At 42.8% G+C, this 144,179-nt stretch overlaps 2 long non-coding RNA genes and 1 pseudogene across 6 annotated transcripts; 2 read left to right on the top strand and 1 right to left on the bottom strand.

Moving 5' to 3' along the window:
* Positions 1–27,326: 27,326 nt before the first annotated feature.
* Positions 27,327–31,627, bottom strand: Gm52495 (annotated as a pseudogene).
* A 6,186-nt stretch (positions 31,628–37,813) lies between these two features.
* Gm39920 lies at positions 37,814–101,393 on the top strand. 2 transcript variants are annotated; one of them, XR_003953898.1, is made up of 3 exons: positions 37,814–38,037; positions 52,739–52,888; positions 101,049–101,393. It is a non-coding gene; the product is annotated as a predicted gene, 39920 (long non-coding RNA). The 2 variants fall into 2 exon arrangements; XR_866694.2 differs by lacking the exon at positions 37,814–38,037 and adding an exon at positions 43,283–43,417.
* A 9,417-nt stretch (positions 101,394–110,810) lies between these two features.
* On the top strand, positions 110,811–125,929 carry Gm34484. Of its 4 annotated transcripts, XR_003953897.1 has the most exons (5): positions 110,811–110,915; positions 119,657–119,817; positions 120,652–120,766; positions 122,683–122,953; positions 125,001–125,929. It is a non-coding gene; the product is annotated as a predicted gene, 34484 (long non-coding RNA). The 4 variants fall into 4 exon arrangements; XR_374939.2 differs by having other exon boundaries at positions 110,817–110,915; positions 122,683–125,929; XR_374940.3 differs by lacking the exons at positions 110,811–110,915; positions 119,657–119,817 and having other exon boundaries at positions 120,264–120,766.
* The last annotated feature ends 18,250 nt before the right edge of the window (positions 125,930–144,179 follow it).

Below are 144,179 nucleotides of genomic sequence, written 5' to 3'. Positions count from 1 at the left end.
AGGTGCAATGTATGCTTTGAGCTTTACTAAAGTGTCTCTAATGAATGTGGCTGCCCTTGCATTTGGTGCGTAGATATTCAGAATTGAGAGTTCCTCTTGGAGGATTTTACCTTTGATGAGTATGAAGTGTCCCTCCATGTCTTTTTTGATAACTTTGGGTTGGAAGTCGATTTTATCCGATATTAAAATGGCTACTCCAGCTTGTTTCTTCATACCATTTGCTTGGAAAATTGTTTTCCAGCCTTTCACTCTGAGGTAGTGTCTGTCTTTTTCCCTGAGATGGGTTTCCTGTAAGCAGCAGAATGTTGGGTCCTGTTTGTGTAGCCAGTCTGTTAGTCTATGTCTTTTTATTGGGGAATTGAGTCCATTGATATTAAGAGATATTAAGGAAAAGTAATTGTTGCTCCCTTTTATTTTTGTTGTTAGAGTTGGCATTCTGTTCTTGTGGCTGTCTTCTTTTTGGTTTGTTGAATGATTACTTTCTTGGTTGTTCTAGGGCGTGATTTCCGTCCTTGTATTGCTTCTTTTCTGTTATTATCCTTTGAAGGGCTGGATTCGTGGAAAGATATTGTGTGAATTTGGTTTTGTCGTGGAATACTTTGGTTTCTCCATCTATGGTAATTGAGAGTTTGGCCGGGTATAGTAGCCTGGGCTGGCATTTGTGTTCTCTTAGTGTCTGTATAACATCTGTCCAGGCTCTTCTGGCTTTCATAGTCTCTGGTGAAAAGTCTGGTGTAATTCTGATAGGCCTTCCTTTATATGTTACTTGACCTTTCTTGTTGGGAGCCGCCCCCACATTCGCCGTCACAAGATGGCGCTGACAGCTGTGTTCTAAGTGGTAAACAAATAATCTGCGCATGTGCCGAGGGTGGTTCTTCACTCCATGTGCTCTGCCTTCCCCGTGACGTCAACTCGGCCGATGGGCTGCAGCCAATCAGGGAGTGACACGTCCTAGGCGAAGGATAATTCTCCTTAATAGGGACGGGGTTTCGTTTTCTCTCTCTCTTGCTTCTTGCACTCTGGCTCCTGAAGATGTAAGCAATAAAGCTTTGCCGCAGAAGATTCTGGTCTGTTGCGTCTTTCCTGGCCGGTCGTGAGAACGCGTCTAATAACAATTGGTGCCGAATTCCGGGACGAGAAAAAACTCGGGACTGGCGCAAGGAAGATCCCTCATTCCAGAACCAGAACTGCGGGTCGCGGTAATAAAGGTTCCCGTAAAGCAGACTGTTAAGAAGGATTCAACTGTATGAATTCAGAACTTTTCAGCTGGGGAACGAGAGTACCAGTGAGTACAGCTTTACGAGGTAAGCCTGGCCTTGAACTTTCTAAGGAAATTCAAGACAGTCTATCAGAAGTAAAGTGGAAAATGTTTGGCCTTGAATTTTTTCTAGTGTTAGAAGCCCTTTTGTTCCTTTTCACATGTTATCAAGTGGTTAAGGCAGGGCGGATTCTGGATGAAATTCAGGACAAGCTATCAAAAGTAAAGTGGGGAGAGAGAGTAGGAGCAAAGAGAAAATATGGTACACAAAATAAGTATACAGGCCTTTCCAAGGGTCTTGAACCCGAGGAAAAGTTTAGGTCAGGTAAGAATACCTGGGGAGAGATTAGAAGGAAGGAAAAGAAAAAAGAAAAGAAAAAAGATCGATTAGCGGAGGTCTCTAGGAGATACTCGTCACTAGATGAGCTCAGGAAGCCAGCTCTTAGTAGTTCTGAAGCAGATGAAGAATTCTCCTCTGAGGAAACAGACTGGGAGGAAGAAGCAGCCCATTACCAGCCAGCTAATTGGTCAAGAAAAAAGCCAAAAGCGGCTGGCGAAAGCCAGCGTACTGTTCAACCTCCCGGCAGTCGGTTTCAAGGTCCGCCCTATGCGGAGCCCCCGCCCTGCGTAGTGCGTCAGCAATGCGCAGAGAGGCAATGCGCAGAGAGATGCGCAGAGAGGCAATGTGCAGAGAGATGCGCAGAGAGGCAATGCGCAGAGAGATGCGCAGAGAGGCAGTGCGCAGAGAGATGCGCAGAGAGGCAGTGCGCAGAGAGGCAGTGCGCAGAGAGGCAGTGCGCAGACTCATTCATTCCCAGAGAGGAACAAAGGAAAATACAACAGGCATTTCCGGTCTTTGAAGGAGCCGAGGGTGGGCGTGTCCACGCTCTGGTAGAATACTTACAGATTAAAGAGCTTGCCGAGTCGGTCCGTAAATATGGAACCAATGCTAATTTTACCTTGGTGCAGTTAGACAGGCTCGCCGGCATGGCACTAACTCCTGCTGACTGGCAAACGGTTGTAAAAGCCGCTCTCCCTAGTATGGGCAAATATATGGAATGGAGAGCTCTTTGGCATGAAACTGCACAAGCGCAGGCCCGAGCAAACGCAGCTGCTTTGACTCCAGAGCAGAGAGATTGGACTTTTGACTTGTTAACGGGTCAGGGAGCTTATTCTGCTGATCAAACAAACTACCATTGGGGAGCTTATGCCCAAGTTTCTTCCACGGCTATTAGGGCCTGGAAGGCGCTCTCTCGAGCAGGTGAAACCACTGGGCAGTTAACAAAGATAATCCAGGGACCTCAGGAATCCTTCTCAGATTTTGTGGCCAGAATGACAGAGGCAGCAGAGCGTATTTTTGGAGAGTCAGAGCAAGCTGCGCCTCTGATAGAACAGCTAATCTATGAGCAAGCCACAAAGGAGTGCCGAGCGGCCATAGCCCCAAGAAAGAACAAAGGCTTACAAGACTGGCTCAGGGTCTGTCGAGAGCTTGGGGGACCTCTCAGCAATGCAGGTTTAGCGGCTGCCATCCTTCAATCCCAAAACCGCTCCATGGGCAGAAATAATCAGAGGACATGTTTTAACTGCGGAAAGCCTGGGCATTTTAAGAAAGATTGCAGAGCTCCAGATAAACAGGGAGGGACTCTCACTCTTTGCTCTAAGTGTGGCAAGGGTTATCATAGAGCTGACCAGTGTCGCTCTGTGAGGGATATAAAGGGCAGAGTCCTTCCCCCACCTGATAGTCAATCAGCTTATGTGCCAAAAAACGGGTCATCGGGCCCTCGGTCCCAGGGCCCTCAAAGATATGGGAACCGGTTTGTCAGGACCCAGGAAGCAGTCAGAGAGGCGACCCAGGAAGACCCACAAGGGTGGACCTGCGTGCCGCCTCCGACTTCCTATTAATGCCTCAAATGAGTATTCAGCCGGTGCCAGTGGAGCCTATACCATCCTTGCCCCTGGGAACCATGGGCCTTATTCTCGGCCGGGGTTCACTCACCTTGCAGGGCTTAGTAGTCCACCCTGGAGTTATGGATTGTCAACATTCCCCTGAAATACAGGTCCTGTGCTCAAGCCCTAAAGGCGTTTTTTCTATTAGTAAAGGAGATAGGATAGCTCAGCTGCTGCTCCTCCCTGATAATACCAGGGAAAAATCTGCAGGACCTGAGATAAAGAAAATGGGCTCCTCAGGAAATGATTCTGCCTATTTGGTTGTATCTTTAAATGATAGACCTAAGCTCCGCCTTAAGATCAACGGAAAAGAGTTTGAAGGCATCCTTGATACCGGAGCAGATAAAAGTATAATTTCTACACATTGGTGGCCCAAAGCATGGCCCACCACAGAGTCATCTCATTCATTACAGGGCCTAGGTTATCAATCATGTCCCACTATAAGCTCCATTGCCTTGACGTGGGAATCCTCTGAAGGACAGCAAGGGAAATTCATACCTTATGTGCTCCCACTCCCGGTTAACCTCTGGGGAAGGGATATTATGCAGCATTTGGGCCTTATTTTGTCCAATGAGAGAGCAGCGTTGGGGGATAATGTCGATATTTCCACTCCCAATGACGGTGATGTATAATGCTCAAGTATTCTCTTGCTTTTTTACCACTAACTAGGAACTGGGTTTAGCCTTGATTCAGACAGCCTTGGCTCTGTCTGGACAGGTCCAGACGACTGACACCATTAACACTTTGTCAGCCTCAGTGACTACAGTCATAGATAAACAGGCCTCAGCTAATGTCAAGATACAGAGAGGTCTCATGCTGGTTAATCAACTCATAGATCTTGTCCAGATACAACTAGATGTATTATGACAAATAACTCAGCAGGGTTGTGAACAAAAGTTTCCGGGATTGTGTGTTATTTCCATTCAGTATGAGAAATTTACTAGGGCAGCTAATTTGTCAAAAAGTCTTTTTCAGTATATGTTACAGAATTGGACGGCTGAATTTGAACAGATCCTTCGGGAATTGAGACTTCAGGTCAACTCCACGCGCTTGGACCTGTCCCTGACCAAAGGATTACCCAATTGGATCTCCTCAGCATTTTCTTTCTTTAAAAAATGGGTGGGATTAATATTATTTGGAGATACACTTTGCTGTGGATTAGTGTTGCTTCTTTGATTGGTCTGTAAGCTTAAGGCCCAAACTAGGAGAGACAAGGTGGTTATTGCCCAGGCGCTTGCAGGACTAGAACATGGAGCTTCCCCTGATATATCTATGCTTAGGCAATAGGTCGCTGGCCACTCAGCTCTTATATCCCATGAGGCTAGACTCATTGCACGGGATAGAGTGAGTGTGCTTCAGCAGCCCGAGAGAGTTGCACGGCTAAGCACTGCAATGGAAAGGCTCTGCGGCATATATGAGCCTATTCTAGGGAGACATGTCATCTTTCAAGAAGGTTGAGTGTCCAAGTGTCCTTCTCTCCAGGCAAAACGACACGGGAGCAGGTCAGGGTTGCTCTGGGTAAAAGCCTGTGAGCCTAAGAGCTAATCCTGTACATGGCTCCTTTACCTACACACTGGGGATTTGACCTCTATCTCCACTCTCATTAATATGGGTGGCCTATTTGCTCTTATTAAAAGGAAAGGGGGAGATGTTGGGAGCCGCCCCCACATTCGCCGTCACAAGATGGCGCTGACAGCTGTGTTCTAAGTGGTAAACAAATAATCTGCGCATGTGCCGAGGGTGGTTCTTCACTCCATGTGCTCTGCCTTCCCCGTGACGTCAACTCGGCCGATGGGCTGCAGCCAATCAGGGAGTGACACGTCCTAGGCGAAGGATAATTCTCCTTAATAGGGACGGGGTTTCGTTTTCTCTCTCTCTTGCTTCTTGCACTCTGGCTCCTGAAGATGTAAGCAATAAAGCTTTGCCGCAGAAGATTCTGGTCTGTTGCGTCTTTCCTGGCCGGTCGTGAGAACGCGTCTAATAACACTTTCTCCCTTACTGCTTTTAATATTCTATCTTTATTTAGTGCATTTGTTGTTCTGATTATTATGTGTCGGGAGGAATTTCTTTTCTGGTCCAGTCTATTTGGAGTTCTGTAGGCTTCTTGTATGATCATGGGCATCTCTTTTTTTATGTTTGGGAAGTTTTCTTCTATTATTTTGTTGAAGATATTAGCTGGCCCTTTAAGTTGAAAATCTTCATTCTCATCAATTCCTATTATCCGTAGGTTTGGTCTTCTCATTGTGTCCTGGATTACCTGGATGTTTTGAGTTAGGATCCTTTTGCATTTTGTATTTTCTTTGACTGTTGTGTCGATGTTCTCTATGGAATCTTCTGCACCTGAGATTCTCTCTTCCATTTCTTGTATTCTGTTGCTGATGCTCGCATCTATGGTTCCAGATCTCTTTCCTAGGGTTTCTATCTCCAGCGTTGCCTCGCTTTGGGTTTTCTTTATTGTGTCTACTTCCCCTTTTAGTTCTAGTATGGTTTTGTTCATTTCCATCACCTGTTTGGATGTGTTTTCCTGTTTTTCTTTAATGATTTCTACCTGTTTGGCTGTGTTTTCCTGCTTTTCTTTAAGGGCCTGTAACTCTTTAGCAGTGCTCTCCTGTAATTCTTTAAGTGACTTATGAAAGTCCTTCTTGATGTCCTCTATCATCATCATGAGAAATGTTTTTAAATCTGGGTCTAGATTTTCGGTTGTGTTGGGGTGCCCAGGACTAGGTGGGGTGGGAGTGCTGCGTTCTGATGATGGTGAGTGGTCTTGATTTCTGTTAGTAGGATTCTTATTTTTGCCTTTCGCCATCTGGTAATCTCTGAAGCTAGCTGTTTTAGTTGTCACTGTTAAGAGCTTGTTCTTCAGGTGACTCTGTTAGCCTCTATGAGCAGACCTTGAGGGTAGCACTCTCCTTAGTTTCTGTGGGCAGAGTATTCTCTGCAGGCAAGCTCTCTTCTTGCAAGGCAGGTACCCAGATATCTGGTGTTCGAACCAGACTCCTGGCAGAAGTTGTGTTCCACTCACTAGAGGTCTTAGGATCACGTGTGGAATCCTGTGTGGGCCCTTGCGGGTGTCAGGCGACTCAGCTGGCAAGGTAGCCCGGGGCTCGAGTGGAGTGGAAGGGGTTTGTGCCCCAGATCAAGCCCGGGTAGCCTGCTTCCCTATGTACCGCAGTCTCAAGTTCCGCGCGATTGGATTGGGGCAGGCGCTGTGTTCCACTCACCAGAGGTCTTAGGGTCCCGTGGGGAGTCCCGTGTGGGCCCTTGCGGGTGTTGGGCAAGACTCTGCTGGCAAGGTAGCCCGGGGCTCGAGTCTCGAGTCGAGCGGAAGGGACTTGTGCCCCAGATCAAGCCTGGGTAGCCTGCTTCCCTATGTTCCGCAGTCTCAGGTTCCTCGCGATTGGATTGGGGCAGGCGCTGTGTTCCACTCACCAGAGGTCTTAGGATCCCGTGGGGAGTCCCGTGTGGGCCCTTGCGGGTGTTGGGCAAGACTCTGCTGGCAAGGAAGCCCAGGGCTCGAGTCTATATGTTATATTATTTGTGGCTATTGTAAAGGATATTATCTCCCTAATTTCTTTCTCACCCTATTCATAAAGGAGGGCTATTAATTATTTTTTAGTTAATTTCATATCTAGCTACTTTGCTGAATGTGTTTATTATTAGATGTAGGAGTTCTCTGGTAGAATTTTTGGGTGACTTATGTATACTATTTTATCATCTACAAATAGCGATACTTCCTTCCTTCCCAATTTGTATCCCCTTGATCTCCTTTAGTTATCTTATGCTTTAGCTAGAACTTCAAGTAGTATAATAGAAGAGATAGAAAGAGAGTGGACAGCCTTGTCTTGTCCCTGATTTTAGTGGAATTGCTTTTAATTTCGTTCCATTTAATTTGATGGTGGCTACTGGCTTGCTGTCTATTGCCTTTATTGTGTTTAGGTATGTGCCTTGTATCCCTGATTGTTCCAAAACTTTTAACATGAAGAGATATTGGATTTTGTCAAAGGCTTTTTTCAGCATCTAATCAGATTATCATGGTTTTTTTCCTTTCAATTTGTTTATGTGGGGGATTATGTTGATGGATTTTCATAGATTGAACCACCCCTGAAGGTAAAGATGGTTTATCATTGTTGCCAGTTGAGTGATGCATTTTAGCTAAGTGACTTAATGAACAATGGAGCAACTCGGAGACTCATCTTGGGAAGCAGTAACAAAAAAAGCAAGGCTCAGGTGGGAAATCCTTCCCCCAGTCAAGGAAGAGGTGGTACCCACTTCTGGAATTTGGCTTCTGTGAAGCATCTGTACATTCAGGGTCTGTGCTGAGTGATAGAAAGTGAGGATCACAAGACAGCCATGCTTCATTAGACTGCTTGTTGCAGGCAGGAGCTGTGCACATCCCTCCAGCAGACTCTCATCTCACACTCACACTGCTCCATTTCATTGTCAGCCACTTTTAAAAGCACATTGATTAGGGCATAATTCACATACCACAAAATTACCTCTTTAAACTATGCCACTGAGTGTCTTTTCAGTGTGTCTGTGGAGCTGTGCCATATAGTGCAGCCATCACCACAGTCTACTTAGAACACTTTCAAGATTCTGACAGAATGCCTTTGCACGAATGCAGTCCTTCTCCAATCTCCTCCCCACTCCATCCAAGCCCCCCCCCCCACTGCAATCACTAACACTTTTTGTCCTTTAGCATATGCTTTATCAAACTCCAAGACTCACCCTTGTCATAGCATGTGTCAACACATCATTCCTTATCATGGGCAAATAACATTCCATTCTGTGGATGTACTATGCTGCTATTTGAGTGCTTCTCCCCAAAATCATGTACTAGAGACCTAAGTCCTGATCTACAGCATTGGGAGATGAAACCTTGAGAGGCAATTAGGCCATGTGTATTCAGTCCTTGTCAACAGATTTATGTCACTATCATGAAGTAGGCTTGTTAAGGTAATGAGTGTCTAATGAAAGGATATGTCCAGCCCCTTTCCATTCTCTTGCTTCTTTGCTTCTGAAACAAGATGATGGGGCCAGAAGACATCATTTATGGTGATATCTGGCCCTGAACTTCCCATTTTTGGAATCATTTCTTTTAATTTTAAATTCCACAGCTTTATGCATCCTATTAGAGCAGCACAAAGTGGGCTAAGACATACCACATTTTATTGATCTATTCATTTTAAGTTATTTTCAATATGGGCTACTATGAGTAATGAAGATGCATATGAAAGGTCCCATGTGACCAAGTATGCTATGGTTTGGATACGAGGTCTCCTACAAAATGTTCACATACTGAAGGCTTGTCTCCCAGTGTGGTAGTGTTGAGAGCTGGGGTCATGGGGAAAGTGAAAGGATTCCGAGGGCTTAGATTTTGTCAAGGGCCTACCTTTGATGAGTTCTTAGAAAGCACAAGGGAGGCCTAGCTGAAGGTCACCGAAGACATAGCGTAGAGATATACCATCCCGTAGACTCATCCTCCATGCTACTGGGCTTCCGAAAGGTGAGAACTTTCTCCCACATGATGCCACTACCAGGATCCCCTACCTCGCCTGCTACCCAAAGTAAATAGGCCAAGCCCACCTTGGCTGAACTCTTTAAAACCATGAACCAACGTAAGGAATTTTTTCTTCTTTTAAACAATTTCTCTCAGATATTTCTCAAAGTGATAGAACCTGGTTACTTTTTTCTTGCTGTAATAAAACACCATAACCCCAAACAACTTTAGAAGGAAAGCGTTCATTCTGACTTACCATTCTAGGTGAATAGAGTCCATAATGGCGAGAGTCCTGGTTTGATCTTCTGTAATAAAACACTCACCAAAAGCAACTTGGGGAAAAGGGGTTTATTTTATCATGGAGAGCAGTCAAATCAGAAACTTGAGGTAGAAACTGATGCAAGGTCCACAGAGGAACACTGTTCACTAACTTGCTCATTGGTGGCTTGTTCAGCCCCTCATGGCTTGTTCAGCTTGCTTTCTTATACCATCCCAGGACCACTTGCCAAAGGGTGGCACTACTCACAGAGGTCTTGACCCACATCAATCATCAATTAGGAAAATCTCTATAGACATGCCTAGAGGCCAATCTGATGGAAGCACTTTTCCAGGTGAGGTTCCTTCTTCCCAGATGACTCTAGCTTCTGTCAAGTTGACAAAACAAACAAACAAACAAACAAACAAACAAAAAACAAGACAAAAATCCCAAATAAAACAAAACAGAAAAACTAGCTAGCAAAGCAGGCAGACATGGTAGCAGGAACAGAAAGCTGGCTGACTATGAAGGGTAGGTGTGGGGAGAGAGAGAGAGAGAGAGAGAGAGAGAGAGAGAGAGAGAGAGAGAGAGAGAGAGAAGAGAGAGAAGAGAGAAGAGAGAAGAGAGAGAGGAGAGGGGGAAAGAAGGAGAGGGGAGAGAGAGTTCACAGGACTGGGGCAAGGCTATATAACCTCAAAGACTGCCCTCTGACCTACCTGTACCCCTGTGCCCTTCATCCACCAGCAAAGCTTTAACGCCCAATGGTTTCGTAATCTTCCTGAATAGAATCACCAACCTGGGACCAAGTGTTTAAGTGCATGAGCCTCTGGGGCACATTTCTCATCAAAACCATCACATATTGTGTACTTACCTTTTTCTTGGGCATATTCCAGGAGTGAAACTGCCTAGTCAGATTATATGCCAAATACTTGTCTATATATCGGGGCCAAAAAGATCCTTTCAGTATCACTAGATTGAAACTGTATATGGAATACAGTGATTCCTGTGGTTGCAAATTAGATAGTAAGGGGATCTTTCATATTTAGTTTCAGAACTTGAAATCAGATGTACTGGAATAGCCATAGCATAAAATAGTTCATAATTAAGTAAATAAATCCAAGAATAGGTTTCATTCCCTGCCTCAGAGCACTGCTAGAGTGGATAATCCAGGATTTCTTCTACTGCTGCCAAAAACTGCATTTGGCATTTGCTCAGAATCGTACTCTCTCCTGTGGCACTTTGGAAGGGTTGGCCTGGGTGATAGTTGTAAGAATACATATTCAAATTTACTGGGTCATTTTGTGTGCCTAGGGGCAGAGATAGAGGGAGCAGCTGTGTGAGATGAGACCCGCTAAGGCTAAGAGGTCAACAGAGAAGCTTGGGCAATGCTGAGTGATGTTTTCGAATTTTAACGTCCACACACATGCTCAGAACTCCCAAGTCTGTGAAGGAGGCTAAGATCCTGATCTCCGTCACGGTCCTGGTTTCCACTAGCATCAGTCCTAGGGCAGCGGCCCCTACAGGACCTCTCTGTAGTTATTACTGCTTTTAAAAATTCTGAGCAGTTCAAGGACCCAAATTTGTCTCATCTTAGCTTCTCTAGGAGAAATAAAGCTTATAAAAGCCTAAGGTCCCACACCCACTGAACTGGGAAGAACAAGGGAAAGAGGCGCGTGCTCTGAGCCCCATTTTTCTCTTGCATAATCAGCAGATCTCATCTGGTCTTTCAATTCAATTAAGTTCCACAAGCTTAATTAACTGGCGCCTATTTGAAAGTTGGGCCGCTTCATGGTAGAGTGGAAAGGCAGCTTCACACCAGAAATCAAGAATGATTGAAGGTTAAGATGTAAAGTCTACTGGATTGACGGCGTGCTTGGCAAGCTCAGAACCCGTGAACCACTCTCAAAACACATCAAAGGAGGAGCCAGGTGTGAAGTGGCGGAAGGAAGCATCATCATGCTACCTGGCCAGCCCGAGTCTCAGTCTCCTGCCCACCACACAATGGCCTTAAGATTGTCTTTGTTCTGGTGTTTTGTCTTGCCCATAAAGACTCCCCAAACCCTTTCCTCTGGGTAAGATTTTAATTGGGTAGACACTGCTTCGCAGACTTGAAAGCACGCATGCGTCACCTGAGGTCTTGTTGAAACATGGATTCTGACTCAGCACATCGGGAGCAGCCCGCAAACCTGCTTATGCACCAAGGATGTGGGTGACAGCATTGCATGCCCTATGCTCCTGGGGACGGGTGGATTATTTAATGACTTCAGTCTCTGCTTCTCAGTTCTCTCCTTAGTAGAAAGAGCATCATGGTGCCGGGCCCTAGAGCAAGCATTCCTAGGCTGAAGAACTCCTTTTCCAAGGAGGACGATACAAGGGAGAAGTCCACCAGGCCTCTGTGACTCTGTCACGATGCACTGAGAAACAGCCTTCTTCTATTCCATAACAGAACACAGAATCACAGTGGCATGGTTTCTAAACAGAGAAACTTTTAATAAGCAAGGCGCGCAGACATTACACATTCTCATTCCGCCTTGCATTTTGTCATCTATCTTCTGGGAAAGAGGCTTAGAGATCATGGTGTAACTCACTTAGAACAACAGACAATTGTCACAGCCTGTTAATTCCATCTGCTTCTGACGGGAGGGGAAAAATGGTTCCACGGTGAAGTCAGAGGGGCTCAGACACAGACAGGGATTTTCCTGAGGGTCCCACAGTGAGAGCTGATGTATAATTAGAAGAATGAAGGAAAGAAGAGAGACTGTGCCAGGCAGGGTCTGGCTAATCAAGGCCTCTGCCTGCCAATCACGGTTTCTGACATTTGAGCGTTCTCTCTGGTGTATAAAAAGGAGGCGGGTGAGGCTGGGAGGTGCAGTGTAGATTTCCAGTAGGAGAGGAGTAGGGTGAAGAGGACCTTTGCTCCAGTCACAGTGACATGTTGTGTCTACATGTGGACTAGGGCTCACCGATTATTAAGGGCTTCTGAAACCAGAAAGGACACTGCTTTAAGTATTCCATGGCCTCTTCTGCTTAGATTTATTTTTTCTTCTTTTTAAATTAAAACTTTATTTTAAAAACCTTATAAATAAAACAGTATGCACCCAAGTTAATCAGGCTCAAAACCTATACATCTCAGTGCATAGGCTTCTACACAGTTAGAACAGCCATTATGAAGCTATAGAGACTTAAATTGGATTTCACATTAATTTTTATGACTAAAGTTATTGGTTTTACTGTGTAAAACGTGCATAATTTTAGGATCACTTAAACGTCTCACTTATTGGATCATTCCCAGGAACACCATTGCTGGGAGCTAGGATTCCTGCCATCCAACTTGAGGTTTCTGTAATCTTGGGTAAGCAGTTAAACTTTTTCGGTTTCCATCCATGAGCTCATAGGTCAGTCTCTTGGTCTTTTCCAAGTGTGTGCTGTGTAGAATAAATATTGGATAAAAATACTATATGTTGATCAAGCAAACATGGTTAATGAGAGGCTGGGGTTTATTTCTTTGTGGCAGGACTCCTGAGACTCCTTAATATGCTAATCTACACTAGAGACCCCTGATAGAGGCTAACATTTGCAGTGTCTTGAGGACATTATCATCTCATGTTTTGTCACAAAGCCTATCTCCATTCTTTCCTGTCCTTTCACTCTCTGCGTTAGAGCCCTTCTCTTTCCCATTACCCATCCTTTTCCCTCTGAGTGGGAGACCCTTCCCTCTTTCTTCTTCCTTGTACCCTACCTTCTGAGAGTCAGAGTCCCTCTCCCCACTCTCTCATCTTCTTTCCCTCATTCTCTGAACTGGAGGATCCTCCCTCTTTCTCATTCCTTGTCTCCTAACCTCTGAGCTTTAGCAATATGTCTTATGACCTGATGATTTGAAAACAGCTGGGAAAAGATCAAAATATAATACCTGAATCCTAAATAATTTTGCGTAGTTAGTAATTATTTGTAAATGGTAGTGGCTCCCATTTCTCAGGTAGCCATGCAATGATTTTACAGAGCTTTCCTGCAAACATTGAGAAGTTTCTTTCCTGGGAAAACTCCTCCATTGCTGGTGGGAGTGCAAACTTTTATGACCACTTTGGAAATCAATTTTGTGGTTTCTCAGAAAACTGGGGATAGTTCTAACTCAAAACCTAGTTGTACCAATCCTGGGCATATACCCAAAGATGCTCCACCATCCCACAAAAACACTTGCTCAATTATGTTCATAGCAGTTTATTTATTTATTTTTGTAGTAGCCAGAAACTGGAAACAGCCTAGATGTCCCTCAATTAAAGAATTGGGTAAAGAAAATATGATACAGCTACACAATGGAATACTATTCAGCTATGAAAAACAAAGACACCATGAATTTTGCAGGCAAATGGATGGATCTTGAGAATATCATCACAATTGAGGTAACTCAGTTCCAAAAGTACATGCATGGTAGGTACTCACTGACAAGTGGATAATAGTCTTAAAATACAGGATACCCCTGTTACATTCCACAGACAAAAAGAAGCTAAAGAAAAAGGAAGGTATAAGCAAGAATCTTGGAATCTCACTTAGAAGGGAGAATAAAATAGCCATAGGAGGCAGATGGAGTGGTGGAACTGGGTAGGAGAGGGAATGGAGAGGGGAATGGGGATAGCTCAGGAGATCAGCTGTGGGGAGGGATAAGAAAGAGGGCCAGATGGCCATAAGAATGAATGGAAATCTACAACTGACTTGGGTGGGGAAGTGGGGGGGGAACATCTCCAGGACGTGACAGAGACGTGGGATAAGGGAGGTGCTCAAGAATCAATGGGGGTGACCTTAGCAGTGATTCTCAGTGGTGGGGATATGGAACCTGAAGAGGCCACAATGGAGCTTGGGGACTCTTATGGAAGAATTGGGGGAAGGATTGAAGCCCTTAAATGGATAGGAACTCCATAGAAGACTAACAGAATGAACTAACCTGGACCCTTGGGGCTCTCAAAGTCTGAACCACTCACCAAAGAACATAAAAAGGCTGGACCTAGGCCACCCAACATGTATGTAGCAGATGTACAGCTTGGTTTTCATATGGGTCCTGAACAACTGGAGCTATCCCAATAGCTGTTGCCTGTCTGCAGAATGTGTTCTTTTCTCTGGACTGCCTTGTTGGGCCACAGTGGGGGAGGATGCACCTAGCCCTGCAGAGACTTGATGTGCCAGTTGGGAGAAACCCAAAGGGGGACCACCCTCTTAGAGGCAAAGGGGGTGGGGGAGGGGTGGCCAGAAGGGCAGCAGTGAGTGGGATATAACGTGAATAAAAGAAAGAAAGGAAGGAAGAAAAAGTCCCCTCTTTTCAGCCTCATTGTTGACATACGAATTTGATGTCAATTATGAAAGCTTGAGTGAATTCAATATTTTCATACATTGCAAGTAAAAGTTGTGTGCATCTGAAACTAATTATTTAGGCTCTCGAGATTGCTCTTTAATTACTTGACCAGGGAATGTTTATGTGACTTAAACATTAGCTTCAATATTCTTGATCAAACGTTTTAGGCTGTTGGAAGAGCACATCACATTGATTTTATGGTCAAACAAATGGTTGAGAAGTTCCTTTGAAAGTGGTCCAGAAAAGGAAAATAGACTTCATACTGGTTGATTCAAGGGAAGGATCATGTACAGGGAATGCTAAGGTCCATTATCAACTAGCATCTTGGTGGGATACAGAGCCCCAGAGGGTCCTCTAGGGGTACTTTCTAGAAGGAGAAATTATGAGTTATCAATTTCCTTTAGTACTTGAGATCCATCCTTGGGGGGTACCATTGTTAGTACAGGAGACCCAGTAGCAAACAGGCTATTACAGTAACCCACACGGCGGTGACTAGCCATCTATTCATTTTAATTTCTTGGGTAATTGGTTTCATCTATTAGCAGTCAGCCTCATATCTAAGCCACAAATGACTTTTCTCCATTAAAAAAAAAAGTCTTTCCTCTTGGGTGTGATGGTCAACTAAGCCAATAAGCCTGGTGGATTTTGCTAGCTTCTTATATCAGTGACTTCAGACACTGCAGGGATTGCTAAATACGGTCTACCCATGGACTCACCTTTTTTTTTTTTTTTTTTTGATAAAACTGTCCCAGAATGCTGTGCATTTCACCATTAGTTTTCCTTCATTATACAGCACAGATTTATAAAATTTACTTAGCGGAATTCGTGATCTCCTCACAACACTGCAGGAAGCAGTTTAATATGTCATTTTCGAAGGGCTGCAGGAGCCGAATCGCTTTTACAGTCTACAGTAAAAGCAGCCCTTCTCGAGAGGCAGTGCAGTGATTTTTATGCGTCTTTTTGAGTCTCAAACATGGATTTACCTGTACTACAAAATATTTACACTTTTTACAACCAACAAGTTGTTGACTTTACAGAGGAAATGTAAAGAGACTTCCGTGCCACATTCACTGTGACACCTCCCAAACCGCCTGCTTTGGCTTCAGCTATCACCATGTCTATTAACATACACCTGGGAAAACAAGCCAGTGAGGCCCATTTGAAGCTGAAGCTAAAATGTGCCGCCTTGTTATTATGAGGAGAATGGTGTAATTTATATTATTCTTGAAAGGATGACAGAAATCTGTTCCGAACAGACAAGAGTCATCATTTGTAGTTTCCTGTTACTGGAATTCTGACATTTATTGGGGTGTGCGGGGAGGGGGGAGGTCAGGGGAGGGGGGTGATTTATGCAAAGCTCACTTCCTGGGTACCAGCACTTGTCTCCAGAGGTCTCCTCTTTAATTGTGAAGCATAGTCAAAGGAAGAAAAGGGGAAGGATTTATTACTTGTAAGGTTAGAGCAAGAGAGGAAAATATTCTCTCTCTGAAGCTTCATTTGGTTCAGTGGAGCTAGTTGGCTTATGAAATTTTTTTCTATTCTTTTTTCTGTTTTCTTTTTTAGTGTTTAGAAATTTTATTATGAGACATTTGAAACTCAGAAGATAATAATGTGATATCTACTCAAATTTACAGTCAACAGCTTTTGTGAGCGACTTTCAGATATGCTTTCCTCTCTTTCATTCTTTTTGAATTTTGGATTCTGAGACAGAATCATACTGTGTAATCCAAGTTGACCAAGAACGTTTTAGGTAGGCCAGGATGGACTCAAAGACAGCTATCTTCCTGCCTTTGCTATCTGATATTAAAGCACACTGCCTTTTCCTGACATAACTTTGTAAAATCAGTATTATGCTAAAGTTATACTCAAACACTTTTCCCCATGGGCTTTGTCTAAATGCACTTTGATGCACATGTACATGACCATAGCACATGTGTGTCTTGAGAAACATCCTGACATCCTACCCACAATCATGTATAATCCAGCTACTTAGGAGCCATTTTGTGGCTTTTATTATATCCATACATAATTAAAACCATTGCACCCTTAATTCTATAGATTCATAATTATCTTAGAAGGAAATTTTGTGCCCTTTATTCAGCCCTTTATTATTCAATCCTGGTCCTAAACCTGGTTGATAATTTATTTTCTGTTCCTAGATATGCCTCTGGAAATCTCATATTCACAAAATGATGAAAGGTGTGTGTGTGTGTGTGTGTGTGTGTGTGTGTGTGTGTTATATTCTCTCTCTGAGCACAGTAGTTTTGGTCTTTATGTTGTAACGCTGCAGCATCTAGTGCTTTTGCCACAATCTGTTCATCTGTTTGCCAGCTGATGATATGCAGCTTATTTCTGTCTTTTGGCTCTTACGAATGATGTCACTATTAACATTTGCATCCACGCTGTTGTTTCTTTGGGGTTACACTAATGATCAAATGCTGGGTTGTTTTTTTGTTTTTTGTTTTTTTTTGTAAGTGTAGATAATCCAGTTCATTGTAACATGTAATTGCCATAAGGAGCTTTGTTGTTTTAATAAATCTAATGTGTTTCTCTTTTCTCTTGGTATTTGCTTTCTTTGTCTTTGGTTCTCAGTGATGTCATCATGTGTCTGTGCATGCTGGGTGTCTTCCTCCCATAGAGATGACCACAGAGTGGACTTCTCTACAAACTGTACATTTTCCTCCAGCATTCCAGCATCTTCCTCCACAAACACATTTCCCTTGGCACAGAAACATCTTCCTTCTTCACATTTCTCCAAATTCATTGTGTCTGTCTTTCTGTCTCCTCCCTCCCTCCCTCCCTCCCTCCCTCCCTTCCTTCCTTCCTTCCTTTTGCTTACATGGTACTCATCACTGCTTTAATCTCTCTTTCCAGACACTAGTGAGGTTGAGTCTAGTGCCATGTGCTTGTTGATTGCTCCTTTCCTCTGCAGGCTTCCATAGTTACTGAACACAGCTTTCTGTTGAGTTATAGTATTTTTGTATCAATCTGTAATATTTCTTATAGATGATTGTATCTCTGTTAAAATAGATTGCAAATATCTTCTCCTGGCCTTACTCATGAGCCTCAAATGTTATTATTATGTTATATAATGTGTATGTGTGTACATGGCATGTGTGGATTAGGGGTGCCGTGTGTGCTCACCATGGTATATGTGGAGGTCAGAAGGTAACTTCGTGGAGACCTTTCTCTTCTTTCATGTTTATGTGGGATGGAGAAACCAAGCTGAGGTTGCCCGGCTTGTGCCGAAAGCATTTTACCTGCTGAGCTATCTCACTGGCTCCCATTTCCCTCACTAGTTTTTTCTTGAGATAGGAACTCACTGAGTCTGAGCTTCCTAAGTGCTGAGACTAAGTGCGTACCACCATGCTCGGCTTCCATATTACTAATTTTTTAAAAAGAAATATAACTTTTCTGGATAAGTCAGAATATATCTATAATTCCCAAATTCTGGAGGCAGGTGGATAATGATTATGAAGCCAGCTTAGGTTACATAGCCAGACTCTGTCCAGATTAAGTAATAAACAATTAAATACAATGGCTTTAATTTTTTTAAATACAAATTTGTCAGTGATGTCCTTTGTAACACACACATATATATAGCCAGCTCTTAAAATTACTTCCGATGGGCTGAAGAGATAACTTAGTTGGTAAGGAGCTTGGTATGGAAGAATGAGAGCTTCAGTCTGATCCCCGGAGTTGAAGGAGTAGTGCTGGCCAGGTGGAGGTGGACAGAGTCTGGGGTCCTACCAAGAGGCTCCATCTGAAGCACAGCAAGGGTGGATGGTTCCTAAACTGTCCCCGAGGTTGCCATTGGCTCCCACAAGCACAGACATTACACTACAACTGTGCCCACCCCTGTGCTCACAATAGACATGCTCCCTCACTGTGCGCCACACAATTCTTTCCAGTGACAATGTTATTCGTTTTTTTTTTTTTCTGAAGTGCTTAGTGTGGGGAGTTTTCATATTAAATCTTAGTTCATTTGGAATTCTGCATGTGTATGTTTTCATGGAGTTAATAAAAAATCTAATTTTACCTCTTAAAATTAATTATCTATTTAGGTACCTAATTGTCCTAGCATTATATAACACCAGGTTGCTGAGAAATAGAGTCTCATGCACTCAGCAGCTTCTGGACATTGGTCAGTGTGAAGACGGCCATTGTTGGAGTACCAAAACCATATGGAGGAAGCCAACCTAATAAATCCCACTTTAAAATATGCTCATTTTATCACTTCTGTTCCTACAGAGAACCCTGACACATACGAGAGCATATCTCTGGTATCTCTCACTCCAGAGAATGAACTCACTAAGCAAGAACCCAACTGCAGTGCTCTGAATCTACATATTCCACCAATGGGAGGCTGTTTACAAGGCACATCATGTGGCAGGAATCCACCAGATCCAGTAGTGTCTAATGTGTTTGGTATGGTAGTACCTCATACGTTCAAGAGTCAGGGACAGGGGATCTCAAGTTAAGGACAGACTGGGCTACCTCAAAAACAAAGTCAACTTTTTCATGTATCCCTTTGAAGGCATAGATTGCCCAAGTTTACATACTAATTTTGTTTTTAAGGAAAAATTCAACTGAATGAAACTGCTATGCAAAAGTAGATTTTAAAGAATAAGTATTGTTAAATTAACAATAAAAGGGAATATTTACCAGGCTTAAGTATAGCAATTGTTAATCAGGAATCTCAATACATTTACAAGAGAGGTTTGAAGAGATTGCTTGTTGGGTAAACGTACCTGCTGCCACACCTGATGACCTGAGTTCTGTTCTCATGACCCACACGGTCAAGAAAGAAAAGGTGACTGCAGATGGCCTCCAACCTCCACATGAACACTCTGGCGAGTATGTGTCTGTGCTTCTGTCTAAGTAAGTAAATTTCCATGAACGTTTACAAATAAAAAGTTACAAGAGAAAGTAGCAAACACATAGTCATATTGATTTCCTTTCAAATTTCCTCACACTGTTATTGAATTCTTAGCTTTCCTCGGCATATATACACATGCACACATGCACACAAACGTAGTCTTAGTTTTCTCTGCTGGCTCCCACACATGATGGTGTGTGTCCTTCAGCTCATTGCTTTCCTTGTGGACTCGTCTCCTGGCCACTCATCCTTTCCCCTATGGCTTGGGCTGTGAGACTGAGCTGGTCTGAATTAGCCTCTGTGGAGTATAAAGGGACACCCCCCACACACACCCAGCCCAAATCATGAAGCTTTCGTAGAGTGGGCAGTACCTGAAGCGGGACAGTGCTCACTGAGACTCCCAGATGTCTTCAGGTAAAAAATGAGCTGCAGCTTCTTCTGACTAAAACCAGGCAGATCCTCAGGATCTCACTGACTTCCAGTCCACATGCATGACCCTGCTCGCCAGTTTGTTTTCCCGCGTGAAGAATTATATTGTCACTCAAATCGCAAGTGGAAACAGATAACTTCTATAGCATGCTGCTGACCAAGTGATGTTTTCAAATCCACCCTTCCAGGGAGACACCATCATTTTTAGATGAGTCAGCTGTTTGGGGACCCTGTTCCCCACGCCCAGTGCAGTGTTCTACAGACCATGTCCTTCCCCTCTGCACACTGTGCCAGTCCCTCTGGCTCTGGTGACACGGCTTCATATGCATCCAACTCTTCTTATTGTTTGTTTTGGCATTGTGAGTTTTCACCTCTTGTTTTGATTGCACGTTTGTTTCTGGCACCTTGGGTGTTCCTTCCCCCGTGAATGAGCTGTGCTTCTAAGCATGTTGTTGTGTTTTTACATCACTTTCTAACTTTGCATTTAAAGGATCTTAATTTCTCTTTCTCGGCCGGCTTGTTCAGAAAGACACTCCCCCTGCAGTAAGTTGTTAGCAGCTTGCAGGCTGTGGAGCAAGAAGGCCTAGGAAATGCAGCAAGCTGTAAATTATTCACGATGATGAGAACACAGGTTTGCCCAACAGCAGACACCCTGATTTGCTATTTTTATAAATAATCTCTAAAACTGTGATGTTCACTAGAAAATACAATTGGTGTTTAGTGAAACAGATTTGAGAAACTCTTTATGTCCTCTGTACTGAAGAAAAACAATCTACGTGGCTTGGGAGAGGACAGATAAGCCCTGGGATGTGAGTGCTGGGATCTGAGATACTGATCAGTGTGTTTTTGTCCAAGAAGAGGCTGTTGCTCATGATTGACCGTCTGTTTGTAGCTACACTTGTCTGGATCCACAGACTCTAGAGAACAATGCGTCTGTACAGGGCAGAGAAGGTAAGCCTTCTGTGGCTTGGAATAACCACAGATTCCTAGCTGTTCTATCCACTCAGCCATCAAGGAAAAATGAGACCACATTACTTTTCTAGAGACATTGAAGAAAGGAAAATAAGCATTGAAAACAAGATGCCATGCCAGTGCAATAGGTAGGAAATGGACAGTTTGGGCTTGAGGAAGCAGTGGCTTTGGGGGAGGTTTGGGGCTCTCTGCTTTTCTTCTCATCACCCATACATATCTCGAACTTGTGAAGACATAATCATGATTTTGGAAGGAAAAACTGTAGTTCTAGACAATTCCATGGTCTCTAGATTCTTTGACTCTTGAAGCTGGGGCATGTTTGATTCCCATGTCCCAGCTGTTTCCTGTTTCACCAGCTTTCAGGATTTCCTCAGGTGACCTGGTAGAGTCCCGACTCTCCTCAGTTAATGGCAGCCATTCATTTTGCTTTAGAATCTGAGTCTGATGGCAATCCTGGGGAGGATGTCTGGTGAGTGATGGGACAGTACAGTGAGCCTCATACTCAGAAACCAAGGTGAGACTGTCCTGAGACAAACTTGGGCTACACAGTGAACCCCTATTTCCAATGAGCAAAACCCACAAATAAGTAAATAAACAATCCTGTTATCTGACTGGATACTGCTGTTTGTCTCTGATTGTAGAGGCTATCTTGTGAGACTCAAAGACACCCTCTCAAGATGAGGCCAGTATGCTGATATTATACTGTGGGCTAGCTAGCTTTTGTGTTAACTTGACACAAGCTAGAATCATTTGCCCAAGTTGGGAAAATGCTGTCAGATTGGCTTGTGGGCAAGACTGTGGTGTTTTTTTCTTAATTAGTGATTTATTAGGGATGGCTTAGCCCAGTGTGGGTCATGCCATCACTGGGAATTTGGTCCTGGGGTTTATAAGAAGTCAAACTGAGCAAGTCATAAGGAGCAAGCTAGTAAGCAGCATTCCTCCATGCCTCTGCATCAGTTTCTGCCTTCAGGTTCTTGGCTTGAATTCTTGCTCTGACCTCCCATCATGATGGACATGATCAGGACATGTAATGTAAAACAAAACTTTTCCTCCCCAAGTTCCTTTTAATCACAGTGATAGAAACCCTAACTGAAACATAGTGGAAAGAGGGAACCATCATCCTAATGCCCCTGGGTGGCTTTGTGGAGCTGCTTTGTTATAGACAATCACACAAGTTCTTATGTTTAAGCAGATGAGTAGAGGCATTTTCTTACTTACAGAGCCAGGCTTCCTAACTGATATATAGAAAAGTTTGATGGTTTTGGTTTACTCATCACCCCACTGGCCATTGTGAGAAACAATGGAGTATCGGGCTTCCCAGATTATCTCATGGTGGTAGTGGTAGAGGTGAGATGAGAAGGCTACAGGGTTTGACACTAGGATATTTCTTAGGTCTATCTGGTGTACAAAACTCCATTACTGATTTCAACTGAACCTTCCAATGGTGCTGGTGGTACACTATAGCAGATGATCTGATGTCCCAGCTGGGGTGGTTCAATTAGTGATGGGGTACTTCAGAAGTACAAAGATGTTAGCTCTAGAAAATTTTCTTTCAAGAAATAAACACCGTCCAAGATGCTTACCTCTGCAGAGAGGAAAGTGTGTTTGGCACCTTAGTCCCACAGCAATATAGAAGTCTACAAGCTTGAGCTGTTTGTGTACAGACTTAAAAGGGCAGCATATTCTACCACATTCCTAAGTGAACAGAGTAGTTCTGAGCAGCAAACTGAGCTGCCAAGTAAACAAGCCAGTCACTCATCTTGGTTTATTCATTGGTTATTTTCTCTTCAAAACTGCTAGCTGTTGGTGCCCATGCATATCAGGCTTCCAACTGTGAACCATCAGGGACAGTATGATACAGGTCTCTGGGGTTGTCTCAGTGCGGCAGGGAAGATGTCTGTGTGATACTGAAAGATTTGCTCTTTCCTAGAAACCCCAGGCTCTGATAGTTGGTGCCAAAGAAGAATAGACATCCAGCCTTCAGACCAGCTTCTTTGATCCAACTAACCCAGGTACAAACACAGAATTGAGGTTCACTGGGAACTGTATTTCCCATCCTTATCCCAACTCTACTACATCACACTTTACAGACATGCCTTCGTTTGGAGGTGGGAGAGGAATAATATCAAATTGGAAAGTCTCAGGGTACTGCAAAGAGAAAGGAGGACAAGAGAGGACTTGGTGTCTCATCAGCTATTATTTATCTCTTTCTCTGACTTGGGGGTGGTTCTTAAGGGAGGGAAGCATTAAGGCGTCTCTCTGTTTCTTACTCTGTTTCTCTTTCTATCATCATCTGCCTTGGGCTTCTGTCTCAGTGAGCTGGAGTCCAACAAAATACAGTGGATTTAGAATTCAAACAAGATAATAATCTCTGAGAAATCAGATTAAAATCTGAGTGACTAAAGTCACTTTAAATTTTTTTTAATTATTATTATTTTTTAGAGAAATAAAAACGCTAAGAAGCCTTTTTCTTCTCACAAATAGACTTGGGGCTGTTCATCCCAGGGTCTGGGAAACCTACGGTGTGTGTAGAACCAGGCTATTTTTTACTTGTGTTGAAAGCCCTTCCAATTGCTCAGGAGATATGGGCAAGTCCTCACTGATCTGATAGGAAGAATTGATGCTTATCTTGTTAATTGTTAAAGCTCAAGATGTTACAGACCCATCCTTGGTTAGGTCCCAAATGCTGTCCCCCACACCAAAGAAATGAGAAGTCACTTTTTATATAAATGGTCCAGCACAGGCAAAAATTACAATGCACATCACATTGTCATTGTACAAAGTGATTTATTAACAAACAAACAAACAAACAGAAAAACTACAGAGATACATCGGTGCCTCAACATGGAGCAATAAAGCTGTGTTAGAACATTTGCCCTAGCCAGGTGTGGTGGCACACACCTTTAATCCCAGCACTTGGGAGGCAGAGGCAGGCGGATTTCTGAGTTCGAGGCCAGCCTGGTCTACAGAGTGACTTCTAGGACAGCCAAGGCTACACAGAGAAACCCTGTCTTGAACCTCCCCTCCAGCCCTCCCCAAAAAGAACACTCACCATTAGCAGCCATCTGCTGTCAGCCATTGGCAGTAATCTCTATGTCCTCTTGATGGTTTTGTCTCATGCCATGGCCCCTCAAAGAAGCATCTCTATTGAAGATGAGACATTTAGGAACCCACCCTTGGCTCTGTGCTGCTCTGAGTTCTAAGTCAGATGACCAACATTCATTTGCTGATCAGAGTTTTCACACTGAATCAGAGAAAATTTGCACCCAGTGTTTTCTTGCAACTTCTTACAATGCCCTTCTCCTGTCAGCCTTTTCTGTACAGATCACTGATAAGGAAGGCTGGCTGCCTTTGATAAATCTTCTCATTGAAGGAAATAGGAAACCGGCTTTCTTCCTCTGGTCTGGAAGATGAGAAGTGTTAGCCGTTAGAAGATCAGCTTTCCCCTACTTCTCTGAAGTTTTCTAACTTATGCCTTTAGATTATTAATAATTATAATCCTTATTCACACCAAAGGCAGTACTGTTTTCCGCTTCTAGTGTTGTGGATTAAGAAATCTTAAAACACAGAAGCCAAATAGAGACGTTCACTTATTTTCAGACAACATGGCAAAGAATTCTCAAGGCAAATAGAGGTACAGAACAGGGAAAGGAATTCTACTGACACTATGAATCACATCGTTGTTGTTGTTTTGTTTTTTGCTTTTAATTCAATCTCACTGCAAAGGAAAAATGTGGCCAGAGGAGGGAGTATAGGGAGAGGTGGTTAACATTTTTTGTTGTCTTTTATACTTTCCCAATGAGCTTTGCTATAACTGAACCAATAGAAGGCACTTGGAATTTTCTAGGACAATCTTCTAGTACTCAGACAATACAGTCTTTTCTGAGATCAAGTTTCTGCCTGTCTTTCATGAAACTGCTTGAACCAATAAGAAACATTCAGTAAGAAAGAATGAGCCACTGTGAACTACAATAACACCCAGTCTGGCAAGACATGCCCAACAGTGTAATAATGGCACAGATATTTGGGGGTGAAGAGCAGATGTCTAATTCAATTTAAGGCTCATTAATAGGAGGGTGACCATACTATAAGTCTGCCTAAGAATCCATGACTTGAGAGGTTGTAGAGGCTAAGGGAGAATCTCTCACTACCATCTTTAATTAATTGACATGTATTCAACTGCCTTCTAAATACGTAGTCTTGTAACCATAGATGAGTGTGACTCTCAACCTTGGTCAAAGAAACTTCCTTTTTGCAGTACATGGTGGTTAATGTAGAACTCACTTATAACAAGTCAATATGCAGAGAATAAATGACCATAGAGTGCTCATACCCAACTAAGCCATTCACACAACACTGTTGGTCCTTAAAGCTCAGGGTAGATCACTCAAGAGGGAATGAAAAGAGTTTAAGAGCCAGGAAACCAGGAAAACTCCTGTGAAATATCTTCAGGATAGGCCATGGATATTGTACCTACGAACACTCTTCAGCTGTGGCTACCTTCACAAGACCTACAAAAGACCATATCTGCCGATATGAAAGCAAAGATGAAGGATGGGTTCTGAAGGCTCCACTCTTAGCTGTGGAGCCATAGGTAGTTAATGGCTGCTTTGGGGAAGGTAACCAGTTTTCTTCGGGGACATGATCCCTGATCCAAAAATCAAGAGGTGCTACATCCATGTGTATATGTACAAAGCTAATTGGACTCAGTGGGCTATATATGCTGTGGATGAAACTCCTGAAAGAAGTTGTGATGCAGAAACCACTGATTGACTGATTAGAGTTTAATGCTGTGGGGAGATTGGAATGTCACATGTCCAGAGGCTAATTTCCTAATCTTGGACTAATTAGCTCTCTGGAACAACCATTTCTTGCCCACCTCTGTGTCTGAGCTAACGTCTTGTGACTATTAAAAAATTTCTTGGAATCTACTAACTTAGCAGACCACAAGCTTCCACCAATCTGAAAACCAAGGATGTCATCAGATAGCATCTTGTTCCTATAGACAGGTTTCCCCATCTTTCTGTAACTGCCTCTCTAGGGTACCAACCAATGTATTTTAAAGTTGCCTTGATTTTTGACTTTCTTTGTTTTGTAAAACAATAAAAACTGTTATTAGACGCGTTCTCACGACCGGCCAGGAAGAACACCACAGACCAGAATCTTCTGCGGCAAAGCTTTATTTCTTACATCTTCAGGAGCCAGGGTGCAGGAAGCAAGAGAGCAAGAAGCAAGAGAGCAAGAAGCAAGAGCGCAAGAAGCAAGAGAGAGAGAAGCAAGAGAGAGAGAAAACGAAACCCCGTCCCTCTTAAGGAGCATTCTCCTTCGCCTCGGACGTGTCACTCCCTGATTGGCTGCAGCCCATCGGCCGAGTTGACGTCACGGGGAAGGCAGAGCACATGGAGTGGAGAATCACCCTCGGCACATGCGCAGATTATTTGTTTACCACTTAGAACACAGCTGTCAGCGCCATCTTGTAACGGCGAATGTGGGCGCGGCTCCCAACATCTCCCCCTATCCTTTTAATAAGAGCAAATAGGCCACCCATATTAATGAGAGTGGAGATAGAGGTCAAATCCCCAGTGTGTAGGTAAAGGAGCCATGTACAGGATTAGCTCTTAGGCTTACAGGCTTTTACCCAGAGCAACCCTGACCTGCTCCCGTGTCGTTTTGCCTGGGGGAAGGGAACTAGGACACTGAACCTTCATGAAAGATGACATGTCTCCCTAGAATAGGCTCATATATGCCGCAGAGCCTTTCCATTGCAGTGCTTAGCCTTGCAACTCTCTCGGGCTGCTGAAGCACACTCATTCTATCCCGTGCAATGAGTCTAGCCTCATGGGATATAAGAGCTGAGTGGCCAGCGACCTATTGCCTAAGCATAGATATATCAGGGGAAGCTCCATGTTCTAGTCCTGCAAGCGCCTGGGCAATAACCACCTTGTCTCTCCTAGTTTGGGCCTTAAGCTTACAGACCAATCAAAGAAGCAACACTAATCCACAGCAAAGTGTATCTCCAAATAATATTAATCCCACCCATTTTTTAAAGAAAGAAAATGCTGAGGAGATCCAATTGGGTAATCCTTTGGTCAGCGACAGGTCCAAGCGCGTGGAGTTGACCTGAAGTCTCAATTCCCGAAGGATCTGTTCAAATTCAGCCATCCAATTCTGTAACATATACTGAAAAAGACTTTTTGACAATTTAGCTGCCCTAGTAAATTTAACATACTGAATGGAAATAACACACAATCCCGGAAACTTTTGTTTACATCCCAGCTGAGTTATTTGTCATAATACATCTAGTTGTATCTGGACAAGATCTATGAGTTGATTAACCAGCATGAGACCTCTCTGTATCTTGACATTAGCTGAGGCCTGTTCATCTATGACTGTAGTCACTGAGGCTGACAAAGTGTTAATGGTGTCAGTCATCTGGACCTGTCCAGACAGAGCCAAGGCTGTCTGAATCAAGGCTAAACCCAGTTCCTAGTTAGTGGTAAAAAAGCAGGAGAATACTTGAGCATTATACATCACCGTCATTGGGAGTGGAAATGTCGACATTATCCCCCAACGCTGCTCTCTCTTTATTATTGACGCCCTGGACATCACCAAGACGAGGGACATCAGTATTCCCTTGGTCAGTCTGGATTTTTCGGGTGAGTCTTTCTGGTACCCAAAATGGGTTGTCTTCATTCTGTGGGAAAACACAGATAGCTCCCCTGGATCTTATCAAAATAGGATCCGGGCCATACCATTTATTATCAAGGACATTTTTCCATTTAACCATCTCATTGGGCCTATCTGGCTCTGAACAATGACGTTCAGCCGCAGTATGGCCATGAACATCAATATTTAAAAAATTGAGTGTAAAGAGTGCCAAAGACACCGACACTCTTGGTGCTCGGGGTAAAATCTCTTCAATTCCCCTCTTCTGTTTTATAAGATAGGCTTTGAGGGTGCGATGCGCACGCTCAACAATACCCTGTCCTTGAGGGTTGTATGGAAGTCCAGTCAGGTGGGTTACGTCCATCTGACGGCAGAACTGCTGAAATTTTTGAGACGTATAAGCTGGTCCATTATCAGTCTTAAGGAGTCTGGGTTTCCCCCAAGCACTCCATGCCTCAAGACAATGTTGAATCACATGTGAGGCTTTTTCTCCGGTTAACGGAGAGGCAAACATGATGCCAGAACATGTGTCAATGGACACATGGAGATATTGAAGTTTTCCAAAGGAAGAAACATGTGTAACATCCATTTGCCAGACCTGTAGAGGTCGAATACCGCGTGGGTTAATTCCCACATGAGGAACTGGCAAGAACTCACAGCAGCTTTGACATTGAGTAACAATGTCACGGGCTTCTTTTCTTGTCAAGGAGAAACGACTGCGTAATGTTTCAGCCGTCACATGAAAATTGTTATGAAAATTTCTTGCAGCCTCTACCGGGGATGATAGGGCAGCAGCCACCACTTTAGTGGCCTTATCTGCCAAATCATTTCCCAGAGCCATGGGGCCAGGTAGGCCTGAGTGGGCTCTAACATGAGTAATATAAACAGGAGATCTTCTAGATAACAAAACTAATTGTATTTGCTGAAAAATATTGGCAACTCTACTGGAAGGCTTAATCACTCCAGCCACTTCTAAAAGATTTACTGCATTAACCACATAACAGGAATCTGACACAATATTAAGGGGTTCTAAAAAGGTTTTTAAAACTTCTAAGACCACTAAACATTCTACCACTTGAGGTGAAATTTCATTATACTGTTTGGATACCACTTTACCATTAGCCACATAGGCACCTATGCCAGTTTTTGATCCATCAGTATATACCACAATCCCATTTTTAAGTGGGTTTCTTACTGTTATTTGTGGAAACACAACAGATTGATTTTGGGCAAACTGTAAGATTGGATGCTTTGGATAATGGTTATCTATTTTTCCTGAAAAGGAGGTAACTAAAACTGCCCAATCATTAGATGTGGCTGCCAAGGTTTGAACCTGTGCAGCGGTATAAGGTACAATTAAAAGATATGGACTTTGCCCAAAGTGGGTGATTGCTGCTTTTAGGCCTTTAAGGGCAAGCTGTGCAATTGCATCAGGATACCAATCTATTATTTTAGCTGGGGATACGTTTGGATGGATCCACAACAATGGCCCATTCTGCCACAAAACTGCAGTTGGCAATTGTGCTGTCTTAAAGACACACAAACTGAAAGGTTGCGAATCCTCAATACGTTGTAATTGTGCATTCTGTAAGGCTTTTTCCACTTTTTGTAAGGCCTGGTTAGCAGCTAGAGTAAGAGTCCTAGGGGAGGAGATATGAGGATCTCCTTCTAAAATACTAAACAAAGGCCTTAACTCAGCGGAAGGAATCTTTAAAAAAGGTCTAAGCCAATTAATATCTCCCAACAGCTTTTGAAAATCATTTAAGGTATGGAGGTGATCTCTTCTTATCTCTACCTTTTGGGGCACAATCTTATCTGGGGACACCACAGAGCCCAAGAATTGTCCTGTATCAGAAATTTGGACCTTTTCTGTGGCTATCTGTAAACCCCACTGACTTAAAGTTTTAAGTAGAAAAGGATATGCCTTTTGTAGCATGGTAAGGTCTTTATGGCACAGGAGGATGTCATCCATGTAAAGGAGCAAAATTAAAGAGGGGAATTGTTCCCTCACTGGCAAAAGAGCTTCTTGCACATAAAGTTGACACATAGTAGGACTATTGGACATTCCCTGTGGTAAGACCTTCCATTGATACCTCTTATCAGGTTCCATGTGATTAATAGAGGGGATGGTAAAGGCAAATCTGGGCCTATCTCTTGGACACAAAGGTATAGAAAAGAAACAATCTTTAATATCTATAATAATTAAATTCCAGCCACGTGGTAAGGCGGAAAGTACAGGGAGACCCCTCTGTACTGGGCCAAATAAGTTCATTTGCTCATTAATGGCTCTGAGGTCATGGAGCAGTCTCCACTTTCCTGACTTTTTCTTAATTACAAAAATTGGAGTATTCCAAGGTGAGGTAGAGGGTTCAATATGGCCTAATTTTAATTGTTCCTCTACCAGTTGAATCACAGCTTCTAGTTTTTCAGAGGATAGGTGCCATTGAGGAACCCACACTGGGTCCCCTGTTTTCCATGGTATGGGTCGTGCTGCCCCAATGGCCGCTAAGGAAAACCCAGACCCTGTCTGTCTTGGTTTCCATTAGGTGAGATGGGCTCTATCCTTCCCTGTTCTTGATGTCCTAACCCTTTTCCTTCTTTATAACCCATCTTTGCCATGATATTTTTTGCTTTAGTTGAATACCCTCCCGATGGGGCGTTTTCATTGGACAAAATAAGGCCCAAATGCTGCATAATATCCCTTCCCCAGAGGTTAACCGGGAGTGGGAGCACATAAGGTATGAATTTCCCTTGCTGTCCTTCAGAGGATTCCCACGTCAAGGCAATGGAGCTTATAGTGGGACATGATTGATATCCTAGGCCCTGTAATGAATGAGATGACTCTGTGGTGGGCCATGCTTTGGGCCACCAATGTGTAGAGATTATACTTTTATCTGCTCCGGTATCAAGGATGCCTTCAAACTCTTTTCCGTTGATCTTAAGGCGGAGCTTAGGTCTATCATTTAAAGATACAACCAAATAGGCAGAATCATTTCCTGAGGAGCCCATTTTCTTTATCTCAGGTCCTGCAGATTTCTCCCTGGTATTATCAGGGAGGAGCAGCAGCTGAGCTATCCTATCTCCTTTACTAATAGAAAAAACGCCTTTAGGGCTTGAGCACAGGACCTGTATTTCAGGGGAATGTTGACAATCCATAACTCCAGGGTGGACTACTAAGCCCTGCAAGGTGAGTGAACCCCGGCCGAGAATAAGGCCCATGGTTCCCGGGGGCAAGGATGGTATAGGCTCCACTGGCACCGGCTGAATACTCATTTGAGGCATTAATAGGAAGTCGGAGGCGGCACGCAGGTCCACCCTTGTGGGTCTTCCTGGGTCGCCTCTCTGACTGCTTCCTGGGTCCTGACAAACCGGTTCCCATATCTTTGAGGGCCCTGGGACCGAGGGCCCGATGACCCGTTTTTTGGCACATCAGTTGATTGACTATCAGGTGGGGGAAGGACTCTGCCCTTTATATCCCTCACAGAGCGACACTGGTCAGCTCTATGATAACCCTTGCCACACTTAGAGCAAAGAGTGAGAGTCCCTCCCTGTTTATCTGGAGCTCTGCAATCTTTCTTAAAATGCCCAGGCTTTCCGCAGTTAAAACATGTCCTCTGATTATTTCTGCCCATGGAGCGGTTCTGAGATTGGAGGATGGCGGCCGCTAAGCCTGCATTGGTGAGAGGTCCCCCAAGCTCTCGACAGACCCTGAGCCAGTCTTGTAAGCCTTTGTTCTTTCTTGGGGCTATGGCCGCTCGGCACTCCTTTGTGGCTTGCTCATAGATTAGCTGTTCTATTAGAGGCGCAGCTTGCTCTGACTCTCCAAAAATACGCTCTGCTGCCTCTGTCATTCTGGCCACAAAATCTGAGAAGGATTCCTGAGGTCCCTGGATTATCTTTGTTAACTGACCAGTGGTTTCACCTGCTCGAGAGAGCGCCTTCCAGGCCCTAATAGCCGTGGAAGAAATCTGGGCATAAGCTCCCCAATGGTAGTTTGTCTGATCAGCAGAATAAGCTCCCTGACCCGTTAACAAGTCAAAAGTCCAATCTCTCTGCTCTGGAGTCAAAGCAGCTGCGTTTGCTCGGGCCTGCGCTTGTGCAGCTTCGTGCCAAAGCGCTCTCCATTCCATATATTTGCCCATACTAGGGAGAGCGGCTTTTACAACCGTTTGCCAGTCAGCAGGAGTTAGTGCCATGCCAGCGAGCCTGTCTAACTGCACCAAGGTAAAATTAGCATTGGTTCCGTATTTACGAACCGACTCGGCAATTTCTTTAATTTGTAAGTATTCTACCGGAGCGTGGACACGCCCACCCTCGGCTCCTTCAAAGACCGGAAATGCCTGTTGTATTTTCCTTTGTTCCTCTCTGGGAATGAATGAGTCTGCGCACTGCCTCTCTGCGCACTGCCTCTCTGCGCATTGCTGACGCACTACGCAGGGCGGGGACTCCGCATAGGGCGGACCTTGAAGCCGACTGCCCTGAGGCCAATCAGCAAACTGGCCTTCGCCAGCCGCTTTTGGCTTTTTTCTTGACCAATTAGCTGGCTGGTAATGGGCTGCTTCTTCCTCCCAGTCTGTTTCCTCAGAGGAGGATTCTTCATCTGCTTCAGAACTACTAAGAGCTGGCTTCCCGAGCCCATCTAGCGATGAGCACAGGCTCCTTTTCCTAGAGACCTCCGCTAATTGATCTTTCTTCTTTTCCCTTTTTCCTCTTTTTCTTCTAATCTCTCTCCAGGTATTCCTACCTAACCTTAACTTTTCCTCGGGTTCAAGACCCTTGGAAAGGCCTGTATACTTATTTTGTGTACCATATTTTCTCTTTGCTCCTACTCTCTCTCCCCGCTTTACTTCTGATAGCTTGTCCTGAATTTCATCTAGAATCCTCCCTATCTTAACCACTTGATAACATGTGAAAAGGAACAAAAGGGCTCCTAACACCAGAAAAAATTCAAGGCCAAACATATTCCACTTTACTTCTGATAGACTGTCTTGAATTTCGTTAGAAAGTTCAAGATCAGACTTACCTCGTAAAGCTGTACTCACTGGTACTCTCGTTCCCCAGCTGAAAAGTTCTGAATTCATACAGTTGAATCCTTCTTAACAGTCTGCTTTACGGGAACCTTTATTACCGCGACCCGCAGTTCTGGTTCTGGAATGAGGGATCTTCCTTGCGCCAGTCCCGAGTTTTTTCTCGTCCCGGAATTCGGCACCAATTGTTATTAGACGCGTTCTCACGACCGGCCAGGAAGAACACCACAGACCAGAATCTTCTGCGGCAAAGCTTTATTTCTTACATCTTCAGGAGCCAGGGTGCAGGAAGCAAGAGAGCAAGAAGCAAGAGAGCAAGAAGCAAGAGCGCAAGAAGCAAGAGAGAGAGAAGCAAGAGAGAGAGAAAACGAAACCCCGTCCCTCTTAAGGAGCATTCTCCTTCGCCTCGGACGTGTCACTCCCTGATTGGCTGCAGCCCATCGGCCGAGTTGACGTCACGGGGAAGGCAGAGCACAAGTAGTCATAAGATACCCTTGGCACATGCGCAGATTATTTGTTTACCACTTAGAACACAGCTGTCAGCGCCATCTTGTAACGGCGAATGTGGGCGCGGCTCCCAACAAAAAACTTTATGAAACTGCCTCCATGTTGGAACATAGAAAATTTGATTACCTAAATCTATGTCCCAGGGCCAATGGTCGTTAAAAGTAGTTCTAGAACAAACCATTTCTTATTCCTTTTAAAATGAGAGCCGTGATATTTTCAACAACAATGCAAATATATAAAAGGACATGAGATGAAGTTGAAGGGGGGATGTGAGTGGGTGAATATGAATAAAATGTACTGTATTCATGTATGAAATTCACCAAGAATTTTCAAAGAGAAAGAGTAGGCTAAGAAAGTAGATCTTAGTAGTGTTAAGTAAAACATTTGCATAGTGTGACTGGATTTGTGATCAACTTGTATAAAAAGTACAAGCTACTGGATACCCCTGGGAGGGATTTTCTTCATCAGATTATCTGCAACAGGAAGACCTACCGTAAATCTGGAGGAACCTTCTGCTGGCTGTCCAGATAAAAGGACATGAAAACAACTGTTCTTTGTCTGTGTGCCCTCACTCTTGCTAGGAAGTCACTGTAGCTTCCCTTCACTGATATTAGAACTGACTTCTTCAGGCTTCCAACAGAGACCAGTGGCTCTCCTGGAACACTCCTGGCCCTCAGTGCCAGACTAGCATTGTTGAGACTTTCAGCCTCATGGATTGACAACTACTATCTCTCTCTCTCTCTCTCTCTCTCTCTCTCTCTCTCTCTCTCTCTCTCTCCATTCTATTTGCTCCATCCTTTAGAAAACTCTGACTTATATGCATATCACCTGCCTCCCCCAGCATGTATACAGCCATGTCCTATTCTCTACACACAGCCATTGCTGTGTTAGGGTTTCAGTCTTCTCCTCCCAACCGTTTGTGATTTTCAAGTCTTTCATTTCTCCTTCCACACTACTTCTTCTGCTGATCTTGTACTCCTTGGAATGCTGCAGGTTTGGAGACTGGTAGTTCTAGCCCTCTGGAACCTTACAGGAAGGGTAATAAGAACAAAAGTATCATTTTGACTCTGTCTATAGCGCTGCTCTGTTGGGAAGAGCTTTGCAAGCAGAAGATACAATTTCTTTTTTCCCTGTTTTTCTCTTTCCTTGTTCTTCTTTTGTTTAACCATTTTTTTTAATAGTTTAGAAGGGCCATAGGCTTCACCTAAACTAAATGCTATGCTATGTTGGAAGGCATAAGCTAGAAGGTAGTCTAGTCTGTAGGACTCCAGGGACAGTAGCCATTGTCCTGAAGTATGAGAGACACTGCCCTGGGGATTGCTGATTTAGGGGAAGATTCCAATAATAGGCATTTTGCTATAGAGATGATACATCTGTAGTCAGAACTTTCCTTCTGGTTGCTTTATGTTCATGTAGGCAGTGCCAACAGACAAAAACGTTGATAATGGTGTTCACTTTAATCCCTGTAGTGTGTCCGTTTCCTTGTAGGAAAAGTAAATGGTAGCTTGACATTGACATTTGTTTGGAAACTCTCTTAGATTCAAAGAATATGTTATGTGTGTGAATCAATTCTTCTAATTGCCCAGGAGGAATCCATGTCTGATTTAGTTTATACCATTCATTGTGAAATACTGCACCAGCTGAGACATCCATACCAAGACCTGGAGCCTCACTCTAACATCCTATGTATGTAAATCCCACTTAGTTGTGTCAACAATCCCACATCGATCAAATTTTAGTTTCTAGATAAGGAACTTGAGCAGAAAGTTTGAAATATCTACCTGAGACAATAGAGCTAGTACCTGGGGCAGGGGATTACTGACTTCCCTTGGCCAATGTTATTTATTGCTAACACATTTACTTATCCTGCTAGTCATGGCTTATCTGAGATTCCTATTCAGTCAGGTATATGCTTAATATACTAGTGTTACAAAGAGGCCCTAAGGCCCCTTTCTATACTTCTTAAATACCTTTCATTACTGCATGGAGTGAAGGTTCCAAGATCCCCAGGGAAAGATGAGGACTAGGTATCATCAGACTTGGGGACATTTTTTTAATTGATAAAGAGAGAGTATTTCAGTATTTTAATGATGGGAAGTCCCCAGTGTAGGTGTATCATTATGTGACTTGAATGCTTACATGACTCGAATACTTTTAATTTTTCTTAATTGAAAGCCCTTTTGTCTTTAGCTGAGAATAAAGGCACCAGTTACATGATTTCCTCAGCACAATTCAGTATTATGCATTTTTAGAAACAGTATCTACTCGGATTGTATCTTTGGACTCTTTATCTGAAATTAGTTTATGAGTGATTAGCTCAAAAGCAATATTTACATGTATAATCCTTGAAGGTAATTGTAGAACTAGTAAAGAAAGAACGGCCCAAGGATGAGAGAGCACCTTCATTTACATTTATATGTTACAGGTCTCTCTGACTGTGCAGTACAGTTTAGCTATCCTCTAAGGAGCCCAAATGGAATTATAAGAATCAGATATAGAAATCATTCACAAAACATGTTCATTTAACAAGATTAGCTATCCTTGGAAGAGTGAATAAGGAGTGTACAGATGTGGTGCTGAAATCACCATCCAGCACGTTAAACACTTGCATCTATTCAAATATGTTACTGAATGCAGATAACGTGCCCGGGGGTGGGGGTGGGGGAGGTAAGAGCCTTAGCAGTAATGTCTGTGGAAAACAAAGTGCAATCTCAAATCAAGTGCTGCAATCATTGCACACAGGTATGTATTATGAGTAAAGTGTTTTAAAGAATAGAATGAAGAGGCTCTTGGTCAGGATGACTTCAGCACTTTTAGATGCTCCACGAGGAAGACATAAATGGTACTATGAAACCAGAGATGCAACCAGTTGGAAACCAGCAGCTGACCGATAGATACCTAGAAGTTTCCACTCTCGTCTACCAAACATATTTCTGTCTTGTACTCAGTCCACAAATGCACACTAGCCACGCTGAGGGAAGTTCTGTAGATCTCTGGGCCTGAGCATTGCTTGATCCATAAGTGGTCCTTGGCTCAAGTAAATTCTATTAAATTTATATTGTCTAAATGCTTTATCTTAACAGATGAAATTGCTTATTTCCCCTAGGTATAGCTAATGCACCCCCTCAAATAAAACAACTTCTAGTGAGCCGTTGGAGCTTGGATGAGGAAAATTGGCCCTCATTCACTCAGTAACACTGTATTATCATCAGACCCTAGCAGGCCCTAAGGTGATAATCATGCTTTAATAAACAGCAAGCCAGACCCTTAAAGCTACGAGTGTGTTTTCCCTACAGTTGTCACAAAGGATGCTGGGGTCCCAGGTTAGGCAGGATGCTGCTTCCTTCTGAGAGGCTCATCAGTGATTTTCCTAGAGACAGCTGCTAGTCCTGGGGAGGCAAACTCCATCAGTTTGCTGTCACCCCCAAAACTGCTCACCTCAACCTTCTCTGTAATAAGTGAACCAAATAAGAAAACTTAAAATTGCCTTTGTGCTGGGGGGAGGGAACTAAACTCCTGTGTGATAAATGTAGACCATCCTCTTGCAAACATCTCTGGGTTAAAAACATGCAATCCAGAAATTTAGGTTTGTTTGTTGTTTGACTGGCTGGTTCCCAGACCTCCCTGAACTGGTGACAAGCCAGTTATGGAAAGTCACCAGGGAGGAAAGAATTGAACCAGTTGACACACTTTTCTCTTATTCCATGCCTGGGCATTTTTAATGATGTGCTTGAATTATGTGCCCAGAAGGGCTGAGGTCCTCCCACCCGATCATCTGCTACCTTAGACCCGCTCTGAAGGGTGTAAGAATAGCAAAATTTACAATACTGGGAACAAGTCCCCTGTATGGCTCAGTGCTGCACCTACTCAGCTTGAGAGCATTTCCTTCTTGCCAGTCCTTCATAAAACACTCCTCTAGGGGATAGGACTGTGGTCCGACCTGATACTTTAATCCCAGTTACAAGCTGACCGGGACCACTCTGTGATTACAGGGTTCCTGGGCTTCAGGTTAAGATTTACTTCCTTAACTTTGAATGACAGAGGCCACTCTGAAGGGCTGTTTTCTTTTTTTCTTTTTATAGCTCCTTTGTTTTAAGGGGACAGAGCAACACCGTGCAATGACCAACAATAGAGACAAAAAACACCCAGTCATAACTTACAAACCTTTCACTGCCGTCTTTCTGCAACTTGAAATCATTTTCATTCTAGGATGTTAGACACAATTGTTTGCCACAGCCTCGCCAACCATTAGGGCTTCCTTTGACCACACCCTCCTGGACCCATCAAATTACTCGGTATGAGAAGGCAGAAAGCCATGCTGATGGAATATTTGGATTGTATTATATCTAATCATATCAGACTGATATCTGCTGATTCCTGTTGATTCATGAACATGAACTTTAAAAAGTCATCCAGCTTCAACTAACTCATTCCACAGAAGGAGAAAGTAGGACTCCAATCAAAACGGTTTACCTAAGATCCAGTTTCAGGTGGTTGGGAAAGCACTGCCAATGAGGTCTTCACCTTCTGTACTCCATGATGCAATTCACCACGTAACAAAAGCCAAGTGGTAGCAACTTCCAGTCCACTGAACGGTAAGTAACGTGATCCATGAGTGTGCAAGCAAGAGTAAAGAGGAGACTCGGGGAGGGGATTCAGTTTCCAGTACTCTTCCAAACTCCATACCTACCTTTTTCAAGTGGTTTGGTTTTATGCACCAGGAACAGATTTATATCGCACATGAGTCAGGAATAAAGTGTACTTTCAAGTCAAAGCTAGTCCAAGATAAGTCATGATTAGAAATTTATTTGGGAGTGAATTGAAAACATATGCCTGAAGTTAGTAGGAAACTCACTACCCAGTTCAGGTGGCTGCGTACCACTTTTGTTCACCAACCAGAATCTTCCAAGGTATGGTCATAGAACCTCAGTTATAGGTTCAGTCATAGAACCTGGAAGGCATTGGTTGGAGATAAAGGGGTCATAGGTTAATGATAATCTTTCACATTTTTACATTAATTTGAAATTGTCCATGCACTGTGACTAAATTGTGAGTTGTTTAGCCATTCTATCTTTAAGCAATTAACCTAAAGATTTTTCATTGTCTTGAGCTACTTGGAAGAAGCACAGCTCCAGCTGGAGGGAAGGTAGCTGTCCTGTGACGTGAAGACCTGTGTTTGAATCCCAAGAAAGCACGTCAGTCGATCTGTGATCTATAACCTCAACGATCCAATGTCAAGGTGTAAAGAAGAGGTAGGAGAATTCCTGAAGGTTCAGCAGCCAGTTAGCATAGCCTGATGTATGCAATGGTCAACAGAAGACCGTGTCAATCAAGGGGAAGGGGAAGAACAACACTCCTGGTTGTCCTCTGACCACCACACATGCCCAGTGGTACATTAACCAGCATTTACACACATGAAGCCATAGGAAAGAAAAATGAAACTGTTTTCTCAAAGGGAATAAGACATTTTGGAGATGTGATATATTCTCCCAAGGGAACAATACTATCTAAGATTATGTAAATACTCTGTGAAGTCTCTGATGCTGAGGCCGACTCTCCATTTTTGTCTATCTCTTTCTCTTATATTTTTGGTTGTCTCTATCTCTTTCTCTTTTATTTTTGGTTGTGAGCCTAGTCTTTAATGGCTAAGTCATTTCTCCTGTCCTCTCTATCTCTTTCTCAGTCTCTCTCTCTCTTTCCCCAGCTTTTATGTGAGTGCATGCATGCATGCATTCGTGTGTGTGTGAAAGAAACAGATGCAGACAGACAGATAAGATATAGAGACAGAGCTAGAAGAGAGGGAGGGAGGGGGAGGGAGGAAGGAAGGGAGGGAGGGAGGGAAGGAGGGAGGGAAGGGGAGGGAGGAAGGAAGGGAGGGAGGGAGGGAGGGAGAGAGAGAGAGAGAGAGAGAGAGAGAGAGAGAGAGAGAGAGAGAGAGAGAGACTTTCCTCTAAGCCAACAGTTTCCATAAGCTCTTCAGTAGCTGGAACCTGATCCTGGCAGTATGGAGCGTCAACGCTTCATGGCCCCATCAGAATGAATGGCTGAATTACTGTGACATTAGTAAACCAATAATTCGTTTCCTGTGTCATTGTTCCTCACCTAAGCTGGTTAGCCAAGCCTTTTCAAAAGCCTGACTTGCTCGACCCGCTACTGGTTACAGTCCATTTCAAGCTCTTCTGTATAAAACGCAGTCTTGTCAAAGGAGAGACACCTGCTCACAGCAGGGGGGTTTCTCCCTGCCTGCCAAATTCTGTGTTACAGTGTCTAGAAACAAAATGATCTTTCCATCTGGAATGTGTCCGCCATGACTGCCTGCCTCCAGTTGACTGCCAACCTCTGGTGCCAGAATGAGGCAGAGAAACAAGGCAGGAAGGCTCTGGGAAATGAATTTTGATGAGTTCTTGACATTGTGGCTGTAAAGTTAGCTCTCTCTGAAGGAGAGCTGTTTACTTCACCATGACCTCAGCTAAATACGTATGTGTGGCTTCTGATGAGGGTAGAGATTATCCACCTATGGCCCTAATTCCAGTTTATTTTTTGTCACCCATTGTGAATTTTTACAAAACCTATGAATTTTCCCTCTTCTTCAAGCAGACTGACTCCCTGTTCTGTGGGATCACAGCTTCCCTTTGACTTAGGAGAGGCCAGAGGCTTTGCTTATTTCTCCCACCCAGGAAGGCAGCTGCTCACACAGAGATCACTCACCTCCCCCTTTACAGGGTGCTTGTCATCCTGGCCATAATTTTTTAACCTGTCAGTGAAGTCCATTTGATGGGTAATGGATGCATATTATCCCTTTACCTTAGTGAGATGCTATCAGTGTCCCCAGGGTTTCCAGCTGCCTGCTGTTTGGAGCTGTGATGAAGCAGAGAGCATCTGAAAAGTTTTCCTGACTGTTCTCCATTGATAGCTACCGTAGCAGGACTTGGAGGCTTCAGCATGTTCAATGGAGTTGCTAAGGATGGGATGTAGGTTAGACAGCTTGGCATGTTGACATGGGGTATCACAAAGAAAGCTGAAACTGCCTCAAGGCACTCTGTAAATCATAAAACGTTACACAGTTGTTATTTTGGCTGGTTCCAGAAATTAAATGTGCAAAAACTGTCTAAATACTCTGTCTCCAAATTGCATGTAACCCCCCCTCCCAAACAACTACCATACAACCCCCTCTTGTAGAATCTGGCACTAATCTCTTCCCCCAAATTCATTTTCTCTGCAGGTAAGTAACATCCCGTGGGCTCCCTCCTTGCATCCTAGTTAATTAAAACAACAGTAATCAGCATCTCATCGAGCTCTCTCTCAACAAATGATTGTATCCTCATAAGTCTGTTTTGTTTTCTTGTTGTTCCTTGTCCTAGAAGAGAAAAGGATAAGGAAAGGTAGGTATCAGCTTGGAGATATATTCAAGGAAACGACAGTGCCGAGGGAACCAATGACATTTAGCCCCAAACATTTCCTCCCCTGCAAGCTCAGAAAAAGATTTCCAATTATTTGCAAGCAGATAACATTGTATAGTGTCCTACATATTACAGACAAGACAGCAGAAAACAACTAGTTTGACAAAATTGTCCGGTAGCCAATTAGCTCTGCAGTTCTGCTAAATAACTATCAAGTGTGGCCCCTGTGGAATCTGCTAAGGATGCAGAAAGGAAGGAGTTTCCCATCAGCATTCTGAAAGTTTAGAGATCAGAAGCAAGATATGACCCCTCTAATGGATACACCAGCTTTGGAGGACAGTTGTGTGCTTGTGTGTGTGTGTGTGTGTGTGTGTGTGTGTGTGTGTGTGTGTGTGCATGAGAGAGAGAGAAAGAGAGAGACAGAGACAGAGACAGAGGCAGAGAGACAGAGACAGACAGAGAGACAGGGGGAGAGAGAGACACAGAGAGACATACAGAGAGAGACACAGAGACAGAGACATAGAGATGGGGAGAGAGAGACAGAGAGAGAGAGGCAGACAGAGAGAGAGAGAGAAGGGGGAGAGAGAGAGAGAGAGAACATGGATGACACACATATGGTAAAAGTAAGCAAATGTCCCAGGTCTTCTAACTGTAAATGCATATTTTATTATGAGCTCTCCCTGAACAGCTTGGTGATTACTGGCTCCGTAATTTTAGACTGAAAAGTTATTTTTCTTCCCATCTCAATATAAATAAATTCCTATTGTACTATGGTACAACTAGGCAGCAATTCGGCCATGCTAAGACTGAGACGCTAAGACAAGATAAATGACTTTAGTTTAGTGGTGCGTGTTTAACTCCTTCCAAGCAATATTTTGAAAGTTGATTCTTCATCATTTTCACTATCCAAAGTTCTTGTCTTCTCAGATACTGGGAGAAGTAATATGGGCTCGATGCCAAGTAAAAAAAAATTACAGAAAAAGATACAGCTTAAGAATTTGCAATGATATTACCACTTTGAAAATAGAAAATAAAATTTAATACAGTTGGCTATTCCAAACATACTGGAGTTAGAGGCACTAGTTTTAAGTTGAAATTACTAATTATGAGTTCTATGATCTGGTAATGGGACCAAAGATTAAATGAGTGGAGAGTGCCACCTTCTAATCTCCATGGCTCATCTCTGTAATTATATATAAATAAGCTAATAGAAGGGAAGGCCACAATTTTCAGGTAGCCACCGAATGGGGACCCAAAGGTCACTCTCCTCATCGACCCTCAGCTTCTGCATTTGTGCCAGTTCATGATGCTGAGTCAGATCAGTTCTGAGAGTAGGAAGTGATTTGGGAGAAACCAGTGGTTTTCAGCAATGGCTCAAAGTCAATAGTCCACAGATTGGCACCTGCTTCAGACGTATCTGGAATTGTCATCAGAAATCCACATTTGTGGGGTCCCACATAGGTGTTCTACATTGGTCCTTTCGGCTTGGGTCCTGAGGATCTGAATTTATTAATGGTCTGTTCAAATGGAATTGGTGTAGCTGGCCAGAAGTGCTACTATCCTCATACAAATCACAGTGCATAGTCTGGGAAGACACAGGCTGAAACTGCCTCTGAGGAGTGAGACAGAGCCTCAGAGACTCACAGCCAAGAGGAATTCATGGCCACTGTCCTCCTGAACACAAATCCATCTGCCCCACCCTTCTGAACACACCACTCAGGTAGAGAAAGCCCATCTTCACAGTTGCAAAAATGCTTGAGGGCCAAAGAGTGGACCAGACAGAGTCCAGAGGTAACAGAATTAGATTGGCCTGGACTTTTTACAAGGAGATGAGCTCTTGAGATTAAATTGACCTACATTCTCCATTTGTTATAACCAGAGGGCAGAGTTCTCCAGCCATAAGCAACTGTAACATCCTAGGTATGATGATGCCCATTCTTATGCTGTAGACTTTGTATAAATAAGGGGAGTGGAGCAGAAGGATCAATATGCACAAAGTATGAAAATGCCACAGTGAACTCCATTGCTTTGTGTGGTATACTAGTCATTTTTTTCAACTTTACAAGTACTAGAGTCACTTAGTCTTTGAGAACTTCAACTGAAGAACTGCCACCATCAGCTTGGGCATGTCTGTGGAGGTATTTTCTTGGTTGCAGTTGAATATTTGGTCTCCAGTTTGTGGAAATGTTTGAGAAGAACTAGGAGGGCTGCCCTTGTTGAAGTGTTCCACTGGGAACAGCCTTTGAGGTTTCAAAAAGGCTTGTGTAGTTTCGGGTATGCTTCTCTCTGCCTCCAGTTTGTGGATCAAGATGTGAGCTCTCAGCTGTTCCTTCTGCCATGCCATCATGGATTCTAACCTTAAGAACCATAAGCCCAACTAAATTTTATAATTTATCTTGGTCATGGTGTTTTACCACACTAATAGAGAAGAAACCATTTTTATTTTATTAAAAAAATAAAATAAAAATTTAGTTTATATATTTTTTTAAAAAGAGGCAAATGGAAGAAATAGAAATTATGGATTTTAAAAAGGATTTATATATTATTTTCATTTTTATAAATCTATAAATAAAGATTGTAAATACTTAAAAAAAAAGAAAGGAAACTAACACACTGATAGATATGGGAGGGACCAGCCCACTGTAGGTAGTACCGTCCCTAGGCCAATAGACCTGGCTTGTATAAGAAAGGTAGCTGAGCAAGCCAAGAGCTAGCAGAACCTTTGTTTTTCTGGGATAAGACATCTTGGTTGGCTGGGTTGAAAATTCAACTATGATTAATAAAAGACCAGTATTATTGAGGTGAAAGTTTCTGGGAAATATTTACTGAGGCTCAGCACACAGAAGCTGTGGTCCACAAGGTGTGAAGGCAGTATCTCAAGCTGGCAGCTCAATTTGGCAATTCTGGAAGAGTCTCCAACATACACGTGGTCTTGAACACATGAGGGGATCAGAGAGAACAAGTAAGTCTTGGCATTAAACGATAGGGTCAGAGTTTCCCTGAAAAGAAGCCAGGTAGCTGTTTGTGAAGGGGCAGTCTTGGTTATGGTAGAGAATCTAGAATATTGGAGTTGCCAAGGCTATAGAATGACTACCAAGGTAAGTGGTAGCCATGAAGTGGAGCTGGCTGAGCCCACAAGCCATCCTATGTGTGGTGTGGAAGGCAGAGCTGAGAAGTAGCATTACCTAAGCTCTTTGGAGGCCAGAATACAGTGAGTCAGAAACATCAGACGGTGAGCTATTTGCATTGTTGGATTTTGGTTTCCTTTTGATCATATTGTAACTGGGATCTGTTTTGTAGCTGTTGGAATATGAAGTATTTAGCTTACTTCTAATCATAAAGAAGGACACAATTAATACAGTGATATTTTAAAGAGACATCAAACTTTTAAGTGACAGCATTTTAAAAATGATTGTGGGCTTTTAAAAGCTGTATTGTGTTTTACATCATGAGGTTAAAATAAAATCTTGGGGATAAAAAAAAGGGGGAAGGTTATCATTTAATAATGATGTGTTCGTCAAGTTAATAGAGAGTCATTTGTGTTGGTTAGTTTTTTTCAACTTGACTCTAAGTAGAGTTACTTGGGAAGAAGAAACTTCAAATGAGGAATTACCTCCACCAGTGAATTGTGCCACTGGTTCTTGGGCACACTTGTGGGGTATTTTTTAGTAGTAGTTGAGTTGTGAGTACCCAGCTCATTGTTGGGGGTGTGTTAACCACTGGGCAAGTAGCCGTATGGTGGGAGAGGGGCTAGGGAGGGGAGTGGGGGTGGGCTTCTGGATCAAGTGTAGAGAAAGACAGGAGAGAAGGCTAGGGGGCCAGGAGAATGAATGGAAATCTTGAGGTAGTGGTGGAGGAGGTGGGGGCATCAAGGATGTGCTAGAGACCTGGGAGGAGAGGCTTTCCATAAACCAGTTGGGGAGATCTTAGCTGAGATTCACAGTGGTAGAGATATGGAACCTGAAAAGGCCACTTCCTGTAGCCAGGCAGGAACCCCATTGGAGCAATAGGTACATCAACCTACCTACAAAACTTTCAACCCAAAATTTATCCTTTCTCTAAGAAAATGCAGGGACAGGGAATGGAGCAGAGACTGAGGGTTTGGCCAATCACTGATCAGCCCAACTTGAGAAGCATCCCATGGGTAAACACCAATCCCTGACACTATTAATGATACTCTGTTATGCTTATAGATAGGAACCTAGCATAAGTGTCCTCTGAGAGATTCCACCCAGCAGCTGACTAAAACAGATGTAGAAACCCACAGCCAAACATTAAATAGAGCTTTGGACTTTTATGGAAGATTTGGGGGAAAGAATTGAGGGCTCCGAAGGTGATAGGAACTCCACAGGAAGACCAACAGAGTCAACTAACCTGTAGCTCTCAGAGACTGAACCACCAACCAAAGACCACCTAGGAACCCTGCATATATGTAGCAGATGTGTAGCTCAGTCTTCATGTGGATCCCCCAACAACTATAGAAGGGGCTATTCCCTAAAGCTATTGCCTGTCTATCGAATATGCTCCCCTAACTGGGCTGCCCTGCAGAGACTTTATATGTCAGGGTGGGGGGATGGATACACAGGGAGCCCTCCACCCTCTCAGAGGAGAAAGGTAGGTAAAATGGGGTGAAAGACTGTGTGAGGGGGGCTGGGAAGGGGGAGTAATAGGATGCAAAGTGGATAAATAAATAAACAAACTTTTATAAAAGAAGAGTAGCCGAGAGAGCAATGAAGAAAATGTCAATAAATAGCATTTCCCCATGGTCTCTACTTCAGTTCCTTTCTCTAAGTACTCACCCCAAGTTCCTGCTTGGCTTCCCTTGATGATGCTTTGGAATCTCTAAGTAAAATAAATACTTTCTTCCTCACATTGCTTTTGGTCTGTGTTTTAACATAGCAACAGAAAGACAACTAGGACATATAGTATTTAAAAATAATAAAGAATAAATGCCATTCTCAAATGAGAATAAGTGGGCATTGAAGCATGGCATGCATTAGCCACTACACTCAGCAGCAGCAAGTGACAAATATCTAGATGAAGTCATTTGCCAATATATACCTTTTGAATGGAAAATTGTTTCTGTATTGGTGCCCTTAGGATATCAAAGTTTTTTTTAAAGATTTATTTATTTTATGTACTTGACACTTCAGAAAAGGGCATCAGATCCCTTTACAGATGGTTGTGAGCCACCATGTGGTTGCTGGGAATTGAACTCAGGACCTCTGGAAGAGCAGTCAGAGCTCTTAACAGCTGAGCTATCTCTCACATCCAAGCTTTTTAAACCTAGAAAAGCAAGACACTGTTGTGACACTTGGGGATTCTGAAGGTTCTGCCTTACACTGTGAGGGAAGGTTTGGGGAACTGGTTAGTTGTTGCTTATTTACCCAGTTATCCACTGTCCCACTGAAAGTTCTTGAATCCTAACGTGTAAAGTCTTAGGCAATTGTTTCTTGAGCCCAAATCAACTCATTCCTCTGTGTGACAGAGTTGGGATTTCATATTTGATCCACCTCCTTACATTTATGCCACTCTGCATTATGTGTCCCATTTCTGTGTCCCTGTCAATCATGAGCTTCCCGAGAGCAGAGTTTTCTATGTCTCAGAAGCCCGTAGTGACTTGAGGAAAGCAAGAGTTCCTGAAACATCCATTAAGTTTATTGCTGAACAACAAAAGTCCTCCATGACCCCAGATGTGATGGATCCCTATCTTTCAGCACTCTTTCATCTCTTGCCAGTCCTCCCCCTACTGAGCATCCCATCTTTTCCTTGAAGTTGAAACATTGCACTCTTTGTGTATTCCTTCCAGCTCTCTGGGTTCTCTGTGCAAACGGTTACCTCCACCCAATCAGCATTAAAATTCTATAAGACTGGGTCCTGGGTTTTTTTCTCACCCCATTCTATGTATTTTGGCAAAACACACACACACACACACACACACACACACACACACACACACACACACACACACAAACATCACTTTACTAATAATGTCTGTCCTATACTTCAACTTCTACTCCCATTAGAGTGATACTGTCTTAGTCATGGTTTCTATTCCTGCACAAACACCATGACCAAGAACAAGTTGTGGAGAAAAGAGTTTATTCAGCTTACACTTCCACACTGCTGTTCATCACCAAAGGATGTCAGGACTGGAACTCAAGCAGGTCAGGAAGCAGGAGCTGATGCAGAGGCCATGGAAGGATGTTACTTACTGGCTTGCTTCCCCTGGCTTGCTCAGCCTGCTCTCTTATAGAACCCAAGACTACCAGCCCAGGGATGGCACCACCCACAATGGGCCCTCCCTCCCTTGATCACTAATTGAGAAAATGCATTATAGCTGGATCTCATGGAGGCATTTCCTCAAGGGAGGCTCCTTTCCCTGTGCTAACTCCAGCTTGTGTCAAGTTGACACACAAAACCAGCCAGTACAAATAATATCTATATTCACCAGTAATCCCTATCTTATCATGGAACTATTAACTAAACTCTATCTTCTTTAAGATGTCTCTAGGGCATTTGAACAAACTTACCCCCAATACGTTCATACTTCCTCCCAAACTGATCCTCTTTCAGAGGTCTGAAGCTCTGAAAAGCACAGACACCCTCTTTCCTCTAGTCGCCTTTTCACTGATGTGATTGAATATATGATCAGAATCAGCTTAAGGCAGAGGAGATTGGTTTTCGTTCATTGTTTGAAAGTATACACTGCATTAGTTTGGAGAAGGAATGGATGTCACTGGCTCTGCGACAGAGGAAGGAAGCTTCAGCCAATATTCACATCTCAGAGAATAGAACGTCAAGACTGCTCAAGAAAAATGGCTAGGTTGTAAGAAGTCAAGACCCACTTCCTGACACCCGCTTCCTTTGTGAGATTTTGACTCCAAAAGGGTCCATGCCCTCCCCAAATAGCACAGTCATCTGGAGACCAAGTGTTCAGAGACATGAGTCTAGAGAGAACATTTAAAAGATATTCAATTACAGCCCACGGTGGGTTCATGACCAGCTCACATAGCAAAGTACATTGTGACTGACTTCAAAAGTTCCCATAGTCTTATAGTCCCAACCCCTTTTAAAAGGGCAAAGTTCAGAAGCCCTGTTCTGAGACTCCAGATAATCTCTTTTGTGCAGTCTTGTGAAATTAAAAGTCAAATTATAGACATTTAATGTACAATGGCACAGGGTAACCATTCATATTCTCAGAGAGAACATTGGGAGGACAGCAATGAAAACTTGTGCCAAAGGACCAAAGCCTCATAGGACAACCATCAAGTCCTACCACTTGTGGTAGCTCCAGGGCGTCAGAGTAGCCCCGATCCTCCAACTCTGACTCACAGCATGCATGCTATACTGGTTGCTTACATATCAAATTGGCATAAGTTAGATTCATATGGTAATTTGGAACCTCAACTGAGGAAATTCCCCCACCAGATTGGCCTGTGGAGGAGCCTATGTTGCATTTTCTTGATTGATGATTGATGTGAGAATGACCAGTTCACTACAGGCACTGCCATCCCTGGGGTGGCAGTTCTGGGTGCTATAAGAAAGCAGACTGAGCAAGCTATGTTGAGCAAGCCAGTAAACAGCCAACTCCCCATGGCCTCTGCATCAGTTCATGTTTTCAGGTTCCTCTGTTTGAGTGCTTGATTTAAATTCCCTCCGTGATGCACTGTGATGTGTAAATGTTAGTTGACATAAACCCTTTCCTTTCTAAGTTGTTTTTGGTCATGATTTTTATCTTAGCAACATAAAAATCTGTGTCTATTTGGTGCCTACAGCTGTCCACTGAAAATACTCTTTGTGTTGGGTATCTACAATCTTCTAAAGCCTCTTTAATTTAATTTAGGGCTCTATTGTTTCATGCACAACCTTTTCTTTTCTTTTTTCATTAGATATTTTCTTTATTTACATTTCAAATGCTATCCTGAAAGTTCCCTGTACCCTCCCCCCACCCTGCTCCCCTACCCACCCACTCCCACTTCTTGGCCCTGACATTCCCCTGTACTGGGGCATATAAAGTTTGCAATACCAAGGGGCCTCTCTTCCCAATGATGGCCGACTAATCTTCTGCTACTTATGCAGCTAGAGACATGAGCTCTGGGGGTACTGGTTAGTTCATATTGTTGTTCCACCTATAGGGTTGCAGACCCCTTCAGCTCCTTGTGTGTTTTCTCTAGCTTCTCCATTGGGGGCCCTGTGTTCCATCCTATAGATGACTGTGAGCATCCACTTCTGTATTTGCCAAGCACTGGCATAGCCTCATACAAGACAGGGGTCCCTTCAGCAAAATCTGGCTGGCATATGCATTAGTGTCTGGGTTTGGTGGCTGATTATGGGATGGATCCACAGGTGGGGCAGTCTCTGGATGGTCCATCCTTTTGTCTTAGCTCCAGACTTTGTCTCTGTAACTCCTTTCATGAGTGTTTTGTGCCCTATTCTAAGAAGGAATGACAACCTTTTCAAGAACTCTGTGCAGAGAAGCTGACACTGTCACTTGTTTTCTAGTCTCCCTGGCTCTCTGGAACTTTAGCTCAAGCCTCTATAGCTACCTCATTCTTACAGGTCTGCAAAAGAAGCACCATCCGGATGATGCCAAGTTCTGCTGCCTTCTTGAGATACAGCCTGGTTCCTTTGACTGCAACTGCAGTGGCCTCTCTGTGCCTTCACAGCTATTCCTGGGGAAAGTATCTTCCTAGGGATCAGTTTTCCCCAGCACACCCTTGAAGGATCATCTTTTTGGATATTTTCCTTTAAAGTTAATCTGTGTGGTTGCACCATGGGTCTCTGGGTGGACTCTCATCCTCCATGCATCCTTCTTATTGGCTTCACACCAAGTGCACCATTTCTCTATAATGGACTTAGTCTCGAGCTATACATTCCTCTTCTGTCTTCAATGTTAACTGTATTCATGTCCCTTTTCCTCTACCTGTTCATATTTTTCTGCTCTGTCTCATTGGAAATTTGGGTAAATGCAGCAAGCAATACCCATGCCTCAACCTGATGTTATATTGTCTCGACATGTGCTTCACCAAAGAGTTCAGACAGTTACTTTTGAATTTAATACCATTCAAGTTTTCATCGGCAGGATGGTGCCACACACAGCCATAGTCTTTGCCAGAATATAAGGCAAATGGTCTGAGGCTCATTTCCTTGTAGAGTCTTGTCCCCTTCTAAAGCCTCATGGGCACTGTCTTTAATGACCAGATTCCTACTAAATGCCTACCCCCACAGTCCACTAAGTTCTTTTTATGGCTTTCTAGGTTTCTCTTGCTTTGCAGCTCCAAAAGACTTCAGCGTTCCTCTCATAAAACCAGTTCTAAAGAACTATAAACCACACAGTTAGGTTTATCACAGCAGTGGCCCCATTTCTTGGTGCTGATATTCTCTGTGTTAGTTATTTGTGTGTGTGTGATTGTGACAAAATAATGTATAAGAAGATACGTGTAAGCGAGAAGTTTATTGGGGCTCATAGTTGAGGAGAGATAGCCCATCTTGGTAAGGATTACATGCTAGCAAAATACAGTGAGACTGTGTGGAGGTGGATTGGTCATACCTCAGGGGAACAGGCAGCAGAAACTGGATAAGAAATAAGCACTGCTACAAACCCCAAGATCCCCTTCCTCTGGAGTGACTGTGTTTTAAGGGTACAGTACCTTCCCAAAGCATCACCATCAGCTGGGAGTCCAGTATCCGAACTCATGAACCTATGGGGGATGAGTTCCCATTTGAACCACAGCACTGTTTTACAAATGAGCAAATAGCATCATTTCCCTTTGCATATCTCAGGACTTGGTGATATCCTTCAGCAAGCCTAATAGTCACATACCTTCTTGAACCTGTCCCCTAGTCTTCCTCTCTCCCATCCTATTTTGATCCAGGCTACCATTATCTATCACCTGGGTAACTCAGCAGGCTCAATAACTGGCCTCTTCCAGTTCATTTCCTACATAAAGTCAGGGTAATCTAAATGCAAATGTGATCATGCTTAAAGAACCCCTTTAGTGGCTGTTCATTGCTCTTAGAATAAAGAGCAGAATGCTTAAACAAGGTGTGTGATTTGCCCTTCACCCTTTTTAGACCCACTTTCCAATCCTATTCCACTTTTCATTGTGCACTGACTGCATTAGACATCTCTGCATTTCTGAATGCTGTGCTGTATATTCTTCTGAATATATATATATATATATATATATATGTGTGTGTGTGTGTGTGTGTGTGTGTGTGTGTGTGTGTATTTCTAAATCATACCCCTTCAATTAGCTACTTCATTTTTCTTTCAATTGATCTTTTTTTCCCCAAAAGCTCTTGTTTTCCTTCTATTCTAGTTAGCATCTTTGTTGCTGTGATAAGACACTGATGAAAAATACCATGGGAAGGAAAGGATTTATTTCAGCTCACAGGTCCATTACTGAAGGAAGTCAAGGCAGGAACTCTAGGCAGGATCTTGGAGGCAGGAGGTAAAGCAGAGATCATGGATGGCTTGCTCATTTACCTTTCTTATGCATCTCAGGCCCATATGTCTATGTATAGCACTGCCTACAGTGGACTATGCCCTCCTATCTCAATCACTAATCAAGAAAATGCCACGTAGATGTACCCACAGACCACCTTTAAAGGCAGTTCCTCCACTGAGGTTTCCTTCTTGTCAAGAAAATCTAGTATGTGTATAGTTGAAAAAAACTAACCAGCAACACTGACTTCTTATCAACTTAACACACATATCACTTATAAACTATAGTCTTTCCTTTCTTATTTATCCTCATAATCTTGTTTATCTCCATCATCTTATTATTATCACAGTAAAAAAACAGTCCAACTTTTGAGGTTCTATAGTCTTTAATGGTTTTAACATCAGTCCATGATCTCTTTAAAATCCAAAGTCTCTTAACTGATCCAGTTAAACCAAAAATAAATTTAATACTTTCTAATTCTAATAGGAAAAAACCAGGGAGGGCATGGTCATACTCAAATCAAAAAGAAACCATCATCTAACAGTGCAGATATCCCAGTGTCCAATGTCTGGGACTCTTTCATAAACTTCTGGATTCCCAAGGGTTTGGGCAGTTCTACTTCTATGACTCTGCTATCAATAGAATGCATAGGTCATCTTGTGGGATTGGCTGGTTCCACTTAACAGTTAGTTGTGTCCTTTGTTTTCACCTCACAGTCTTAGCATCCAGTATTTTGGAGTCTTTACTGAGGCAGAGGCTACAACTTCACCAATAGCCTCCTGGCCTCTATCCAGGGACTCCCACCCTGCCAAAAGCCTCAGCTTCTCCCCAGGAGCCTATCAATTCTTCATTCTTTACTTCAACTGAAGCTGCACCTTCAGCAACATCTCCTAACCTTGAACAGTACCAACTTTCCGCTGCTCTCCAGGACCCTGTCATGCCTACAAAAACCAGTACCACAGTGGAGAGACTCAAACATTAGCACAAAGTACAGCTTCACACCCCACCCTCACCCTCCACCAGACCATAGCTTATGTGTGCTGATCCTGAGAAAACACTTCCCAGATTTCATCTCAACGATGTTGGTCTCTTAATTGGGTGATTTCTCAGCCCCAGGTAACTAGTATCAATTGTCCCAATAAAGCAACGGTTTTCTTCAATGGTGCTGGACGCACAGCTGAATTGTCAACCCTAGTTGGCCAGACCCACAGATTCTGAATTCAAAATTTCCTAGGAATTGTTAGGTCCAAAGGAATCTCAGGACAAATGGTCAATTTTGGTAACTCTTAGCATCCCAACAACCCATGCTGGTGGTGGCTCAATCAGTACCTGTGGTCCTTCCTAGCTCTTCTCACCCCACCTCCTACTTCTCCAGCTCATAGACTTCCTTTCCCAGCTCCTTACTCCCATAGAGCCCTGCCAGTTCAACCTCGTGCTGTCATTCCCTCCTCTTTCTTGGTCTCCTTGTCAGCATTCTCTTCATCTCTTCCCTCACTTATGGCTGTCCATCATCTCTCTTCTCACGGCCAGGTTCTGATCATATTTAGTCCACTCCTTTCTTTCCCTGCTCTAGAGTTTTCCAGATGCCCAGGGGTGTTCTTTCCCTCACATCCATAATAAAGCCTTCTCCTCAACCATACCTGGGAGTGGTCATGTCCTCCTTTTATAAATCTGGTGTGGAAACCCCAGTTTTTGATGGATTTTTAACCTTCTCTGTGAAACTCCATAGGCCAGGCTTCTATTGCCAGCATGGCTCTTGGAATTATCTTGCACGTTTCTACAGAACAGCTCATTAAGCATTTCCTGCCCCAAGTTCCAAGTGTTTCCATGACCCTCCCGTGAAACACGGTCAGATTCCTCACAGCAATACTCCACTCTTCTGATACTTAGTTTGCTTTATGTTGCTGTGATAAAACACTAATAAGAGCAACTTGGCCAGAAGGGGTTTATTTTATTTTACACTTTATAGTCCTTTGTTGAGACCAGTCAAGGCAGGAGCTCAATCTAGGTGGATGCCTGGAGACTGGAACTGAAATAGTGACTACAGAGGAAAAGTAGAACGTTGCTTACTAACGTGTTCTCTTTGGCTTCTTTGGCTACAGTTCTTATACAGGTCAAAGGTGCCTGCTTTGGACAACTGACAATGGCCTAGCCCGCCTCATGTCAATCAGTAATCAAGAGAATGCCCCACAGACATGCCAACAGACCAACCTGATAGATCTGACTCCTCAGCAGAGGTTCTGTTCTCCAAGGTAACTCAAACTTATGATTCAAGTTAATAAGACTAACCGGCACAATACCTGTAGTATATTATCCCTCTAATGGCTTCAGCTGTATTAGTAATTATAAATTCAGTTTTCAAGCTGATTAGTGTACCTCTCCCAGATTGTTTTGTTTTGTTTTGTTTTTAAATCAGTTTCTTTAAATGCCTCCCTAGTTCCTGTGTAATACAGAGGATAACATTTTATTTTAGGGTAAACTTTTATTTGGTAATTCTGTTTATCAGGGACATCTAAGCTCAGCATAGCCAAACACTATTATACTTCACCAAGTCTCTTCCCAGTTTGAGTACTATCACATCATATAAACTGCCTACAGAGAAAACTACAGAGAAATGCCTTATGGAAAATAAGAACAGATTTCTGTGTATGCGGCTTGATATCATCTCTACTCCTTAAATTAAAAAAAATGTAGCTTCTGAAAACAAATTGTCAAGGATGGATAACTGATGATAGAATATTCAAATCATTTTAGTAAAACCATTACAAGAAAACGGGGAACAATATTTTGAGTGATTTGGCACAACAAACAAACTGCACTGATAAGTTTCTAAATTGCTACTATCTTTTTTTTTAAAAAACAATTTCGCAGTGTAAATCATTTGTCAATCAAGTACTCAATATACTGTGGTATGCTCCAACATGGATTGGCCAGATATGATAATTAGGTGAGCATTGGATCATTACATGAAAATTCAAACAGGACTTCTGCTGAGTGCATGGTTATCTGTGGCCATCCGGGTCTCTGTATGATATAATTATTACTCCCCCTAAAGCACGTAGGCACTAAGAAACTCCTGTTCCACTTCCTGTTATGACGTGGGTTTAGATATTTGAAGAAGAATTCCGAAGACTCATTCTTCAACTTCTAATGAGTGCTTTGCTAATTGAGAAGTTCCTACTTTATAAGTTCAGGATGGGTAGAAGCACTTTTTTCAGGATTCTTATTCAGACAATAACAGGCAGCCTTCAAGGAAGAAAAACAAAACAAAACAAAACATTCACCACTGGAAAAACAAGAGATTCAGAGCAAATATTTAACAGTCAAAAGGGGTTGTGATCTCTGGCTTCTGGAATATTTTTATGTCAAACAGATGGAAAAATACAACTAGAGGAGTATATTTTCCAGGATTTCCTCTTTGGCCTCTGAAATGCCAGTTTTCAGTGACACGGACTCATCTGGATGCAAAGCCATATGTTTAGTAGCCTCATCATTTTGCATCTAGATGTTCCCCACACTGGGAGTGGCCTCAGTGAACACAAAGGAAGACAGTCATTGCTTAAAGCAGGGTGACCATTGGGACCCCCTCTCCACCATTTGTGGTTTGCTTGAGACCAGTGCAATCTGCTGTCAGACACTGAACACAGCCTGCGCTAACTGTGCTTCGGAGCCCTGGGATCATGCAGGCTCTCATGCATTTGATGGCACTCATTTATCTTCCCAAACTGAGTTTGACTAATCATATCCTTCTCCCTTTCCTCCTTGTGACTTTCATTCCTGCTTCCTTTAAGACAGAGCAGAAACAGAATTATACTTTCAACCTTTCCATACAACTAACGTCAGAGAAATAACAGACTCACAGTTGCAGATTACCCAAAAAAAAAATAATCATCCAATTATATACTGAAACTGGGATGAATAATTATGTCACTAAAACCAATTGGCACAAAAAAAAAGCCAGACCCATGAAACCAGGACATTTGGCAGGATGTGAGACTTTGACTGGCAGCAGAATTGCATGGCCCTTTCTGTCTGTCACCTGCTAACACAACTGGACACAGAGACAGTGGTTAATAGAGCCAGAAATATGAATATGAAAGTTGGGGCCAGAGCTCCTTAGGGCCAACTTAATCAGTAGGGCTGAATGCATCTGTGTCTGGGAGAGGAAACACTCGCCCTCCCCATGCAAACCTTGACATGTATACACTAACTTAGCAGCTCCCTGGGCTTTCCTAACATAATTCTTTCCTCTCACAAACAACTTAGAATGGAAAGGAAACACTTTAGCCATTTGACTACATCAGTCTTTGAATACTGTTTTCCAGACATTCAGGAGGAAAGGCTCGATTCACAGCCCTGCATCTTTGCAATGCAGCAGTGAGTCCTCATACTATTGCACCGTACCCCTGATTCCTGAGCTGCCTGAGGCAGATCCTTCTGGATTGTTGAGAGAGACTGAGTTGATCCAGAGTGATGTGTTCTGTTGGCACCAGCTTTGAAAGTCCCAGTTCAAAGACTACACTTGCTATTCGAGTTATGAGTTTGTAAATGTGAACCTACTCAAGAGAACATGAGTTGGTGTGATGTCATCAAAGGACGACAAGTCCAGCTCCCATTGGCTGCTGGGAGCCTGGACAGGGTATATAATAGGCTATGTGCATCTTACAATCATATGTATGTCTGTATTTCTACTTGGAGGAAGTTTGGTGTTTGGAAGGTTAATTAACTATGGCTACTTAGAATAAGATTCCATTCATTATTGCTATGGTGAAGTAATTTTATTAGTGAAAAGGTACAGAGTAGCCATGTTACTTGACCTCTGACATTTCCATCCCCCAACTATGAATCTATTTGTACAACAGGACCAGGGCTTTGTACAGAGCTAAGGCATAAAAGTAGATTTTTTTGAAGACCCAATATCTACGGTAAATTTCTAATAACCCAAAACCAGTTTGGCTGTCGTGCCTGAAAACAACATGAGGTCTTTTTCCAAGTGGGTTTATTACTTTTCCCCTAAGGGACAGAGTGGCACTGGCAATGAATGCCTGTGTCTGTTAGTCCAAAGGAAAAGTGGAAGCAGGATGGCCCTGTTGTGCCATGCCCTTCCATGCCAGATGAAATGCTTCTGCACACTGGCCAGAGAGCCAGCTGTAGGGCAGGAGGACGGGATGAGCAGCCAGGGTCAGCCAAGCTGCCAACTGGACATGAGGAAACTCGCCTTGCCTTGCCATGTGGCAGTCTGATGACCAGGAAGTGTGGCTGGTGCAGAGCCCGAACAGGAAGGGCTTTGAAATTTTGATCTTCATGTTATGTAACAGATTCCTGGCAGCATTCATAAAGCATCAAAGTAAAGAATCAGATCTCTCTCTTCTGAAAGACAAGGGATCTCTATGAATGAATTATAGTTAAAAAAAAAAAACAAAACAAAACCCTGTGAACAACCAGCTTGAACGCCTCGAAGAGCTGCTTGTCAGCTTCCTTTCTGTCTCATTACCACTGGCCTCTGAGTGAAACCACTCTGTAAGTACCAACTCGCCTGCATCAGAGATTTAGAGAACAAAGGTGGCATAAGAGAGCCGACTAAGCCATCTTCTGATTCATATGCAGCTAGAGAGACGAGCTCAAGGGGGGGTACTGGTTAGTTCATAATGTTGTTCCACCTATAGGATTGCAGCTCCCTTTAGCTCCTTGGGTACTTTCTCTAGCTCCTCCATTGGGGGCCCTGCGATCCATCCAATAGCTGACTGTGAGCATCCACTTCTGTGTTTACTAGGCCCGGGCATAGTCTCACAAGAGACAGCTATATCTGGGTCCTTTCAGCAGAATCTTGCTAGTGTATGCAATGGTGTCAGCGTTTGGAAACTGATTATGGGATGGATCCCCATTGGTCGTGCAAACTTTATATGCCTCAGTACAGGGGAACGACAGGGCCAAGAAGTGGGAGTGGGTGGGTGGGGGAGTGGGTGGGGGAGCGTGTGGAGGACTTTTGGGATAGCACTGGAAATGTAAATGAAATAAATACCCAATAAAATAAATTAAAAAAAACAAAAAAAATGTCAAAAAAAAAGAGAGAGAGAGGCGGCTCATCCTTTTTCTGAGGTGTATCCCATACTGACTTGCCATAGAGGGGCTACGGTTAATCTTTTCTTCACTTCTGCGCTGAACTCTGATGGGATAGATGTGGTAGGTAGCTGCAGTTCTCTGCAGGGCAATGTTTAAGAGGCGGTATTAGAGCGAGCTGAACCTCAGCTGCATTGACTGTGCGTGGCCTGCGTACAGGAGGGTTGTCCCTGCAGGGATGCCCGGGGGTGAAGGTCGGTTAAGATACCCACCTCTTAAGCTTCTCAAGCCCTTTCAGTGCCTGGGGCAAAGAGGGATGGACGGGTGAGGGAAATAGTGTCTTCTGCCATTCTATACGTATTTTTAAAACAAGGCAGTAAATATTACTTTTGAGTAGTTTGAAGTTTGCTGAAGAATGAGAAGTTCCTAAAGGTTTGTCTCACATTTCTCCTCCACACCCTGCTCCCATCCTCCTCTTTACCCCTCGTATGAGTGTGGTGTATCTCTTAGAAGCTGACAGACTGATGGTCATTAACTGGCATTCTTAGTCTACAGGAGTTCTCACTCTTTGTGATGCACATTCAACTGGTTTTGACAAATGTTGTATATTTTGACATGTGCCCTGACAAGTGTTTGACACTCTACCATCACTCAGAAAAAAATGTCATTGTCCTAAAAGTACCCCTGGCTTGCGCCACCTGTCCATCCCTCTTCTTCAGTAGCCCCCAGCTAGGACTGGTCTTTCTTTTCTCCATCTCTCTAGCACGACCACTCTTGGAATGTCAAACAGCTAGAACCAGTGGATAGGCAGTACGTGTCGAAAAGGGCTCTAGTAAGCCATCCCAAACACTTCCTGGAAATGCATGACCAGTGAGGGACTTTCTCGGGTAGGCATTCACGCCAAAGCACCCACTCAACTTGAATGTAATGCCATGCTGCTAGCTCTGCCTGGTCATGTAGGCTCCAGAAGTATTTGAGCACATTTACCTGTGTAGCTATTGTCACAAGCCTTGTCAATTTCATGAGCAAAGCACATCTGACAGCTTTTAAAATTGATTTAGTTGGTAATTATTGAGGTGGATGTTTTTATTTCTTCTGTGAGTTATCAATTCAAATATTTTATTTCTCGTAAAGTGTGCTCCTATTTTGATGAAATAGTAAATAATGATGCTGGTCGCCCACCAGAGTGCTAGACTTCTACGATAAACCTTAGGTGATTTGGGTGTGGTGTCTGCTGGGTTTTTCTGTTATGACAATTAATTGGTTTATTTGTTTACATTTTTGTTTTCCACACCATGTTCTGAAATTCTCACAGTGAGGATTAGCCACGCATTTCTCTGTATTTGCATTCATTGCTTTGTTTTGAATTTTGCAATTAAATCTTTAATTATCCTAGAAATTCCCTGTAAAAAGTAAACAATGTGAATGCTTTGGCTGCATTTAAAAAATCATGATAGCTGCTCAGAGAGCCATTTCTCCTGTCCAAAAACAAACCAGGCCAAGTCCTGCTCAGTTTCCAAGAACAGAGGATGTTGGGAGGCCATCAGGACAGTATAGATCCTGAGCGATACTTTTCTCTGTCATCTTGATGTTTGTGCTGAATTTGAAGGTCTCTTGTTGATAACAGAGATCAAGAGAAAAGGAGGTAGAAAGAGAGGGAGGGAGTCAGAAGGAAATTTTCCTTTGTTTTAAAAGTTAAGTAGAAAACTCACTTGACTTTCTCCATCATCAGCAGGTTGAACTAGACATTCTGTGGGGCTTCAATTCAGCTCAGCCTTAGGAGACGGAGAATACAGAGGACGAACCACACTTCTCTGCTCCTCCCGCACGGTCTCTCAGTGCACCCCAAACAGTTAGAAGTCAAAGTTATGACGAAGCTCAGAGAATACTGGAAGCAGCAAGGATCTTGAAGAACTTTGATCTCAAATCACTTTGTTGATAGGAACATCAAGTCCCAGAGTTTGACGGACCCACCCAGAGTCCCAGTGCTGGCTAGCTGCAGAGTCCCAGTGCTGGCTAGCTGCAGAGTCACCCTTGGGCCAGGTGCTCTGGCCTCAGTGTGGCTTCTCCTCCCTCCCATTTCCCCTGCCATCTTCCCTTCCTTTTCTTCTGCTCAAAATTCCTTTCACTGCAACTACGGATTCCCGTCCCCTGGATACAATGCTGTGTGACAGCGAAAGCCCTGGATGAAGGTGGCTTTCAACCAGAAATGCAGTGGCTTGAATTTCTCTCAGGAAATCGACCACTTAAGGCTGCCATGTGTTTTTTGTCCCCTTTGGGCACTAAAATACTGTCCCCCAGGGGGACTAGAGATCTTTTTACTTTTCTTAGGAGAAGATGATTACAGCCAAAGCAATAAAAAATCCTTCCTTTTTTGCCTAAAAGCAGTGAAATGATTACCTATATCTTTAATTTAAATTCCCACTGACAGCTGAGATACCGCTGTAGCTGGAGGGGATGAGACAACCGCATCTATTGTCAGCGCAGAGGCAGAAGGAAATTTTATTGACTAGGGAGGATAATTCGCATTAGGGAAGTCAGCCAGGTCTGCTCTGACCTATTGGAATATAGTGCAGGGTCAAAGGGCAGAGGATCTGAGCTGGAAAGCGTCCTTAGCTTAAATGCCAGTTGTGTCCCTTTGTGCATTCTGCTGTAACACTTACTTGGTCATCTGTACCTCTGGGACTGGCAGGAGAGTTGCTCTCATCTGCTCTTTGCTTCTCCGTGGTGTTGAGAAAGATTGCTGCGAACGCCCTTGGGGCTACTGCTTGAGAAAAGAACAGCAACTGATTGCTACATCGTCAGTCCCAGAAATTCCATCTGCATGCTTTCAGAGCCTTGGTACATCGGGCCACTCCTAAGGGGGATGGTTTACCGTGTTTGCCTTTAAAAAGGAACCCTCAGAAACCACTCCAGGGAATGTCCAACAAGCAAGTCTGCTCTCATGCCCCTCCTCCTTCCTGGCTAAGTGTCTCTGAGAAGGCCCTCTCTAGGGACCTTGTTTCTGGTAATATAAAGTCCCTGTAATGCATGAGACTTCTTGTTTATTTTTTTTTCCTTTCTTTCCATGCATAGGGGGACAGGGACTTGCTCTGAGGTCACTGTAAGTTTGTCCAGTGTCCTGGGAACTGGCTTCAGGCTGCCTTCCCTGTTCGGGTATCAGCCTCTGTGTTAATACTTTATGTGCATTTCTCATTAAGTAGTAGTTAATGCCACTATTCCTATTTGACAAGAGAAGAGACATGACCCAATGTCTTAGTTACTTCTATTGGTATGATAAGACACCATGAGCAAAACAATTTGTAAAAGAAAGCATTTAATTTGGGGCTTCCGTTTTCAAAGGGTTAGAATCCATGACCATCCTTGATGACCATGGTAGCAGACATGGAATAAGAACAGTAACTGAGAGCTTGTGTTCTGAGACACAGCCATAAGGCAGAGAGAGAACCTACTCAAAATGACACAAGGTTTTTGGAACCTTAAATCCTACCTTCAGTGACACATCTTTTCCAACAAAGCCATACCACCTAGTCCTTCCCAGACAATTCTATCAACTGTGGACCAGGTATTCAAATCCATGAACCTATGGGAGTCATTCTCATTTAAACAACCAGACCAAATAAAGTTATAATAAATATTTTCCAAGAAAAATGCAGCCACTGAGGGAGAAGCAGTGATCTGGACCCAGACTCATGAAAATAGCACCTGTTATTTTCTCTGGGGCTTTTTGTCTCCCCCTGCCTTGGGGCTCTTGGTTTCCTGCCCAGAGCCATTGTTGATAGACATTTCATTTCTTACAGACAGTCCATTTCCTACTTAGTGGCAGTGTTGGTTGGGGACAGTTTGTGCCTTTCTTGCCTTCCTGAAAAGTTACATATCTCTCCATTCTAGGATTTGTCAAAGCTACTAACTGATCACCTTGAGGTACAATTTCTGCTGTGGGGGGTCTCTGTGAGGTTGGGCTAAAGCTATACCAACTTGGACCATGTCTTAGTCAGGGTTTCTATTCCTGGACAAAACATCATGACCAAGAACCAAGTTGGGGAGGAAAGGGTTTATTCAGCTTATACTTTCTACATTGCTGTTGATCATCAAAGGATGCAGGACTGGAACTCAGGCAGGTCAGGAAGCAGGAGCTGATGCAGAGGCTATGGAGGGATGTTACTGGCTTGCTTCCCCTGGCTTGCTCAGCCTGCTCTCTTATAGAACCAAGACTACCAGTCCAGAGATGGTCCCACCCACAAGGGGCCTCTCCCCCTTGATCACTAATTGAGAAAATGCCCCACAACGGGATCTCATGGAGACATTTCCCCAACTGAAGCTCCTTATTCTGTAATAACTCCAGCTTGTGTCAACAGAAAACTAGCCAGTACAGACCACATGCTTGCTAAACTTTAATTTCTTCTCCTGCTTTAGTTTCCTAACCACCCATCACACTACTACTACTACTACTACTACTACTACTACTACTACTACTACTACTACCACCACTACTACTATTACTACTCCTGTTCTTTTAAAACCCTCTTCTAAATCTCCTGTAGTGGATTAAACCTTAGGCACCTCCAGAAGTCTTCTCTATGCCTTTTTACATTCTTTTCATACTGACTCTTGCTTTTTCTATGTAACATCACCATGGGCCCACATGGCTCCAGTCATGTTACTCCAAAACAACTTCTTTCTCTACTGGAACTTTAAGAGTTCTTTAAGATCTGTGTGGTCGTCTTGGCCAGTTTGAGCCATGAGGGTTTGATGAAATGAAGGATTGTGATTGACAGTGCAAGAAGGCAGTGGAAGCAGATGGGGGCTGAGGTGCCAGCAGGAGGCGGTTCATGGTGCCATGGAGACTGACAAAGTGATCTGAGATTGCTTACCACTTGCTGGCCTGTCATGGTCATCATAGAACAAAAGAACCTTCAGTCATACATCCTACTGGGACAACTTCAGGAAAATGGCCATCATGAATTGATGGTGTAATTGTCTGTGAACATGAAACCAGGGATCTCCAGGTGAGGAAGTGGTGAAGGGGAAGTTTGGGGAAATAAGGGTGAGAGAGATTCCTGTCATCCACCTGGCTTTGACTCTGTGTAGGTAGAAGGCCAAGTAGATGAAGATGATGGGCTTTGCATCATTCTCTGCCTTGCAGAAGAGTTTGTGACTGGCTAGGGCAGAAGCGCTTTCTTCCCGGTAAACAGGCATGGCTGTGACTTTCCAGCATAAGCCTCAGCTGTTCCAATAGTATTAGCTCCAAGTACAGATGAGGGAAGAGTGCTTCCCAAAATTATACAGCACTATGACACTCAGCCAAGAGGATGACTTCCTGCCGCTGGCTCTCCATGAGTCAGCAGATGGTGCCTTTGTTTGCTGGGCACAAGCAGAGGAGCTTATATGCCAGAGGTGCCAGAAGAGACTTTAAGTCATAAGCAAAGGATTTAGGGCCCAAGCCTCCTCCCTTTTCTTTCTCCAGGGAGCCAGTTTGGGATGTATCTGAGACTACAGATCGCTGATGGCCATTGAGTTGACTCATGGTTGTTGGCAATGTCATGACAATTTTAGTTAGGAGAGATTTGATGTGGAGCCAGAACAAAGGCTTGGCTGGTTTCAGACAGAACAGATTGGGAGGCCAAGACCCTGAGCACGCACACACTGGGGTGCTCAGACAACTCGGACAGGTAGGAAGGAAGTCTAGACAGGCAGGTTGTGCTCAGCAGGAGCAGAGCACAATCACACAGGTGTCCTGTGGAACTTGTGGGAGATAGGTTCTGATTGTTGCCACAGAGTGCATGCAGCAACCCCCACCCCCACCCCCAGCAGATATCAGTGGAACCACTAATCAGGGAACAACAAGTGGCCCAAGGTCTGGATCCAGAATTTTAATTCACCAGAGAGATCAGGAAAAGTCAGGGCAGAGGTTTGTTTGCTGCATCAAAGCCTGGCTTCTTAATGTTGCTGCTGTAACTGTGTCCTGACTAGTTCAGGGTACAGGGAGACTTATCTCCTTAGGTCAGGATGCTGTTTCCAACTCTCTCAGTTAGGACTGCCCTAGTAAAATCCAAACATGTTAACACTTGGGCTTAAAACTTGGTGGCTCTGACCCAGATATGGTGACGAATGCCTGTCACGATGCTTCAAAGTCAGTATGTATGTACATATGTATATATGTGCATCACACACGTGCAATATCTGTAGAGGACAGAAAAGGGGCTCAGATCCTCTGGAACTGGGATTTCAGTCAGTTGTAAACTACAATGTGGATGCTGGGGATCAAACATAGGTCTTCTAGAGGGGCACCCAGTGCTCTTGTCAGCTGAGGCATCTTTCCAGTCTTAGTTCTCTGCTTTTTAGATGGCAACTTCCTGCTGTGTTTTCAGATGGTAAAGACGCAAAGAAATTTCTCTAAAGCCTCTTCATAAGGGAGATAATCCTATTGGTGATGGCTCTTCCCTCATAACCTAATTATTTCTTAATGGCCTCACCTCCCTGTGCTGTTGGCAGTTAGGTTTCTATGTGTGAATTTTAGGAAATTCTCCATATAGAAGAAGGCTTGACTAGTAGGTAAGACTCAAGTGTGCACCTGATGAGTAGGACTATTCTGGAGGGAATTTTTCTTCATGTGCGTGGCTGTTAATTTTGGTTGTCAACAAAATGATGTGTAAGACACTGGATGATGGATCTTGTCAATCTAGAGGACACACACTAGCAGAAGAGTGTGCTCACACGCATGCCACAGACCTTACTCATGGATGGTGCCAAATCCAGACTTGGAAAAAGTCCTTCACATGAAGCACCTGTGTTCCAGAATCAGCTTGAGGAATTTTACCATCATCTTTTCAGGACTCTGACCCTTTCTCATGTCCACTTAGAGATGGTGCAAGATGTGAAGTGGATATGAAAATCATGGCAAACAAGTCAAAGAACGCTATTCATAGAAGGGGTTTCCTATCTAAGTCAGTCATTTCTAACACTTGAAACATGATCTCATCCTCACTCCTCAAAGAAAAATAAGATCAATGCCTAATTAGGTAAAAGTACAAATGATCTAATCAAAGCAGGAACGGGCACCCACACATCTGTCCACTTCACCTCCTTTGGCCAATTGCATGCATCCCTACCGTTGTTTTAATGATGAGGACATTGGATTCTAGGAAATGGGATATCTTCCCCATGGTCATGCAACTGGTATTTATAGAGCTCAGGATGAGAGTCAGGATCCCGATTCTTGGACTAATCTTTACATATGTAAACGACTATTTTTTCATTTAGATCACACAAGTAGCACGCTTACTGTGGGCATATTTTTTTAATATATAGGTACGGGTTAAAAAACTACAAGTGACCACTAATCTTTCCAAGAAATAATAATTTTTTAAACATTGTAATGTATGCTAGTCCAATAATTTATTTTCGCCTATGTATATGTAGGAAGCTACATAAACATTGTTTTGTAACCTGATTCTTTTTCTACATAATCCCATGTATTTCCCATGTCATTAATTTTTATGACATCATTCAATTATACAAAGTTATCACAATATACCTGCTGGGTCTCTTATTAAATTATTGTCCATTTTGTCTCATTTTTGCAGCTACAAACTGAATTGGAATCAACATATTTGAAAAAAAATGCATCTTCATGCACATTTGACTTAATCTGATTACAGTAAATTCCCAGGAGAATATATGGGTGAAATGAACACACATTTATTAGTTTTCTAAAGTAATCTCTGCCAGACTGACTAGAGTTGTTCCTCCATAGCACTGAGGTGTCCTATCCTTCAAGGCCACTTGGCATTGTATGGTACAAATGTGTACCCCTAGGTAGAACAACGTGCAATGTTTTGAGTCTTTTTCACAAGATCAAACCATAGCGGCATGGAGTTAAAGGGAACTTGAGAAGCTTGTTGGTCCATATCTCTCTCTAGGCAAACACCATGTTTACCTTGAGGATGAGAAGGGTCAGGAAAGTTAACAGCAGCAGAATTTCAAAATGCTGCCATGCCAGAGGCATTGGCAAGCCTTATGCAGGTGGCTGTGTTTTAAGACTGGTAGGCTATTCATGTCAGAACTGCCTTAACGAAGAGAAGGAACCAGATTTGCTACAAGGATTTTGGAAAAGATGGAAGATTCCGAACACCACTGTTAAGTCTTAGTTGTGTGTTTCTTATTGCCAATATAACTCATTACTATAAAGTTAGGAGCCCAAAGTGGTAGACATTTATCTTAAATTCCCAAGGTAGCAGCTCTTAAGGTAAAATCAAGATTGGTCAAGGCTGATTCTCATAGTGTACAAGTCATCTCTAGCTTTGGGGCTGCTGGTGCTCTGGCTTTCATACCAATGCCTGCTTCCCATGCTAGTACATTGCTTTCTCTTTAGTAGTTAAGTTGCCTTCTGTCTTCTGTTTACCTGTGGTTCTACTGAGGTCAACCCAAGTAATCTACACCAGTTTTCCTATGTGTGAATCCTTAACTTAATACCGAGAAGGCTGTGTGGCATAAACGACCGTCCTTGCCACACAGATGCGGGGATGGCTGGCACGTGTGGGCGCTCCGCTATGGACACTTCTTCCTGATCTTCTCTCCCTGCACCTCCCCCTATGTAGTCCTCTCCAATTTTTATAAAAAGGTAAAATGACTCTCAGAAAAGGATGCTTTTGGTAGATCTTGCAGATATCACCTCCAACCTCTCTTCTGATCTCTTTTCTTCTCCTATAATCTGGAGCACCAATGTGACCAGCACCAACTATATTTAATATAGTTGACAAGAAAGTTACCCAAATATTTCTACCAAGAGGAAAAGTTGCATATAGGCTTGTGTCTTTGAAGGCTGGAAGAAAATCTCTGCTTTAAACTAGAGGCCAGCCTGGAGGCGTCCTTTCTCCTTGCTTCTGCAGCCCTGATCCTCAGGGCTTTGTCCTCATGTGTGTGTCTCTTCATTTGAACAGAAATGGTTATCATGATCCCAACCTTCATGTTTTGGAAACTCCCAGGAGATCTTTTTGAGGGTGAAGATCTTCTTCAGTGGCTTCAACAGGTATCTATCACTTTACTAGCTCATCCTACATGAGGTCCAGTTTCTGAATGAGCATGTGGTCCTTGAATGGGCTGTGGCTGGTTCCTCCAGGGAAGTATATACAGTCAAACAGTCAAAGAAAAGGTGGCTGAAGGAGCAAGAGCGTCAGCATCAACACTGAGAACCTCGGGGACTCAGGCATGCCTCATGCCTACCCAATCAGAATTCCTTTTATACAGGACCCCAGATGATTCTTCTGTACACTCAAGTTAGGGAGGCACCAACTCACCTGAGAAAGGGGGAAGGAAGCTGGGGAGAAGCAGCCTGCACCTGCTGCACAAATCTCCCTGTGATGCTGTTAAATTGATTTTGACAGCATTTTCATAGAGAAGACTACAAAATGATTTGAATAGTTATCATCTGTCAGTTTAAATGTTTTCAACCACAAGTAAAAAAAAAATCCTCCCAACTCAATGGGCTTATGGACTAAGTAGAAATACTATTTTACAGCACAAAATCTTACCAAGTAGGATAATTCCTGACCTAGTTCACTCCTGTTTAGACTCCCTTCCCTCTGTCAACACAAAGTTTTGTTATGTATCAAGTGTGTTCAAGGGCAGCCTCAAATTCACGATCCTGCTGCCTCAGCCTCCAGAGTGCTGGGATTACAGGTTTGTAACAGATTTGTAACAGAATACCCAGGTTAACTTTTCCCTAAAGACTCCCTGTGGCCTCCTCTCATGGTTCACTGGTGAGGACTGGCGTCCATATTTGCCTCTACCTTGCTTCTACCGAGGCAAAGCATTACCACCACTTTGGCCATTCAGAATGCACCTGTAGCCATGCAAAGAAGAGACACCAGAACCAAGTCAGAACCTCGTCTTCAAGAAGGAAAGGCTATTGGCACCCAGAGGTCAGTCACAGAGGTTATCTACGGAACTTCTACAGTTCATTACTACTTACACTTCCCATTTGTCTCAGAATGGCCAAATTAGTTAGAATCTGGTAGTTCATAGCTCAACTGGAAAATAATTCATTTTCCTTGCTTATCTGTTTGGTATTTTAAAATGAAGCCCATAGATGCTTTAGGAAGAAAAAGAACATAGAGCAAGGACAGTAGGGATGGATGGAATGGATTCTTATATTCGGGCTTCTGATTGAATGTGACAAAGGGCAGAATAAATAAAGAAGGCACTTGACAGAATACTCTAGACGAAAGGACTTATTTTGTTTGTGTTTGGGCAGCAGAGCCTCCTTTTCCCAGGCCTGCCGCTGAGGACCTGGCTGTCTGTATCTACCAGGATCAATACAGTTCTTGGCACCACGCTCCGTTAGCCCTGGGGCACACATTTACATTGTCATAGTTGGTCTGCTTCACAATGACATTCTTCTGCGAGGGAAGCAACAGAGTGTGTGTCTAGTGAGTACTATGGCCAGATACGAGGCCCTCACACAAGAAAGTCACAGGCTTTTTAACACCTAGCCTTGTTTGCCTTCATTAAGATTAAATAATACCAAGTTCACTCTTGGTTTCCTTAGAACAAGACCCAGCAGTGGGTGAATTAGAAGCCTCTTAATTATGCCTCGTGCTGTGTCAATCCCCTGAGGATGTGAGGGCTTGTTAGGGAAGGGTGGACAATCTGAGCTCCCCTCCGACCCCCCTGCAGCCTGTGAATGCATGGGATCTCCCTGGGCTCTGTCTAGAAATAAGGCTTCTCTCCAGTGGCCCTTGGATGCCTGCCTCATGACCTGCCAGGCTGTTGTGGTCAGGGCCGTGGGTGGCTTTGCAATGGCTTTATTTGCTTGCTGAATGGATGGTTTCCTCATGCTTTCCTTTGTTCTCGTTTTATTAGTAATCTCCCTGTGCAGGGGCACTTGCTCAAGTGTGGCCACCTCAGAAAGGAATATTAGGAATTTCACAGAGGGTAGAACAGTCGCTCTGGCACCTCACTCATCTCAGTAGGTTTTATTCTTAAGTCCTTGGTGTTTTGAACATTCTTAGATTTTACAAGACTCAGATAATTTATAATTTAGGGTTGGTACAGCTGTCAAATCCCTTATTAGGTCCCTAATATGTAGCATCCAATTCAATGCTTTAACCACTATGCAATGGACAGTATTATCTTGAGTCTGTGAGCAACTAAAGCCTAGAGAGACTGGAATTTTCTCATGGTCACATGGCAAGAAGCTGGTGGAGTCGAAGGCAGTAAACAAAGTTGACATACATCCACGCGTTGGGCTCTTTACTGCCCAGGGTGACCTGACCGAAAACTTGGCTCCACCCACTCTTTAATTTTATTTATGAAGGAAGGTGGGCAGTGAAGCATGAACGGAGCCCAAGTTCACGTAATTCTTCAGATGGTTTTCTTGGTGGCGAACCAGGAAGACTTCTGTGCTCAGAGACACAGCATGTTAGCCCTGGGGCAGGCTCCTAATTCTCCAAATTACATACTTTTATTTATAAGCAGTTGTAAGCCCAGACCTAAAGGCACCAGATTTAAAGAACCAATAGCATCTAGCCTCTTTCTGTCCCCTTCTCTTTCAGTGTTTTTTGAGGTGGGGGTTTATTTATGCCTGCATGACTAAGTTTCGTATGTAGTTTTGGCTCATAGGTTTACAGAGGCTAAGAAGTCCTAAAATCTCTCCTGCCACGTTGGGGGCTTAAGTTAACAGTTGGAGTGGGCTCGAGGCTCGAGCGTTGGTGGTGTAGCTTCCTGTCTAGTTCTGAAGCCCTGAGAATGAGGAGCAGCATCAACAACAGAAAAGGCCCCAACTAAGGAAGCCAGTCAGAGCAAATGCAACCTGCCTTTGCCTTTTGTCCCATTCATGGATTGCATGATGGCTATCCACTCAGGGAGGAACATCTGAATGTCTCACTCCATCAATTCCACTGTCAATGCTGGCAGTAACAACCTCAGACACACCCCACGTAATATCTTACCAGATATCTGGATATCCCATGGTGCAGTGAAGTTGACACACAGAAGTTACCATGACAAGTACTGACTGAATGAGAGGGGTGTCAGCAAAGGAACAGGTTCTTTTCCTTTTCGTTCTCTTAAAAAAATAAACCAAACTTTTATCTTGTAACTCCAATCTCAAATGATTGCTGTGTAACACTGGGCCAGGCACTAAAAATCTCAGAGAACTGAAGGTAGCATTCACTACGCAGTGTCCTGAGAGGATTAAACAGTTTAGCAAGATGTTTATACGTGGCAAACACTCTCATTGTTATCGTAGTTGTTCACCTCCACTCTAGATAACAATGCCAGGTTTATTTTGAAAGAAGCGAAGCTTTCAGTTATCTAGATACACTATGTTACAGCTCTCAGGAAAGGCGTGGGTCTCTAGATCACTACACTTCAGGGAATGGGCCTGAAATTCTGACCACAGGGATCTGGCCATCTATGGGATGTTACTGTCCACATCGGCTGCCTCTCCAACATCTCTGTTGCATGGGCCAATGGCTCTCCCACTTCTCACCTACTATAGCCATCATCATTTTAGGAAAGAACTGTAAGACTATTCCCCTTCTGAGTAGGTGAGCCTAACTAGCACTTTCCCCAGTGAGTATTTTTAAACTGGAGATTTGTATGGCTCATTCAGAGCCATTTTACCAGAAAAGGCAGCCTCAGGGAAAATGACTTAAAAGGACATGTGAAAGATGGACCCGGCTTGTCTTCGTGGCAACAGAAATATTGCTGTTATTAATATCACGCACTTAGAGAGGTCTGCCTTCCAAAGGAGCTTAAAGCATTGCTCATATATTATCTTATTGTTCCTTGCCATATGCAAGGGACGTAAAAGATAGGAATAGGAAATCTTCAGGAAAAAAGGCACTGTCGCCGAAGTGCACTTGGGTTGAAGCAGACCCAGATGAAATCATCACAGTCTGCTGTGAGTGAGGAGGTAATGAATCACTTTCCTGGAAGCAAATGACTTCCTGGTCCATGTCGCAGAATGGCAGGTATGTAAACATTGCCCTTCCAGGAAGACACTTGCATCCACATCTGGGGAAGAGGTGATGTGCTTTGCATCTCTGGACCTTACAGCACCCTTTAGGTCTTACAGCTGACCTTCCCAGCCATGCAGCCTCTGTCAGAGGCTGATTCTAGTGTCTCTCCCTTACATTTCAGTGGTCTCAACCTTTTGGCTGCTGACCTCATGTCTAAAGGGGATTAGCTCCATGTAGGGTCAGGTAGCAGAGGGTGCCTAGTGTTATGTTCTCCTGTTGTCTAGTGTGGTGGTTTGAATATGCTTGGCCCAAGGAATGGCACGATTAGGAGAAGTGGCTTTGTTGGAATAGGTGTAGTCTTGTTGGAGGGAGAGTGTCACTGTGGGGGTGGGTTTTTAGACACTCCTCCTAGCTGCCTGAGGACATTCTGTTTCTGGTTTTCTTTGGATGAAGATGTAGAACTCTCCCTTCCTCCAGTGCTATGCCTGCCTAGATGTTGCCATGCTTCCTGCTATGAGGAAAATGGACTGATCCTCTGAACCTGTAATGTAGCCCCGATTAAGTGTTGTCCTTTCTAAGAGTTGGCTTGGTCATAGTGTCTGTCCACAACAGTAAAACCCTAACTAAGACAACTGGTGATGGAGGATTCTACACAGTATTCCACACATAAGAAGCTACCTTCAAGTTATGATAGTCATGCCTGTTTCATACCTTCAACCTTAATCTAATATAGAGCTTTCTAGTTCATATCCATAGTCATTCTAACTGATATTTGACTGAGTGCAAAGGGAGCAGCAAAGAGTGACAGGTCCATACCTGCACAAACACCATAGTCTCAGGCTCACTGACAGTATAATGGAGGCTCAATCCATCTTTGCATGTAAGAAGAGCTTTTGTGTTCCTGTGCCAGCTTCTCTTCATATACAACAGACCCTTGCCTGCTCAAGTTGATTTTGGTCATTGCTTTTGTCAAAGCAACAGGAAACAAACTAGGATAATAATCACTTATTGCCACATTGGTTATTAGGGGCAGGGTGGAAGAGACATCAAGGGTTTTATAAACATTATGAGCTGAGCTAAACAACTATTCTTGCCCTCAACTAGAGGTAGCTGCTATATTCATTCCAGTTTTACACTTTAGTTGGTGATGTAAAAGCTCCAGGTAGGTTTAATAGTCTTTCTAACAAAGAGATAAAACAACAAAGAAATGCCTCTCTGAACTGAGGAAGCTTGAGGGAGCTCTGAGGCTTTGCAATTTGAAGCACACCAATTACAGTCCTTTCTATCAGGACTGACTGTTGAGGCAACTGCCTCATTTGTAAAAGGTCAACAGCTCCTGGCACAAGGTCCTGGCACAAGCAAATTCCTGCCATGGCAATAGAATATAGCCAGATAACCCCATGGAAGTTCTCTGTCTTTCCCATCTACCAATGATCTGAGGATCCTTCCAGATCACACTGATTCCACAGATAACTCTCATATACAAGGTGGGTGTTGGAAAAGTCGGCCTTTACTAGGCAAAGTCTTTTGATTAGCGATTTAAAGTTTTCAGAGCAAGTTAGCTGTTGTCCCTAAATGAGTTGTTTCCTAGTATCATGCGGGTTCCCCCCATCTCCCAGTTAAAGAGCGTTATTTAGGATTGTGATGGGATGCACTTAGACACTGAGTTCATCCAGGAAGAAGAATGAGCGAGCATCTGTATGCTGTCAAGTCCCTGTTTGGCAACTTGCACTTTGAAATATCTGCGTTCAAACTTTAAGAAGAAAAATCAAGTCTTTACATGGACTCTCGAATGACATGTGTTCTTTGCTGTGATATTAGTTTTGTTTTTTTTTTGTTTTTTGTTTTGTTTTTTGTTTTTTTTTTGGTGTGGACAATAAGAACCCATGTCTCCAACTTGAACACAGACAAACCGATGGCTATACTCTGAACGTGGTTCCCTACTTTTCCACCAACCAAAAACAGCTTTCTGCCTATTCCAAAGAGGTGTTTATGTGCTCCAAATAGGGAAAGTGGTTTCTTCTCAGACTAGAAGCTTTAGATCAAGTTAAGAACCAACTGGAAATACCGTTTACACAGCTTAGATTTCACTGTCTAAGGAAAGGGGGAGGAATTTTCAACTTTTGATTTCTTACCTCTCTTTCTCTCTCTTTCTTTCTTTCTTCCTTTCTTCTTTCTTTCTTTCTTTCTTTCTTTCTTTCTTTCTTTCTCTCTTCCTCTCTCTCTCTGTCTTTCTTTCTTTCTTTTGTTCTTTCTTCCTTTTATTATAGAATTTTCAATTCTAGCTTGTTAATATTTGTTTTGTAGTATGATGATACATCTCACTGGTAGAGTACTTGTCTTGTATGTGCTATCTTGGACTTTGTTCCCAGTACTTAAGAAAGAAAGGAAGGAAGAAAGGGAGGGAAGAAAGAAGGTTGGCTTTGAGTTTAGGTCTGGGTTCTGTTGAAATATTGCTAGCAGGCTATTTTGCTAAGATGGTGTTTAGACATTGCCTGCTATGTTCTCTATATCTTTAAAAAGCTTGGACCTCACAAAACCCAGGAAAGGATTTCTCAGTTTGAGTTACAATGTCTATGGGTGGCTCACACTCTCCATAATATGTGGAGATTATTTTTAGATATTATTATTTTTGAGAGTGAAAATGAAGCTTTCTTACCCAACTGGCAAAGCAATCTGTAACCTAGATGATATTCAAACTCTCCGTTTACCTCCAGTAGCTTCTGGGTGATTGATGCAGATTAGAGGTCAGCTCAGGAGGGCTTGTCACCAGTAAGGGACATCAATTCTCAGCCCTTGGTGTGAGCAGGACACCCATAGTGCTGGAGCTGCCCAGGTGGAGTTTATTTTGGCATCTGTGCCTGTGTTCTGGCTTCACAATGGACTTGACCTGATTTTCAGCAGTGAGTCTCATACACACATACACACACACATTCCAGAAAGCACCTTGCCTTGATCAAACATTAACTGTAAGTTTACATGCTCCCGATAACCAGCGGGAGAGGAGGCCTGAAGGACTTGAATTGGGTTGTGTTCTGGCAAGCTGAAGTTTTACTTTCACAATATCAAGGGAGCTCAACACTCATTATACAGCTGGTTGTGTTAGTAGTCATGAAAACAGAAAAGCAGAAAACAAAAAAGAATTATGAGACCAAATACACAACAAGAGGCCGCAGAGAAAAGTGAGTAAAAGAGAAATGTTTCAACCGCTCCTAAACAATAAGCTCAGAACGATTAGGAAAACACATCTGGAAGACAGGATTTCAATACCACACAAAGAGGCACTGAGAGAAAGGACAAATAAAGGCTCCTTTTGATTAAAGCAGAATAACCGCATGCCAGATGTGGTGACACACACCTACGATCATCAGCATCAAGAAACAGAAGAAATGGGGTTAATGCCAGTTCAAGACCAGCTTGGCTCACACACTAAGATGCTGTTTTGGAAACCAAAACCAAATAAGAAAAAACTTAAAACAATCGAAAGACTGAAATCTGAACTATTTCTCAGAAAAGAGAATTTAAAAAGATAGGAAAATGCAAGAAAAGATTGTTTAAGTAGGGAAAGGAAGCATCTTAGAAGTGGCCATCAAATCAATAAGCTCTTCAGAATGGAGAGGATTGGGGGGGACAGGAGGTAGGAAGAAAACGAATTGCCCTAGAACCCTAATTCTGGAATCTTCCTATGAAAAGAGAATATAATGACTGACTCCAAAGAATAGAGAGACCCCCTCCTCTGGGCACAGTCTCGAGAGCTGGAGGAGCAGCCTCCAAAATTTTCAGGTTTTTAAGTACTTCAGACTAAACCTTGTGCTGTTAGGGAAATCCTCTAGTACTGACCTCTGGGCCCTGAAGAAATGATGTTTGAAAAACCTGAGAAGAACAATGAACCAATGGAGACCAGCCTTCTCAAAAAGCAGCATTAGATGCCTAGAAACAGTGAAGCAAAAACTTCCAGATTCTGAGTAAGAATAATGTTTGTGTCTATTCAGGGAGTGGGTAAGGAACTTTTTAAAGCATAAACACTTAGGAAGCAATCATGTCTTTACTAGCGACTTGCTAGGCTATGAAACACCTGGGTATCTGCAAAAAAGGCTACAGCTCATACTGATAGGCTTCTGCCACGACCTTCTGGAAGGCTCTTCAGGTAGCTTGTTCCTCTACAGCTGCTGGCATGCACACAGAGAACATTCTTGTGCTGCTGTTGGGGGCCCATGGGTTCTCATTACACTGACTGTTGCCACCATCACCTAGAAGGAACTTTTTATAGTTCTTCCTTCTGTATGTCATTATTTCCCAAACTCAGTTCCTGAGCAGCAAGAGTTGATGGCTGAATCCCGGATAAACTGCTTGTGGTGTAGACCCAAGTCTATATGTCATGGTATAGAGACAAGAGAGATGAAAACAGCAGCCTGGAGACATTGTGTGTTTGCAATGGGAGTAAGTTGGTCTTCTGCTCAGACTTATCCTGTAGGAAGTCCCCATAAATAATAATTAAAAAAAAGAGTTTAGACTCTGACTAGAAATCTATCTATCTATCTATCTATTATCTATCTATCTATCTATCTATCTATCTATCTATCTATCTATCCATCCATCCATCCATCCATCCATCTATCTATCTATCTATCTATCTATCCATCTATCTATATCTTCACAAGATATCTTAGGCATATTTGGTGATGTGTTAAAAGAAAAAATTACAACCTAATGTAGACAAATTAGAAAAACAGATAAGAGAAGGGATATAGTAGTCCAACTCTGAAGCAAAACAGAATTGGATCCATGCTATGGTAATAGAAGCACTGTGAACACAGGCTTTCAGCTTTGTAATAGGTCCGGTTCTGCCACTGACTGGGGATATAAGCAAACCTTGCAAAACAGGGAATGTAACCCCAGCACCCTGTTCCAGATAGCGATGAAGCCATTTACAGAGCTATAATAAGACAGATATATTTTCTGTCTCTATTTCCAGTGTTTCCTATTTGTATAAGTTTGTTCCTTGTGCTTGCAGCATAGAATGTAAGTATCCTCAGCACTGACAGCACACTGTGCAGGGATGAGAGCCTTGTTCATACAGGGCAGGAGACGGGGAGAACAAGCCCTCTTCGTATTACAAGATGGTCATCAACATCAGTGGGTCAAGAAATGGAAAAGCATTTACAGTGACAAAGACTGCTCAGAAGGTGCTTGACTTGAACTGTCACTGCTGGAAGATGAGAAGGGAACAGTGTGATGGTTTGTATATGCTTGGCCCAGGGAAGTGGCACTATTAGGAGGTGTGGCTTTGTTGGAATAGGTGGCCACTGTGGGAGTGGGCTTAAGACCCTCACTCTAGCTGCCTGGAAGTCAGTCTTCTACTAGCAGCCTTCAAGTGAAGATGTAGAACTCTCAGCTCTGCCTGCTCTATGCCTGCCTGGAGGCTGCCATGCTCCTACCTTGATGATAATAGACTGAAACTCTGAACCTGTAAGCCAGCCCCAATTAAATGCTGTCCTTATAAGAGTTGCCTTGATCATGGTGTCTGTTTACAACAGTAAAACCCTAACGAAGACAAACGGTAAAGGAAGTAACATGCCCACGTGTTATATCCGGAAGCTAATAGAAAAGCTTTTGAATTCAGCAAGACATGCTGCAACAACTTTATTTCTAGAGGTACAAGAGCAACTCAGAAAAGTGAATGGACAGCTGTGAGCATTGAGGATGAAGAGGTGAAAGGAAGGAAGCCCTGGCTTTCAGCAAATGCTAAGCCATTGGTGTGTGTATGTATGAACATCTGCCCACCCTCCAACTACAATTTCTGTATCCATAGACTCAACCAACTGTGGATGCCAAATCTTTGGAGAACAAAAAGTGTGTGTGGTGTGCATATATGTACTTTTTTTGTCAATGACCCCAAATAATATAGTAAAACATCTATTTATATACTATTTGCCTTGTAATTTATGTCCTAAGTACAATTTTTAAGGGCACATAAGAGTATGAAGGTCTATTTTATTAAAATTTTGTGTACTTATAAAATGGATTTGTGTGTTTGTTGATCTTGGCATGGACAGAAGCCTCATTGCCTGTAGATATCAAGAAAGGACTGAATAACTCCATAAAGCAAAAAGACACTGCATGTTTTCATGGAAAATAGCCAAAATAATATTCTCTTTCCTTTGTTTCATAGGGAAAAGAAAAAACTATATTTATTTTCATTTGAAACAGATTAGAGAATTATTTTTAAAAGAATGTATAATATTTTGTCTATAGTATTATTATGTTCATGGTTAAAGAACAATGATTTATCTTATTTTGCACTGAAAATTATTCCCAAAACAGATTATTTTCAAACATTTATATGTGAAAAATAAATGAACTCACTATTAAAGAAACACTATGTTTTCTAATCTCTTTCGTCAGATCTAAAATTGTATAGTGTTTTTTGCTGCTTTATTTTGCATTTTGGTGGTATTGCTGCCCGGATTTCAATTTTAAAATATATCAGCAGAGGCCTGAGTAGAAAACTATATTCTTCAGCCAAGCACCTTACTATGATGAAAGTTATTGAGTCCCACAATTAATTCTTCTCTGTAGAACAATGTGTTGCATAAAGATGAATCAACCTTGACAAGATGGAACCAATACGATCATTACGAAACCCTAACAATGGGGAACAACTTACTGAATTTGGGTCAGTTTGTCTGCTTAATGACACTGTTCCTCCTTACTGTTTCAGACTTGACTAATCTCCATTGTGTGCCTGACATGTTTCATAACTGCTTGTAGGCAATTTTAAATCCTCATTTTTGGAAAATTACATATTTATTTAAGACGTGTGGGTGTGCACAGATAGCGTAGGTAACCTGAAGTTTTTACACTGTGAAGAAAAACGGCACAACTCATCTAAAATCTTTGGAAGATATCCATGACTAGGAGGTGGGGTAGGTGGCCAAAGTCTACTAGAATAAAGGATTGTTGAAAACCTGCCCCCAAGATCCACATCCATGGACAGATTTAAAGAAGTATAAAAGTAGAAAGAAACCAAAGTGCTATGCCAAGACAGTGCCAGAGTAGAAGCTTCAGCCTCGACAGTCAATGCAATAGGAACCAAAGGGGACCTTCCTCCTAGGGACTTCTTAAGTTATCTGCAGTCTTCTGTGACCTGCCCTCTGGTTGGCTACTCATGTGGTTTCTTTTACCCTATAGGGCATTTGTTGTCACTAAGAAAGGTATAGCCGGCACGAATGCATTTGATTTCCTTGGAACTTGGTGGTGGTTCCCTCAATCTTCTTTACATTCAACAGCATGAGAGTTAGGAAGGGCTCCAGGTTACTTGGGTGGGATTGTCCTCTACTAGGACACACAAAATAAGCCAGTTTATACCAGTTTCCTAAGAGACTCAGCTGTGCTTTCTAGTGTTTAACTTTGACACAATGTGTACTTTATAATATTAGGCTCACAATTCTTTCTCATCCTTGCAAACATTGGAGAAGGAACATTAGATACAAAAAGAGGTGTTCTGGGTGGCCCCAGGTAGCCTTGACGTTAACTCTGCTTCATTTAGGCAAACACACACAGTTCTACTGAGAACAAAAATTCACTCACTGTGCAGGAAACCAAACAGCAGAACTAATCCAAAATCTTTGGGTGATGCCAATGGCTAAGAAGTGGAAGAGATGGCAATGTCTGCCAGAACATGGGACTGTTGACAACCTACCCGAAACCCATTCACTCTTGGTCTAAGGTCATATGGACTCCCAATGCTTTCTGAGATCCCGCTTCAAACTTTAACTAGACAAGCTTTCTTTTTTCCTACTGTTAATATAGAAGATGCTTAGAAGTTTGCTTCTTTTCCCAGTGAGGAGGACCATGGCTAACATCAGCAGCTTCTCAGAAATCCTTGACCTCAACTCCATTCTCGCCCTTTTACATCATATTCTATATCTCTTGCTAACAACAGAGTTTCTAAATTGATTCTTGATTTTTTTTCTTTCCTCTATTCCATCAATCTGTCTCCTACACAAAAAGAACGTCATTCCCTGCAATGCTGAAGCCTAAGGCCCCTGAAGAGTACTTGATCTTTGTTTACTTGTATACTCTCCACTGAGCTTCCCATCTAGCCCAGGGTCTGTAAGTATTAGCTCCACCCACTCTGTACATCTCTATTTGTAGAGACTCTGCCACCCACACTCTTCGTGTGAATGACAAAAGCCTCAAGAGATTCTCACTTCCTTTATTGGACACTTGCATTCCACGGTGCACACAGCCACTAGACTAACCTTTAAAAACAAATGTCATATGGGATGGATCCCCCTGTAGGGCAGTCTCTGGATGGTTCTTTCTTCCGTCTCAGCTCCAAACTTTGTCTCTGTAACTCCTTCCATGGGTATTTTGTTCCCCATTCTAAGAAGGAACGAAGTATCCACATTTTGGTCTTCCTTCTTCTTGAGTTTCATGTGTTTTGCAAAATGTATCTTGGCTAGCCTATGTATCAGGGTTAATATCCGCTTATCAGTGTGTGCATATCGTGTGTGTTCTTTTGTGATTGGTTTACTCACTCAGGGTGATATCCTTCAGATCCATCCATTTGCCTAGGAATTTCATAAATTCATTGTTTTTAATTGCTGAATAATACTCTATTGTGTAAATGTACCACATTTTCTGTATCCATTCCTCTGTTGAGGGACATCTGGGTTCTTTCCAGCTTCTGGCTATTATAAATAAAGCTGCTATGAACATAGTGGAGCATGTGACTTATTACCAGTTGGAACATCTTCTGGGTATATGCTCAGGAGAGGTATTCCGGGATCCTCAGGTAGTACTATGTCCAATTTTCTGAGGAACCGCCAGACTGATTTTCAGAGTGGTTGTACAAGCTTGCAATCCCATCAACAATGGAGTGTTCCTCTTTCTCCACATCCTCGCCAGCATCTGCTGTCACCTGAATTTTTGATCGTAGCCATTCTAACTGGTGTTAGGTGGAATCTCAGGATTGTTTTAATTTGCATTTCCCTGATGATTAAGGATGTTGAATATTTTTTTAGGTGTTTCTCAGCCATTTGGTATTCTCAGCCATTTGAGAATTCTTTGTTTAGCTCTGTACCTCGTTTTTTAATAGGGTTATTTGATTTTACAGAGTCCATCTTCTCGAGTTCCTCATATACAATCACCAAACACAGACACCATTGCATATGCCAGCAAGATTTTGCTGAAAGGACCCTGATATAGCTGTCTCTTGTGAGGCTATGTCAGTGCCTGGCAAATACAGAAATGGATGCTCACAGTCATCTATTGGATGGAACACAGGGCCCCCAATGAAGGAGCTAGAGAAAGTACCCAAGGAGCTAAAGGGGTCAGCAACCCTATAGGAGAATCAACAATATGAACTAACCAGTACCCCACAAAACTGTGTCTCTAGTTGCATATGTAGCAGAGGATGGTCTAGTCGGCCATCAATGGGAGGAGAGGCCCTTGGTCTTGGGAAGATCATTTGCCCCAATACAGGGGAATGCCAGGGCCAGGAAGTGGGAGTGGGTGGGTTGAGGAGCAGGGCGGGGGAGGGTATAGGGGACATTCGGGATAGCATTTCAACTGTAAATGAAGAAAATATCTAATAAAAAAAACAGAGATAGGTAGTGAATCTGACCTTAAACTTAAGAATTGATATTTAGAATATTTAAGAAAAAAATAACACAAAATATTAAAAAGAACTACAAACAAACAAACAAAAACAAAAACAAAGAAAACAAAATATGAGCCCTAGAAACATACAATGCAATAAATAAAAAATGGAAACCTAAAAAACAAAACAAAACAAAAAACCCAACAACAACAAAAAACAAATGTCATGAGCCACCCACTTCAGTATCTTTGGTATTCTGGTCAGTATCTTTGAAGCCTAAATGTCATGGTATGGTTTACAGGAGTCTGGTGTGGCTGTGGTCCATGCCCACATGTCTCTGAGACTCATCATGGCCTGTTTTCTTTCTATCTCTGTGGCTGTCTTTCACTTGGCTAAACGTGGCTGAATTAATTTTTAACTTTCATACACTTGAAGAGTTCCTTCCCCCAGTCTTTTGTTAGATGACGCCCCAACTTCCTCCCTATTAACCACTCCTTCATTGTCACTTCCTTAAGGTTTTTTGTCTGTGGCTGAAATGTCAACTAGAAACCCCACTAACACAACTGGTACGTGGAATGCATCAGCACTTGAACCACTGTGTGATCGTCTATGTTTGTGAGTGAGTGTGTGTGTGTGTGTGTGTGTGTGTGTGTGTGTGTGTGTGTGTGTGTTTGATACTCAAATATGAGTTCTATGCTGGAAGGAATTGCATCTCACTCATGTTTCTATTCTCAGTACTGAGAACAGCACCTCATAAATAGTAATGTTATGCTTCAAATTTGAAATAACCAGCTATCATGATTTTATGGTTTGAACACTCAGTCCTCACACCAGTCATAGTGCCTGTCTGAAGGCATGGGAACCTGGTTAAAGTGAGCCTGGCCTGCAGTAGCTGCTCCTTAGAGGAGGGTAACACTTGCTTCTATTTCTCTCATCTTCCTGGTCTCCACCATGGCAACAATCGTCACCACAAAGTCCTATGCTCATGCGATGAATCTTTCCCACTGCCATACCTTCCCCATAATGATGGACTGAGAGCCACTGAAACCATAAGTCAGAATGAATCCTTCCTGCCTGCTGCTGCTTCTGTCAGTCATTGACTACAGAAAAACAAAGTGAATGAGAAAACAAAGCAAATGGACGCAGCTGTGCACTATTTCTATGAATGGGGTACAGATAGTGGAGGCCAGTTTATTAGAGTCAGTGAAAACAGTTTTCTGGGTGGTAACTTAAAATATGACACACACAAAAAAAATTAAAGTTTGTTGGTCACTCTTGAAGATAGGCCACACCATGCTGCAAGCACATGGAAGAGAAAGAATTCAAGGTAACAGGATGAAAGAAAGGCAAGAATGGCAAGCTAGCACAGACTCAAGGTGACTCTTGATGTGACAGAGCTTCACATAGCTCCTTGCCCACAGAGCACTATGCTAGGAAAGTTTGAAAGCCACATCATGATTTTATTTTTTCTTTTAAAATTTATTTTTATTTATTTATGTGTATGCATGTATATCTGTGCTCGCGTGTGTGCGTGTGTGTTTGTGTGTGTGTGTGTTTGTGTGTGTGTGTGTGTGTGTGTGTGTGTGTGTGTGTGTGTTTGTGTGTGTGGTGCACATAAGTGCAGGTACCCACAGAGACCAGAAGAGGGCACTGGAAGCCCTGAAGCTAGAGTTACAGAGAGTCTAAATGCCGGGGAGCAAACTCAAATCTGTATAAGAACATCAAGTGCCCCTAACTCCGGAGCCATCTCTCCAGCCACCACATGTATATGAGTTTAGATTGTTTATTAGCTCCATTATAAAGCATAAGAGAAACTGATGACATTAATTTTGATACAGTTTATTTGATTTATCCAACATGTCAGAAATATTACTATTTTAATATGTAGCCAATACAGAAAGTTATGAGACACTTTACCTCATTTTTCAAAGAAACCCTCACAAGTTACTGTGTTATACAGGCAGTAACTCCAAGTTCATGCCACTTACATTTGAATTACCTTATAATCACTAAGGCTGCTAAGTGACTCCATTATTGGAAAGCCTTTCAGATTTCCTGCATTATGTGGTTGGGTGTTTGTAATAAGAAGCCACAGACTAGGGGACCTAAACTACAGATACCTAACTTTCCATACTAGAGTGGCATTATGGCTAGGTTTTTTTTTTTTTTTTTTTTTCTGGCTGCCTTTTAGCCTTGTCTTTAGAGAGCAGAGAGGGCAAGGAAGGGAGAGAGGGCAAGAAGAAAGGGATAGGAGGTGGGGGGGGGGAGCTCTTGTTCCCTTGCTTCACCTTATAAGGCCACTAGTCTTTTTCTTTGGTCCCTGTCCTCACGATATCATTCAAGTCTAATTGCTGTCTAGAGAGCACATCTCTAAACACCCAATGGAAGGCTAAGTTTCTTCTCATATGCGGTTTTTTGGACACACAAGTATCCACTCCCCAGTTGGTTTGCAAAGCTTATCTCTGCAAACCACAAACTTAATTTTCTTATTCTAGGGTACCAGGATGTCAGGTAGGATATGATTCCTTAGATGGGACATCCTTGGAAACTTGCATACCTGGTACTTTTAGGGCCAATGTACAAGAGAGGAAGCATTTGTGTCCCTCCAGAACACAGAACTAGAATGGAATTTCAAGGGGCAGATTGCTTTGAGGACTTTAAACAATAAAGTGCCCTGTTCTGCAGATCTTTTTTTTTTTTTTATGAAAAGAGCCAGGCGGAGGCTGATGCCCACTTGGGCCAGGATTCAATAATTCCCTGAAAGCTACGATCAGATGATCTTTCAAGTGGCTTTGAACCAGGAGATTCTATAATTGAATTAATCTTGCAACATTCTTCCAACAATCAGTATTTTCTTTTGGACTCTCATCTGGCAATAGAAAATGCTCTAGCTGACATTTTATTGTCCTAGCAAATACACTTTTCACTATAACCACACATGCCTGCAGAGAGAATAAAAACAAGGGGCCAGGATTCTCTTTAACCCATTGTTACCTATGAATTTTACCCTCCACAGCATGTTATGTTCATCTATAATATCAATTGACTACACAACACATGTGAGTGACAGTAGCTCTTTTTTGTTTAGTTTTGTTAATGAAATGCTAGCATCATGAAGAAATCATTACTATTTCCAATAAGGAAAAATTCTGCGTTATAAAACTCTGCAAGGCTAGCAAATGATGACTTACCATGGTATCTACTGCTAGCTTGTTAGGTTCTTGCAGGATGCAATGTGCTTGTGATTGCTGTTGGCCACAGCCTTGGTGAAGGCCAGGCCTGTTTGCCGACTTCTTGTCTACACAAAGTTCAGCCCAGCCAGAGATTAATGGCAATAAAGCATTAGTGCTTTTTTAATGTTGAAGAACACATAGACATCCAATGATAAAAAGAAGAGTACAGCAGTGGGCATTTCTTAGTGCTTTGCTGAAGTACTAAAGTTACAGTTGTGTGGTGGTTTATATTCGAAATACCCCCAGAGTCTCATGCACTTAAACACTTGGTCTCCAAGTGATGGCATTGCTTGGTGGTGTTCTAGGTGGTGGAGCCTTGCTGGAGGAAGTCTGTCACCGGGGAAAGGCTGTGCAAACCACATCCAGCTCCCTCTCTCCATGCTTGTGTTAGAAGATGTGAGATCTCAGGTTCCAGCTCCCACTCTTTTTGTGGTTGTTGTTGTTGTTTCTCGAGACAGGGTTTCTCTGTATAGTCCTGGCTGTCCTGGAACTCACTCTGTAGACCAGGCTGGCCTTGAACTCAGAATCCACCTGTGTCTGCCTCCCAAGTGCTGGGATTAAAGGCATGCGCCACCACGCCAGGCTCCAGCTCTCACTCTTATACTTGCAGCTTGTTGCCATGCCTCCTGCTATAGTGGACACTCTCAGCATCCCTCTAGAACCAAAGTTCCAACCCTAAGTCTCTTCCATGAGCTACCTTGCTCATGGTGCTTTATCTTAATGACAGAAAGGTAACTAACACAGGCTATTTCTAGAAATTGGCAAGTTCACTTTTGGCATTTTGGTATGATTATTTTCAATGTCAAGTGCTTTCTCTGTTTGTGGAGAGAGTCTTCCTCTTTCAACTCAGTGGTCCACACTCTTCAGTCATAGACTGCCTCCCTCTCTCTGGCCATACAGTGCCTTCCCACAAGGATGAACACACTCAAACCAGCAAACAACTGCAACGGGATCCTGCTCTACTACAGTAACACTTGTCTTTTTCAAGCCTAGGTAACCTTTGGTTTCTAGCCTAGGTACCTTTGGTTCTCTTAGCTCTTCATAGGCTCTTCCTGGCCTCTCAGCTGCTGGAGAGGACACATTCAAAGACTCATCTCAAGGGCACTAGCTCTGTAGTGTAAATCATAGGAGAAACTGCAGGGTGCTGAATACTATCCTATTAGAAATAATTTCACTTAGGTGAATATACAGCCCCTTTCTCTTTTAGTTTTACTAATTCACTCTTTCATTTGTTCATTTGTAAAACTTTTCCGATCACCCACATTATGCTAGCCACAGCACAGAGAGTAAAATTCATTTCATGTAGGCAGGGACACATTTTTTTTTTAAAACACTGCCCTCACTATAAGATTGTAATTCACAGACTGGATAATGTGTGGTGTCATGTGGTGGGCATGCTGGGGAGGGAGTGAAAGCTCGCGGAGGAGGTGGGCTTTGAGCCAGGCTTTCAGGAATGCTGGGCACTCCTGGCAGTTGGCAGAGGGAGGGTGGGGGCTGTAACACAGGCTGGGAGGATAAGGCAGAAATCGTACTGTATGTAGGGCAACAGGTGATAAAGTAACTGAGCTCTGGAGAGATGGTTTTGAAGCCATGGGTGGCAGATTTTGAGAAGAATAAGGGCCTGGGTATTTTTGTCCTAGGGATTTTCCTGTCTCCCCCTAACCTTTAGAATTAAAACCAAAAATCCGTCTGCAGATGGAGAGACTATAAAGTCTTCTAGAATAAGAAAAACAACTATGTCACATTTTGGTAGTTGTGGGGGCATTTATGGCCTCCTCCTCCCTCTCCTCCACTCCTTTCTCCTCTGTTATAAAATATAAGAATGCTTTTTGTTATGATTTTGCAAACAACAGTGCATAGATTGTCCAAGCATGGTGATATTGGGTGCCACTCAGTACCAGTTTCCTATTCAGAAACAAGACGTAGCTATTTCATACATACCCAAGGTTACTGAGCTGAGCTCTGTATACTGTGTGCCCCATGGGGCAGGATCTGCTGTGGGTGGTGGCTCTGGGCAGTGCTGGGTAGAATGTCCAAATTCAAGTAACTACCTCAAAGCCCTATTGTAGTAAAGTTGCCCTTAGCATGGAGGCAGATGCTCACAGGCAGGCCTGTGGCCACAGAAAAAGAGTTGTCCCATCATCTTGGAAGGGTTCTGTAGGTCTCAGTAGCAGCATGGGTGTGGGTTTATCTCCCGAGTTGGGGTTGTGAATCCCATGGGGAAAATGGAAAACCCAAAGTGAAAACCTGAACCCTGGGCAGCTGTGGTATCCCCAAGCTAGCACGGTAAAAAACGGACTGATTAATTCTATTGATTCTGGAGAGCCACTAATAGGATCTGAAGAGCCAAGACCACGATGGCTCTCCTAAAGGTTAGAATAGTCCAGCGGTCACACTGTATTGTACATGCAGACCCAGCCTGGGTCCCCATGACACATAGTTTCTTGGCCTGACTTTTGATAAAGGGCTGTGTGCTTATACATAGGATTAGCTCTAAATCTTTGCTTCTGACCTAAATGCCACGCTCTTCCAGCCTTCAAAAAACTTAGGCAGGAGGCTTCCAACCTTGCAAGCTCACCACCATAAACACTTTTCTCAGCTCCCATAAACCACCCCAGAAACTTCAGCATGCATTTCACAGAGGCGTAAGGGAGCAGTGAGCCGACCCTTGGCAAGTGTAAGCTCCTTATACTTTAACCAGTTTCTCCAAAGTATGTCTCAGCCTTCCTCATCCATCTGTGACAGCTCCTCATTCGTGAGCACAGCACCTGCTTCTTCCCTTTGAAGCTCTGTCACCCAATCAAGTGTGTCACTTTTATATTTGCTCCCTCTGTCCTTTCCTACAGTAGCCTCCTTTATCTAAATCTTTACCTTTCTTGCCTTTGAGGCCCTGGCTTTTACTTCAAGAAAACACAAATATCCCCTCCCTTTGTTTGTGTTTCCACAGATAGTTTAGGATGATGGTCTTAGGTCATCATTAAATGCTGTGAGGAACATGGTGTAAACATCCCATCATCTAAGATCCTACAACGGCAAGGAGAGAAGATTTAGAAAGACAATTATGCAAAAACAGCTCTGAGAAATGCATCAAATCACACTCGCAGCCCTATGTGTGTGAACCCTAAAAATTCAGAGTGACACTGGGAAACCAAGAGACACCACAAAATGGCTGCCTTTGAGCTTAATATAAATGGCTTTGGATTTTCTATAGTTTTTCACACTTTGATCCTATTTGAGGCATTTAATGACGTAGTGCAGCACTCATAAGCCATATGAGCAGCTTTGTCAACTGTGGCAAGTCTGATGTTGGAAAGAGAGTAAGCACCTCCAGTGTGGGCCCCGCCCTGACATGTTCTCACAGACTGCAGCAGACAGCACATGCTTGGTTCATCCACGTACATCAGAGATCAGGAATATGTCATCGCAAACAGGAATATGATGGGTTTATAATTGCTCCAAGCCACCTGAAGGTTAAGGATGCCTGGCTTCCTTAAAATAGGGTGTTCCAGGCTGGAAAGACAGCTCAGTGGCTAAGAGTGCTTGTGAAAACAGGAGGGCCTGAGGTCAAATCCTTAGTATCACGTGAAAGCTGAGCATGGCAACATATGTCTATAGCCCCAGTGTCATGGGTGGAGACAGGTGGATGCCCAGAGCTCACTGGCTGACCAATCTAGCTGAAATGGCAGCTTCAGATTCAGTGAGAGAGCCAATATATATATATATATATATACACACATACACACACACACAGAGGATATCCAACATTTTCCCCAGGGTTGTGCATGTTCACACATAGACACACACACACAAACATGCACATGTACTTCACCACACACAAATAAAACATGATGCTTTGCACAGAATAATTGCAGTCATTGCAATACATTTCAAATATGACTGTTCTCTCTAAAGCACCTTCTCACCATCTGCCTAGAGTTTCTAGAGATGCTCTGTGGAGCCCTTAGAGATGCTGATATGTCGAGGTCTAAATTTAAATCTGAAGTAACTTGTGGTCTCAGATCAACCTCTTCTAGAACACAGTCGTCTTATGGTCCAGGAAGTGGTGTTTTGACATCAAACAGGCAAGCCCATTTTCTGAGAAAGGTAGGCATCTAATTTATATTTATTCTGTGTTCTTTATATTCAAACATTATGTGTTCTGTTGCATGCTAAGCTCCTTGACTGAAGGTCTTTCCTGGTAGCTACTCTGGCCAGTCTTCTTGTTTGTTGGAATCAACTTGGCAGGATGGGATTAAGCACTCAGAAGCCATTGCTGGCAAGCCTTCTCAGAGGTTCGATGCTTGTGCCCCATCCCCCACTAAAACCTACAAAATCTCTGAATGTCAGACATCAGCACATCCCGATTCTCCAGCTGCTCTCACATACAAGGGGACAGAGCAAGGTCTGACTACTTGAATGTCTCTGTGTCACATTACTGTCAAGACTGAAGCATTCATTGTCACGCAATGGTGCCCTTCGGATCAGAAGAGCCCCCGCTGTCTAAGGACTCGATTTTCTGGACTGCTGGCTTGCGTTTGAGTACGTTTCCCAAGCATGGCACTAAATGGTTCTAGGAAATGCTGATACGACTGTAGCAATTTTCTCCAATTTGTTCCTGACAAAGAATTCTCTTCAAAATTGAGTTGGCTTCTTTTCTTTTGTTCAAAAATGCTGGTAAACACAATTAGCCTCATTAACCTCAGTTTCTATTTCATAACCGAAAATTAGCCTACAATCACTGGTTTGCTGGAAAGCACAGTTGTAATTAGTCTTTAACTGACTGATACAAAAAAATCTGCCTCTTTAAAAATTTTCTCTGACATCTCAGTGTGCATGAAAACAAGTCTGAACCTTTCTACATTAGCACTGGGGAGGGAAGGAAAAACAAATTGGGACTTAAATCAAGGACCTCAAGCTGAGACATGAAAAGTGGTATTCTTGAATGTGGACTCTGGTTTGGGAGCTGGTGGTGTGAAGGTAGATACTATGAAGCCTGTTCTCAACACATCTCATGCCCAAAGCAAGTTACCCATGACACTGAAGGCCATGCTATCTATAGGCAAAAGCAAGTTATCATCTGAAAAAATAATAATAAAAAAGAGACAAATTGGAGAAAAGGGATTTGCTTCCTTGGCACAGTTGAAATGACACTTTCAGTCCGTGAAATCCACATTGTTGGCTAGCTTAGGAACTGACACCTTTTGAGAGAGAGATGCTAAAGTCACATTTCATGAGCTGTCTCCACATTTGATCTTTTCCAGACTACCACTTGAAGACTGGACTACCTATTTTTCTGATCCACAAGTTAGGGTCAGGGGTCCTATCAAGAAGTTGCTTGGCCATTGCCAATAAAGTACTAAAAGTAGATAGATGAAGTAGTTCATTTCTTTCTTTCTTTTTTCAACAGCTAAGCTGGAAAAGAAAGGAAAAGGAAGGAAGGAAGGAAGGAAGGAAGGAAGGAAGGAAGGAAGGAAGGGAGGGAGGGAGGGAGGGAGGGAGGGAGGGAGGGAGGGAGGGAGAGAGAGAGAGAGAGAGAGAGAGAGAGAGAGAGAGAGAGAGAGAGAGAAAGGAAGAAAGGAAGGAAGGAAGGAAGGAAGGAAGGAAAAGAGAAGAAAGAGAGAGAAAAAGAAAGAAGGAAGAAGGAAAGAAGTTTGAAGTAGATCAAATAGGTCTTTGGAAGGGAGTAAATGCATGCATATAGACAAGGGAATCAGGCCACAGCAGGCTTTCATTAGATGGACTTCATAGGTCTGGTTAGTCACTGGCTCGTTTAATCTATTGTGGCTACACAGTAAAGTAGATGGCTTCTAAACAGCAGACACTCATTTCTGATAGATGGATTATGGAGCCAGTTTCAAGGCAGATTCTGTGGTGGGGAATAGCTCAGTTCCTAGTTCGCAGGCTGCCATCTTCTTACCCAGTGGTCACATGGTAGGACAATGGGGCTCTGTGGACACCAATATTGTTCATGAGGGCTTATTCTTCATCACTTAACACGCTCTAAAGGCCTCTTGTTATTATTCCACTGAGCTGGCATGATTTCTGTGTGGGTTTAGGTTGAGCATAAATAGTTAGGTGAGGACCCATGCAGTTAGCGCAGCACAGAGTCCTGGTGTTTGTCATTCTGGGCTTTGGTCTGTGGACAGCATTATAAAAAGAAACACTTCAGTGCTTAGAAACCTGAAACTAGTAGTATGGTGTGTGTGTGTGTGTGTGTGTGTGTGTGTGTGTGTGTCTGTCTGTCTGTCTGTCTGTCTGTCTGTCTGCCTGTCTATGGAAAGTAAAAGAAATTATACTGGTTTGTTGTGGTCAAGTTGGAACAAACTACAGTCATTTTGGAAAAGGAAACTAATTGAGAAGATATCCTCATTAGATTTCCTATAAGAAGGTCTAGGGGATATTGCTTTTATTAGTGATGATGTGGGAGATCCAGGTCACTGTGGTGAGCTGTCACCCCTGGGTGGTATAAGCATACTCGGTGCAAGTCAGTATAGAGCATTACTCTTTGATCTCTACAGGAGTTCCTGCCCAGGTTCCTGCTTGAGTTCCAGCCCTCCTTGAACTTCAGCATCCTTTAGTGATGGGCTGTGATTCTGACAAATAAGGCGAATAAACCCTTTCCTCCCCACGTTGTTTTTGGTCATGGACTGTTCTATCACAATAGAAAGCAAACCAGACAAGTAACTCTGTAGGGCTTAAGCTGAGTTTGAGGTAACTTCAGATAGAATTTTTGGAATAGTGCTCTCTTGAACTTGGAAGATGACAGATCTCTGTGTGGAAAACATCCCTTCTGTGATTGGCTTCAGTTGAGGAGTTCTAGACCTATCTAGCCCTAAAACTCTCTGAGTAGATTACTAAACAAGACCCAAACAAACAAACAACCACTAAGTCCTTAAAAGAGACATGATCCTGTCATTCCCTCCTCCCTCTCCCCTCCATGCACAATTCAGCAAATACATTCTTTTTCCTAGGCCACTGGTTGTCAGCCTGTGGGTCTCCACCCCTTTTGGGGGTCAGAACAATCTTTTCACGTGACTATCAGGTATCCTGCATATCAGACTTTTACATTTTAATTCATAGCTGTAGCAAAATTACAGTTTTGATGTTGCAATGAAAATAATTTTATGGTTGGGGTCCCCACAACATAAGGAATTATAGGGTCACAGCATCAGGAAGGTTAAGAACAACTGGTCTAGACTTAAATGGTGCACCCATTCCAGGACCCTGCGCCATCTCTGTTTATGTAGACACTGACTGGAAGACCGAAAAGGGAGTCTAGGTGTCCAGGCTCAGTGTCCAAATTGCAAATGGGAAGTCTTATAATTCAAATGGAGGTTCCCTTATGTCACTCCCCAGAGCTCTTATCAAGCCCCATAATAGTGAAATGAAAAAAGTCACTGAGTCAGGAAATAATCCAGGGCAGTAAAGTGGATTTCATTAGGGACCTAAGGCATCAGATGCTAATAAAGTAATGAGCAGCAGGGAGATTAGTATTATTTTCTCTGTGGCCATTTGGAGAGAATGGTGTGTGACAGAGGACTGCATGTCAGGAACTCTGAGCATTTTTCTTACTCTCTGCAGCTTGTTTATATAAGAAGCTCTGTTTGCGCGATAGCCAGTGGAAATGATTATATTGCTGGGAAGTGGATATCATCACAAGAACTTTCTGAATAGGAGCATCTCACTTTAACTTGGCTTTAAAATTCTCAGCAACATTGTACCCTACAAGAACTGCCCTCTTCCAAAGAATAACAGAGAGCCTTTACTTTCTGAGACATGGCGTTGCTTGACTGTTTTCAATCCTGAGCATATTCTACCTTCCCTGGTGTCTCAGACATATGCCTTTTCCCATTTTAATCTCCACTTGTTTCAAGCTAATATTGAATATCCTCCAGAAAGAGGAAAGACCCTGGGGGCTGTTATTTTGACAAGCTATTCCGGATAGGAGCCCCTCTCTTTCCCTGACATTCATTTCTTGTTTCTTTTGGGTAATTAAACACAGAAAAGGTCACTTAGCATTCTGGCAATAACAGGACGTGGGGAGGGGAGCAACGGCAAACAATACGAGGAAGGCAGCACTATTTTTATTTTTCTTCCCGTTTCTCTGGTTATTTCTTGATTATTCGTATGCTATCTGCTTCCTCTAAGACTCTCAAGGCAGTGTAATTTGAAAGCACCCCGGAAACACCTGCCTGTTACTAAGTTTAATTTCTTGGCAAAGCACCATTGCCACACCAACATGAAAATTCGATTTGAGTGCTTCTAAGTTTCAGTGGAATGGAAACTTCGTCTCGCCTACAGCAGCTGTACTCGCTCGTATCTGTTCTCTATTCCAACATTCACTCTGGCTAGCCCCAGGGAGGCGTTTCCCATAATGCCTTGCTGGGATTCCCAGCTAAAACGGTGGTCTATCTGATGCTGCTCCTTTCCATTTCAGTGAGAAACATCTATTTCCTCCACGTGGTCTCCTCTTCCCTTAAGTGACTCGGGTTTGGTGTTAGGATACTGTCAGGTTTGTGGGAGAAAGAAAGACAAGAGCAGCCCCTTCAGCCTCAGCTCAGGGTTGGCACATCAGCCCTTCAACTCCATCCTTGTAGTTTCAAAGTTTAGGGAACTGGTTTATAACCCTTGTCACAATTCCCTGGGAGGGAAAGAGAGGAGAGAGTGAGGGAGCTGTGTGCTATCCGTCTGCTCCAAAGCTTTGGGTCACGTGGCTTGAAGAAGGTTTCAACTCTGGTTTATTTCTGTTGGTTTTGAAAGCTATTTCAAAAAGGGTTTATTGACAAATTTATTTTATCTCAATTTTTGACTCCCTCACAGTCAAGAGCTGCTTCTCACTTACTGTTTGGGCCTCCGGTTGCTCAAGCACACTTGCCATATTGTAAAATAGAAGCATCCTAACCCCAAGGCAGAGACATAAAAATAGTATTTTAGGTCAGGCCAGACCTCACGAGATGATCTCTCCAGTTACCTAGGTTGGCAGGACCCTCCACAGGAGTACATGCAACAAACCCCTAGGGCTTGTTGCAGTTCCTTACCCTTCAGCCTTCATATTCTAACTTCTTATCAGAGAACAGACATCTTCCCCTTTCTCCTTTGCTTTCCCTGCCTGCCTTCCCTCACTGAACGGCAACTTCACACTTCCCTGGTAACAAAGGTGACTCTGTCTGTCCTAGTCCTAGAATCCAGAGGCACACAAGGAGATGGCTTCCACCTTAGAGTGGTCTTCTGATCCAGGAGTTTCCAGAAGAATTCTGGCACAGTAGGGGGCATGGTGGCTGCTTGATGTGCTTTCTTGCTTTGCCTTCATCAACCCCCCTAAGGCCTTCAGACATGTTGAATCCCTCTGCCTATCATGCCTGCTCCATCTGTCTGGTGGAGCTATGTTTTGGGACAGCAAAGGCCATCCAGTGAAGGGCAGATTGCTCTGGGGAGGAGAGATATGAAGCCAGCTCTTCATAGAGTTGCTGGTATTGAGAGCTCTCCACTCTGCAGAGTGGAGTTCAGTTCATACTTCAGGTTTGTAATGAATCTCGCTCCCACCATGACCTTTCCTGGCGATATTTGAAGCTTTGGTTTGCAGAACTCTGTATGGAAGCCTTTTTATAATCAGGATACATCTCCGTGGTTCTCTTGATTTGGTTTAATTCTTCAGTCACAAAGCTGAGAAAAAAGAGGCTGTCTTTAGTTCCCTGGAAATTTTTTTTTTTTCAGAAAGTCACACATAGTCCAATTCCGGTCCTCTCTCTGTAGCTTTCATATAATATCTAGCTCTGTCAGCAGTGCAGTGCTTTGCACACTCACCTGGAGCATTGTGACTTTGGGATGATCTAATAGGTCATTCCTCCTGGGCATTCCTTCTTCTCTTTGACGATTTCTCCATCCACAGAGATAACTTGACTGGGGTCCTGCCAAGCCGACGACTGTTCAAGGTGTCTGCTCTCCGTAACTTTCAGGTATCCTTCTTCACAGAATCCCAGTCACCCTTGAAACTTACCTTCTTGTCAGAAAAGAAAAGGCATTTTGTCTCCATTACTTTCCAAAGGGTAATCTCTTACTCTAATGCCAGTTTTATTTTGATTTTTTTCCTTTTTAATCAGGATTAGTTTGAGATTCTTGAGTCAGGTCTTTCTTAAGACTGTCTAGAAATGGTTATTAGATCTGAAAATTTATAAATACAATGTGTTTATATTTTTAGATTATAGAAACCAAAACTCTACACTACTTTGAACAAAATGCAGAATGTATTGATTCATATAAGCCAGGTATAAGTTAGATACAAGAATTTGACATATATCATATATTACATATAATTCATATATAATTTATACACAAATATAACATGTATATGTGAATAAATATATATGTTACACATGTATATTTATATGTGTGTGTGTGTGTGTGTGTGTGTGTGCTGTAAGTGTATTGTGTGTATTGTGTGCGTGTGTGTGTGTGTGTGTGTGTAGTAAAGTTGGAAGCTATTTCACTGTTTTCAGTCACTCCCCTGCAAATCCACTCTATAGTCTTCCCTGCTCAGAGATTTTGTAGCTTTTTTCATATTTAAACAACAACAACAACAACAACAACAACAACAACAAACCCTGGGCTTTGGGGAGAAAATTTCATTGGAAAAGCCTGAGGTTCCAAGTTTGATTTTTAGCATTTACATAAGGTCAGAGTGTAGTGGTACAGGCCTATGACCCCACTGCCCTGGAGGTGGAGGAGTCATGATCCTTGAGGGTGAAGCTCATAAAATCTTGTAAAATTGGTGAACTTCTGCTTCTGCAAGAGACCCTATCTCAAAAACTGAGGTGAGTCACAACTGTCAAAGACACCAAATGCCAACCTTTGCCTTGCACACATTGTGTACAGCCTACTGCCAAACACACACACAGAGAGAGAGAGAGAGAGAGAGAGAGAGAGAGAGAGAGAGAGAGAGAGAGAGAAACTCATAGTTAAAAACAAACAAAATACCTATTGATTTCATCCTTCTAACAGAACATGAAGCCTCAGGACAGAGGGCACAGAGGTTCTACCATCCCTCCTTCTGGTCTTTCTGTCCCTTGATGGCCTGTACCAGAGAAATCTACATGACTGGTGCTGACATTTCCTGGATGTGGAAGAAGCATCTGGTCCTCTCCATGTGAGAAGTTTCTTGAGATTTGTTTCCTAGACTAGGAAATGCTGCTTTTCCTGAACATTTAAGTTTTTAGGAATCCATGTTGTATTCTCCACTATTAATTACGGACAGCTGGGGGGGGGAGTTAGCCCGGAGTCTTACCTAAGTGTTCTCCATCTACAGGCAAGAAGATGACGCAAACGAGGCTGTATGGCACTTCCTTATCCCTGCTAGGTGGCCCCCTGGTACTTCTGGCCTTATTGCCACCCAAAATGTCACTGCCTACCTTTCGATGGCAGAATACTTCTGGAATCCATTCTCTTACACCAAAAGGCAACTATTAATGTGCAAGGGATGGAAGATTGCATACACAATTTAGCTATTCACGGGTATGACTAAAACCCTTCTTACTGAATGATGGAGTCTGGGCAGTGGGAAAGACAGTGTCTTCTACAGGAGAAGATGGAGCCAGAAAGTTGGGTCTCCCCACAAAGCACATTCAGGGGTAGCATTTGGGGATGCCTGACAATTCTAAATTCAAACTGAGATATCAAAGTATCTGTGAAAGCATAGTTGTGAAGTCAAGGTTACAGAGTATGAGCATCAAGTAAACTAGAGTACTTAGATATGTGATAGTGGTACCTGACTTCAGGCAATGTCAGTTAGCTGGGTGCCCTGATCCTTTGTATAGGGTTATGGGGACAGCTCCTGTGAGATGATCTATTCTGGCTTCTCGTTCAGTGCACTGTCCTGCTTTCAGGAGAAGCAGGGCTTTCTCCACTGACTACCTTCCAGCTGCCCACTAAGGCTCTCAGGGTCACCACCTTTGGTCCCCATTTTTCTAGATGTGGACCAAGTGCCATCCTTCAGCCTTCCCACCCTACCCCCTAAAACTATGCCATAAACTGCAAACATAAAATTTGACCCAATTATCATCAAGAAAGACAGTCATCACTAGAGTCAAGACAATTCATATCTCCATCATCCCCTAAATTTTCCCATGCCCTCTGTGGTCCCCTCTTCTCTGATCTTTAGCTTTTGATCTGCTTCCTAAGTTTGTATGTTCCAGATTTCTCTGTAAATGGAGCAAAACTGCCTTTTAATTTTTGTTGGCTTCTTTCACAATCATTTTTAATTTTAAAAATAAAAATTAATTACATCATATTCTGCTTTCCCTTTTCTCCCTCCAACCCTTCCTTTGTACTCCACCCCCACCCCCATCTTTTCTCACAAACTCTTGGTCTCTGGCCTTTTTTGTTACACACACACACACACACACACACACACACACACACATACACACTCACTCACCCACAGACACACTCATACACTCACATAGTCTGTTCAGTTCATATAATGTTACTTGTATGTATATAATTTTAGGCCGACTACTTGGGATTGGATAACCAATTTGGGAGACTCCTCTGGGGAGCAGACTGCATCTCTTGCTCTGAGCATCCTTGGTAGTCTATAGTTCTTTGTCCAGGGTGGGACACCTGTGAGATTGCCACTTCTATGTTAAAATGTATGTTAGTTCAGATATTGTTTAGGCAGCCATGTTGTCCAGACTTCATGGATTACAGCTTCCTGACAGTTCTAGGAGACACAACCTCATGGCAGACAACCCAGTCCTGTGGATCTTACAATTCTTCCCCACCCTTATTCCTTGATGTTCTGTGAACCTTAGCTGAGGGAGTTATGCTATACATGACTCAACTGAGGCTGGCACCATGTACATACTTATCCTATGCATTTTAATTGACTGTGGTTTTCTGTAATGGTCTCTGTCTGTTACAAGGAGAAGTCTCTTTGCTCAGGGTTGAGAGCTACACTTAGCTGTGGGTAGAAAGGTAAATATTTAAGATGTAGTAAGGGATTACGGTGGTTTAGTAAAGTGGTGGTTGTAGGTTCTCCTCCAAGATCCCTCTAGCCCCAGGTAATTGGCTAGATTTCCAATACCAGGTGTGATTTTCCCCTTGCTTAGCAGGTTCTAAGTAGTTTGTGTCTCCTCCAGATTGTTTTTTGGGGATTGAAAAGTTTGTTCTTTTTGATTGCTTAGTCTTTCATTGTATGGATATAGCACTGCCTGCTCCCAAATTAATGGAATATTTAGTTGTTTTCAGTTTGTAGTTATTACATGCAGACATGCAATGGGCACTTGCGCAAGACTGTGAAAGTGTATTTTCAGTTCTCTCTCTTTTTTTTTTAAAGATTTATTTACTTATTATATGTAAGTACACTGTAGCTGTCTTCAGACACTCCAGAAGAGGGAGTCAGATCTCGTTACAGATGGTTGTGAGCCACCATGTGGTTGCTGGGATTTGAACTTCGGACCTTTGGAAGAGCAGTCGGGTGCTCTTACCCACTGAGCCATCTCACCAGCCCATTTTCAGTTCTCTTAATTAAATACCTAGAAATGGATGGTGGATTATGTGATGTCATTACAAGACACCTTGGCATGCAACGTTTCAACTCAAGCGGTGGCACAGTCTGCCCTGGACTTCAGTCAGTCCACTTTGAGGCACCAGAACTGTCAGAACCTTCACTGTGAATCACCATCTTTCCTATGTGACTTAGTCGTGAATTACAAACTAATATTCAATGTCAGCATCATTGAATGAGGACAGGATTCCTGAACACAGGTCTTATTAAACTCTGTAGGGGTTCTGCTGAAAGATAGTAATGTAAATGCCACCTTACTGTAGCTGTCTTCACTACTTTCTTGAGTCCTTCTTTCTTCCTTCCTTCTCTGCCCTTTTTCTTCTATCCTTTCAACTCCCTAGATAAGAGAGAAAAAAAGGATAGAGTGGAAAGGAAAGAAATCCCTTAATAAAATCAATAGTTGAAAAGAGGGAGATGCTCTTGCTCTCTTGCTCCTTTCTTGTTCTTGCTCTTCCTTCCTGCTCCTCTCTCTCCCCCTCCCCCTCCCCCTCCCCCACATGCTCATGGCTGGCCTCTACTTCTCTACTCTCTCTCTCTCTGCCTTTCTCTGCCTCTACTTCCCTCTTGACTCCTCTCCCCATGCCCTTAATAAACTCTATTCTATATTAAAAAGAAAGAAGGAAAGAAAGAAAGAAAGAACGACAGAGAGAGAGAGAGAGAGAGAGAGAGAGAGAGAGAGAGAGAGAGAGAGAGAGAGAAAGGAAAGAGGGAGATGGTATCATTAGACTACTTCCTGCTGATTAGGAGCCTTGAGTTACTTGGGACACATTTGATCTTCACCAACAGGATATCTAATTTCTTCTTGTTGTTTCTTCTTCGTGTACAACTTCTTAATAAACTGCAAACAACCAACAACCAACAACCCACACTGCCTCTCTGGGCCACAGCATTTATATACCCTCTAAAAAATCCCCAGAAATCCAAACATCACACAATCACAAAAACTATCTGCAGCTGGCAAAATCATGCCCCTACTAAAGCAGTAGGCAAATCACAGTCAGCTGCTATGGACAGTCAAAGCAGCCTCATAACCCACACCTGGGATTAAAACAAAAACATATTCTTAAGATTTCTTTGTTTTTTTTTTTTTTTAAGAAACTAAAATTCCAAAATTGTCACTACACCCTATTGCACTCTAGCATGTCGTGGGAGGGAGAGTTCAGTACATAGGAGTGGATACACAGGTCTATCGTGCCCCAGTCAAGTCACAGCCTGAGTTAATCTAAGGAAGACTCAAACAGTGATTGCATGGCAGGGTTAAACATAGATATCAGTTATGTCCTCACACCCCCTCATCCTTGAATAGGTTCTGTGGCAGAATCTGAACACCATTCTTGGTTAAAGTTCTCACCAGAAAAGCTTTGAGTTCTTCTAGATCATTCTTCTGACTACAACCTACTTGTTTCTACATAGCCCTCCTCTCCTATCTTGCTCAGATGTGATCCTGATTTCCATGTTCCTGATTTCTGGACATCTTTTCTCTTATCCTGGTTGTTTCTAGACTCCTGGTTGATGCTTAGCTAATCTATGCCTCATGTTACGTCATCTCCATCATTAAATGTCTTTCTGGATAGGCTTTCATTATGATCCATTGGGCCACTGTACTTCCTATGTATAGCTTCTTTATTGGGGATCAAGAAACAAAATACACAGAATACTGTCTGAACTGGAAATGAAGAAAAGTTCCCTCAACAAATAGAGAAAGTTACATTCTTCAGAAAAGAGCAGCAGACACCACACTGGGGAGTCTGTTAGGTAGGTTCATTTTCTTTTATTATTCAAAATAATTTAAATATGTATATTTAAATATATAATTTACTGAATGAAAAGTAAAATAACATTAATATGTAGAGACTAAATAACTTTAAATTTCAGTGTATAATTGGTTAAAACACCTTTGTAAAAATACAAGTTTTATTTATGTATTTACTATTTATTTATTTATATGAGAGAGACACTTATACACAGAAAAAAGGTACAGGGACTGGGAGAGTGAAATGCCACAGCACATATGTAGAGGTCAGAGGACAATATCTTGCTTTCCACCTTCTTGAACAGGGTCCCCTGATTTTGCTGCTGTAGGTTGGACTGAAGGCTAGTTGGCCTGTGAGCTTCTTCTGTCTCCATAGCCTGCAGCAGTCCTGGGATTTCAGATATGCTTCCATATGGCTTTTTATATGGCTTCCAAAAGTTGAACTCAGGTGGCCAGGTATGTGAGGCTACTCATTTTTATTCACTGAGTCAGGTCCCCAAAATAAAGGCTTTCTAAGCCAATTTCCCATGAACTGGCTTTATCATTGCTCTTAAGAATTCGTCTACTCTGATTTGTGCATTCTCTGTAGACTCTATGAAATACCACTTTCCTTTTACAGTTATATATAGGAGGAGATGAATGTAAATGTCCTAAATTTATTGATGAGAAGAAAGTAATCTATGAGACTGTTCCTATAACTTAAGCCATATATTCTACAGTGACTCCACTATGTGTATATGTGTGTGTACATCAATGGTCAAACTTGGGTGTCATTCCTCAGGACTCTCCCTTATTTATTGAGACAAGGCATTTTACTAGGACCTAGAGCCCAGAGAAATGTTTGGTTTGGCTGGACAGAAAGCCTCAGGAATACATTTGTCTCTACCTCCCCTATGCTGAGATTGCAGGCAAGTACCACCATGTTTGGCTCTTTCCGTGAATTCTGTTAATGAGATTAAGGTCCTCTAATTTGTGTAAAAAGTACTTTACAAACTGAGACATCTCCCCAACTCCTACACAGTCATTTTCCCTGTCATCAAATTAACCACACGGCCAGGCCACAGTGGCTACACACTGCATGCACATGTCCTCTTTTCCTCTCCCTGGGCTTTGTGGTTTAATTCTTTGGTCAAATGAGCTCAACATGAGATCTGTGCACGGAACCTGGTACTTTCCAGGAGCCATTTCCTTAGTTTCTATCTAGCTCTGTTGGTCTATGATCAAATTACCCATCTTCTAACTTTATGATGTACTCCAATCTCACACCATCTCCTTTTATTTTTTTCAACAGATCTCCCCAGCAGCTGGGTAAGTCCTCAGACACAGCTGTTCTTACACTAATTTACCACAATGATAGATATCAGCCCCCATTTTGTCTAACCATTTTGTCTACAATTCTGGGTATTGTACAGCTGGTAGTCAAATCAGGTTCTGAAGTTGGTCATGGCCACAGACACCTCAATTTGGGTGGTCAAGTGTCTATTTTGACTTCTGGACAGAAGAACAATCCCAGTTATCAGGGAAGATAGAGATGAAGAAGTGACAGGTTCAAAGTTAGCCTTAGAAAGCAAGATTCTGTGCAAATTTTAAAGATCATTGTTTTGAGCATGTGCCTCTCATGGATAAAGGCTTGTGTTCAATCCTGGTAAAACACAAACTGTGTATACTGGAAGGGCTCATAATGCTAAAGAAAGCTGACTGTCCAAGATTCAGAAATGTTGTAAATCAATGTTTTAACTACTGATAGCTCAAAATAGAATCAAGCTAGGCTTATTTTCTGTCTTCATTGAAAATTGCTTATCAGAATACTACTGTGTTTGGATAATTAAAATAAAATTATAAAATGAAAGAAATGTTTTCCAAGTATGACCAATCAGAAAAATTTTATTGAAAATAAATTTTTAATTGAAAATACTTTTAGGTGGGCTTTTGAAAGTTTATGCTAAAAAGCCATTCAAACAGGAAGGCAAGTAAAAGAAAAAAGTTGAAAAACTGGATTTCACCAAGTTAAAAGTTTCTTAACTGCTGTTTAAAGAATAAAAAGGCACACCGCACACCAGAGAACATAGCCACAAGGTGACTAAGGAATGTATGTCTCCATATAGACATGACTACAGGCCACTCCCTAATAAGATATTTTCATAATGATATGGGGAAAGCTTTGAAAAGATATTCGTCAAAAGAAGATAAACAAGCAGACAATAATCACATGAAAAAAAGCTTCATTTCATCAGGGAAATTTCAATCCACATTGAGGTGAGATTCCATGGCTCCCACAACACCCGAGTGGAAGTCAGAGAGCAGGGAGCAGACAGAGTTCCCGTGTACTGCTGACAGCAGTGTAAAATGTAGCTTCGGCAGCTCCTTGTATGTTACATATACATTGCCACTTTGATCTTGTAATTCTACTCCTACCCAAGAGAAATAAAACTTAACCGCAAAGGATTTGCAAAAGGTTCTTCATGGCAGCTTTATTCACAATAGCTTTAAACTGGAAACGCCCCAAAAGTCTGTCAGTGCCAGAGTGAATATATATATATATATATATATTGTAGTGCATTTATAGTCTGGGGCACAGTTAAGCAATAAAAACAAACAGACCACTAATGCAGGCATCAACATGACTATTAACATTTGTTTCACAGAAGAATCAGATGCCAAAGTCTATATTGCTTCTATTTATATGAAGTTCAAGAACTGGCAAAACTACCTTTGACATCAAAATAGCAAGTTTCTTGCAGAAAGTCAAGGTATTTGTGAACAACTACAAAGAGATGCAGGGACGTTTCAGCAGTGACAGGTTACTCTGCATCCTGCTTAGAGTATCAACCCAATGCATGCATTTATCAAAGCTCATGCTCGCTATGCAAATCCAGGTCTACATAATAAACAAGAACACAATTAGGTCCTCCCCTCAAAAAAAGCAACTCAAAGAACAAAGGCAAACTGAAGTGATTTCTTGATGTCTCCGGGCAAGGAGGAAACAATGTTTTATCTGCTTTAATGACAAATGAAATCACAGTGTTATGCTGTAAATTGGAAGAGCATACAGCAGAAAGCAGCATACCTTGCAACATCACACATTCAACACAGTGTTACCTTAATGCCATCCACCAATCATTGCACTGCAGCTTAATGGTGATCCAGGAATAGGACTTTTATTCCTGGTTTGGCCTGTTTATTCATTGGTGGAAGTAATCAATTCAATACACCATTGCTCTTTTTTGCTGCAGAGCTGATGACTGTCAGAATAGCCACCAGGCTCCACAGGACCTTCATCGCCAGCTTTGCTGACTGCTACACAACCAAGAAGATTGGAGATGATTAAAGGAGCAGTTGTGGAGTTGAGCCTTGCCGATTATTGTGGAAGACTGGAGACTCAGACTGATGGAGTGTTTCTAAAACTAGGTGTGTGGTCTACTTGTACCCAGGCTACCAATATGCTCCCAGGGCAAGATGGCTGCTGTGTTTGCCACTAACAGAGGCCATTTTAATGGTCACTGAACAGTAAATCTCAAGTTGTGGACTTACATGTTAGTGATGGCTTTGACATTAAAGTAAATGCATTCCTAATTGAACTGAATACATCTTTGGTACTCTTTGGGGTGTTTCTAAGAATGTACAGTTTCCGTGTGCCTTACCCTCACCCTTCAGACTCTTCAGTTTCTTCTAATCTGTGAGGTCCTAGGATCAGCTTTCTCAGGACCAGCATTCTCTAGTCTGCTACATTTAACTTCATTTCATGTTTTCCAGATCAGGTTTTCTGAACCTTGATCCCTCAAATCAGTTTTAAAATAGGCATTGCCAACACTTTCATGTCAAACAAGGAAACACCAAGACTGCTTGTTCTTGGCTGTAGTCTCCAGGGCCCTTAGTTTGCTATGGTGGCAGTCTCCTCTTCCATATGGCTTCTGACCCATTGGTGATGCTATTTCACAGGAGCAGGATTGAGTATGACTACCTAGTCTGGAAGCTTGCAGGCTGAGCCCAAGGGGACTCAAACTCAGATGAGTCTTTTAAAACAGATTTAATAAAAAGGATAGCCATTTGTCACAAGAAAATCCACTTTTTGGAGTACTCTTGGGCCATCTTTAGATGGTCTCTCTTGCCTTTGTCTTACTGTCCTGCCACCATATTACAATATTTATAAAAATTTTCAGGAATGATGCAGGGCCTGGGAGGCTTCAGGTTTACCGCCTGGCTGTGTTTCTTCCACTGTGATGGATTAAGTAACTGGGGCTGAAAATGAAAACGTTCACTAGCAATTTCTCCATCAGTGCACCAGGGGAGCCAGTCAGGCCGCATCTTCCTCCTTCTTCCCCCAATCTCCATAAATGAGTAGCACTAAGAATTACAGACAGGCACAGCTTGGGACAACTTTAAAAGCCCACCCCGAGATTCCCACTAAGATAAGCAGCTTTCACATTATGGGGCTCTGCCATCAGCTAAAAGGAATGGCTGGGGCCCACAGTAGGAAAGAAGAAAAGATGCTTTTACAAAAATTACATAATTTGGCTCCCAGAGGAAAAGAAGGATAAAATAGAGGCTGTGTTCCTCCCTGATTCCCTTGCCTGGCTCCCCCATGGAAACCTTAAGAAACCTGGTGTTCATAGAGGTGAAATTAAAATGAGAGACTGATGAAGATGAAGAAGCCTCATGAAGGGGAGAGATGGAAATGCTGGGCTGTTAGGGTATCCCGTGGGCTCTGAGTGTGCTTCAGAAAAGATTTAGGGAAGAGGGGGGTGGCTTTCTGTCTTCCTTCAGCAAAAAGTGTGAGGACTCAGCTAATGCAGAAAGTGAGGTCAACAAAATGAAAACCATTCTGTGTTGCTTTGGGCAATCATTGAGTGCCTTTTGTGTGCCCAGCATTGTGCCTTCTAGAAAAAAAATGTTTTAAAAGTTCAATCACAGAGCTCATTTTGGAAGAAGAAGAAGAAGAAGAAGAAGAAGAAGAAGAAGAAGAAGAAGAAGAAGAAGAACAACAACAACAACAACAACAACAAGAACAACAACAACAACAACAAGAACAACAAGAACAACAAGAACAACAAGAACAACAAGAACAAGAACAACAAGAAGAGGAGGAGGAGGAGGAGGAGGAGGAGGAGGAAGAAGAAGAAGAAGAAGAAGAAGAAGAAGAAGAAGAAGAAGAAGAAGAAGAAGGAAGAAGAAGAAGAAGAAGGAAGAAGAAGAAGAAGAAGGAAGAAGAAGAAGAACAAGAAGAACAAGAACAAGAACAAGAACAAGAATGAGAATGAGAACAAGGAGGAGGAGGAGAAGAAGGAGAAGGAGAAGGAGGAGGAGGAGGAGGAGGAGGAGGAGGAGGAGGAGGAGGAGGAGGAGGAGGAGGAGAAGGAGAAGGAGAAGGAGAAGGAGAAGGAGAAGGAGAAGGAGAAGGAGAAGGAGAAGGAGAAGGAGAAGGAGAAGGAGAAGGAGAAGGAGAAGGAGAAGGAGAAGGAGAAGGAGAAAAGACAACTTTTCAGGTACCAAACCAAGTCGTGATAATTCAAATGATTCAGATGGCAGATGCCAGCCATAGCTGAAATACCCTGTCCTGGCTAATTTCTGAATCTCTACAAGCCAACCTACAGCGGCTGTGCAAGCATTTCTCTTTGCTGCTTTTCTCCTTCCCACAGCTCAATTGTGTGTAGTACACGATATCATTTATGTGAGACAGTAACCAGATTTATTCCCCATGTTTGACCTCAGTTTCTCCGTATGTGTTGCTGTAGAATCATCTGGCTCTGAGTCATTCAGAGCTTATGGCAGATGCTCACTGTACTCAAAACTATTATGTGCTTGTTTGCAGTCATGGTCCAGACATACCATCCTGTCAGTCAGGGTTCTAATTGGTACCCACACATTGGCTCCGTAAAGCGCCTTACTGAAAAATTCTGAAACTAGTCACTGAGTGAGTTGTCTAGCTTTCTGTCACCAGGTGTTATTTTATATTTGGTGAATACAAAGATTTCCCAGATCTGCATCTTATGTTCAGGCCAATGTACAGTCACAAAAAGGAATTCTTCCACTTGAAGATGCAGCTGGCTAAGTGATACTGAAAGCAGCTGTAGGTGGCCACATTAGTACTTTGTCTTTTTATATCCTTGGATAGGGATGGAGGGTGGAAAGGGTGGCTTGTGTGTGTGTGTGTGTGTCTGTGTCTGTGTGTGCATGTATGTGGTGTGTGTATGTGTTTGTGTTTCTCTATGTGTGTGTGTATGTGTATCTGTCTGTGTGTATGCATGTACATGGTGTGCCTACATGTCTGTCTGTCTGTCTGTCTGTCTGTCTGTCTGTGTATGCAGGTATGTGATGTGCCTACATGTCTGTGTATCTCTGTGTTTGTGAGTGTGTGTGTGGGTGATCCATGTGTATGTGATAGGACTGAAAAGTTGGCATGGAAATGGAACTAGGCATTTTTGCAGAAATTAAGCAATTGTAACTTGTTGATGTAATGTCAATTTATCAATGACTCCTTAACAGCATCAGAAAAGCATTGCTTGGAAACAGAAAAATAACCACCTCAGGGAGAAAACAAGAGCATTGGCACCTGATACTTCCCTCACCCACCCAGCTAACCTCAGCTAAAGCCAGGACCTCACAGGCCCACTAGTCTGAGACTCCTAAAGCTTCCTAGAGACTCCATGTTCTGGCAGCAAAGCAAACCATTTACGTGTTTACTTTCCATTGAGTTGAAAACTGAAGATACTTTGTAATAGACTGAAGATATCTCATAATAAGCTGAAGATATTTCACAATGGGATCTGGCATTTTTTTACCAAGTATTTTATTGCACTGTGTTCCTCTGGCAAGTCTACAAGATATAGTGCCATGAAAGACTAATAAATCTAGGTGAGTATGAAAAGCTTCAGGACGATATTTATAAAAAGTTGACCTGTAGGAGGAAGCCGTTCTCCAGGTGCTAGAATGAGAAATTCCTTAACTCTTTTGAAGCTGCTCAGAGAAGGTAGTATAAACTATAGACACCATTTCCTCCTTCTCTCCTGCTCTCTCTTCTTCCTTGATGGTTTTAGAAGGGCTGTCATGTAGCCTCAGCTGGCTTTGAACTTACTGTGAGGCTGAGGATCACTTTGAACTCCCGATTCTCCTGCCTCTACCTCCCAAGTGCTGGGATTGCAGGTGTGCACCACCACACTCATGGGTATTTGTTGCTCATATTTGCCTACATTTATTCTTTATCCTAGGAGAGAGAAATAGATCTTCTAAATCACTTTGGGGTGACAGTCAGACAAATGCATCTTAATTATAACATTTTTTGCGGTCCTTTTGTTGTCGTCATTGACATTTTCTTTGTTGTCATTCTCACTTGGCTCAATACTGTATGTAAGAGAACAATTTTGAGGCATGTTCAGATAGTACGTCCATTCCCCAAACCAGGTACAGAATCAGGAAGCTTTGGGCTTGTTTTTCTTTTTCTCCCTTTCAGAGATTCTGAGAGTTGTGTAAGCAAGTGTTAGTAAGCTGCAGTGATGCTGGAGGAGCATCAGGGCAGACTTTACTTTGGACCTGTGTGCCATAGTGACCCTCTTCCTAGTTGTCTGAGTTATCTAATGTTGGGTACCAAATCACCTCAGAACGTAATGGCTGGACATGACAACTCTTTCCATGGGTCAAGAATTTGAGTCTTTAACTGGATACCCAGGTTCTGGGTCACTTATAAGTTGCCATCAAGATGTCTATACGGGTGGCAGACATCTGAAGGCCTCACTGTGAGCAGATGATTAGATTCAAGATGGGGCACTCATGTCTCTGTGGACAGGAGGTCTCAGTTCCTCGTTGAGTATATTCCTCTTTGTGTGGAGAGCTCTCAAATGTGGCAGCTGGCATCCCCCAGAATGTGAGGGCCTGAGGAGAATAAGGGAGAAGCCAGTGCCAGTGATTTCTGTGACTTAGTATTTAAAGCCATAGGCTGTTGTGCTTGCCTCATTCCATTTGTCAGAGTCAACTCACCGAGTCAGGCCCATATTAAAGGAGAGAAAACAGTCCCCATCTCTTAAATGGGGAAAATTATAGGTACATTTTTACAATCATCCCACTGGCTGAATAGAAGTTTTGATTTGTGCAGAAGGATATGAAAGGCAAACTGCAATCTCTTAAGTCTGCTTAGGTCTCTCTCTTAATCCTCCTTTTGTTTATCCCTGATAACTGGCCTTCCAAGCCACAGGCCCACCCCTGTGTTACTTCAACCTCACTTGTAGCTTTAATTACCCTCTTCCTACCATGACTCACTATTGTTGATCTTCCATTAATAAATCTCAGCACCATGTTCAACCTATGGTTAAAAAGAGTCCAATACAGATAGACTCGGATGACCCTAAAACATGGAGTGGAAAGCCCTGCTCACCCCTCTCCACAACCCCCATGAAGCCAGAGGACAAAGGAGAAGTAGGCATGAAAGTGAGAGAAGTGTTCTCTTTCTGCTCATGGGATTCTCCTCTGATCTGCAGCAGCCTTGAGTTCCCGGAATTGTTGCTATGGCTTCCCAGAGGACTCCCTTGGCTCTTGAAAAGGGTGGGTAATTTATCAATGTGGGGCCAGCATGACATCTCACCCATCACACCTCTGCAGCTCCCCTGAGCTTCTCTCCCCTGCTTAGCAGTAATCATGGCAGTAAATCACTCCCAGCACATTACTATCCAGACTCTGTCCATAGACAACACTATAACCCACCAGGAAGTCTGATCAGCCTTTCTCCCTTTCACGCTCACTGGTGGCTTCTGGGACTACCAGCTCACAGGGCACAGTCAGTCCTAATGGCCTTATCACTCGGCTACCTGTCTCTCCTTCCCAAAGGGAACACCCCTTAGTGTATCTGAGCCAGAGAGTCTGGCTGAACCATCCTATTACTGCTTTATATAAAGCACTTACAGAATTCCTAGAGGAGAGAGACGTCTCCAAGGACAGCTTGTCTCATTAAGCCGCAGTCTGCTTTCCAAGCAGCTAGAGAGGCGCTGAGCAGAGCACTAAGATGTTCTGGGGGGCTTGGTGGTGCTAATGCACTGACCTCCAGGTACAGGGGCACCATAGCAGGGGGTGGGGTTGGGGTATGATCTCAGAGGAGAAGGAAGAAACCATGCTTTTGTTCTCTGCCCCACTTAATGGGGTTGAAGAAGCAGAGACATCTATAGTGTGATAAAAATGTACCCAACATCGAAACTCCAGGGTTCCTACACCTAAAAACTCCCTATGATACATTCTTTCTTTCCTTTTAAAAATTCTCTTCTCTCTGCTGTATAGGACTCTCAACTTAGCCATAGATAGATAAAGAAAATGGCTTCTGAAGATGTCTCTAGGTCTTTTAAAAGCCTAGAGAGGAAAGACCAGACATTTCTTTAAAAGGCTCCTGGCCACGATGTCTTTCAATTCTGATTTATAGAAACCAGTCAAAGAAACTCCTGGGAAATGGCTTTTTTTCCCCGTGCTAAGAAAGCATCACAGAAAACAAGCCAACTCCCAGGTTGACAGGAGGCTGTCTGCAGAGAACTTGGGGGTTGCATTTAGAAAGGTTTGCAGAGCAACCCAGTGAATCAGGATGCAATGCACGAGCTCTGAATGCCGACTCATTGGGGAGCTCCTTCTGCTGCTTCGGGTTCTGCAGAGAAGTGAGCCACAGCACCAGGGTGTACAGCATCAGCACAGCTTTCTGAAGATCATGTTTGCTGCCAGAATGATCCTGGAAAGTTTGTACATCTTCCCCCCTTGGCTGCTCAACCCAGGGAGGAGCATTTTAAGAAGGCATTTATCCCAGGTGACTTGCAAAAGTCAGGGAGAGAGAGAGAGAGAGAGAGAGAGAGAGAGAGAGAGAGAGAGAGAGAGAGAGAGAGAGAGAGAGGAAAGAGAGAGACAGACATACAGAGACACAGAAAGTGTGTATGGTGTATGTGCGCATGTGGCAACATTACCTTCCAAGTCTGAGGACCTCAGAGGAACAAAGTTGCATTCGGAAGAAAATGCTCTACCAAGACTCAGTTTGGTTCTTTGACAGTAAGGACCGTGATCATTAGAGCTAGAAGCAGGTCTTAAGACATTCCTTCCTTAACATCTTCAGCAGATACATTCCCTGTCACCCTTAGGAGAAGCTGTTATGGATCTGAGTACCTGACACTAAATTTCAGTAAAAGTAGGTGGCAAAAAATGGAGTTATTCTCTTGTTGAAGTTTTAAGAGTGTCCACAAAATTCACACATCTTACCAGTGTGTGTGACTGGCAGTGGTCCAGATGATGTCCGCTTACAGCTTGAGAGTGACTTAGGATAGTGTTTTGCTGCCCACCTTGGATGGGCATGCAGAGGAAGTGATGAGAAAGCTTTGCTGTTATAGGGTCCTGAGAGAGCCGGCTCATTTGTTACTGCAGCAAAGCATATCCTATTCAATGTGATGTACGGTCCCTCCTCAGAAGAAGGGACCTACAACTGCTATGTCCTTTCTGTAAGAGTGATTTATCTTGACAGAAATGTCTTTCTAAATGAGCGTTTGAAAATGCCTCAAGTCCGATCCAGGGGCCCTATATTATCTCTGCCACGGGAAAGGAAAAACATATTTTAAAAGTGGCTTTATGTGAATCTTCAGTGAAAGGAAAAAGACTTAGCCGGTTTTTTTTCAACTACACTATTAAAACTTACAATTATTAGTCTTTCTTTCTCCCTATGCTTGTGTGTAATATCCCTCTACAAAATGTATGTATTTCTCGTTTCCCCTCTTTGCTAGAATACAGATCATCCTTTGAACAAGATTCGGGCAGAAGGTCATGATCTCCTCATGCCTCAGTGATGATGAAATCTAGCAATATGTTGTCTAGAGTGTAATTGGTTTTGTAATGGACTCTTTTTACATTTGTCGCTAACACAAAAGATGTGGGAACAGATCTATTTTAGAACCGATAGAAACAAACACAAGGCTATAAACAGCAAACTGTCAGCATTTTCCTACCTTCCAGAGGGCCCAGGTGTGGTGACACGCCCCAAACCCAGCACTCAGCTAAAGCAGGAGGATCTCAGATTCCAGGCCAGCCTATCCTACATAGCAAGCTTATATAAAAGAAGAAAAACTGTAAGAAATAAATCCAAATATTCAACTGGGTAAGGAGAAGTGCTGTATGAGGAGTTGACAGAGTAAGGTTCTTTGTTTATAAGGTATGATTTCTTCAATAGGGGCAAAACCCTTGAACAAACAGAATTATCAGCCAGATCCCCTAGAGCAGACCTAAGGCAGTGTCTAAGTGCTGGTGTTTCACCGAGGTAGACCATGGGGGTATAAAGAGTGTGTCACGAGAGCGGGCAAAGCGAGTGAAGTGCAGTGGCTTCTCAGGCAGCCCCAGGTGTGCAAAGAACACCAGCTGGCTACTTGCAGGGCTCTGTATGTGCCAAGGGGCTCCTCTGCTCTGCAAAGGAATCAGGGAGAAAAGGGGGGGCAGTTTGCCTGTTGATGTCTCTCTGCTCCTTTCTCTGCTCACCAGGTATGTCTCACTGATGCTAATCCCCACATACTTCCATTGCCAGCCTTTGTGACTCAGTCCTTCTGAGTGAGCCATTTACTCCTCCAAATGAGAGGGATTTGTATAAGAAGCTCCAAAGAGGGCACCTGAGCTGCTATCCGTGAGAAGAGGCAATTTGATGTCCAAATTTGGTCAAAATCAAGGTCTAGAGCAGATATCAGGAAAGAGCCATAAACTGATTCCAACTTAAATACTCAGTATTTAATTGTAAGAGTTCTAGCATCTGCATGGAGATGACAGTTAGCCTTGGGATTTTGTTATATGTGGAGAACCAAATACTTATTATCATAGAAGGTTGGAGGGTCATGGAACTGCTCAGGAGAAGCAGGATGAATGAGGTCTCTAACTAAGAGTGCAGGCTGTGTCAGAACTGCTGTACCTTCACTTCTCAGACTGTTGGATATTTCAAAACTCATCCAGCTTACTGGAAACATTATCACGATAAAATCAGAGTGACTGTAAGTCCTTTGTGAATACATTTCGCAAAGCCAAAATGTTTGGAGATCACACATAACATTGCAGCCAATCAGGGTTTACTGGTTCACATGTGTGCCCACAGTCCACCTCGAAAACATGGTTATTAGAGCACTGATTTGCTCTAATAGTTGAGCTAATAGGCTCTATCTATCTGGTACCAGAAGTTATTCAATTAGCCCAACTGTGAGTACCATAAATATCAGGATGCAATGTCCTCTGGAAGTCAGATTTGTGTGGCCAAGGACACTATATACACTGCCTTGAGCAGAAGGCTTCAAGAACAAGGCACCGAGGTATATTATTTTTAAAGTATTTTAAATTCATTTTAAGTGCCTGTAAGTGTGTGTGTGCATGCACACACGCTTGCACATATTTGTGCAATGCCCAAATAGGCCAGAATATCAGATTCCCTTGAATTCCAGCTCCTGGGAGTTGCCTGACATGCACACTGGGACCTGAGCATAGGTCTTCTGCAAGCACTAGGTCCTCTTCATCACTGCACCATCGCTCTTGCTCCCATGTGCCTTATTTTCAAGAATTCTACATAACCCAGTGTCTCTCAAAAGTTTTTTATTATATACCATTCCTCTTTGTGTAACAATAACCCACCATCTGAGGCACTGCTCGCATAGAAAATATGCCACCTCTAGACTCTCTTGAAGTGACATGTAACAGGCTTGAATTCTGGCAGCTAAGAACTAAGTAAGCATTGTGCTCCAGGCCTGCTTGTGACATCAATTCTCTGTCACTTTAAAATCAAGTCACACACCCACACTCTGACTTAGTTTCTTCATTTTCCAAGTAGGAAAAAAAAATGCTATCTTACAAGAGCGTCAGGAAAGGCAGAACAAGGACTGGATGCAAAGACGTTTTGAAGTTAAAAAGCAAGGCAAGTGAACTCCTCACTTCTCAAATGAACAATGTGGCTTACGATTGATTCAACAAGCGCCCTCCTTTTTACAAATGAGTTCTGCACTGATCTGAGCAGGTTTTGTCTTTTCCAGCAGACTCTCACATCATTTTATGAATGCAGAAAGCCAAGAAGAGCGGATGTTGAGTGGTTGCCAGAGTGAAATGAGCAAGCTCCGCTGCCAGCTTCCCACCAAAAAGTAGGTGCTTGGACCATTTTATTCAAAAGCGGTTCTTTGAAAGCACTATGTGCTGAATAAATACCCGAAGTGCAATGCTTGTGGGGCTTCCTTGCTGGGGTGACAGAGAGGGAGTCACTGAGCCGAAGGGCACACATCGCTCCTGTGCGCTCCCCCTGAGTCAAAATGGAAAGAGAAAAATCGGTCACAAAATCCTAGAATGAAAAAAAAAAAATAGAAAGAGACTTTAAGGTTTAATCTGTCCCCTTCCCCCATTTGGCAGAGCGGTAAACTGCATAGAGAGCTAAACCGACTTATTCCTGAGAAAGGGAGTTTTGGAAGAACTCAGCCAAAGGAGTCCCTGTAAATCAAAGCCAGTGCCCCTCCTTTAGGCAGTACCTCACTTCTGCCTTTTGATGTGCGAGCCTTCAACTATAGGCAAGCATGTCAGGATTGTGCAACCCCCTCTGGTTAGAATATGAAGTGCCCCCCCGCATGCTTGAGTACATGGTCACCTACCTGGCAGTGGTATTTTGGAAGTGCACCTTTAGGAAGTGCGTAGACCCTGTACAGAGAAAGGGCACCCCCTGGAAGGGTGGGCCTGAGGTTTTACCGTCTAGCCCCACTTCCTGTCTGCTCTCTGCTTCCTGACCTTAGATACAATTCGACCAGCTGCCTTACACTTCCGCCGCCATGCCTTGCCCTGGGCTTATAAACCACAATAAATCTTCCTTGCTTACTGTGCTTCTTGTCAGGTACCTAGGGCCAGCAACCCGGAAATTAGTGATCCGCCTCCCAAGTGTGGCTGAGCAGACACTCAACCTGAGTGAGCAGACACTTAACCTGCGCTCTAGTTAAAGTGGATTTTCTACAAAGGCGATATAGAGGATGTCAGAGAAAAGTAGAAACGAAGCAGGCGGTGTTTCTTAGTCAGAGCCTGACTCAGGGTAGGACATGGGAGGGTGTGGGTGAGCTGTGTTTTGATTCATGGAAGGAAGGTTCTAGAACACAGGCCACAGTCCGCACAGCTCTGCCTTCTAGGCAAGGAACTTGGCTCTTATCTCTCACACCTGCTGGCTGCACATTTCTAGGGAGGAGGGTTTTGTTTTTTTTTTTTTTTTTTCTTTTACCCTTTAAAGCAAGATGATTCTTGTCCTCAGAGGCAGTTTTCTGGGGAAGAGGAGCAGCTGGGAGACATTGTCAGCCTCTCTTACAGCTCCAGGTGTGGCTAGGATCATTGCTAGGTCAGGGATCTGAGCCTTAGAGTGTAGCTCAGGAGCAAAGTGTGGGTAGAGTGAAGGGGAAGGCTAGGGAGAGAGAAGAGGCAATGTCTAAGGTCGCTCACTGACTTAGAAGCAGGTATTCCCTAGGACTCCCGAGAGCTGGATAAGACAGAAGTCCAGGGGAAGTGCTTCGGGCCTTTTTTGTCTCTCTCCTTCTCATTTCCTTTAGGGTTTCTTCTAGGTTTCAGCTTCAATGATGAACAAAGGTAAGAGGAAGACACACTCGATGCTGTCCCCAGTGCGTTGATAACCATCCTTGAGCCCGCAGTTGTCCAGAGAGTTCATCTCTGACTGTCTCAGGCAGTAGAGGGAGTGGCCAGCTGTGCTGAGTGCTCCCGGAGAAGTGGGCATAGCGTTCCCACCGTGAAGCGTGAAGCCCTGGAAAGCACGCCCTTCACCCCCTCTCAGGTTGCCATGCAAACTCCTGTTCTCAGCCGGCCATGTGAGTCAGCAGAGATGGGAATGCTCATTTATTTGCACAAACTTATGTCAACAGTGCTTTCCAAAACAACCCACTCTTCTTATCATATCATGAAGGAAATATTCATTCCTGACAGTCTTCAGCATAGCTCACATAACAGTCTGTTGATGGGAATGGGTTTAGCACACACCCATTTGAGGAAATAGAGGTTCAGAGAAGTATAACTGGCTTGGCCAAGCACACGGAGTTAATTAATGCCAAGAACTTAGTGTTACTTTAATTAATGCCAAGAACTTAGTGTTACTTCTCTCTCTATCTCTGTCTGTCTGTCTGTCTCTCTGTCTCTGTCTGTCTGTCTGTCCTCTTGTCACACTGGGGATTGAGCCTCATGCATACCAAGCAAGTATTTTACCATATAGCTATATTCCCAGACTTTTTGTGCTTTTTGCTTAAGCACAAAGTTTGTGTAAAGTTCCCCAGGCTGTCCCTGAGTTCACTGTAGCATTGGTAGGCCTCAAACCTTGTGATCCATCACCTCAGCCTCACATTTAGCTGGGCTTACAGTCCCGAGCTGATAGGCCCAGGTAAGTGTCACTATTGTTTGTATACAGGCACATGTGTACAGGTGTTTCCTTGTTTCTGAAAACCAGAGGCTAGTGGTATTTTCTTCTATTTCTATCTACTTTGTTTCCTGAGGCAGAGTCTTGGTGAATCTTCAGCTCACTGACTTTTCTAGATTGCCTGGCTGGCAAGCTTCAGGAATAATCCTGCCTCTATCTCTCCAGCCTCTGGGTGTGCAGCTCTGTCTGTGCCAGGGTTTTAACATGAGTGCTAGGTATCCAAATTCAGGTTCTTATGGTCTTGTTGCAAGTACCTTACCAACTGACCCAGCTCCCTAGCCCAAAGCGCATCTTTTTTTTTTTTTTTTTAATAAGCAAACAATTGGATGCCAAAGTACCAAAGCTTGGGCTGAGAACCAAATAGTCCCTGTTGCATCAAAGCTGTCAACCACAACCCTCACTCCCAACACCAAGAAGGCACAGTGCATAAGGCTTGCCTTTGAAGTCTCACAGGGAATGGGAAGGATGTGGGTGTGGAAGGGACATAAGACTGAGAGAAAACGTGGAGCCTGTCTTCCCCAAACTTAGAGAAAACTCAGGGAAGTCAGAGAAGATGGGACTGGAAAGCACACTTGCCAGAAGCTGAGGTGAGCACAAAAGGTGTTCCGGGCTGGGGCACAGTAGCAGAAGGGCTGCAAGCTGAGGTGGAGTCTGGAGGGGAGATGGGGAGATGGGTGTGAACTTTGATTTGGAAACCAGGCTGTGAGTAAGGAGGTAACAGAAGGAACAAAAAAGCCAGAGCTCCCCAAGTCCTCCTGGCTTTGGGATATGGTGGGTCCTACCAGATAGGGTCACCTGCATAAAATTCATTTTTATGGTGTATTCTTTTGAGGTGCTGAAGATGTGTCTGAAGTACGCACTATTGAAATAAAATGCACCCCCAAGTGAGACTGGTGTTATCTTCTGGATAATAACCCCAGGAAATGTGGAGAGCTGAATGACAGCTAGCGACAGGGGGCAGGGTGGTGGTGGTGGAGGGGAGACAAGATAATGCAAAGAAAGAACACACAGGAGGCACCTAGGGTCATGAAGCTGGGTGCCAAGAGGCAGGGGAAGATGCTGGGACAGAAAATGTCACAATTTGTGCCTGAGGTGGCTGTGCAGAGGCTAGATGTGAGACAAAAGGAATTGCGTGGTGGGCAATGGTGCAGGGATGTCTTAGATTTACCCTTTTCCTTCTGAAATTTTAATAATTTTAGTCTTTGGGTTGAGCTGACAATGCATAGATAAACAGGGAAAAAAACGGTAACAGCTGTCAACATGTCTGAGTATGGGAGTCACAGAAGAAGTGTGGGATCCAAAGGGGCCAGACAGTAGCTGGTCATTAAAGAGGGATAAACAAAGGGACATCAATGGGGCTGCTGGAAGTAAGAGTATGCTCTGAGCAGTTGCAGAGAGGAGGAGGACAGCCTCAAGGGGTGTCCTGTGATGGAGCTAAGTGTCCCAGCCAGCCACCTGTGGTCATCTCTAACTGGGCCAGGTGTTGGATCTCTACTCTTCTTCCTGTGGGGGGAAAAATTCTTGCTAAGCTATCACTGCCCTAGAGATGTTTAGAGTTCTGTTTCCAAAAGGACAGCCCTTCAGAGTTCTTCCTGCATATGCTGAGATCTGGAATTACAATAGGCAATTGAAAACATGTCAAATAAATATGTTTGGAACAACATATTCTGATCCCTCTCTCTCAGTGTCTGAACCCTCTGAAAGGGAGCACACTATCGCTCAACCAGTGAGCATCGCCTTGGGGAGCAGAGGGTCCAGGTTCTATGCCCACCTCATGTTATTGGAAGTGGAGAGAGGAGGAAACTGGCTCACAGGAGACTCTTCTGCTCTCGTGCTGTTGGAGGAACAATGGATGTTGACTCCAAACTGGGATGTTCTTAGGCTGTGCTAAGAGGCTGCTTTATAGACAAGAGGTCCCATGCACTGGTGCAAATTTTTACAGACATGCATTATGGTAACCAACAAATTTAAATGATACTGCCTACCCATTTTTTTAAATGTATTTGTATGAACATGTGGCACATGTATGAAGGTGCCAAAAGATGTCAAAAGAGCTCAGTCCCCTGGAGCTGGAATTTAAGATGACTGGGAGTCATCTAATCATCTTTTCTGATATTCAATCATGGATACTTTCTGCCAGTGGTAGCCAGTAGGTTTTTGTAAATTAAATAAACTAAATTAATTTCTTTTATGTATATGGGTGATTTGCCTGTGTGTATGTTTTTGTTTCAGTACCACATGCATTCCTGGTTGCCAAGGAGGCCAAAAGAGGGCATCAGAGCCACTGAAATGAGAGTTACAGACTGTTGTGGGTTGTCACATGGGTGATGGGAACTGAACTTAGGTCCTGTGCAAGGGTAGCAGGCGCCTTTAGTCACTGAGCCTTCTGTCTGACCCCTAGGCAAGTTTTAGGATGGCTAAACTCCTGCATCCTTGTTAGCATCCTACATCCCAACCTACCTAGAACAGGAGGTGACAGATGTCAATAATACATATGGGACCCAACAGTTGGATCTTCAGTAGTTTTCAGAACAAAATACAAAATAAAATTTATTTTAAAAAATGAAACTAAGCATGCAAATTGCTAGTGTACTTGTGATGAAAAGAACAAGAAAAGCCACCAGTGTGTCACACTTCTGATTCAATGTCACTTTACTAACAGTGAGACACACATGAGGACACAATTATATAAAAACAATATAGGATTTTGCCAAAGTATAAATATTATACTCAGTAAGTTAGACATACCTTTATTTCAATAGCGAATTTATATACTGAAGCACATCTGTAGCAATAAAAATAATTGCATTCACTTGTCTGAGATAGTTTACCACTCCTAGCAATATTTTAAAACTGAATGTCAGTTTGAGTCTGAGTACTACGAAAGAAAGAGAGAAAGGAAGGAAGGAAGGAAGAGAGAGAGAGAGAGAGAGAGAGAGAGAGAGAGAGAGAGAGAGAGAGAGAGAACAATCACCCATCTACTACACTCCCCCCCCCAAAAAAAACAAGAAAAAGGACTAGCAAACATAGTAGTATAGTTATTTTTTCAGTTTTACTTAATGAAGACATATTTGCTAGGGTGGGAGGAAACAATATAATTTCACTTAACAATTGGCATTTTAGCATTAACATGTTAGACTTAGAGAAATGCCTTTTCATTCTGCTGACCTCTGGAATAGTATGACTGGACCAGATGACTCGGAACAAATAACACAGACAGGATACGGCATGCTTGTACTTCTTAGCAAAAATCAAGAAAAACTGTCAAAGGCCATGGTAGCCAGCCTCCTTTCTCCTTTCTCCCTCTTCCTTCCTTTCCTGTCTTCCTTTCTCTCTTCCTTCCTCCCTTCCTTTCTTCTTCCTTCCCTCCCTTCCTTCCTCTCTTCCTTCTTTCCCTTTTCTCTTCCTTTCTTTCTTCTTTCTTCCCTTCCTTCCTTTTTCCTTCCCCTTCCTTCCCTCCACCCCCTTTACTTTCTCCATCCTCTTTCATTTTCTTTCTCCCCACTTCTCTCTCTCTTTCTCTCTCTCTCTCTCTTTCTTCCTTCCTTTCTTTCTTTCTTTCTTTCTTTCTTTCTTTCCTTCCTTCCTTCCTGTCTTTCTTTCTTTCTTTCTTTCTTTCTTTCCTTCTTTCCTCCTTCCTTCCTTCCTGTCTGTCTTCTTTCTTTCTTTCTTTCTTTCTTTCTTTCTTTCTTTCTTTCTTTCTTTCTTTCTTTCTTTCTGCCTGCCTGCCTGCCTGCCTTTCTTTCTTTCTTTCTTTCTTTCTTTCTTTCTTTCTTTCTTTCTTTCTTTCTTTCTTTTCTCTCTTTCTCTCTCTCTCTCTCTCTCTCTCTCTCTCCCTCCTTCTCTCTCTATTCTTTGAAACAGGTCTTACCATGTAGCTATGTAGTCCAGGCCGCCCCATAAATTTCTTTATAACCAGGCTAGTCCAGAACTAGTTGCACCCCTATTTTTGCTTCTGGAATGACAGGATTACAGGTATGTGCCCCTAGACAGGTACTCTCTATGTAGTCCAGCCTGGCCTTGAACTCACAACCCTCCCTATATTTTCCTTCTTCTGTAAGAAAATACTAGGATTATTGGAGTGAGCAACTATACCTGGCAACTGGAGATTTTATTTTTAAATGCTCTAGAGACACATCTTGCATGAGCGACCCATTTATGGCTGAGCACTTCATAGACACTTATTCTCCCCACTTGAGCAGGGTTACATTAGCTTTCATTCACTGCAAAAATGAAAATTCCAGATGAGGTCTGAGATTTGCAGTAATCTATGGATCGAAAGATATAAGTTTATAAAACAGTTTGATATTGGACAAACAATATTAATAGTTTAACCCCTGAAGCCTGAGTTCCCAAACCATAGGTTCTTGGCCAGATTCCTAGAAGCAGGAATGTATTCTCAGACAGTCTAACCAGAAAATGGTTGGTTTCCCTACAGCATTTATTCATTGTTACACTCACAGGTACATCTCAGTACAGTAGAGACATTGCAGTTCACAAGATTCATAGTTGAATAAGACCAGTCATCACTAGTCTTCCCTGCAGAAGCCCCGTCCAGTACTATGAAAGCTCGATAGCACAAAGGAAGCTTGTAAGGTGGAACCAGCTTGAGTTCTCCGAGTCCTGTGACCAAAGTAGACAGTAACTTCAGCAAGAGGATATTTCAAACTTCATCTATATATATATATCACACATATATAACACATATACACACAAACACACACACACACACAAGTTATTGCAGGAAACAAGAACAATGGCAAAAGCTTGTACAGTTTGGGGGGTGATGTCTCTGGGACGTCTCTGAGCAAAACTGGAGCAAACATATCCCATACCTGACACTGGAACTTGTGTCTGGCTTCTGAAGGAACATTATGTCTTGTATAGACTATTTCCAATTAAACTCTATTTTAAAAAATTAAATGTTTTCTTAATATGTAGGGGTGTTTTGTCTACATGTAAGTCTTTGTACTATATGAATATCTGGTGCCCACTGAGATCAACAGAGTATTTCATATGCCCTGAAACTGGAATTACAATTGTAAGCTGCTGTAAGTACTTGGAATTGAATCCAGGTTTTCTGGAAGAGCAGCCAGTGCTGTAACTGTTGAGCCATCTCTCCATGCCCCAAGTAAACTATTTTATTGTATATGTGTGTGTGTGTTTGTGTGTATATGTGTTATATATGTGTGATATATATAGATGAAGTTTGAAAACAGGTTTCCACATGACTTTTTAAAACAGTGCATTACCCATCTTTCTCCCTCAGTCACTCCTCCGCACTCCTCCTCTATTTTTCTCCCTTTCTCCTATCCCTTTGTCATGGTTAGGGTTTTACTGCTGTGAACAGAAACCATGACCAAGGCAACTTCTATAAGGAAAACTCTTAATTGGGACTGGCTTACAGGTTCAGAAGTTCAGTTCATTATCATCAAGGTGGGGAGTATGGCAGCATCCAGGCAAGGGTGGTGCAGGAGGAGCTGAAAGTTCTACATTTTGATCTGAAAACAAATAGGAAGAGACTGGCTTCCAGGCAGTTAGGAAGAAGCTCTCTCAAAGCCTACTCCCACAATGACACACTTCCTTCAACAAGGCCACACCTCCTCCAGCAAGGCCACACCTCCTAATAGTGCTATTCCCTTGGCCAAGCATTTTCAAACCACCACACCAGTCTCCTTAAGATCTATATCCCCCTTCCACTAAAGGTCCCTTTTTAGCTCCCTTCATTCTACAGGTGCTACCAGTTAAACACTCAAATGTAAGGATTCAATACAAGGATCCACACAGGAGTGAGGTCATGGGACCCTTGTCTTTGCTGGGTACTGGATACTTCCCTCGGTATAATATTTACCATTTTTATTTCACTCAACTATAAATTTTATAATTTTGGTTTTCTTTACAGGTAAATAAAATTCAAGGCTCAGAGACTGCCACTGATATGGGAAGAGAGGTTGTTAAGAGGGGAGGGCCTGGGAAAAATAGTGTCTTCTGGACATGAGAGGACCACTGTCCTCATACCTCCCAGCAGCTGTGGCTGCCTAGGCAAGACCAGCGCACCATTAAGGCAGTCAATATGTTAGTTCTTGGTGGGGAGCGTCTTATGAGCCTCTGTGCCTCACTGGGGGACTGCTGGCAGTTGTCATCTTCAGGAGAGAACAGTAGTTTTCTCTTACAAGTGTGGCCCCTGGTAGGTTGATCATGCTTCCGTGGATAGTCCCAGAGCCGTAAGGAAATGTAGAGGGGCTGTCTCTAGCTGAGGCCCTCACACCCATTGTTTGCTTCCTTTCTCATACTCTATCTCACTTGTAGTTTTTCTATGAGCAGCTATTACTTTTACTAAAAGATGTAAGTGAATGTGTATACAGATATTTATAGAAAACAAAAAGAAAAAATTAGTTTACCTGCAAATAATAATTGTTGGGTAATTTGCTTAATTAGGGTTCCCAGCTCTGTGGTACCAGCCAATGTCAACCTGCTAGACTCCACCTGAGGTGATCTGCCTCCTTGTGTGGTTTGCATAGCGCCATATGCTGCCCCGACTGAATTTTTTACTCAGTGTGAAATAATTCCTGTTGACAGGATAACCACAATCACAGCAGGTAAGCCAAACTGGAGGAAAACAATAATCATATTAGGGAAACAGTAATTACCTGTACCCACTACCAAATGTTGCCGCTAATCTGCTCAGGATGTCTTCGGAGCATGAGGATGGGTGGGACAGGAGCATGGGTCCCCTTAAGTTCACTTGTTTATGAGCTACTTTGTTAATTTGTTAGTGGGACCCAGTCCTAATTTTACCACAGTCTGAAACATAAACATTTAATCAATGTCTCAAATCCTGAAGGTAAAAGCCCAGGACAGAGACTATAGCTATAAATCTGCTTTTTCTGCATGGCCAGATGGCCTGCACCTTTATTTAAATCTGAGTATCAAAAGTTGATGATTAATTATCTGACTGACACTAGATTTGCATAGTGTGCACTGCAGCCTTATAATCTGCTCAGTTTCCCTTTTTTGCCATCAATGAGCTAGACATCTCAGAGTGAAGTGTAAGTACAGAGATACCCCATAGAGCAGTGGTTCTCAGCTTGGGGGTCAAGACCCTGTTGGGTGATCAAACAACCTTTTCACAGCGGTCACCAAAGACCATCAAAATTATAATTCATTCATAATAGTAGCAAGATTATAGTTATGAGATAGCAATGAAAATAATGTTATGGCTGGGGGTCACCACAGCATGAGGAACTGTTTTAAAAGGTCCCAGCATTGGGAAAGTTGAGAACTGCTGCCTTAGAGAGTGCCGTTGAAGCAAGATTGCCACAGGCGCTAGTCAACTCATCACTTTCAATACCTCATCTTATTTTCACTATTAACCAACTAACGCCTATGGGACACCCCCAAGAAAAATATTTCTGCTTTGAATTTCCAACAAGTGCTCCTGGCAGAGCTGGGCACCCCCAAACCTGTAAAGGCCAGCATTTCATCGGACAGTACTTCTGGGAGTGCGCAAAGCTTGTGTTTGGAATGAGGATGAAGGACGGCCTGGAGGTGAGAATGCTTTTTAAAACATTTTGTAAAGATTCATTTTTTTGTTATTATTTCATTTGAATGAGTGTTTTGCCTACATGTATTTCTGTGAACCATGAACCTGTTTGATTCTTTCAGAGTCAGAATGGGGACATGGGTTCCTGTAGGACTAGAGTTACAGATGGTTGTGAGCAATCATGTGGGTGCTAGGAATCGAACCAGTGTCCTTTCTGCAAGAGCAATCAGTGCTTTTTTTTTTTAACCACTGAACTAACTTTCCCCAGCCCAAAGAAGGCTTTTTAATGTCTCCTGAAGTTAGAAGACAAATTCCTAGTGGAATTATGGGGTCTGATAGCTTTTTGCTGGCCAAGGTCTTTAATCAATTAAAATTTACCCACTGGAGACTTTTGCAAAACAAATCAGTATCTCACTTATTAAAAATCAATACAGAAGTGGATGCTCACAATCATCCATTGGACAGAGCACAAGGTCCTTAATGAAGGAGCTAGAGAAATGACCCAAGGAGCTGAAGGGGTTTGAAGCCCCATAGGAGGAACATGAATATGAACTAATCAGTACCCCCCAGAGCTCCTTGGAACTAAACCACCAATCAAAACAACAACAACAACAAAGACTATGGTGGAACTTTTGGCTCTAGCTGTATATAGCAGAGGGTGGCTAGTCGGTCGTCAATGGGAGGAGAGACCCTAGGTTCTGTGAAAGCTCTATGCCCCAGTGTAGGGGAATGCCAGGACCAGGAGTGGGAGTGTGAGAGTTGGAGAGCAGGGGGAGTGGGGAGAGGATAGGGGATTTTCAGAGGGGAAATCAGGAAAGGGGATAACATTTGAAATGTAAATAAAATATCTAATAAAAATTTAACAAGCTGTAGTGTCTAATATACACGTGGAAGAGCAGGGAAGTGTACCATCAGAAGCTTAGGGGTTGGGCATAAAACTACACTGCACAGTTCTGATTTAAATGTACCACAAAGTTTGTCTGTAGCCACCTGCAGCGCATGACATTAGCATAATCGAGTTTGCTTACTTTTAGTTTATGAGTTGCAGACAGCAGTTAGGCTTCATTTGTATTGTTTCGTCTGAATTATGGGCTGTAGGTTGGAAAGGAAGAAAGTAGTTAAAGGCAACACTTACAGCAGCTGGAGAAACTGAAAAGTCCCCAAGTTTCTTTGAAATAGACCACAAAATGTAACACAGCAACATGAAGCTATTCCACACGAGGCTTCTCATTTAAAATGTGTCTCTCTACCTGGGAAGCCCCCTCAGCCAGCTGGGTCCAGAATGGAATTTTGTGCACCACAGACCTCAGAGGTCAGAAGAGAACATCAAATCCCCTGGGACTGGAGTTCCTGATGGCAGTGAGTTGGCATAGGGCTCTGGGAATTGAACCTAGGTCCTCTCTGCAAGAGAAGTAAGAGCTTTTACCTGCTGAACTCACTCTCTACCCCGAGAAGGCTTTTAAATGACTGCTAACTCCCTCCCCACTGCTGTACCAGGAAGAAATGCAGGCTCTGAGCTCATATCTAACCTCCCAAATAAAAGGCCAGCATTAAGCAGTCCCCACGGCTCCTCCATACATCTATAGCTGCTAAGACATTTATATTAATACCATCACTAGTGGTCTGTAGATGCTTTGTTAGTCAAGGACTAATATTGTTTCTGTCTCCTCAACAGACACACATACATACAGAGATAATGAGATGAAGGGGGATCTAGAAGGAGGAGGAAGGAGGGACCAAGGAAGGGAGGACTAAGGGAGGGAGGACAGGATGGAGAGGGAGAGGGATCAGGAAGAGGCAGGGGGGAGGGAAAAGAGAAGGGGGAGAACGCCTAGTCTTTTGGGATGTGAGATGTCTGCCTGTTTGTAAATGGTTTCTCCGTTTCGATAACTAAGTATCTGTTTCTTTTCCTTACGTGCAGACTCGTTGTCTCTCCATCTCCCAGGGATGTGCGGCCCAGTGACACTGATCAGCTACTCTACTTTGTCTCCTGTTCAACTCCTGGCATTTCAGCTGTGGACTACTGAGCCTCCATTGCTTAGCTATCCATCTAGGCAGCAAACCTGATTTCTGATTGTTCCCTTGGTCCCAGATGAAAAAAACAAAACAAGCAGATAGATGCATTTCCAAGTCTTCAAGTCCCGTGTTCAAAGAGTGATATAGCTCATCTAAAGCTCAACAAAATCTCCCAGGTATCTCGTGCCTCAGCTTGCTCCTGTCCTGTGAAACTCCCCAGCCAAGCGCAGAGCATTCCCACCCTGCGGCTGAACAAGCAGAAGCCCCAGCTTGGAGTTACCAGAGTCTTACTTTTCTCCGTGCTCCCAGGCCATCTTCAGTGAGAAGGCACCACAGGGAAGAACTCTCTTGCCCTACCTACCCATTCGCCTTGATCCATTATTCTAGGCTTCTAGTTCTCAGACTGGATTTCCACCTATCAGGTTAATGCCCACACAGGGGTGAGATCTCCATCTCTGTCTTTTTCCCATTCTCCTCCTCTCTCCACTCTTCTCATGGGCTCGTCTCACTGTATTTATCCTCACTGACTCTTCTGGCTGAGAATCTGTAGTTCCCTTTCCGTAGGAACAGCATGGCGATCTTCCTCTCTATTAGAGCTTACATTTAAGGATTTTGTTCACTGTGAGGTCAACCTCCTGACACATTGTCTGAAGCAAGCTCTCATGCTAGTCCAGTGTTCTTGTGTGACCATCTGGACTCGTTGTTCTATGAACTACCTTGTTGTCTTCGTTCCTTTCTGACTGCTATGATAAGACACCGTGATGAAGGCAACTTATATCAGAAAGAGCTTACTTGGAGCTCACATTTTCAGAGGGCTGTAGTCCATGGCCGCCACAGTAGGAGCATGGCAGCAGGCAGGCAGGCAGGCAGGCAGGCATGGCTCTGGAGCAGTAGCTGAGTGCTTACATATGGGATGCAGCCATGAGGTAGAGAGCACTAACTGGCAATAGCATCAAGTTTTAAAACCTCTAAGCCTACACCCAGTGACACATTTCCTCTGATAAGGTCACGTCTCTGAATCCTTCCCAAAAAATTCCACCAGGGGGGACCAAGTATTCAAACATAAGAGCCTATGAAGAGGCCCATTCTCACTTAAACCACCACACTTAATGAGATTTTTTCTTTTATTCTCCCCCAACCCCCATTTCTGTTACATCACCATTGGGCTATAAAATCTTTAGAGCGATTACTTTAAATTATTGAGTGGCTTTCCCCCATGAACTGAAGAAAATTATGACATGGGATGTGACAAATGTTAGCCTTATTTCTGTGTTCACTTATTGCTAAGTTAATTACTCTGTTTAGTAACGAGAATGTGCAAACCAGCTTGTGTAGGTTGGGAGTGCCAGATCCATGGATCCATACTTGAACCATGCTTGGAGCATGCCTGACAGGAACTGCTGTAGGAGGACTGCTGTGGTGCCTCCACGACAGAGAGCACCTCTTACTGAGTCCAGAGCAACAGAGCCTTGTGAAAAGGAGAAGACAGGGTTGAGTGGATAAATCTCTGGCTCCCAGAATGAGAACCATTTCCTTCGTGGGTTCTTCTTTCAGTGGAGTGGGCTTCAGCCCAGACCAGAACTAAAATATTCTCTTTTCCTCATGCTTATGCTCCTCATATCTAAGATTTTGAGGATATCTAAAGTACTGGTCTTTCTGTCTTAGATGAAAGTTCCTTTCCTGGGCTTCAGACATCTCTGCTCACCTACCAGTCAGATATTAAAAGTAACAGCTTTATTGAGGCAAAACAAGCACATGATGAGCTTCACACATTTGAAGAGTAAAATTTCTTACGTCTGACAGCTGCTTCAAGCTGAAAAGCTGTCACGAGAATTGAGGAATGTACTTCTCAGAACAGGGTCCCCTCTGCTGTCCTTCTCTTCCCTCATAGTCCCAGGAGAACCGATCTCCTTTTGCTGTAGGACATTTTTTCATGTGCTGCACGTAGCATCATTGGTAAGACGCATTCCAGTCAGGATTCAGAGGCTCACTTCCTTTTATTCTCGAACAGCATGCTGTCGGAGTTATATTACAGCTGCCTTGTGCAGTCAGTCACTGATGTTCTTTATAGTTTGTGGCTACTATGAACAAAACTACTATGAAGTTGCTTCATTTCTTACCCATAAATACCCAGATGTAGAATGTCTAACGTAGAAGAGAAAGAAAAGGAAAGAATGTAAAATTGTTTCTAAAGGTTTGTACCTTGGCTTTGTGATCTTTCAGATAAGGCCAAGTACAGAAGACATGTGCCTACAAGCGCCACTGCATCTTTGCCGAATACTAAGACTACCCACATTGCCTTCAGCCTAATTACATTTATAGAATTGTGACAATTACCCTGAGCAGCTCAGACTCCTGCTCTCTGCTCTCCTCTTCCGTATCCTGCCTCAGTGCCATTCTTCAAGACCCTACTTGAGTCTCTGACATCTGTCCACACTTCTTTCCACCCAAAGAAACATAGGCATCCTACAGACTTGGCCACTCCCTCCATAGTACTGGGTCCATGTGCTATATATAATTCATGCACCTGAAAGGTACCTTGTCCTACCTAGGAAAGGAAAACAGAATGAAAGGAAAGCAGAAACACCCATGATATCACCGTGTACATTGGGATTCACAACAAGCTTGAATGTTTCCCTTCCTTGAGGAACAGCGAGTTAAGCCCCAGTCCAAGTTGAAACAGAAAACAAACTTCACTTTCAAATAGCTCTCTTTCCTTCGGTGAGTCTCCCTTCACGACAGGACCAATCACAGTGAAATACAGCATTCATATTTCTGAGCAATAAGCCAAAAGAGGGCACTAGCAAGAGATGCCTACAAATTTCCATTCCTTTCAAGTTTCATGCTTACAATTTAAAAACTTCGAGCCCAGGGGAGAAAGGAACTCTAAGGTTTCTCAGCCTTTTAGGGAAAGAAGCAGGCCTGTTTTGGAGATGCCCCTGGGACTGCTACAAAAGCCTCCTAACTGGAGGACTCTGTGCTCCCACTAAACCCTGGGGCTGAACCAGCCCCTGGAGGAGCAGAAGAAAGGAGATCGTCTTACAGGGCAATTCCAGTGTGCTCCGTTTCCTTTGCTAAGTTGTGCATCTGCAGAAGGTACTATTTTAACTGTTTCTGGACTTCAGCAAATAAAATCATAGCTACGAAACACACTCATCACAGACCTTAGCCAATGAGCAAGGACAAAATTGTGAAGGGAGAGTTATTGCACATTGTTGTTGTTGTTCTTAATCTCTCTCTCTCTCTCTCTCTCTCTCTCTCTGTGTGTGTGTGTGTGTGTGTGTGAGTGTGTGTGTGTATTTAAGAGTGCAGGGCACAGCATATATGCAAAGTCAGAAAGACAGTTCTCTCCCTCTATCTACTGTATGGCTTCCAAAGACACAGTCAAAGTTGTCAGACTTGGTGGCAAGAGCTTTTACCTGCTGAGCCATCTCCTTGGCCCACAGAGAGATTTTTACACCCAATTTCAGTGGCTTATATTAGTTGAGTACCCCACTCCATACTTCACAAGTAATTGGTCTCATATCTCTATTAGATTTCAGTCTTGTGCTCTGCATTTTTTAGAAAGACGTTGAAAAGTCACCTGACATTTCTAAGGAGAGAGGGCTCCGATTTTAGGAGGTGGGCCTCTAAAGTCTGCATGAACTGAAAACCAGCTGTTCAATCAGGAAAGCTGTCTGACTCTGGCAGCTACAAGATCTATCCTGTGACTACTCTTTTTAAGACAGAGAAGAAAGGGGGCTGGGCCAGGAAGGTTGGGATGAAAAGCAGGGTTTCCTGAGGAAACTCAGCTTGGGCCTCTGCAGTCACTGATGTTGCTTTTCCTCTTCGAATGCTAACGCTGAGTCTGCAACCCACTGGCTCTCCTTACCCCATTACATCAGCAGGCATTGTCTTCCCCTGAGCAAGCTCTAAAGTGTTGTATCAGACATGCTTGGGGCAACAGTGGTGGGAGATGAAGGAGGAAATGATTTCACTTTCAGCCTCAGAAGGGGGATTCCCAAGACATGGTGGGTAGACAGCCCGTAAGATATCAGAGATCTGATCTTAGATGCGTGCACACTTACACCCTTCCCCACAGTTAGGGTACCCAGATGTGACAGGTTGGGGATGGTGATATGCTTTTTGGCAAGCTCGCTGTGAATATGGGTTGGCTAGTGAGTGTGAAACCCTCAGTGTGGACGTGATCTTTGCCATGTTTATGCCTGGCCTTCAGAAGGACTGGTTATGCTACCATATAAGAAGCCTAATAACTATTTCCCAGGTAAAAGTGCAGGGTAGGGAAGAGGACCCTGCTGAGACCAGTCTTCAAGCCATCTCTGCTACTCTGCTTTAAAATGTTGTCTCCAGGTCATGCTGCTGTTTTAAAGCTTGTGGAGCCCCGTTAGCATGTGACTTACCTGGCAGGACTTCCGCCCTTAGGGGCACTTCCACTCTGTTTCCTCTGTTGGCTCAAGCTCTGCTTCCTGATCCACTAAGATGTGAGCAAGCCAAATTGCACTCCTGGCCATCATAGACAGGAGTCTCTCCCACTGTCCTGAACACCACCATGCCTTCCTATCATGAAACTGAGAGCCCAGATAAACCCTTCCTCCCGCTAGCTACTTCTGCTAAATATTTTGTCGTGGGGAAATGAATGAGTCTGCCAGGGTGCAGTCATTTGTTATCTTCAGCCCAGCCACCATCTAAATTACCACCAAGAGATCCCATTCCACTCCATAGTCAACTACTGACCCACAGAAAGGAAATCAATTCTTGGCCTGTAGGTAATGGTTGTTTCTCAGCTTGTCAAGTTTTTGGGTGTTTCTTGGAGAGAAGAGAGAAGCCACCCCTTGGAGCCGTGGGTAAGGACAACTTCTATAGGACTGTCTATATCTTATATGGCTTTTCAAGACCTCAGTCCTGTTCTTTTTTTTTTTTTTTTGTACATAAACTTTATTTAAAACTTTATTAAAAACTTGCAAATAAATAAAACTAAAGCTAGGTAATGATAAGTAATAAGGTAGAAATAAAGCTCGTTGTTTTTCTAGCTCCAATTCTGTCATAGGCTTTCTTGGTTTTGGTGGTGGGTAAGTTCACTACATATATTAAATACTGAAAGCATACAAATTTAATATAACATTTCAGAGCTTCTGTTCTGAATGTTGATTCTAAATATATTGAAGTTCATTCACTAAGATGTATAGACTTGAAGTCTGATTAATTTTGGTGAGTGATTTTTTTTTTTATTAGTCAGTCCTGTTCCTTATCCACACACTTCAGTGGGCATCTATGACTTATATGCAGACATGTAGTACCCTGGGCATGTGCCTCCCACCGGAGCATTTGAACTTGTAGAGGAGCATGGTAGTTTGAATATGCTTGGTACAGGGAATGGCGCTATTAGGAAGTGTGGCCTTGCTGTAGTAAATGTGGCCTTGTAGGGAGGAAGTGTGTCACTATGGGGGTGGACTTTGAGACTCTCCTCCTAGCCATGTAGGAGCCAGTCTGCTCCTAGTGGCCATCAGCTCCTCCATCCCCACATCTGCCTGGACACTGCCACCTTCCTGCCTTGATGAGAATGGACTGAACTGTTGAACCTGTAAGCCAGCCCCAGTTAAATGCTATACTTTTTAAGAGCGGCCTTGGTCACAGTATCTTTTCACAGCAATGGACACCCTAAGACATGGAGCTTTAAGCATGTCTTTAGTGCTCATGATTATTTTCATGGGACGGGGGTCAACTCAAAGTAAGAGAGCCCTTCCTTCCACCCACCAGGAACACACTGTTGTACAGCAACCTTTTCAAGTTGTGACTGTGGTGATTTTAAAGTTAAAATGTGATTGGGTGGTGAGGAGTCCACTGGAGACAAGAAGCAAAGTATTGGGAGATTGCTCCTCTCCGGAGGAAGGGAGGCTCAAGGTCAGCAAGAATTCCGGTGCCAGGGGCACTTTCATCCTTCCGTGTCCTCTCTCTTAATCATTCTGCTTCTCCTCCCCATGCTCATGTTCTCAACACCACGCTGCCTGCCTTTTAAGACACCGATTCACGGCTCCCAATTATTAGTCTGCCTCGGAGCCATTTTCCCCTGCGTTTTCTCTTTCTTTTGCCCAGCTAAAATTAGCACTGCTAGCCGGGACCTGTAGTTAACCCAGCACACAGCTCCAGCTCTGAGTGAGATGCCAAGAACACCTTTTCAGCCTGGATCCCAGGGTGTGCATGGATGTACTGTGCTGAGGGCATCAATATGATGCTCAGCCATGCGTGGCTGTTTCTATTCTAAGGGATACATTTGGCTGTTTATTAAGCAGCAAGAAACAGTGTAATCTTCACCTGCTGACAAAATGAATGTGGGTGAGATGCTTCTAGAGGCATGGCATTGATGTTTCGCGCCGTAATCAGCTGTGTTTCAATATGGCTTGCAGTAGGCAGATGCTTACTAGAGAATCTGACACCCCTAAATGGCATTTTTATTTGATCCAGACCCCAAAAGAACTTTACTTAGCTGGGCAAAAGCAAGATGCATTTACAAATTTGAGGTGTCAAAGTTACCTCATCGCATTTATTAGGAGGTCTTTTCTTTTCTGTTTCCCTCATTTCACGTTGTGGGATATTTGCTAAAAGCCTAAGAAGAAATCAAGTTAGACTGAAGAAGAATTTCTTGAGTTAGTCAGGATGCGTTCTAAGTTACAGAAAAATTAAGGTAACTATATAATTTATTCTCCAAAGAAGGATACTGAGTATGAAATGAGACACTTCTAATAATTATACCAAGACAACAGGTATTCACTCTGAGAGTTCTAAGATCAAGGATGTTCCAGATCTCCCAAGTCAAGCATGGTGCTTTGGAGGCAGAGCCAGGGGGATGCTAGAGGGATGCTGGGAGCCAGCCTAGTCTAAATGGTGAGTACAGGATCCCTAGGAGAGAGCCTATCTTAGAAAAAACGGCAAGTAATCCCTCAAGAATGTCATCCAAGGATGCTCTTTGACTTCTACATGTACACAAACACACGTGAATGTTTACTTGAGGGCACTCTCTCTCGCGCGCGCGCGCGCGCACACACACACACACATACCACAAGTACATACAGGCTTAAGTAATGAAGGTGTTTCATTGGCCTAAACAACAGAAAGGCCAGCAGTCCAGGAGTTGGATGAGCCTCTAATTGGTTTTACTAGTGTGTTTTAATATCTCCTTTTTTCCTGTAGTTGCATCTAGTGGTTGTTGGAAGGACACCAGTAGCTTTGGGAGTTCTGGGCTTCCTTTCTCAGTCAGCAACAGAAACAGCAGTCTGCCCCAGCATTCCAAGTGAGAATTCCAAGGCTCTGGTACTTATATCTTGTGCCCACTGGCCTTCACCCTGCATGACCAAGGAACGTGAACACTTTGACTGGTTTCATTCACAAGGCCTCACTGTTTCAGCTGTGAAGGGGGTGATTTCTCATTAGTGGTTGGAACAATCTCCTCCATAAAAACTGGGTATTGTTTTTAAATAGGTTTTAAAAGGCTGGTGATTTTAAAATGGCTCAGCGGGCAGAGGTCCTGGTGCTCAGGCACCGTGATATGAGTTCAATCTCTGAATCCCAGAAGGTGACAGAAAAGAACCCACTTCTCAGAGTTGTTCTCTGACCTACACATGTGCACACCTTGGCATATATGCTCCTGTACTTGTGTGTATGTATAAACTATACATACTACACACACACACACCCCACAAATGAATGAATGAATGAATAAACAATGTGTTTTTAAGAAGAAGGGGAGAAGTTGAATATTGAATGGGTAATCAGCAAACTGTCCACTCTATAGAAACAAGCCTGTATTTAATCAAGTGGCTCCTAAACGCAAGGACTAAAAGGAGGGCCTTTGATGCCAGCTCCCAGAGTAACAGTAGGTTTCCACCTTTCATTTCCATGTGACCTTAGGCAAGGTGTTTAAACCAGATCTAATTTCTCCAATCCAGAACCAGGGTAATGGCAGTAACTGCCTTGTACAGCTGCAGTGAGATCAAGTAAGGTACTACTACAGAGTATGGTTATAACAGTGTCTGCCATGTCATAGGTGCTTAATGAATGGCAATTCTTTGAAATAGTCATAGATGGCTTTAAAATGAATGTTGCAGCACATGTATTGGGGGGTTGGGGCTCCTGAAGTACCCCCTGTTTTCCAAGGCAAGCCACAGGACACATAAGACATAAGTTTTCCTTGAAATGAGAGGTCAACCAAGTTCTAATCTTCCCTCCAATCTGTCTTTGAACTGGCTATAAAGACATTCTCTAATCTACCCTTTGGTAATGGTGGATCTTCTGACCCTGGCATTCCAGAAGCTTCCGGTCCATACCCCTGAGGGAAGGAATGCTGCTCAGAAAAGCTAAGAAGAGTGCTTGAGGCAAGGAGGCTTTGCCCACTTTTCTAGGCATCCTTTTGTCACATCTGATATGCAGTAAAACGTCCATAAAATGCAGAGGGTCTGGGGTTTCCAGCTTCCAAAAAGTAGATTGTAAGGCTCATACAAGAAGTCAGGTAAGACACATCCACCCCTGGGAACTGGAGTTCCCTGAGGACACAAGGCTATAGTGCCTATACTCTCCTCAGTGGCTACCTCATCATTGGCCAGCTTTATTGGTATCCTTTATAGAAAATTAAGAATTGTAAGCCCAGTTTTTCTCCTGAGGTCTATGAGTCACTCCAAGAAATTCATCAAACTTGGGACTGTGAAACCTTAGTCTTTATTGGTCAGAAGTTTCAGAAGTGTAGACTTGTGCTTAGGCCCAAAGTGTAGGCAGTTATGGTAACCAAACCCTCCATCCAGACAGAATCCATCCAGAAGACATCGAGGTTGCTTCTCCTGCCCAGCTGCTTGCTCTCTGGAAGGAGGAGTCCCTATCCCTTTTGACGCCACAGAAGACTCTTGTGTTGATATGTGATCAAAGGAAAAAATAATTTGTTTTCTTTCCACACAGAGAAGTTATCAGAAGCTTAGAAATTCATTTACTTGGTTGAGGGAGAAACAAGAAAGGCAGATGTAAGTTGAACCTGGGACCCTGGTGAGAACGGCAGAGCAATACACAGGGTAAGAGCGATTGGCAGGTCACATGAAGTGTTCACTGACAATGGTGAGTCAGTCTTCCCCCCTTCCTTTATCAGACTTTTCTTTTAGAAAAAAATGAATTTATATAATTACATCATTTGTCTCTTCTCTTTTTTCCCTCCAAACCTTCTCCTATATCCCTCTCTCTCTCCTTCAAATTTATGAATGACCTCTGTTTTCACTAATTATTATTACATGAATACATATACATTATACATATACATACACATACATTATATATGTATAATATATATATATATACCTCAATATAATCTTCTCAGTGTGTATAATGTATATATGTTTTTAGGGCTGATTATTTGGCATTCTTAAGCTCACCACAGAATAGCTTAGAGAGGTTTCCCAGTGGTTCATGGTAAAGAGATTCTCTCAGATTCTAGATAAACCCCTCTGGTTGAAACATCAGCCCATGTGTCTTCACATGGGATAGAAGCCTGATGGGGAGGGAATTTAGAGGCAGGATCTGGGTTGGTGCTTTAGAGATGCTATAGCAGGAAAAGATGAGGCTTAGGGACGTACATTTCTCAGTGACAGGAGAAAGGGGGTGTCAGATGTTGGCCTGTGATAGCCACTATGAAAGATGAGGGAGACTATGGTATCTCTGACAAAGAGGGAGAAGGCAGAGGTCGACCTCCTAGACATTTGGTTGGATTTATAAATACAAGCATGGCATGACTGGCTTGGAGAGTAAAGGTAAAATGATGCCAGAGTAGCAGGGAAGACATTTTCTCTTCCCCTCTTTCCTCATCTACACAAGCAGAGAGATGAACAGCAAGCAGAGGGGGAACTGTCACAACAATAAAGACATTCACAAACTTGTTCCTGTCCTGCCCAAGTTTACTCATTAGCATCTATCAAAGTTAGATGCTACCCAGTCCTACCTTTCGATGTGAGCAGAAAAGAAGGCACCATAGTGGTTGTCATCGTCTCTTCCTAAGGGCTTTTGTAACAAAAGTACTACTTTAAAGTGCTTTTTAATAGGAGGCAAATGCCTTATGAATTTGTGTTATAAATACAGACTAGACCATTAGCAACAATTATGGATGTGCACAGTTTAGCTTTTATTGTCCTATGTTTCCTGGGGCTTGGATAGGTTCTTATATTCAAAATATGCACACACACACACACACACACACACACATAATAACACAGAGACACACTCATATACACACTTACACACAGACACAGATGCACACATCCACACACACATTCACACAGACACACAGGTATACACACACACACACACACACACACACACACTCATACAATACACACATGCATACACTGACACATATACACTAACACATACTCACACACACAGTGTAGACTAGTTAGGCATAGAAAAAAAATAAGCAAATCGCAATTGCTGTGCTTTATTTCACAAAAATCTTCAAAAACATGGCAGACTGACACAGTAGCTAGTTGTCCTTTGCTTTTTTGCAATGACCTTTTCTAATCAAAACCTGGAGAAACTATCTTTTCCCATCATGCATCTGCCTCCATGGCACATTCAAAGGGCAGGTTAAAAAGAAATGGATCTTATTCTGGGAAAGTCTTGACCCATTTCTGGAATCTCTCACCCACCCCACTTTAACTCATGGGTGATAGTCTTCCATTAAAGTTCGCTTATGAAGCCAGCCACACCCACACTCCATCATGCTTTAAGAAGCACATTCGCCCATCAGGTCTGTACCTTTATTCTGTAACAAAATTCCTCTTGATTATTTACTCTGCTTCCTTTATGTATTTTTCTCTGATAGAGACAGAGCCCAGAAACTCTGCATAGAGACTTCATACTGGTCTGTGTTAGAGACCTCCCCAGCCTTCATCTATTATATAGACAGGCATGTTGATAGGTAGGTAGGTAGGTAGGTAGGTAGGTAGGTAGGTAGGTAGATAGATGGATGGATGGATGGATGGATGGATGGATGGATGGATGGATGGATGGATGGATAGGTAGGTAGGTAGGTAGATAGATAGATAGATAGATAGATAGATAGATAGATAGATAGATAGATAGATAGATAGATGGTAGATAGAAGGAAAGAGAGAAAGAAAAAAGAAAGATTGATAGATAGATAGATAGATAGATAGATAGATAGATAGATAGATAGATGATAAGTATAGATAGATGGATACATGATACACTGAGGCCAACCTAGTCTACATGAGGTTGAAGATTCAGAAGTCAGGTGTACCTGTGTATGATGATCTAAATGGGACTGCATTGTTTGAAAACACATACAGAACAAAACTGATAGATGATAGATGATAAATAGAATTTCTTTTCTTACTGATGGTTTCAAGAGAGACAAATTATTCAAATTCTCATTGTTTATTAATGAAATACCACAAAAGGTAAATTCTTTAAAAAATACATTTTCATTACAAAACATTATTTAAGAATTTTAAGAACTTAACATTTTTTTCCTTGCCGTGCACATAGAACCCAGCAATCTTTGAAGTGAAGACAATAAATATGGTTCTGCCTCTGAAACTTGTGCTCTGAGTTCAGAGGTGCCAGAGTGTCCTGATACCACTGGTCCAACCGAAAATTTAACAGAGGACTCTGTCTTGCCAAGGGCTAAGAGACAGTTCTTGGTTTTCTGTGTCTGCTCTCCCAGCATGCTTTGATTCTGAAACCAGCTGGAGGCTTATCTCATCTCCACCATCCAAATAGTGGCCAGCACCATGATTGTCTATGTTACCAATAGTTGCTCAAGAGATGGTTACAAATGTCAAATCATTGATTGAATCCATTGTCTTTGACAGAATCAATTCAGAGACTTGAGCTATTTTGTGGGCAGTTTTGAATTATTACTTGTGTTGATGCAAAGTGATAGATACACTGAAGTAGTATTTTGTATTTTCAAGTGCAGCTTTCCCTAGTTTATTAACTTGTTTAAGAATTTAGTTCTTATTTACCCACTTGACCTACTACTGTCCACTCATCTCAATTATTTAACAGCTTAAACAGACACTTCATAAGTATGTAAATGGAAGCACCTTAACAAAATGCAGGTTTCTTCCTAAGTGTCAATTATACGCCTCAACATTCCCTTCAATTTGAATGTGTTAGTAAGACTCTAATTACACTGGTTTACAGCTGATGGAATTAGGGAAGGAGAAGATCTCTCCCCTACATACTTATTAGACCTCAGTAAGTGTTCCTTTGCAATCTGTTGCTATTCAATTATCAAGTAATAACTGTCTTAATGAATCTAATTGAAATGCTTATGTCAGACTCCTATCACACCAGAAGAGGAGGCTTCACTTGGAGTCACTCTCCCTGATGGAGTCTAGTTTGTTACCCAGGAAGAAGTGGCTTCCTGTGGCAGATGGTCACATGCTGAAAAGCCTCCGAGGAATTTTAAGGGCATCAGGGCTTCCATGATTTGTATGCCATGAAACTTCAGCTTTGACTTGACCGTGCTACTCCAGGCTGTGTGAATACTACCACCCCACGTACACTTTCCCAGTCAATCTCTGCAACCTCCCTGAAATCTGTATAGGTTACTATCCCAATGGAAGAGATTTAGAAACTAAGTAGAGTTTATTTTTGCAGGACAAAAGACTTCAAATAATTTATATATTAATAAATGGCAGAGATCAGGATTGGCTAGTGTTTCTCTGCCTCTCTGAATCTACCACAGGGTATAAAGTCTTTCATAAGAGCAAAGATTTTAAGTGAAGATTAGTGCCTATCTGATGACATTACTGGTTCCTCAGGAAATGAGACTCAAACCTACACAACAATGTAGGACCTGATGCAAGTCTCTGAGGCCCAGACCTGCAGTACATTATTGTGTTTTATTTTATCTCAAGACAGTCTTGCTGTATAACTTATACTAGCCTCAAACTTGTGTAGACCAGGCTAGCCTCACAGCCTTGATCCTCCTCCATCAGTGTTATCAAGACACTGAGGCCAACCTAGTCTACATGAGGTTGAAGATTCAGAAGTCAGGTGTATCTGTGCATGATGATCTAAATGGGACTGCATTGTTTGAAAACACATACAGAACAAAACTGCTTAAGTTAAATGTGCTAAACAATACTCACAAGTTGGTAGATTTTGTACAATCTTTTCAGTTGAGTAACTTTGTCTGAGTCTACAATCATGTCGTAGAACTTCTTTACTTCCAAGTCTAGAGATGATTTAACATGGAAGAAGGCAGCTTGAAACTTCTTGCTATGCCAACTCCTCCTTTTATTAATGAATTTGATCTTTTACAATTTCTTGTACATATGTAATATATTTTGTTTACCTTCAATAATACCCTTTATTTCCTTCTCCCCTCTGCCAGCCCTGCTTCTCCCTCAGAAACCTATTTCTCATATTATTAGTTTTGTCTGTTTAGTATCTCACACACTTTAACAGGACATACTGTGTGATCCTGATTTAGAACTATCAAAGCCTAGTGGGCTCACAACTAAATGTGTGGGCATACAACTAAATACTATGCCTGGCTTACATGGACCCACTGCCTGGAGACTGCCCACTAGGCTTTCTCAATTGGCATGGCCTGTTGCATTTGAATGATGGCATTTAGCAGCCTTTTTCCAATCTTTCAATTCTTATGTTCTTTCTGTCCCTTCTTCCTAATGTTCCTTGCGCCTTAGGGGCTGGAGTCACTGTCTTTGTGGGTATAAACCCTCAGCTTTCCCTCATTCTTGGCAGTTTGCACAGCCATGAGTCTCTGTATTCACCTCTGTTCGGGGATGTTTTTCTGACTAAAGCTGAAGGTAGGGTTTGCCTGTTGGTGTAGCCATAAATATTTAATAGATATTTAGGAGCTGGGAAGATGCTTCAGTAGTCTAGGAATATTCACTGTTCTTCCAGAAGACCCAGGGTTGATTCCCAGCACCCATATGGTAGCTCATAACAACCTGTAATTCCAGTTACAGAGACTCCTATGTTTTCTTTTGACTTCTTTGAGAACTGGTATATAGACACATATAATAGGCCAAATAGTCATTACACATACATTAAACAAACAAACAAACAAACAAACAAAGGAGGCGCTTAGGAAATTAGGTTCTCCTCTAGGCCCCAAGCCCTTTTCAGTCGTGGGCTTTGGATGGGGTTATCAGTATTAAGCATGGATTACTTCTTGTAGAGATGGCCTCAAATTCAATCAAACAAAGGTTATTTATTCCCATAATTGTCACTCTGTCATTGCACCAATTAGTTCATCATACCTGGCAGGTTTGTACTGCAGTTCTGGAGCTCACAGCTGGGTAAGACTATGGGTGCTGTATCTTCACCCCCCACAGCAACCTGTGTAATGCCACCTGATGGTGTGCATGGACCTGTGTAACGCCACCTGATGGTGTGCATGGACCTGTGTAATGCCACCTGTGCAATGCCACCTGATGGTGTGCATGGACCTGTGTAATGCCACCTGTGCAATGCCACCTGATGGTGTGCATGGACCTGTGTAATGCCACCTGTGTAATGCCACCTGTGCAATGCCACCTGATGGTGTGCATGGTAGCCAGAACTGAAGAAGCTTCTGCCTCATTTCCAGTTTGATTCCTTGAACTGGAAAAGTTGGTATCTTTGGAGACTCAGTGTGTCTTGTCATATTTTTCTGGAAATTGTCTCATGAGAGGATGTTTTGCTGAAGCAGATATGTGGGGGGCTGTTTTTCTGAGAACAGACATGTGATTATTTTCTGGAAGCAGCTAAGAAAAGGGGCATATGATGTTTTGTTATAACAGTCTTGATAGAACCCATGATGTTTGAAAAAGGTATAAATATAACCCAACAGACTGTGGCAGATACTATGTGGTATTGGTATGCCTTAACATTCTTTGCTGGTCATTGTTGGGCTTTGCTAGTGCTGGATCTTTGCTGATGACCCTGTATGGTATTGGTTCATTCTTGCCATCCTTTGCTGGCCCTGGTTAGTCATGACTTCTAAAGAAAGTACCCAAGGAGCTGAAGGGGGTTGCAGCCCCATAGGAGGAACAACAATTTGAACTAACCAGTACCCCCAGAGCTCCCTGGGACTAAACCACCAACCCAAGAAAACATGGTGGGACTCATGGCTCTAGCTGCATATGTAGCAGAGGATGGCCTAGTTGGTCATCAACGGGAGGAGAGGCCCTTGATCCTGTGAAGGTTCTATGCCCCAGTATAGGGGAATGCCAGGGCCAGGAAGCAGGAGTAGATGGGTTGGTGAGCAGGGGGAGGGGAAGGGGATAGGGGGTTTTTGGAGGGGAAACCAGGAAAGAGGATAACATTTGAAATTTAAATAAAGAAAATATCTAATTAAAAAAATACACCAAAGAGCTTCTGGTGGTGTTCTGGCAGATTCTTGCCATTCCACAGACTGGGCCTATTGGCAGAGCCTTGTGGTTTCTTCTGGATCGAATTTCTGTTGCTGATTCATGAATGGTATTTGTGAGTGGATCAAACTACAACTGTGGATTCATGTGAACTGAACTGCTACTATCTTGACAACACAGATTGGATTCACTCTAAAGAACTATTTCTAAACAGGTCCACATCCTCCTTTTCCCTATTAACCCTTCCTTTCCACTACCTTTGGTGGGTGGTGGGTAAGTTTTGAAAAATATGAGCCTACAATTTCTCCATATCATACATCCAAGGTATAAGGTGTTCTCAGTAGTGGGTTTTCATCATTGGGTCCTGATGGGTAACTAAGAAGAATATTAGGAAGCTGAAGTGTTCTGTGGGCCTCTCTGTCCTTAATAACCCATACTTCCAATGGATCTATCTCTCCTGGCACTGGGTTTTTTTTTCTCCTAGCACCCAGGACTCTACCTTGGTGGGGTTCTTTTGATGGGGTAATGATGTCTTTGTAAAATGATTTTCACACTACTAGTCCCTTATTCTATTTTGTAGAATAATTTAAAGATTATCAGAATGATTTCTTCTTTGAAGAGCTAGTGGAATTCCACAGTGAATCTACCTAGTCCTGAGTTTTTTGGTTCTTTATTGTTTGGTTGTTTGTTTGTTTTCCTTTGGAGGCTTTATTTTGCTATTTTTTGGTTGGGACAGTTTTATTACAGTTTTAATTTTATTGATGGTTACAGGTCCATTTAAATCACTTATGTCATCTTGGTTTGATTTTAATAGGTCAAATGTACCCTATGAATTCAGCCATTTCTTTATATTTCCAACCTAATAGGATATAGGCTTTTAATTTTTCATTGGCATTTGTTGTAATGGCATCTTTTCATCTCTAATCCTATCCATTTGGGGATTCTTTTGCTTTCTTTTGGTTAGTTTATCCAAGAATTCACCAATCTTATTTATCTTTGCAAAGAACCAACTCTTTTTTTTCCTTGATTCTATATATTTTTTTGCTGTTATTGTTGTTTCATTAATTTGTGCCTTAATCTTAATGATCTATCCCTATCTGCTACTTTTGAGTTCTGTTTATTCTTCATTTCCCAGGGATTTAAGATGCATCCTTTAGTTATCTGTAGGGAATTTCTTACTTTTGTGTTTGGTTTGGTTTTGATGCAGGTGTTTAGTACTACAAATTTACTACTGCCTTTGCTGTGGTTGGTGGATTTGGGTATTTTCTTGACATTCAATTCTGGAATTTTTCAAAGTTTCCTTCCTGATTTCTTCAGTGACCCAGTTCTTATTGAGGAGTGTACTGTTAGTCTCCACATGTCTCTGTACTTCTGTCATTTCTATTGCTGTGAGATCCAACTTTATTTCATAGTGGTCAGACAGAATTCAGGCTGTTACTTCAGTTTTCCTATATTTGTTAAGGTTTTATTTCTGACCTAAAATGTGATCTAAAATAGAACATTCTATTTCTTAGTATTTGGATGAATGTTTTGTAGACATCTGTGTGTGGTAAGGTATAAGAATGCAGTTTTATTATTTCTATATATTGATAGACAGATTTTTGAATATCATATGCTAAAGATGCTCTTTTTCCGCCAGTATATATTTTTGTTTATTTGTAAAACAAACAAACAAACAAACCGAACAAAAACAACTATGATTGTATATGTACTTACATCTGGTTCTCTATTCTATGTTGAACACTCCCTTTTGGTGTCTTCTAGAATTCAGTTTTCAAATATTTTACCAATAATCTATGAACTTAAACCCATTTTTTATGAAGTCATTTCACTATAATGTTTGCCTGTTTTTTGTTTGGATAGTCTGTCTATTGGGGAAAATGGGATGTTGGATCCTCTCCCCAGTTATTGAGTTAATTTGTGGTGTTATACCTAGTAGTATTTGTTTTATAAAATTAAATATGCATATGTTTGGTGTATACATTTTACTATTTTGATGTTTTCTTGATGGGTTATTTCTTTAATATGTATGACATGGGGTTCTTAATCTCCTCTGTTTTGGTTTGAAATCTACTTTGTCAACTATTAGAATGCCCACTTGCTTTCTAGTTCTATTTGCTTAGATAGATATCTTTTTCTGCCCTTTTACTTTAATGTTGTATCTATTATCTATAGTTGATGATGAAGTATATTTTGAGGGTACGGCAAAAAAAAATGGATCCTGCTTTCTACTCCAATCGGTTAGTTGTGTTTTCCTATTAGGAAACTGCAATCATTAATATTCTGAGTTAATATGAAAGATGTGTATTAATTCTGGTTACGTTGATGACAATGTGGTGTCCTCTTAGACAGACATCATATGATCAGCTGCCCTAGTGGCACCTTTTTTTCTTTTTAAACCTGTGACCTTTTTGATATGTTTATTCTTTAGTCTGATGTATTTCTTCCAGGGTCTCCCATAGTACTGAATTACTAGTTTTACATACCTTTAATTTGTTTAAATGGTTTTCAAAGATTTTCCCCTTGATACATACATTCACTTTATCCATATGAAATTCAGCCCTTATTCCCGCCTCTGTCTCCTCTTGGGTTTCCCACTTCATCTCCTTCTCCTACCTTCATGTTTGCTTTCTCTCTGTCTGTCTTTCTTTCTGTGTCTCTCTGTTTTTCTCTGTGTGTGTCTCTTTGTCTCTGTCCCCCTCTCTCCATCCCTTCCTCCCTCTCATCATATACATATACATATACAAATATGTACATATATAAACATATATAATGTATTGAGTCCAGTTTGCTAGCCACATGCACATGGGTACAAGGCATTCACTATAGCATAAACAATCCATAGTTTTCCATCTTAGAAGAAAACTGACATTCTCTCCCCTAGCTGCTATCAGATGATTTTGCCTCTGACAGAAGAGTTGGGCTCTGTGAGCTCCACCATCCCTGCTGGAACATTGACTTAGACTGATGCTTTGCAGGTCTTACGCAGCATAAACAGCTGTTGAGAGTTCATGAGTGCAGTGGCCTGTGGTGTGCAGAAGATACTGTTTTGCAACTGTTCTTCTGACCTCTGGCTCTTAATAATCTTTCTGCTTCCTTCTGCACAGTGTTCCCTGAGCCCTGTGGGAAGAGGAAGTAATAATGATGTCCTATCTGAGGATGAACACACTGCTGACAATTATTCTCTGTACTTTGGTTTTTTGTGTTAGTCTCCATTCACTGCCAAAAGAAGCTTATTTAATGAGGGGTGTGTGATGAACTAATCTATGAGTAGAGGGTAAGTATTTAAAAGAGATACTACATCAACTTAGCAAACTGATACTACTAGAATCTCTTCTAAGGCCCATAGCCTCCAGAGCCATGGATTCCTGGCCTGGTTTATGGTGCCAGGAATGAGTTCCCTCCTATTGAGCCAGCCTTAAAGACAAACAGCCTGCTGCTGATTATCTCCAGAGACATTCATGCCACTATTACACAAACGAGCATGCCTCACCAGGTAAGATGTTAATGTAGTTCACAGATGGGTAAGAACTAGTTGTGCTTTATGTCTTGGTCAGCCTGCCCAGTACCCTATAGAATATGAGCAATAACCATTAGCGAGGAGGTTTTCAGTTCAATGCCAACTGACTTCTCCATGCCCTATGACTGTGTTGTGTGGTGTTTTCATCAATGGGGTCTTGTAGACAACCAAATAAAAGATTGAGGTATGTGTGGACAGCCAAATAAAATGGCAATAATTTGTACTGTATTGGTGGGGTCTTTTGAACCACCTATCTTGACCCCTGACAATAATTTAAAATGAGGTATTCAATGCCTGGGGTTGGACTTCTGTTGACTGGTCTATATGGTTTCTGAGACTAATATTAAGACTCCATATAGAACCCTTCATCCAACAGAGGGCTAATATTCAAAATGTATAAAGAACTCAAGAAGTTAGTCACAATCCAAATAACCCAATTTTAAAAAATGGGGTATAGAGCTAAACAGAGAGATCTCAACAGAGGAATTTTGAATGACAGGGAAGCACTTAAAGAAATGTTCAGTGCCCTTAGTCATCTGGGGATGCAAATCAAAACAACTCTGACATTCCACCTTATACCAATCAGAATGGCTAAGATTAAAATCTCAAAGGGCAGCACATACTGGAGAGGTTGTAGAGCAAGCGAGAACACTCCTTCACTGTTGGTGGGAGTGAAAACTTGTACAACCACTCTGAAAAGCAACCCATATACCCAAAAGATGCTCTACTACCCCACAAGGACACTTGCTCAACTATGTTTATAGCTGTCCTATCCATAATAGCCAGAAACTGGAAACAATCTAGATATCTCTCAACAGAAGAATGGATACAGAAAATGTAATATATCTACATGATGGAATACTACTCAGCCATTAAAAACAAGGACACTATGAATTTCACAAGCAAATGGATGGAGCTAGAAAACTACCATGAGTGAAGTAACCCAGACCCAAAATGACATGTATGGTATGTACTCACCTATAAGTGGATATTAGCCATAAAATACAGGATAACCATGCTATATATAAATCATTAGAGCCAAAGAAGTCAAATAACAAGGAGAGCACAAGGGAGAATAGTTGAGTCTTTCTCAGAAGGGGAAACAAAATAAATATTGGAGGTTGATAGAAGGAGGGACCTGGGTAGAAGAGGAGACGGGGAGGGGAGAGGAGTAGAGGGGTCACATGTAGAGAGAGCAAGGGAGAGAGAAGGGAGATTGACTGGGTGTGGGGGTCTAGGACATTCCAGAGACCTGAGATGAAGTGAGGGCTGAAAGGGTCTAAGGGGGCAACTCTAGCTGAGATTTCTAGCAGTGGGGGTACAGATCCTGAAGTGGCCACTTCTGTTGCTAGGCAGGACTCCCAGTAGAAGGATAAGGACAGCAACTCACCCACAAAGCCTTCAAACACGAAATATGTCCTGCCTACAAGATGTTCAAGGACAAAGATAGAGCAAAGTCTGGGGAAATGGCTAACCAATGGCTGCCTCAAATTGAGACCTATCCAATGGGCAAGAACCAATCCCCAAACACTACTAATGACACTCCTTATGCTTGCAGACAGGAACCTAGCATAACTGTACTCTGAGAGGCTCCACCATGTAGCCAATGGAAAGAGATGCAGAGACTCACACCCAAACAGTAGATGGAACTCGGGAGTCTTACAGAAGAGTTGGGAGAAAGATTGAGGGATCAGAACAGGACAGGGACTCCACATGAAGACCAACAGAGTCAACTAACCTAGACCCTTGGGGGCTGCCAGAATCTTAATCACCAACCAAAGTGCAAGCACGGCTAGACCTAGGCTTCCTGCACAAGTGTAGCAGATGAGTAGCTTGGTCTTCGTGTGGGTCACTAACAACTGGTGCGGGAGCTATCCCTAAGCCTGTTGCCTACCTGTCTTCCTGTGGATCCTGCACCCCTGAACTGTCAACTTTATCTGGTCTCAGTGGGAGAGGATGTGCCTAGTCCCATAGCAACTTGATGTACAGATTGGGGGACTGGGGTGGGGAGTAGGGGTATTGACACCCAGAGAAGGCTTCCCCTTTTAAAGGGAATGAGAGGAGAACTTATGTGAGGGGGTACTGGGAAGAGAGGAAGGCTGATATTGGGTTGTAAAGTGAATAAATAAATAAATTTGATTTTATAAAAGGCCCCATGTGGAATAAATAAAATTGAACATATATATGTATATATACATATATAGATATATATAGACACCAATATCTATTATCTGAGGGTATATATTAATTTTACCATATATGTTAAATTGTTTAAGAAAGTTTTAAAAGTATATAACTATATCTATCCATCTATCAATCTTTATCTATCTGTCTGTCTGTCTGTCTGTCTATCTATCTATCCTTCTCGGTATTCTCCGGATGAATGGCTTAGTGGCTGTGAGTTTCTTTGGTTTGTTGACATCATAGAGCTTTTCTTTGTTTTCTATTTCTCCTGCAATTGTGACAGATAGTTATGCTGGATAAATTAGTCTTGGCTGGCAG

The sequence above is a fragment of the Mus musculus genome, chromosome 2 (assembly GCF_000001635.26).
Source record: "Mus musculus strain C57BL/6J chromosome 2, GRCm38.p6 C57BL/6J".
In the NCBI taxonomy this organism is placed as follows: domain Eukaryota; kingdom Metazoa; phylum Chordata; class Mammalia; order Rodentia; family Muridae; genus Mus; species Mus musculus.
Note: the sequence above shows the minus strand (reverse complement) of the source record. Positions and strands in the feature narration are given on the sequence as shown.